The sequence below is a fragment of the Lepidochelys kempii genome, chromosome 1, assembly GCF_965140285.1.
Source record: "Lepidochelys kempii isolate rLepKem1 chromosome 1, rLepKem1.hap1, whole genome shotgun sequence".
In the NCBI taxonomy this organism is placed as follows: domain Eukaryota; kingdom Metazoa; phylum Chordata; order Testudines; family Cheloniidae; genus Lepidochelys; species Lepidochelys kempii.
The window spans coordinates 57,598,283-57,720,178 of record NC_136380.1 but is presented as its reverse complement, the minus strand read 5'-3'; the positions used below and the strand labels follow the sequence as shown (position 1 = coordinate 57,720,178).

Below are 121,896 nucleotides of genomic sequence, written 5' to 3'. Positions count from 1 at the left end.
ATTCAAGATAAATTGGCACGATGAACTCACATGGGACCTAGGATCTTTCTGTGAGCTTAACTGTGTCGTTAACAAGCTGAAAGAATATGTGCTTTTTTGGAGTTTATTGTCACCTGTCTCTTAGGGGCCATTGGATGGGATGGTTCCAGTGGTACCCTCTGCGTGAGAGTCTGCGCCTAAAGGATGGAAAGGGAGGCCAGGCGCTGGTCTTGTTTGAACCTACTAAGCGCTCTCTAAGTTCCTATCTTGGGTCAGCAAGAAGTTGGTGCTGCCTCTTGTTACCTCAACGAAACATTCATGAAACTTCTGCAGGATTGAGGACCTTCTATGTTTAGAAGGAGAAATCCTTTCTGCTAGCACGAAGGCCATCTATATATGTATACTGATGCACATTAGAAAGGAATTGAAGAATAGAAGTGAGGCTAAACGATTTTGTGCTAATGAACCGAGTGATGTGATTGTTCTAAAAAAATATGCACTGGACATGAAGGGAGATATACTGCGTTTGAACAGAAACTGTGGACCTGGTGAGATTTCCAGGTTTTTTCTTTCGTGTCCTGCTGTACCTGGCCGGATGATTTCCTTACTGTTTATGTTACATTACAACGGATTATTTTATTGAAAAAAATATAATAGTCACTTTGAAACCCCCACCCCCCTCGCGCGCGCACAAACTCATCTTAATGCAAAGTGGCGGAGGGGCTCTGATACTGTGGCTCACTTTTATGAGAATAGAAAACTCTGAACGACAGTGAAATAAATACATATATTGTAGTTATTTTCTCATCTTGTATCCTGATCCTGGTTTATCTTCTTTGCAACTTTGCGCTTGGGAATAAGATCTCCCGCTCTCTCCATCGCTGCTGCTGCTGTTTCGGCAACATCCGACACTTAGCTCATCCTCGCTGAACTTTTCCTTAGCACTATGAGTATTTTTTTCTGTCGTGCTATAGTAAACAACAAAAGAATTTAACTAAACGAGTCTGAAAATAGACAATATTCGGTGTCACTCAGAAGACTGAGTTCCTTCAGTGTGTAGAGTTAAAGCCGTTTCAGAAGGTGCAGGTTTTTAATAGCTCTTTGTATAACGTATACGATTAGTTCTATGAACACTTAATGATGGTAATAAAGAGTCAAACTAATGAGTAAACGATGAATAAACAGTGTTGGTAAGAGTCCAGAATTGAATAGACAGTAGTTAGGCTGTCACTTAAATGCTTTTCTTAAAATTCATGAAAAAAAATTATGAGTCATTGGAACAACTTTTAAAAATACGCTTTTAGGACAAATGAAATGGATTATTGTGATGGGAATGGACAGAGGATAAAAGCAGAAGGTGAAATGATTGAATAGCAAAAAACAAGCATGCAGACTCCAAACATTGGCTTACAAACTTAATGTAATTGCCCAGATACAGGTTAAACTTCAGTAAAAGCACTGCGTTTAGAAATGTTACAACAGCTCTTTAGAAGTCTCTAAAGAAAAGCTGAATTGTTTGAATTTAGATAACTAGGAAACTCGTTGTGACCTACATTGCTGTTCTGAGTCAGCACTGAACAGCCAGCTTGCAAACTTGTACACACTCCAATTCTTACCGTCAGCAACGGATCTTTTGGGTGGAGCTCTTTTCCGCAGTTTCTGTAAGCACTTTATTTGGTGGTTGCTAGTCCCATGTTTACAAATAAACAAAGTTAGATGGAAAGACAAGGTGGGTGAGGTAATATATTTTATTGGTAACATCCTGGGATCCAGCAAGGGCTACAACTCTGCATACAGAGTTACATGGAGTCCGATTCTCGCCTCATATCTAGCATTGTCAAAACTGCCTCCCTACTTGCGGTTTTAAGTTCAGTCAGAATAGATGCAATTTAAGGTTATTTTAATAGCTAATTTGTTAGTAAAAAGCTTATTTAAGCAAATATAAGTTTCTCCAAGTTTAGAAAGGAGGTAATCGGAAGAATGGCACTTCATTTTCAGAAGGGCTTTGGATTACTTAGCTGATCCGATAATAGATGTCACGTAGGTAAGAGCTATTGCATGATACATACCGTTTTTCTTTCTTAATACCGTAGGGAGTGTGTGAAGTTCACAACCAAAAGTTCTTACCATATTGTTTTCCATATCCCTTGTTTAATACACTTTAATACAAGCTGTGCAAGGGCTATAACCAAGTGTCGATGTCCTTAATTAAGGTTTATAGTTTATTCATGTTTGAAGTGAAGTTGGACATAGTTGAAGAGGCTGCATGTTGAACACACAGTTGAACACTGAAGAAGCGAGAAGACACATTTTAGCAGTTTGATCGGTGATCAGTACATATAACACTACACCCCCACTCGTGCCGAGCGAGTGTCTAAGGAAATCAGTCAGACTCCGCGTCCATTTATATTCAAAATGACAAAAAGAGTTCAGATGAAATACCCTGGGAAACTCCGCCTTTTGGAAAGAAACCCTTTCTGTGTTTTTGTTTATTATTTTTTAATCATGTCCTTAGCACGAGCAGTCAAACAGAAACGCCAACATTCGTAGTCTTAAATTTATGGATTCTAAACAGAGATTTACTATGGCTGATCACCAATTTGTAGTGTTCCTTTATTTACATCTTTTTGCAAGCTCTTATATTTTTCTTGGGAAACAAACAAACAAACAAACCGAAACACATTCAGTAAAGTATCAGATTTCAGAATCAGTCAAGGAGATCAAATCCAATTTCCTTCTATTGAGATTCGGGACCTTTCTTTCCTTAAAAAATTACTTTTAGAACAATTATGTTTATTTGATTCGGCACTGTTTACTAATAGCTTTTAATAGCTCATTGTTTCCTGAAGTGGTTACATTTCAGTCTCGCTTCTTAGTATGAAATCAGCGAGGCTTCTATATAACGATTGAAATCCACCTCCTATTCACCTATAACAGAAACGAGAACAGAAAACGTCAGTTCTAATTTCGGAGGGGGAAGGGAGGGGAGGAACGAATAGATTTTTTTTTTTTTACAGTGAAATGGCAGGTATCCAAGCTGTGTTTCTTAGCTCATGCTTTGTGAGACTATAGCCTACAGTAGGAAAATTCGCCACTTTTACACCTCCATATCTGGTTCATGCTAGTTTAGTGACACTCACTAAACAAAGCAAATTTAACCGCTGTAAACTCTTAAAAGGAAAAAAAATATTCCCTGACACGGAGAGAGATTGTTAGAAACCTCAGTTTAAAACCTCTCCTTTTCTTTCTAACTGTCAAATACAGCTGAGAAAGTTTTATGAGTACGGTTCGTTCTTGGAAGAGGATCAGCTATATTTAAATGGGAGAGGGTGGGTAATAGGTAGGTGTTTTGGTTATGCCTGCCGGCATAATCCGACACCCCGTTGCTGTGTCTAAACCGAAATATATACTACTAGAAGATCTGAATCAATCTTTTTATTTTATTTAAGTTTTATTTCATAAGGATTGGAGTTTTCTGGGAGTCCTGAAGTTTCTCCTGTTATTTCAATCCCTTAAAGCTCCACGAAGCGGGGACCTGGGTCAGCCCCAAGAAATAAAGCCTTGGACCTACTTCTCGAGTCCAAAGCGTCGAAAGGGTTAAGGAGTCCTGAACGGGGCTCGCACAAGGGCAATTGGAAAAAACAAATCGCTTCCAAGACATCCGATTAGTCACTACGAAAAAAAAAGGCTCGCGAAACATGGTTTGGGGAAACCTGCAGAGGAAATGGACACAGTCTGCGTTTCAGGGCTCAGTCCTCACGGTGAAGCTGAAGGAATCAGCAGCTTCCAGTTAACACAATTCAACCCCAGATGATTCTGTCAGTGGACGTCTTCTGGTCATAGGGCTGCTTAATTTCATGCGTATTTTTTACCACCACATGAATCAAGCACGCCCGACCAGGTTTTTAAGGATTGGATGATTTATGTGCATCAAATCGGATCTCTGAAAGCTTTTGTTTCACCCGTGTGCTTGATAATATTTCTGTTATCAGTAGTGTGCATCTGTAAATGTTAAGAAACGAAAGTTAGTCCTTTATTGTGACATTGTAGGAATGAAAATGTAGAATATAATGAAGTAACCCTTTTATTACGTTTCAGGGTAACAAATGACGGTAAAATAAAGTTTCGGAGAAGGTAAGTGCAAGGAACTAGACTGTCCCGGAGCAAGATCGCTTTAAAAAAACAGAGAAAAAGACCCATGTATATGTAATTACAAAATGTGATCTGTATGATTTGCTTAAGTAAATTAGCGGGTGTTTGAAAATGTGCTTGTCACTATATATTGAATTAAGCATATATTGCTCTAAGTAATGAAATAAAATAATCTGGATTTGGTCAGCATCTACCTTATTGTTGGTAGTCTATCTATAAGTCTTACCCCGTTTCTTGTTTTGGAACATTCGCCAAAACACTCAACCAGGGATGTGATTTTTTTGAAATATATTGTTTTAATAATGAACCATATGTGTGGGGAGGAGGAACAATTCGCTGAAGCAGTGGCTCTCAACCTTGTCAGACTACTGCACCCCTTTCAGGGGTCTGATTTGTCTTGTACCACAAGTTTCACCTCACTTATAAACTACTTGCTTACAAAATCAGACATACACATACAAATGTGTCACAGCACACTATTACAGAACAATTGCTTACTTTCTCACGTTTACCATATAACTACAAAGTAAATCAATTGGAATATAAATTTTGTACTTACATTTCAGTGTATTGTATATAGAGCAGTATAAACAAGTAATTGCATGAAATTTTAGTTGGTACTGACTTCACTAGTGCGTTTTACATAGCCTGTTGTAAAAGGAGGCAAATATCTAGATGAGTTGATGTACCCCCTGGAAGACCTCTTTGTACCCCTAGGGGTATGTGCATTAAATAACTAGTAATACAATTTGTTTAATGCTTATTTTAGGAAGGAAATATTGTTTGTCTCCTCTTTTGGTTCTACCTGTCAAAATATTTGACTGCTGGGAACAACTAAATATCTGTTTGATGGACAACTTGTTTGAAAGAAGGTAAACATGAAAATCATCCTACTGATGTCAGATTTCTTAGCATTCTATTTCCTGAGGAACTTTTACTTTGAAATGTCATGGAAGCTATAGTTTTGGTTGTATTTTTTCCCGAGAATCGTAGGGTAATCGGTTTCCTGTTCCTATCATATTAAATCTTGCTTAGATTTGCACGTAGAATTCACATGGCTCTTTATGCTGACTTATTTTTAGAGGTAGGTTTATGTTACGTTTCTATAGTGGCATAATTATATTAAGATTCTCTTTGTTAACTACTAAAAAATTTAATTGTTTATCAATGCAAAGGTCAGCACAAGTACCACTTTGCAGAATGACTGCAGTTTCCAGTGCCCTTTGCATTGTATAACGGATTAGATGTTCATTTTGGTTTATGCCAGTTATCTCACTAAATAAAAGAGAGTCACTAACTGAGTCTCTGATTAGGATTTACAGGCTCAAAACCACATTCTTCCAATGGATCTCGGGGTGCACGGGGCATACACGTTATGGCTCCATATGGTAAATATTTCAAATGTTCAGAATACTGGTTGTCTTCCTATACTCTTATTTTCCCCTGGAACATAAACAGTTACTCAACATTTAATATAAGGTACAGAATTACCTCACATTTTAACAGAAGTCGAACTATAATTTTTAAAAAAGTTCAAAGGATCAGAAAAAGGGCATCATTGTTATAAAAAAGCGTCTCTACCTTTTAAAGAATAAATAGCAATTTTGAAATAGATGTAGAGACACCGACACTCTTGTCGATGTGATGACTCTGTATAAACAGGATATCAAATACTTGACTATTTGACTCCCTAGTGACGTAAACAGTGTAACTCCAGCAAGACGGTATAGTAAAAATGAAGTATTTTAAAAATACTTCAGCAAATGACACAGACTCAAGAACTCTGGGCAAATAGTGTATTCAAAGCTGTTTCCTATTTAGGTTTTGGCTTCCAGAAAATGGGCAATTATTATCAAAAATGCTAAAACTTCACATGTGGAGAATATCATTATCTTTTTGAGTCATTGGACATTCAAAAAGACAGAATTATGATGACACCAACCCGGAAATTAACTTGTAAATTGCTGACAAATAAATGAAACTTTCCAGATCTAGTAGCTAATTGAAATAATTGAGCTAGTTTTTCCTCTTGCAACACTAAAACCGAAATGTGTGTTTTTGACATTTCAAACTTTCATTTTTGATAGATCATTCATCGAGAGCCAGAGAGCTGTCATTTAAATATCTCTTTCCCTTAAAGTATGAATTAATATCGACGGTGCAAATGAGTTTATCTTAATCGTCTGTAGGTAGCTTTGTTTATACACAGAAAACTGGTTTGCAGTGCATACAAAGTATATTTCTTCAATTCTTGCCAGGGATACCCAGCTGAGATAGAAAGTCATAGGATGTATTTGTCCTATCACGTTTTCGGGGCCCATTACGTAGGTTTTTGGTTATTTAGTTTTTTGTTTTAATGAGGAATACGTTAGAGGAGTTCTAAAAATGAAGCGCTTATCCGAAACTCATATTTTGCACTGAATACTGCTCTGCCTATATCTTAATTGTTATGGCATATGAAGTGAAGAATGACCATAACTGAAAGTCTGGCAACATTTACATTGCCAGCCCTGTTCTTCGAACAGCCCAGCCCAACAGATAGCATTATCACTTTTGCAAAGTGACAAATACTTCTCTCTAAATAATTAATGTTAGCTTAGTTGTTGCACCCACGGCTTATCTCTATCCCGCAGACACCCTAACCAGTGAAACCAGTGGACGTGCAGCAGGCAGCGGCTGCTTTGAGACCTTCCTTTCCTCTTTTCCTTCTCTTCAGAATATTGCAGTTAAAATGTTGATATTTTGGTGATTCTTACATTTAACATCTGCAGCTGCTGGTGGTCAGTGTTTACAATAATACACCCTGTAAAGAAGGTCTTTTATCTCCTGCCTTGGTACGAAAAGTACTAAGAAAATAGAAAAATAATTTGGTGTTTAGCCATTTGATCAGACGTTACACCTAGAACACTATTTTTGCTAATATTTAACTTTTTTGAGGGGTGGGGAGGTAAGCTGGAATTTCCCCATGAATTATAAAACTATAAATAATATAGCTGGATTGAAAAATGATGAAAAATAATTTGGGGATAAAATTCAGCAGACCCAGCAATTTTGTACTTTATTTTATTTACTTATTTATTTAAATTTTTGATTGAAAGGGCATCTGATTTCTAATGTAAGTGTCACATTGGCCGTGCGCTTTTCAGCAGCAGGATTACTTAATTAACCCTTCGGGTTGCAGCTACATTGCAATTAAAAGTTGCTGAAATATGTCACTATATTCTAGGTTTGTTTGACTAACATGGAAAGCGTAGGGATGGATTCTTTGCTACAGAAAATCCTCAGCATGCATTTGAAAAAACCGACCTGACTGCGGAAGACAAAAAGAAGAGTTGTGTTTTGTGGATATACTGCACTGAGGCAATCAGTAAGATCTGAAAGGTGGGCAAGCGTTTGTGAGAAGCAGCCTCAGAAGTGCTGACAACCTATCACAGAAAAGCCACACAGGAGACACCCGCGTTTGACACACTTCTGCGTCTGGAAATCTGAAGCGATCCGAGCAGCTGTGAGGAAGACAAGAGCAAGAGAGAATAGTTTTGAAGTGACAGCTGGAGAGAACCACTGTGTTCAGAAGGTCTAAACTCCTTATTTCTCTCAGTCCTTAGGAGCGCTTATTACACGCCTGCCCGGTAACTGGGATATGCAGAAGGCATATGCAAGCACTTATTTTCTCGCAGCCTTGCATCTGGGATCTATTCAATAATACAATGAACATTTTAGGAAAAGTACTGCTCTTAGAGCGTCCTTCAACTTGTGACAGAAAGGGGGATCTGATGATAGTGTGTGAGTGTTGGGATGTCGGTGCCTTAACAATGTTCCCTCGGTCTACTCTAGACGCCTATATGCGGCCAATAAACTGATGTAAAAATCAAGGCATGTCACTTCCTGTATTTTATGAGCTTTTGGGCCTTTCACAACAACCAGGAAACACTACAGAGCACCAAGATCTGGAGAGGTTCCTACAATCTAAAACTCAGATTCTGTTCTCAATGACACCAAGGTAAGGGCTTGATTCAAAGTGCACAGTGGTCAGAGGTAGTTTTTCTACTGACTTCAAAGGGTTTTGGATAAGACCCTTAATTCTGAGGACTTTCAGTGAAGTCTGTGGATGTCTGGACTTACAGATGTCACCAAGCAGAATCGGGAAGGGGGGAAATGAAAATAATATATGACATTCACTTAGCAACTGATGTAAAAGGAGGAGGAACCATTCTGAATGCTAACAAGAAAGCTCTCTCCTTTGGTGATTGGTTTAATTTTCTGACACAGGAATGAATAGAAAGAAACAGGCCTTACCATTAGTCCCTCTGCTTTATGCTCCAAAGATTTATGGGTAAAAGTTCTCTGTCCCATAGTATATCACTCCAAACAACACATTCTCCCTGTGTCACGAATATATATACTTCAAAGATTTGGGTGATTTATTTTAAAAGCACTGTTCCATGGATTAGGTCTAACTTTTTGGTTGTTCCAGGTATTGCCCAAATGGACTAGATCTAACTCTTGGTTATTTTGGCTGCCTTATTGTCTCTGATGGAGTTGTGTAAATGCAAATAAACATGATCATCAGCTCCATCCCTACCCTGTTTTCAGAAATCCAGACTGAAATATAGTTTTCATGTAGCAACAGGAAGCTCTTTACATGTAATAAAGCTGACTGGAAAGAGTGTAGAAAGCCTCCAGGAAAGATTCTCTGCTAGAAGTAAACTCTAGAGTGAAGTTTGTTTTCCCTTTAGGATCACAGGACATTGAAATTTACAAACATCCCCCTGTGGCTCATTAATTAGAAATTGTAGCTCTTTATCTCTCATATCTAAGATATAATACTATATAATATTATAATACCATTATGCTGCTGTATTTAAGATAAAGGTTGTTTATATACCACAGAGATATTTTTATTTGAACAGATAATCAATTTTTGCGTGAAGCATGATGTGAAATGTTGAGTGTTTTAAAGAACCTGGAGATAAAATGATAGCATCAAGCAATCTGATTATTCTTCAACTGCTCTGGATAAACTGTGTGGTTTCCTCCCTGGTCATTTGTTTAACCCATCCCTCTGCTATAAAAATGTCAAACCAACACTCCCATAATCTCTTTGCTAAAGACTATTTTTGAGTCTTGGAACCCTCTTCAGCAGTTGGTATTATATGGCGGTTGAAACTACTCATCTCACCAGGTTGTGAGCTGAGCCAGATCAGAATACAAGTCTGCAGGGGTGAAACCCTTTCACTAGTACCTTACATGAGCAATTTCCTTTACAGTTCAATGAAAACCTGTTGTACAGATACCATTGGCCTAATTTTGCCATGGCATAGCCACCACAATTCTATTTGTTGCATGTGATACCTTGGCTTCTATAATCTAGAAATTGAAGGACATGAGAAAAACAAAGCATATCTTAAAAGTTTTTGAATATTTAACCTGATGTGTGGTTTTTAACTTTATAGACTTGTGTGCTGATCTGAGTCAGATCACCGTCTGGTGAGCTGAGTGGTTTCAGCCTCCACGCAAATTTTGCAAACTGCTCAGCTCTACTCAGAACCTATGAAAATCAGGCCACTAGAGTGCAATTATGTGACAATGGTTCAGACAGCGCAGTTCAATCTCTTATAATTTTGTGTTTAATTTGATAATTGGACTTATAAAGCATATCAATATTAATCAATTTAAATCAAAAGTAAAGCTTACTCAAAAATTATCACTAATTCAGAAAAATGTTTTCTTTCCATTAGTACATTTTTATTAGAGACACTGAATTTCATTTAGCCGCAGCCATATGAATTAAATGGATCAAATTCAGCAATGACATACACCCCATACAATCCCATGGACAAAATTAATCCATGGTGAAATTGTATTGAGTTTAGCAGAGTTACACTAGGAATGGACTTGGCTCAATAGGATCACCTGGGATGCAACTCAGCAGTGAAAAAAGCCCACTGTGTTTCTCTGTGTATATCAGAGTTAATATTTTCACATTTGATTAAAAGACTAATTTGTATCTGTTCTCTGGCACAGAAATGGCATGTAACCATACATTAATTGATGATCTTGCAGGAGTTCAGAGAAGAGCAACCAAAATGATGAGTGGGTTGAAGGGATTGATTTATGAAGAAACTTTAAGAGAATCTATATAGGTTGGGTAAATGAAGATGAAGAGTTTGTGTCTTTGAAGAGGCAATGAACCTGAAAATAGTCTACAGATATTTGTAAGGTATAAACACCAAGGGGGAAAGAGGAATTATTTGATGTGGTACATAGACATGGAACTAGGAGTAAAGAAATGGAAGTAATAAAAAGACAGGTTAGACTGAATATTAGGAAAAACTTCTTTACACAAATGTCTTAGTCTGTGACATAGTCTCCCTAGAAAAGTGATGGACACCTCATTACTTGGGTCTTTTAAAATCAGGCTTACCAACACTCTAGAAAATGTAGCCGAATAACAGCTAAATATTGTTACTTAAAAGTGCTGTATGGAACAGTTCTGTACTGACATACCTGTGTGTGTGTGTGTGTATATATAGCTTTTCTGCAGTATAATTAACTGACCTTCATTCTCAGTTAAAGCTTACAATTCCAGGGCCTTCTGAAGGGTTCAGCTATCTCCAGTGCCTTTAGGATTAATTTCAGCCTGCAAGGTGCCAAGTGTCTTCAGAGAGATTTTTTGTGCACTGTCATTTTCCACTGAAGTTAGATCACTCAAGGCGAACTGGTAATAAAGGGCCCAATCTTTCAAGCTGCTGAGTAGAGCTGGGTGAAATTTTTCAACTGAAACTTTTTTCAGAAAAAAATGCAGATTTGATGACACCAAAATGGTTTGCAAATTTGTGTCTGTGTCGCTAAATTGTTTGTGTCAAAACCAGCCCCCTCCCTCAAGAAATATTCTGAAAAAGTAAAAATATTTCATTTCAGCATTTTTAAATGGAACATTTTGATTTTTTTGGTTTTTAATGACTTAGCTTTGAAGTGTTCTTCAAATATTAAGAAACACTCAAAATTAAAACATTTTCTTTGACCTGAAATGATTTTTTAAAAACTTTTTGATTTGCTGAAAACTTAGAAAATTCACAGTTTTTGTGTCAACACAAAATTAACCTTCCCCCACCAATTTTTTTTTTTTGGTAATTGCCAGCTATCTGAAAAATCCATTATTCACCCAGTTGTAGTACTGAGTGCGTTCTGGTGGGTGCCCCTAACTGTCTTCAGGGACAGTTGAGTGCACTCAGAATTCCTGCTGAAGTAATTTGGAAGCAAGTGTCACTCAGTAGTTTGCAGGATTTGGTATGGTAGGTTGGTGGAGCTATTTAGCACAACCAATGTAGGGTCAGTCAGTCATATTCCTTTTCTGAGGAAGAACTTTGTATCCCAGCCACAGAGCAACAGTCCACACAACATCAGAAATGCAACAAAAATGTTCCCAGCTCAGGATTTCTCACCTAGACCCAAGTTGTGAGTTTAGAGGCCAGACTTCTTCCAGGTGGTCTTGTTTCCTGTTCCTGTTCCTGGAGCTACTGTTTCTTCTTCGAGTGCTTGTTCATGTCCATTCCAATCAGGTCTGTGCATGCACACGTGCACAGTAGCTGGGAAGATTTTTCCCATAGCAGCCTCCATTGGGTCACCCACCACCTACTCAGTTCCTCAGATTTTTCCTCAGATTTTTCCCATAGCAGCCTCCGTCGGGTCAACCCACCACCTCCTCAGTTCCTTCTTACCACCAGTGATGGTTAGCTGAAACATCCCATAGCCCTTGCTTAGCAAGTGCCTTTATCTCTGTTTTTTTTATATAGTTCTCTGTAGTTAGTGTATAGTAGTTAGTTAGAGTTAGTTGGGGGTTCCCCCACTTCCAACTCCCGGGAACTGGGGTATTTCACGGTCCCCGGGTTTCAAAACCTGTGAGGTCTGTGCTAAGCACATGCCAAAGAGTGACCCCCATGCTTCTTGTCTAAGGTGCCTAGGGGAAGGTCGCCAAAAGGACCAGTGTAGGATCTGTTGCGAGTTCCAGCCCAGAACTATTAAAGAAAGGGAACAGTGGCTGAAGGTTCTGCTAATGGAGGCAGTTCTTCGCCCCCACTCAGACCCCGGGTTGGGGGACCCCGCATCCAGCATCTGCTCATCAGCCCCTGGAGTGATACTAGTCCCATATTTAGTTGTTATCCCTTTGCTCACCATCAGGACATGCTCTGGGGGCATAAGTCTTAACCTTAGTTTATTCCCAGCTGAACCACACAGTCCTGCAGTCCAGACTGGCCCCCACTAATTTCTCCTCTAAGCATATCATCACGTTTGAAGTATTTGCCTGATGGTGACAAATCCACTCCTTGGGTCCTGCCAGCAGCACTATACAGAATTGTTCCAGGACAACTAACTACACTATTTCCTCACAGTAATATGTTTCTAGCTTTAGCCAACAGTTGAAGAGATCCCAGAATGAGTGATCAAGGGTGAGAGCTGTGGAAAACTTTTCTGTTCAGAATTACCTGTGATTTTCTTCCTTCTTAAGCCCTGGTCCATTCCAAATGGGTGCTTTGTGTAATTCATAATAACTTTCAGAGGTATACATCATCATACTGCTTGAGGCTTCCTAGTCAGGCATAGGGCCAGCCTGAGTACCCAATGGTCATGGGACCACCAACGTGCAATCAGAGATCTCTATATACACACTCTATGTCATCCTTAGTTGTCATTTTATTTAGGAATCCTCCTTCCATAGATGTGGGAGGAGATGTGGCATTATCCATTCCATTACCTGCAACAAGAATCTCTGCTTGGCTTCTTGATGATGTTCGTGGTCATGCTGCAAAAATTGCTACTGCTGAAGCAGTTACAGCTGCTAAAGCTGCTGCTATTGCGGCTGCTTCACTAACCACTTTAGGCTTTCTTTTTCCATGTTATAATGGATCAGTTATTACTTCAGTATCTCTGAACAGTAGACAGACAGGTCTGTTTTTACAGAGACAGCTTTATACCTTAGTCACAGAGCAATAGTTAAAACATCAGAAATGTAACAAAAACTGTTTCCCAGATCAGGGTTTCTAACTAGAGCTGAGCAAATTGACTTCGTGGTTTGGTGGCTGAAATGATTTTTTTTTTTTAAATTTGGTTAGTTCTGAACAGTTTTTTTTTTCATTTGCTGAAACAAAAAACTGAAAAAAATTCTTTTGGGTTGAACAAAATGTTTTGAATGTCATTTCGACTTTTGTAAAAAAAAGTCCTCATTTTTACTCAGCCGAAACTATTCATTTAATTTGAACTGAATTGTACCTGGCCTTACCCATCTCTTTGTGTTTTCCTGGGTTCTTTTATTAAAGCTCTAATTCCTTGTCCATTTTTTACCTGGGTAACATTATGTTGTGTCACATATGTTTTTGAAGGTTGGATATGTCTGCATGTTTATGATGTAATATTTATTTTTATGATTGGTGTATTGTGCCTAAAAATAACATCATTTATCTTTTCATAGCACTGGTGAAAGTTGATGAGTTGACTGCACTGGAAACTCAGGTTTTCTCTTTAACCATATTGCAGTATGGCAGGCTTTTCGACATTATTCCTGTTCATTGGCCCTGACCTGGAAAAACTATGTACAGGTAATTTAATCTTTTGCTCATTCAGTCTTGTGCTTTCTGCTGGGACAGTCAACTGTGGTGCCAATTGCTGTGTGTGTGATGAGAACATCTAGTTTACCAGGACAGTGTTTGAGGCTAACAGCTCATTTGATGTTGGCCATCAAACAGCCCTCAGATAGTAATGAGTTCTGATCACTACTCAGATATTATGGTGATAGGTGCTATAGAAAACCAAAAGATAGACTGATAAAACTATGGATGGGCACTATTCACAGTGAACAATTTATCCAATGAATATAGTTCTTTTTCTGTTAATGAATTATCTGTGAACAATATGTGATTTTTGTTAATTTATTTATTCATAATTGTTCAAGAAATAATTTATGCAAGTGTATCTCAGCCTGATGTTTGTTCATTTCCGCTATATCTGCTATTGGTTACTTGTGGTGTATGGCTGGTCACCTCCGTCACATGGTATTGTTTCTGCTCCTTGATAAGATGACTGAAACTTTATAAACAGGGGATAAGCAGTTCTGTCATGAGTAGCAAATATCGACATTTGTTCACGAATACCCATGTTTGCATGTGAAAACCAATTTTGGTCAAAAATAGTAATTCCTAAACATTTGTGTGAACAAAAAATGGTTCCCATGAGTGTTTGTGGAAAGGGGTGTGGACATAGTCTAATTGAAAATTGATTCAGAATTTACAGAAATATTCCCCCCACCATTTGCTTTGTTCTGGATATTATGGACCTTGTCTGGATTTGAACCAATGACATTAGAGGTGTAGTAGTGGGTCTTTTGGCCCAACCCTGTATCACTGAAGTCAATTAATTTTGCCATTTATTTCAGTGGGAGGAAGATGAAGTCCTATATCTCTGTACTAATTACCTGAACCATCCATTAATCCTTAAAATAATTTATCTAAACAAATCACACCAATATCTAAAATCATTCTTTCTGAAGGAAAACAAAAAGCAAAGCCCATGTAACATGAATATTTCAGTTGCTCTCTTCATGGAACCTAGGAAGCAGAATTTTTACCATACCCTTCCTTCTGAGTTTCATGAATCTGTATTCATTGCTGAGCTGGCTGTAAGTAGACTTTCCATATCTGTGGTTGTGCTTACAGCAGAGCTATATATATATCATGACAGATCAGGGACTTTCCACCATCTCAAAAAATAGTCTTTCTATAAAATAAATTAAAATACAAGTACAGTTTTCATACTTTGAAGGTTGGAAATGGAACATAGAATGAAAATAATATTATTCACATCATAAACTATTTATTTTACAGTTACATTAGTTTACTTAAAATGAGGCTGAGTTTCATGATGGTAGAGGAAATAAAGAATGTATTTGGGCAGTCTCTATAGAGGGTGCAAGATCAGATGTGGGGGGAGATAGTGGAAGTTTGTCTTTCCATGGATCAAGGGCATCTGGGTGTTGCCTTTCAATGTGGAAATCACAGGAAGGTTGGTCTAAAGGAGAGAATGAATACATGGGGACAGATTCTCTGGACCAGTAAAACTCCATTGTGTGGCTCAGGTTAGTACCTGTTTGGCTACAGCCCCTCACTTTTAGTTACATCCCTCCCCACTTTGGAGATCAACCTGAGTATCTGGCTCGATTCATTACCTAGATGACAGCAATATCTTGGAAGAACAATGGTCTGGCACAGAGGCTACTGCCAGCCTCTTAAGCGTATAGGTTGGTCCAATTTTTGATGACAAAAATGTGAATATCTGCAAGTAGGGTTGGACCACAAATGTTCCATAACTGATTGCTTGTCAGTATGTATATTTGTATCCAGCAGTGCTAATGTACTGACAAATTACTCACACTTTACTCTCTGGGGTAGGGATGTGAAGCCCTACCCCAAGGCTCGGGTCACCGTGATGGTGAAGGGGGAGATGCAGGCCATGATGGTAGGCCTGGGACCGAGGCTAGCTTATCCTGTCATTTTAGGTCGTGACTGGAGGGGATTCGCAGAGGTCCTGCGTGCTGTGAACCTGGGGGTCCCAACACCCTGAAGTAGCCTTTGAGGGAGACCTGTTTGAGGAAGCAGATGAGGCACCCAAGAACCCTAACCCGAATGGCCAAGCAACCAGAGATTCTGACTGCGACCACCTCAGATGAAGAGGTCACCCTAGGGAACCCGTTTGGGAAGAGGCCGAGTTTGGGGGCATACTTCAGCCTGGACCAAAGGGAGGATCCCATGCTCAGTTGGGCCTCTGAACCACTGACTTGCATCAATTGGACCATGACTGAGCCCCATCGGACAACAATATATGCCCACTTCGAATTGACCGGTGACCACCTTTACTGGATCGACTGTGATCCTTGGACATATGACACTTGAGCGCAGCTCGTGGTACCCTGATGTCACTGATATGTGGTCTTGCAACTCACCCATGACATTTCAGCGTCCGGCCACCTGTGTCATGAGAAAATACTAGTGCAAGTTCTGGCCTGGTTCTTCTGGTTAAACAATAATAATTTATAGAGCAGTTCATCTCCAAGTGTCCCAAAGGGCTTTACAGAATAGTGCTTAATTCTGCGCTCAATGAGAGCAGCATGAGCAGGATCTTGCCTTACAAATGTAATGCACCACAGAACGCAGCCACCTCTGTTGTGGAGGTCAGTGGACAGTGCCCAGCACATTACTCCGAAGTGTGTGGGTGTGAAGTTTGATCAAGTCACCAGATCAAACTCTTACTCTTACACAAAGCACCGTGGAATATTCAATGTTCAGGCAAAGCAGATCGGACCTTCATTTTGAAGATCTTATCCAAAAGACCTCTGATTGCAAATGTAAATGTACATTTATTTGAAAAGGTACCATCAAACAATACCTCATACTTAAATGCACTTGCAATCAAAGTGGTGTACAAGACCATCCTATTACTAAATAACAGGATTTCAGCCATCCCAGTCTATTCAGGGTTAGTGCTGTGCATTGCCATGCTAGAGAGCTGAGTTCAGTCTCTGGGCTGGCAGGGGATGAGTGCAGTGTGGAAATAGAATGTTTAGCTTCTGAGATCAGGAAAGAAGTGTCATTCTTAAGAATGGTGCTGATGAGCTCCGAAGCCAGTCCCACATTGCTTTCCTCAGCCACAAGGAAAAGAAGTTCAACTTGAGATCTGAGAAATGGTGGAATGAAAACGGGGATTTTCCAGGCTCCAAGAGAGCAGAAGAAAAGCCATATAGGTCTGTATAACTCACTTGCTGCTCTCCAAATGTCAGGTTTGCTTTCTTACATTTTGGACATTGCAACAACTTAAAAAATCACAAAGAATGGCATTTTGAGAAGTCATATTACTACAGATGGGTGGAAGTGTTGCAAGTGACTTCAGCAGGAGCAAGTCTGAGCCCATAATGGAACTGTCCATTGCAATGTTTGATAGAGTACAGCACAGAAGTACTTCTTTAGACCAGTTACCCATCTTTTATTGTCGTGATCTGCCAACAAATATCTGTCACCCTTTCCGTATATTAGTTTCTTCTCTGAGGTGGCCTCTATGTTTTTCCACTTGTGGGAGTCTACTAAGCAGTACAAACTCTAGAAGAATAGACTGAGGCATTTTAATTATACAACTACTGTAGAACTGTCTTCATAATCATACATCAGATCTGGATGCCAAATCAAGAAAGTGGTGCTGAGTAAAGGTGCAAACAGAATTCCAGGTATCAGCCCTGCAGATTTCTGTGATGGAAACATTGTGGAGGCAAGCCATCAATACCACCTTAGCTGTATCAGCTGCATGAAGAACTCCTTTTGAGCTCCACTAATCCTTATGGAAAGTGGACCAGAGGTCTCCACAATTGGAATGCTCTGCCCAAGTGTGACCTTGAATCTGAGAAGAGCTTGACACCAACAGGGTGAGGTTTAGACAGAGGTCTTCCTGGTGCTGACATAATTGCTAGTACCTAGAGAGATGCACTGGTAGCATCAGTAGGTCCCTGCTGAGAAACTGCTTGACATTGAGTGTACCTTCGCACCAACAAGACCCAGACAACAAAGTTAGTTTTTCTCACACCAGAGCAGCCATGGGACCAGAAACAGAGTGTTCCATTGATTTGGTTCTGGATGATGGTACCAGACCTGAAAATGAAGGCTTCTTCTTTCCAGTTGGAGTGGGCTTAAAGGCTGAATTTGGCAAGGGAATTGTGCCCTGACCTGAATTGGACCAGTGATCTAGCTCATAATGTCTCTAACATCAGGAAAGCCTGGATCCAGGCCTGCCTGTCCTTTCAGGCCTGATATGTAAAAACACAGCAAGCCAAACAACAGTTGAGGGGAAGGACTTTTCCAAGGCACATTAGACAACAGGTATGTGGACACAAGTCTGGGAAGATGGAGAGTATGAGATACACCATTTACACCAGACATTTTTTCAAACCTTTGGGGTCCAGATCGGACATGATGTCCTGGAATTGAGCTGGAGTTGGTCTGGGAATCTAAAACTAAATAAAAGCTTTAAAAACTAGTATTAATGAATTAGGAAAGTCTTGTAAATTCACCCTCTCCCAAATTCCTTGGCTTGAAGGGAAGGTCTCTCCACCTGCATCTTACCGCAGAATGGAAGGAACATAGGCAGTTGGAGTTCACACAGCTTCTTATAACCTTGGTTCTAAAAGTTTCATGCCATGAGGAGGGCACTCATGTTTTCCCAACAGGCACGGCTTTCTAGTAGGTTCCAAAGCTCAGGGGCACAAGAGGGCCTCATTCTACAAGTGGGAATATGCTGAGGCCACCTCAAAGAAGAAATTAAATATATATTTCAAAGTAGTTTTGGTTATTGCAAACAGGGCTGTTGAAACAATGACAAAAAATTGAATTCATTCAGTATAAATAGCTGCAAAATGTACCAAGAACGTAACTGTTATCTCAACAATATTATGCTGCTGCAGTTTCTGTCACAGTGATTTTTCCCCCCCAATCTATTTTGTAAAGGTCAAAGTGTAAAACCATGTTTTTAAGTGTACTTCTGACATAATTCTGCAGAAAAGTAATTAAAGAAGATGAAAGTGACCTTTACTCACATGGCGCAAAACAAATGAAACTGTTGTATTCTTTCTCCTTCAGCAATTTTCTTTGATGCTTATGTCTCATAGACTTTATAGGTGATAAAAAAGCAACACATAAGATTAGTGCATATAAAATTTGTATGCAATTTTGCACCCACATTTGCATGTGCAATTGCTATGACTGCATGTGCAAATTCAGAGATTACACATGCAAATGACTAATTAATCGCCCCATTTGTAAGTACAGTGGCAGTTGCAGCAATAGTTTAGACATGCAGTAAAATACATGTTTTTAGCATATTCAGGTGGTCACCTACTTTTTAAAAATGTGGCTTTATAAATGGGTATTTTACCTGTCACAGAAATAGATTTAAAAAAATCCTATAAAGCAGTGTAGTCTTGAGGAGTGAGCACAACACTGGGAATCAGGAATGCTAATCCTGGTTCTGCCACAGACTTGTAACCTTTCAGTTTCAACATCTGTAAAATGGGAATAATAGTATTTACTCACCAATTTCCAGGGGTGTTGTGAAGACTGATTAATTAGTTAATGTTGGTTCAGTGCTTTGAACATATAAAACAATATAAAATGCTAATTATTATTTACCCATCTTTATAAAGGACTTTGAGATCCTTAGATGAAAAACTCTGCTATATCAGTGAAAAGTATTATTGTTATTCTTATTATGAAGTAGTTGGAGCAATCAGAAATTATTGTGGTCCCCAATATTGTTAGTTATCATGAGATGTTTTTATAAAGGAAACATATCAAATTAGAAAGCAGAAGCAAAACTTTATTTGTACACTGCTAAATTTTATTTATTAAATCCTCTTATATATAGCCGGGTCACATGCTAACTCATGTTAGTGCTTCAGTTTTGTTTTTCTAAAACATTTTACATCAATGAGTGGTTTATTCTGAAATCTTTTTTAAAAAATATATAAATAGTGACAAAGCAAGTAGTTTGATACATTTTATGGATCCAACTTAGAGGTCTACATACACACATTTCTGTGTGGTAAGGAGGCTTGCATATTTTTGAACTCTAAGTTGGTCTAATAAAAGATATCAGACTACAGTACTTGCTTTGTCTGCTCTGTTTTGCTGGTCCAGAATGACTACAAGGTTCACTTTCAATTTTTATTATAAAAACCGGGAAAGAGTTGATTTTGTGTTAATAGCCTTGAAAGAGGCTTGTACAACAGTACAGAATGTTGCCAGTTTGAAATAGATACTCATTACAAAATATGAAGATGTGAAGTTATACCATCTTGGAAATTTTTTTTTTATAAGTAAGACTGGTTTTAAAATAAAACCTTTAAATAATCATACCATACGTTTGATGGTGGAAATTAGTATGAATGTTTCTGGCAAGTGAATGATGTGATGTGGTTATATGTTTCTGCTTTCATTGCTTGCTCAATATTGGCCTTTAATATACACAGATTACCATGTAGATGGAAGGAATTTACAATCTTGGTCTCCTTGTTTCACTCTGTGTTGCAACACCTTTTTCACACTTTATGTTAAACATCCTGTTGACTGCATTTATCCCTATAGAAAGGAAGTATCTGTGGATTGAGACAGTTCTGTTGACGTACATTGGAAACCTGTGTCAGCTTTCACTATTTAATGAGATGAAATGAGTATTATTTAGCACTTACCATGATATTCACATAGGTGAAATCCTGGCCTGATGGAATCCAATGGCAAAATTCCTGTTGACTACAGTGGGGTTAAGATTTCACCCATGGTTCCTAACCATCTGGTAATGGAGCAGATTGGCAGCTCAGGAGAACACCATAATAATATCAGTAAAGAAAATGCATTCAAATAAAAGAAAAAGAGTCAGTACTATAAACTGTCAAAGGAATAGGTTTTCAACACAAATAAAATCCAAGTTGTATAAAAGCCATATGTATGATATGTTTATTGTTATTAGTTTTTAGGCCTCAGAGGCTTAGCTGGCCCACTTCTGCAGTACAGCAAGACAGTTACAGCTGCATTATACATTTGTGTTCTGTGGGCTATTGTACTTCATCCCTTACTTACCTCATCTTTGTGGGCAAGGATCTGCTTGGTCTTACTTCATGGATCTGCAGCTGTATTTGTAGAATTCTGTGATCCTCTGGTACTCCCGTCCCTGTACAATAATATGGTTTCAATGTACCAGCATTTTCTCTGGTAAGCAACTGAAAAATGCATATTTATTCCTGATGGCAATGTAATGTTCAGAGTTTTTCTCATTCTTGAGTTTTGTTCAAGAAGAAAACATGCTTCTTGACTGATGCTCATATTAGCCAGCTGCAGCTTATAGTAATAATAATAATAATAATTAATAGCACAAGGTTAAAACAGTGTACTCCGAATTTATTTAGGGTGGAGGGAGGCAGAGAAATGCAATCCAGTATCTTCAGTTTATATAGCTCTCTCATCTCTAAGGATTCCAAAGTACTTTATAAACTGTATTATAGGCAGGCCTGGACTGAATGAGTAATGGAAGGGTGGTCAGAACTTGGTTTTATGTCTCTTCTGAAAATCAGAATACAAGGAGCTGGAACAATGGTTAAGGCCCTGATTCAGTTAAGCACAAGTTTAAATTTAAGCACAGGAGTAATCTCATCCCAGTTCAGCAGAGCACTTTGGCATGTGCTTAATTTTAAATACATGCTTAAGTCCCACTGAAAATACTTTTGTCTGAAAGTCCTGAGTCAAGAAAGTATCACTATTGAAGAAAGTCTGTAAGGATGTGCTTAACTTTAAGCACAGATGTGATTATTTGGGGAGATCTGTCTATTTACAGTTTATGAACTTAATTTGATATTGGAGACTCTTCATATGTATCTGTGTCAGTCTGCAGATTCCATTTTGGAGGTGCGGCTTGTCTGCCTTCTCTGTTATCTTTTTCTTTCCATGTTGGACTGAAATTCCAAGGGGTGGTGATAATGGTGGATTGTTAAACCTTGCTAGTTTTCTATTCAAATACAAGCATACTTTGACAAAGATGGTGGCCAGACCAAGAAAACCAGTCCGCTTAGTAGGCTGGTAACTAAGCAACAGATCACCTCAGGGGGGATTTTGATCCCCTGATTAAGCTGATCAGGAGGTCACCTGACAAGAATGGAGATTAAAAAAAGGGTCTCCCACTGGCTATTTTAGAGGAGGGAGGGAGAAGAGATCTGAAGCAGAAGCCAAAAGTTGCTTGCAGGAGTGAGAAGACATCCCCTGCTTTTGAGGAGAAGCCATGTGCAAGAGGGAAGGGGAAGAGGAAAGATCCTGGACTTCTTAAAAGACTCTGACCTAAGCCCAAAGAACACTGAAGAGTGGTGAGGAAACTGAGGCTGGGAAAGGCGTACAGGTATTTTGTTGTTTTGTCTAGATATGTATATTTCTTAAGCTGTCTAACGAGTAATTGTTTTAAAATCCTTTTTATAAAGCATCTGTGTTTTGTGCTTCCATTATCAGGTGACCCTGGAGAAGGAGACTGTAAACAAGAGTGCTCACAAGGTTGGTGCTCTGAGAAAGGGTGTGCTTAAACTATTGGGGTATGTTGGGCAGGGGGTGTGTGGGAGGGGGTCAGCACTGGTCCTGGTGGCCTAAGGTAGCCAGACCATGAGGTCCTATTTCTGTGAAGGGGTAGCAGACAGAAACACAGAATTTCTGCCCAGGAAGTGTGCTACAGAGGCTGGAGTCAGAGACAGTGACTGGAGTCTGCGGAAACCCAGGGGAAGTGTAAAGCATATGGGTCCAGCGCATTGAGACCCAACCACAGCGGCTCTGTGAGCGTCCAGCAGGGGAAGCTTTACCAGAGTTGTGACAATGTTGTAAAGTGATTTCCTGAATAGGAGTTGAAGTGATGGAATGCAGATTTGAGGGAGTTTTTAACTGAGTTCCAAAGTTCATTGAAGTCAGCGGGAATTTTTCCATGACTTCAGTGGTCTTTGGATCAGGTCCATAGTGTAGATTTCATTAGCTACCATTTTTCACCTGTTAATGTCATATATAGAATTCTACTTAATAAATGCCACCCTGAAATGAATTTTGGATATGTACACAGTAACCATACTGTTACTTCCTAATCTGTACCTATGATGATCTTATTCTTCTCTTTATATTTATAAATTCAAAATAATGGCAGTATAATTGGCAGTGAATTAGGCAACCTATCTTGCAAATCCCTAGAAGTCACATAAATTTTCAGGCATCATATGAGGTTTTCCCCCCAAACCTCAGGAGGCTTAATTAGATTCTGCAGTCAGTTCATTCTCACTGAAGTCAATGGGAGTCTTGCATGTGGAAAGCCTGCAGGATAAAAAATTATGCCCAATGGGTGCATAGTCCTACAGAAGAAAAAGTCAGCTCTTTAAGGTAGCATTTCTGCCTTCTGTAAATCAACATCTAATCTAATCTATCTATCTGCATAGATAAAAATCATATTGTCTAGTGCAGTGGTTCTCAAACTTTTGTACTGGTGACCTCTTTCAAATAGCAAGCCTCTGAGTGCGACCCCCCTTATAAATTAAAACCACTTTTGTATATATTTAACACCATTATAAATGCTGGATGCAAAGCGGGGTTTGGGGTGGAGGCTGACAGCATGTGACCCCCTGAGGGGTCCCAACCTCCAGTTTGTGAACCCCTGGTCTAGTGTGAAATACATTGCACAGTATAAAACTGGCTTACTTTACCAACTATACCAGAGGATATGTTTGGCATCATTATATTGTGCTGTGTTGCAGTTTTTGGATGATGTTTTCAGCACTTATTGATTCTGCACCTGATCTATGCCCCTTTCTGTAACAGTCCCTTGATGCTGTCTGATATGATGTGGATGAGGAAGAGCATTATAAAACTTATGGCCAACGTTTTTAAATGTGAGTGCCTGGCATCAGCAACAAAGCTATCACATTTTAGGATTTTTCTTTCTAAATTCTCATTAACTAGTACATCTATAAATTTATTTTAGGAGGTGTTCAAACCTCAAAAAACCCGAAAATCAAAAACATTTGTTCCTGCTTCTGCTCCCATTAAAGTCAATGGGACCTGTGCAAGTGACTTTAATGGTAAGATAGGTCCTCTAATTGTGAAAGTGGCAAAAATGATACACATGAAAACCACAAGTAATTTTCTGTTTGGTCATATCCTATTGTATTTGCAAATGCACAAGCAGAATACAGCGTGGTTTGTTCTTGAGTTAAACAACGCGGTGCCATTGTATTTTGGGCCTAATTCTGCAGTAGGCTACCACTGTACTATATAGCCAATAGTAGTTTTGTCAGATAACAGAATGCAGGCCTGAGGCATTCATTATCATACACAGCTCATAAATACGGCAAGTTGTTAGTTCAAGGCCAATTTTTAAAAAGGTTTTAAAAGTAATGTAGCTCTTGGTTTTGATCTTACACTTCTCTGACTGGTATGAGTATTGGAAGGGTTTGGTGAAGCAGTTTGCTCTCCATTTCTCTTGTGTTTCATGTGAGCAGTTTTGACAGGTTTCCTGGAAATACACATCATAACTACAGCAGCTACTGTACATGTTTTAATTTAAGGATCACTGAATGGTACTAGAAATTTGCCACCAAACTGTTGTAATCCCATATGTCATTTTCATATTGCATTAGTGAAAGTGAATGATAATCCACCACAAGATAAAATTACTCATAGAATTAAGCCTTTTTATGTTCATTTTAGAAGCATACCAGTCCAAAGAGGTTGAGATTTGTAAATGATTCATAAGCTGAAAAAAAAAAAACCAAACAAAACATTCTCATCCATTTGTTGCCTGAATCTAAGTTTGTTAAAAAATATTGCTCATTAGCTGTCAGTTATGCTTGTGTGTGTCTAGCATGAATTCTTTTGTCTTCAACTTTTTAGTACATGTGCAATATATAAAATGTCTGTTTATTCATACAGCAGGGACAGCACCTTTCCCTGACTTCTACTCATCTGTGGTTATGGACGATAGTGGGCATGGACTTGAACTCATTCTTTGGCCTTTCCACTGAGACTGTCAAAGAGGGTATCATCACCGGCTTAGGAACTAGAAATGGTACCGTACTACAAAGTAGAGCTAGTCAAAAATTTTCTGATGGAACAATGTTTAGTTGGAAAATGCTGATTCAACAGAACCAAAACATTCCATGAGAATGTATCAGTTCCACTGAAACTTTTCACAGACACCAAGCAGAGAGGCAGGCTGGCTGGCCTGTCTGGTTTCCTGTCAACCCACCTCCCTGCCAGCAAGCTGATGGATGGATGGGCTGCCAGGCTTCCTGGTTGCCCTCCTGGTGGGCTACTGGGCTCCCAGGCTCTCCAGGATAGCCAGTTTCCCACCTGGTGGACTGCCATGGAGCCAGATCCTGGGCATCCTGGGGAGTTGGGGAGCTGACTACTGGGGTGTTGGGTAGCCTAGAGAGGCAGGTGCTCTTAAGGAACTGGGGAGCTACCTGAGAAGCAAGCTTTAAAAAGAAAATCCATCACAGTTCTTCCAAAAGAGAATTTTTTCCAACTTTTCTCTTGGGAAAATTTGTTATCCTTTCATCCCAATTTACAAATATTTTATTCAAAAATTTTCATAGGCGGGAATTGCCTTTTCTGGCTAATGATACTACAAAAATCATATCCAGATTACTAACCCACAAAGTTCAGGTTGAGCTCTGAAATTTCCCAGTGTTTGAGTGTGGCTCTTCTGCACAGTGGCCTGTGGAGTTGGCTAAACATGCAGCGGAGAGTGTGTTGAACCTTCCAAAGGTGTTGTACAGCATATGTATTCCCCCTGCATGCTGGAGAGCTCTGGGAGGCATTGTCCTGTAATGTTCCTGGAGATGTGTGGCTCCACAATGCCCACAATGCACACCTGCCCCTTAAAACCATGTTCTATCCAAAATATATGTATATAAACAAAATAAATAATAGTTTACCTGCTGTCTATCATTCCTTAGCTCCTCCCCCTAAAATTTTATCAAGTTTTATCTGCAAGTTGAACAAATGCTTCATTTATGTGGAAATGTATTGGTGGCTTCCACTTTCTTCAGACCACTGCATAACGCTAACAGAATCAGTTTAAAAGCTTCTTTTATTTCACACTATTCAGATGGCAACAGGAGTAAAGATTTGTGTCTCTGTACTATATAGGGAAGGCTGGCAGGGATACAGCAGCAGTGATAACATTAGAGTTGGAACCTCATTGAGAGTTCCCTGAGTTTTTAGTATTTAAATAATAAAATATAATATTGTAGTAAGGGGGCCAGACGTTCAGCTGGTGCAAATCAGCCTAGCTCTGTTGAAGTAAATGGAGCTATTCTGATTGATACCACCTGAGGATGTGGCCCATAGAAGTTTTTATTCTCAACTCCAATTTTACAGTAACAAACTTGTTTTTGTTTTACAGCAGGAGAATAAATCTCTATGTAATCTGAGGCCAAATTTAATTAATAACAATGATGTCAATGGTATTATCCCAGAGATGAATTTGGCAATCTCTGTAAATCATATAAAAATGAAATATTTCTAAATTCTGCAATATGCAGGAAAACTAATAAAAATTGTAGGGCCTATAAATTTTAAAAATCATTATTATAGTGTACCACACATCTCACATCTCAGCAGCAAATGCTTTTAAAGGCTATAGTTACAAACTTATTGGCAGCAATAATAAGAAGGGGCATGGAAATATACAATAAAATATCACATAATTATTCCATACAACAAATATTAGGTAAAAAGAAGAGAAAATAAAACAACTTGGATGAGTTTTGAGCTCTTCATTTTTGTGCAGAGGGTCATTTATGTCCCCAAAGAGACAAATGGTGCATAGGCTTTCTGCTGATCTTCACATGGGTGAATTTCACCCTACATGTATAGCACTAGTATGTAGACTAAACTTTGTATTTAAGGGCCAGCAGCAGCCTAAGCTCAACACTATAACTGACCTCCAGAAGATGCATGAGAACAGAGGCAGTGCGGTTACTTTGGGGCAGGGACTGTCTTTTTGTTGTGTTAGTACAGCACCTAGCACAATGGGGTTCCGATTCCTGATTGTGGCCCATTGGAACCATTGCAATAGAAATAAATAATAATACCTAGTTAAAGAAGTGTTTACTTGAGCTGGAGTGGAAGAGGCCTGTGCTTTTTGCAGAAGAAAGAAGCTGGCCAGAACATTTCTGTCAAAACAACTTTTCATCAGAAAGAAGAAATGTTTTTTCACAGACATTTTTGCAATTTCTCCCTAGTGCCCTTGTCTAGCTCTATGAGATAATGACTCAAGTTCTATCCCAGTTTATTACAGTAAAGTTCTGGATGGCCACTGTGTGTGGCATGCTGGTGACTGAAATCTCTGTGGCAATACATGGCCATCGTCTCAGTTTGGGTGGGACAGCCCTGAGTTTCTGATCTGTGTTTCCAGGCCCTGCTATATGTCCAAGGTAGAAGGAAGTGAAATATATCAATATTGGTTGCAGTACTGGGGCTCACCACTAGGGGTCTACACATCCTGAAGCTGTTGCACTGGTAGTGGCTGCGTCTCCTTGTTTCTTCCTGTCGCTGCCTGTTTGGGCTGTCTTTTTGAAGTAGAGCAGGCAGGCAGAGAGCAAGAGTGGAGAGGGAAACCAGCAGCCCTAGGGAGAGAAGGAAGAAGCCTGTGTGCTGGCCATCTCACCTGCTCATACATCTGCTGGCCCTACCTGATGGCAGCAACAGTTGTCAACTCCAGCAATTCTTTTCATCAGTCACAGGATTTCAGGTTGGGCTGGAGCTCCAGTCCCCTCTTTTGAATTTCAGCCCGGCCTGAGGGAAAACCTTGCTGATTGGCTGCCTGGCCCACTTGCTCACCTCCTGTTAGAAACTGAGAAGGGGATGGTTGAACCAGCAGTGCTTAGCCTTCGTGGTTGGAGCAGTGGCGGTCAAACCTAGTGTAGGGACCAGAGCCAGAGATCAGAGCAGGAATCTAGAATGAAGAGGAGGGTTGTAACAAGGCTGGAACAGAAGCAGGCACAGGCTGGGACTGGAACAGAAGCAGGAATGGGAGCAGGAGCAAGCAAAGGCTGCGGCTAGTGAAGGAGCAGGTGCAGTCTGTCAGAACCTCCAAGCAATGGAGAACACTCCTGATGAGGTAAACATATTGAGCAGACTGGAGTGGGTGCTCTCATTGAAGCCTATATCCCTGGCTTTGGGGTCACCTGGTTAGACCTTAGCCTGTGGGTTGGCTGAATCCTGGTTGATTGACATGGAGTCCTTAGGTAATTAGGCTCAGAGATGACTCATTACATTACTCTTCTCCCTCTCCCCCGACCCCCAAGGAGTCTTTGGACCAGGTTTATTGACGTGTGACCAATGGAGTCTCCTAGTAGGTCAGGTCCATGTATGTTTTCAGCCGGTTCCCAGGAATGACCAGCTGGACCATAACCCTCCCAATCATCAGGTACAGGAGCTTTCCTCTGAGAATTTTGGAGTCTAAGAGCTGCTTCATCAGGTATTCCTCGTGCCCCTGGACCATGAGAGGTGGAAGTGGCAGTTATACTTGACGGTGAGCTTTTCCAGCAAGGAGATGTGGAATTCTGGGTGCATTTTAATCACCCAAGGCAGTTAGAGTTTGAAGGCTACAGGGCTGATCTGATGGATGAAGTGGAATGGGCCAAGATATTGGTAATCCAACTTCCTTGAAGGCTGTGTAGAGTCCAAGGTGTTGTATTGAGAGCCATCCTTTAACTCCAACTGTGATTTGAGAGGTTGCCTGCTGACAAAGGTCAGCGTAATGCTTGTAATCTCTTTTGGCTGACTCGAGGTGGGTTTTCAGTTCTTCATGAATGTGGTGAAGGTGTTTTAATAGGTCAGAGGTTGCAGATACATAGGAGGCTTGTGGCATGGATGGGTGAAACCAAGGGTGGCAACTGTAGTTGGCATGAAAAGAACTCTGGTGGGTTGATCAGTGGACAGAATTATTGTATGTGAATTTGGCTAAGGGAAGGAGGGCAGCCCAGGGATGCTGATGATCGGTAATAAAACAATAGAGTATTGCTTCAGAATTTGGTTCATTCATTCAATCTATCCATCAGTCTGGGGTGATAAACTGAGGAAGCACATAGTTCATCATCCAGGAGCTTGAACAACTCCTGCCAGAAGTGCAAAATGAACTGATCCTCAGCCAAATGTAATAGTAGATGGTAGGTCATGGAGTTAGAGTTGAAAAACAGTTGGGCTGTTACCTCCACGGTAGGAATTTTAAGGCATGACATGGAAATGAGAAATTTTAATAAGTAGTTTGATAGCATTGCCAGGTGACCCTGAGCATCAGGAAGGTCAGCAATAAAGTCCATGGAAATGAATGACCAAGGCTGAGATAGAGTTGGCAGTGGTATCAGAGCACCAAGGGGTTTGGTGTGGAGGGGGGCGGGGGTCTTCATTTGAGCACAGACATCACAGGAGTTGATGTTGGACTCAATGGACAAATGTCATTTTGGCCACCAAAAATATTGAGAGACCAGCTTCAGTGTTTTCCAGTGTTCAGAATGGCCAGCCAGGGGCTAGTCATGGCATAGTCAGAGTATTGCTAGACATGGTTCATCATCAGGGACATAGGTCCAGTTCTTAAACATGAGAATCCCATTCTTGACCGAGAATTTTGAGTCAGGAGATAAGTCTGTATTAGTTGACATAAGGTTTACTGGAAATGGATGATGGGATAGGAGGGGCTTCACGAGAGAAAGCAGGTCATTGTTCACATTACATTGTGAAATGGCAGAGTTTCGGGACTGTGGCAGGTTTGAGAGCCATATATTTCTTGTGCAGGTATCATCCTTGCAAGACAGCACATTGGATTTGCCATTCCAGGTACCTGGGCAATAAATCAGGGTGAAAGCCAACAAAGTAGTATGGCAAGAACCTGTGGTAATGGTATTCCTTCACTTTTGTGCATTTTTGATCTCACACACACTGTATGTGCAAGATCACGCTGCACAGAGGAAATCATTTAATACAGAAATGTGCTGGGGGGTGGGTCATACGGGTTGTGGGCTGGTGCGAGTGTGGGATACGTACACTGAAAAAATCAGGACTACACCACTTGTGAAATCAAACCTGGAGATAAAAAGGGACTGACGGTGATCGAGAGCCATTGCAATTTGCAGGTACTTCAGTTTCTTGAGGTCTATATATACCTGGATGGGAAGCATGCACCTTTCAGGTGATAATACCATTCTTCAGAAGCAGCCTTGATGGCCAGTAGTCCTTTATCACAGATTTCATTGTTTTGTTCCACCAGCATCAATTTCAGGAATAAAATGTACAAGGGTGGAGCACATTTTGGGGCCCCTGTTGCTGTGACAATACTGCTCTGACCACATAATCGATGGTGTCTGGTTCAAGAACAATGGGTTTTCCAAATCCAGATGTACCAAGATGGGTGCCAATGTAAATGCTTCCTGTAATAGGTGAAAGATGGATTAGGCTTCCTGTGTCTAAGTAAATGTGGTGCTCTTCTGGAGCAGATGGTAATTGGGGTCACCACTTTTGAAAAGTACTTGATGAATCTTCAGCAAAAATTGGGAAACCCCAGGAAGCACTGGACATCACAAACATTCCTTGGGGCTTCCGAGTCTACAACTTTGCATACTCTCTAGGGATCCATACCTATTCCATCAGGGGCAATGCTGTAGACAGACGGGTGGTTGAACTCACACTCCTTGGGTTTTCTGTGCAGGCCATTTGCTCTGAGGTGCTCAAGTACCAGATGGAAAAGATTTGATTTTTCTGAGAAGATGTCATCTAGATAGATCACCACAAACTAAAACATCCTGAAAATGTAATTGACAAAGTGCTGGCATGTGTCTGGAGCTGTAGCAGAGTGTGGCAGGGCCCCCTTGGCTTCTGCCTCTGCTAGATTCACAAAGTACTCGGAGACCGTGGGTTTAGTAACCACTGGTGCACTTTATTCTCAGGCTTGTTCCCACCACCGTTTTACCATTTACAAGTAACCCTTCACTGTCTACAGGAGGGAGAGGAAAGCTACCTCCCTGCTTCCATTCCCTGCCTTTATCCTTTTCTCCTGCTCTCCCCTGGCTTCCTTTGCCTGAGGCTTTTATGCAGACCCACGCTAATTAGATAGCAGCTGTCTCAGCTTCTCCAATTAGGGCCAGCCCACTCTAATTTGTTCCCCTAATGAGAAGCAGGTGTGACAGAGGGCTGAATCTGCAACCGTTTGCTCAGCACCCTGTCACAGGGGCATTAGAGAGATTGAAAGGCATAACCAGGTATTCATAATGGGTATGAAATATTGTTTTCCATTCATTGCCCTTCCAGATATGGACTAAGTTGTAAATGCCATGGAAAATACCTTGGCAGAACCAATCCTTTCCAACAGCTTGTTGAACAAAGGCAAAAGAGGCTTGTTCTTGATGATGATTTTGTTCAAGCACAATTGTCCACACAAAGGTGCAAAGAGACATCCTTTCCCCCTGCCCCCCACAAACAAAATTGGGGCCCCATTGGGAGACATGGATGGACGGATGATTTCTTTGCAAGTTTCTCATCAAGGTATTCTTGTATCGCCCTGAGTTCTGTTTCTGATAAGGCAGGGGTGGGCAAACCTTTTGGCCTGAGGGCCATATCTGGGAATAGAAATTGTATGGAGGGCCATGAATGCTCCCAAAATTGGGGTTGGGGTGCAGAAGGGGGTGAGGGCTCTGGTTGGGGGTGCAGGTTCCGGGCTGGGACCAGAAATGAGGAGTTCAGGGTGCGGGAAGGGGCTTCAGGCTCAGGCGGGGAATGGGGTGCGGGGGGGGGGAGATGAGGGCTCCGGCTCAGGGTGCGGGCTCTGGGGGGGGGCTGAGGATGAGGAGTTTGGGGTTGGGATCGAGGGGTTCGGAGGGCGGGAGGGGGATCAGGGTTGGGGCAGGGGGTTGGGGCCTAGGGAGAAGCTCAGGGGTGCAGCCTCCTGGTGGCACTTGCCTCAAATGGCTCCTGGAAGCAGTGGCATGTCCCTTCTCCAGCTCCTATGCAGAGGCGCGGCCAGGTGGGTCTGCACGCTGCCCTGTCCACAGGCACCGCCCCTGCAACTCCCATGGGAGCGCCGGAGGGTGCCATTGGAGTGGAGCCATTGGAGTGCATAGGAGCCAGAGGGGGGCCATGCAGCTGCTTCTGGGAGCCGCGTGGAGTGGCTCCCAACCCTGCTCTGCGGCTGGAGTGGGACAAGACCCAGACCCCCCCTCCCCAGTGGGAGCTCAACGGCCAGCTTAAAACAGCTGGCGGGCTGGATCCAGCCCGTGGGCCATAGTTTGCCCACCCCTGTGATAAGGAGTAAATCCATCCCAATGGAATTTTAGTCCCTGGCTGGAGATTGATGGGGCAATCGTAGGGTCTATGAGGGGGTAAAATAACAGCATTCCTTTTATCAAATATATCAGCAAACTCTTTATATTTTTCAGGGATTAATGAGCCATTAACTCTTTGAATCTGCTGGACATGGAAGGCAGTGGGATTCTCAGCACAGGTTCTTGTTTCCTTGGCCCTTGACTCAGCTAGACACCATTGTCATTAGTAGCTCAGCTGCTATCATACCTCGAGTGTCTTCCATGAGATGTTTGGATCATGCATTGAGAGCCAGGGAATACTGAGCACTACTGGAAAGTGTGTAACTAAATTAAGTTAAACTGCAGAGTGTCTAGGTGATTTCAGATTTCAACCTGGAGGGACATGGTTTTATGGGCAACTGGACCAGAGGACAGCATTCTACTGTCAATCATTTCCATTATATCTGGGGTGGGCTTCCTTTGCATTGGAAGTTGATGAGTCTCAGTGAATCCAGAATCCATGAAATTGCTAGAGGCACAAGAATCTGCTTGCACAAACTGGGTGCAATTCACCTCAGGTGTTGTCGGGACCCAGAAATGGAGCAAGACCTGCAGGTGTGGAGGATGATTGTTTGAGGCTGCTAGGATACATGTGGGCAGAAGAGGGGGTCTGGCTGGAGGACCTGACTCCAGGTTATCCAGCCAAAACCCCTCTGATAGGTCTGGATGTGATTGTTTCCCTGGGTTCGCCAAAGGTCTGGTTTTCAGTGGCAATGTGGCCCCGCCCACTCACAGTACAGGAAAAGATCATTCTGCCGCTGATACCTCTTCTCTTGCTCCATGAGACCTCTTTGCGTTGTATCAGAGGCTCCGGCTCTGGGGCAGCTTGAGGGGATGGCTGAAACAAAACAGGATGAGACTGGAATTGTGGGTAAGACCTCTTCTTGGCATCATTTGAACAAACAGCTGTCAATCTGGAGACACAGTTTGATACACAAGTCCAAACTAGTGGGAGGTTCCACCCTTGCCAACTCATCCTTCACATAGTCATTCAGACCGTGGCAGAAATGGTAAATCTGTGCCACCGCATTCCACTCTGTATCAGCAACCAGATGCTGAAAATGGGCAGCATAGTTTGAGATGGGCTGATGGCCTTGCTGGAAAAACTGCAAGGTAGCTTTGGCAGTATGAATGTGATTTGGATCATCAAACATTACAGAAAAGGTGTGGATGAACTCATCAAAGTTATCGAGAATTGGGCTGGCCTGTTCCAGGAGCAGAGAGGTGCAGTCCAGAGCTTCACCAGTCCATAAACTGATAATAAGGTCCACATTGGTTCATTATTGGGATACATCACAGGACTTATCAGGAACAGAAGGTGGCACTAGTTAAGAAAACCACAGAACTTCTGGGTGGTTCCTATGAAATCTTTCTGGCAGTGGAACCTTTGGTCTGAATGCTAAAGGCACCAGGGCTAGCTGCACTGAGGTTTCTAGGGCTGTTGGAATCTTTGAGCACAGGGAGGCATTCTCCAGATGCAACTGGTAACTTGAACCAGAAGGCTCTGGACCAACTCTGTCAAATCAGTGATGGATGTTCCAGGGGACTCCATCTCCTTTTGCACCAGGCTCCAGCAGCTGAGGAGTCTGCTCAAATGGTCAGAAACTGAGAAGTGGATGGTCTGGCTTGTGCTTGGAACAGTGGCAGTCAGGCCTAATAGTTGGGCCAGGGGTCAGAGCAGGCACCGGAAACCGAGAGTGGGGTTAGAGCAAAGCTGAAGCAGGAGCAAGCACAGTCTGGGGCTGGAACAGGAGTAGGAGCAATCTGTCAGAACCACCAAGTGGTGGGGGATACTCCTGGAAGGGTAGCAATGTTGATCAGACTGGAGTAGCTGCTCATTGGGAAGGTACATCCCCTTGCCTTGGGGTCACTTGGTTAGACCTTCACTTGTGGTTTGGCTGAGCCCTGGTAATCAGGCTCAAAGATGACTCATTACACCTCGCAGGGAAAAGCAGTCAATCAGGGCTGCTGCAGAAAGCATTCAGAGCTCTCTCCCCCTTCCCTCAGGAGCCAACACCTTTCTCACAGCAGCTCAGCACAGTTCTGTTTGCTCCTCCTCCGAGCAAGGGGAGGCTCTTCTGCTCCTTCTCCCCTCCTCTCCCTGCAATGCCTGGTCTGAGCAGGGGGAGAGAGGGGGTGAAAAACTCCTGAAGCTAGAGAGGAGCAGAGATGAGGCTGGCTGATGTGACTGAACAAATGTGGGGTGTGGGGGCAGATGGGAAAGTTGGGGACAGGATTGATTTGGGTGTTCAGGGGCAGAATTACAGGGATGGGCAGAAGTGGGGAGTGAAAGCTCCTACAGCACAGGCCAAATCACCTTACTCAATAAATTTAGAAGAGTTGGCAACACTAATAGACACACATCTCACTACTAGATAGATAGAGAGACACACACCACTACTAGACAGAGACCACCTCCCTCACTAATAGATACACACGCACACACTGATTCAATTCAATTGAATTCAAAAATTAAAAGATGGATCAAAAATCCCAGTATAACCTTTAAAAAAAATCCCTCATGATTTTTGGGCCTCTCTCATGGTCTTGGGGGGTCCAACATATTATTTTTGAACCTTTGGGAGTGGCAATACTGCAGCAACTTCAGCCCACTAGGGAAAGAATAAGAGAGAGGAAGCACTGGGGAAAAGAGGAGAGAGGGTGGGAAACACCACAGAGTGGGAAAGGAAAACCCTGTCTGGCATGAGGGCCTGCAGCTGCGCCTGCCCACTCATCAGGCAGTCAATAAGCACAGGTGGGCCAGAGCAGAACCACCTGACTGGCTAAGGAAGGCAGGTGGCTTGTTCTTAAGCCCAGCAGCTGCAGAGGATCAGTAGCTGAATGATGCACATGCTTATGGATCCTTTGCCTGCTTGTGCTGGCTTCATTTCAAGCCCTGCTCTTGTCTAGACCTTGTCCTGCACATAGTCTTGTTCCAGTCCTGTCCTAGCCTTGCTCCTGCCTGGGAACCAGCCCTGCTCCTGCCTCCTTGATTTCAGGTAACCTAGTTCTGATTCCTGGTTCTGACTCTGTCTTGACCCTTGGTTCTGGCATTCTAACTCTGACTACAGTTCTGACCCTCAGCCCTGGTTCCTGTTTCGGAATCTGCTTTGGCATTTAGACTCTGACCACTAGGCCTGACTCCTGCTCTGACCACCAGGTCTGACTGCCTATGACCCAGTCTCCTGACATATGAAGAACGTAAATCATATTATAAAAGTGAGACACAACTCCTGTTGAAACTGCAGAAATAATTCTCCCTCATTCCTCTAGGTGATGCATCCGCATCACTTCTGATTTGTCTGGGTCCAGCCTTGGACAATCTGCTTTCTGATCCAACCCTCAGTGAGGAATCCAGCAATCATAGGAATAGCTGTATCCTGGCTTGAGAAAAGAAGAGATGAGTGAGTTGGATAGACCTGAGTGTCACCCCCATGCTGCTGATGCAGCATCCCATAATGCTTAACAAATCTTCCATGGTGGCTTCTCATACATACTGGCTGTGGGAGGTGACAAGACCCACCCCCCACCTCCATTACCCTGCTTCTGAATGCTCTTATGGAGGAAGAGAAATTTATTCAGAGCCACCATCTGGAATCTAAGGCTCCCCAACTACTCTACAAAGCACCACAAAGAAGTCTACAAGGCATTTAAAGATAGAGGAGATGGATGTCTTAAAAATATCTCAGAGATCAAAACTTTGTGGTCAATTGTATCAAAGGCTGCCAAGAGGTATAATGAAATCAGCAGAGACACCTTTTCAGCATCTATCAGGAGCAGATCATCAGAAGATGATATCCGAACTATCTCTAGGCCATAAACAGATCAAAAACCTGCCGGAAAAGGATCAAGGAAAATGTATAGATTCCAGATGTGACTGGATCTGCTTCATCAGCACCTTCTTGGCAACCTCCCCTAAAAAGGGAAGGGTGATAATTCACAAAATGGCTAATGGCAAGAGATTTTTCTTGAGCAGGGGCCTAATCGCTGCCTCTTTAAAGGCAGTTGGAATCTTGTCCTCCTGAAGGGCAGCAGTGTAAAAAAAAAAAACCAAAAAAACCCCCCAATACTTTCAGTAGAAGGCCCAGGCAACACAGGCAAGGTTCTACTGCATGGGTAAAACTCTACCAAAGAAGGGAGGACATTTGGCACTTCCATCTCTGACAGTAACTCCAGATAAACTACCCAGAGTAGTCTATTTAATTTAAACAGCATATTAATTACTGTAATTTTATATTTATTAAACGCACACCCGTTAACATGTCTGAGTACGTGTACCGAAATAATAAACACACAGGTCCAGATTCTCAGCTGGTGTACAGCCAGTTAGCTCCACTGATTTCTAATCAGGCAAGAGCTGCTACTTTATATAAAATACTGTAACACTAACTGCAAAATATTGCAGTACATATTGGACAGATATATGGTATATTTTGGTTACATGCAAGCTGTGATTGCGGTACAGATAGAATGTGATTAAAGACAAATATCTGGCCTGATACTGCATTCCCTGAATATCCCAGATTTCTACTGGCTTCAGCACATTGACTTCAGCAGGAGGTTTGGGTGTGCAAATAATGCTGAATAGGGTACATAATATTATCTTTCCTGGTCTCACGTGTGTGAGTAGAATGGTATAAAAGTTGGTGGTGGTTTCCCTTTCCAGGAGATGATCTGAATGTTGTGGTTTGGTGTGGGTTTTCCCCCCCCCCCTTGGTTTTTGAGATCACCAAGTTGTCAAACAAATCCAAAATTTCAACATAAAACACCGCTAAAATTGCCAAGTATCATTGAAACAATACAGTAATGTGAATTCTGCATGATCAGATGTAAAGCCAGAAACCAGTCCAGCTTTGTTCAAAAGGTCCGAACTTTAGTAAACATCTTGGGGAAGATGGTCTGAATTTCAAGTTTGTTATTGGAACCAAGCAACTTTGTAGTTCTGAGTTTCACTGAGAACACTATGCACAGTTGACAAGGAACCTGATCCTGTGAGGTGCTGAGGGCACTTGGGACCTTCCAGATGGTGCTCAGCCCCTAACAGGATTGGGTACATGTTGGCTGAAACTCCAGGCTGGAAAGCGAATATCCATCTCTTTTATATAAACCCTGATTCAGCAAGACACTTAAGCATGTGCTTTTTGAATTGGACTGCTGTAGCTAACCAGATGGTGGTCAAAAAAACTTGTAAGCAGAAACACATACACGGCCATAGTTGTGATTTAAACACTGACCATATTTGCCAGAAGTATGGATAAGGAAATGCTTTTTAGAGCCAGATCTCCACACAAGCCTGTATCTGCCAAAATAAACAGAACATGGTGTAAATTGTGCTACCCTTTATAGTGTATGGAAATATATCAGTTTTCATGTAGTTTACATTTATCTAACAAAATCCAAAACTGAGTCAATCACACCTCTAAGTATGCAGTCTGTTTCTGGGGGCCAGAAACAAAGTATGATGCTTCGTGGCATGCTTTAGAGAGAACATGAGAACAGCCATACTGGGTCAGACCAAAGGTCCATCTAGCGCAGTATCCTGTCTTCCAACAGTGGCCAGTGCCAAGTGTCCCAGAGAGGATGAACAGAATAGGTAGTCATCAAATGATCCATCCTCTGTCACCCATTCCCAGCTTCTGGCAAACAGAGGCTAGGGACACCATCCCTGCCCGTCCTGGCTAATAGCCATTGATGGACCTATCCTCCATGAAATTATGTAGTTCTTTTTTGAACCCTATTATAGTCTTGGCCTTCACAACATCCTCTGGCAAAGAGTTCCACAGGTTGACTGTGCGTTGTCTGAAGAAATACTTACTTTTGTTTGCGTTTTTTTTTTAAACCTGCTGCCTATTTCAATTGGTGACCCCTAGCTCTTGTGCTGTGAGAACACCACACCAGTCATGATTTTATAGACCTCTATCATATCCCCCCTTAGTCATCTCTTTTCCAAACTGAAAAGTCCCAGTCTTATTATTCTCTCCTCCTATGGAAGCTGTTCCATACCCCAGTCATTTTTGTTGCCCTTTTCTGAATCTTTTCCAATTCTAATAGACCTTTTTTGAGATGAGACTACCACATCTGTATGCAATATTCAAGATGTGGGCGTACTGTAGATTTATATAGAGGCAGTATTATATTTCTATCTTATTATCTATCCCTTTCATGATAATTCCCAATGTTCTGTGTGTGTGTGTGTGTTCTTTTTGACTGCTGCTGCACATTGAGTGGATGTTTTAGAGAACTATCCACAATGATTCCAAGATCTTTCTTGAGTGGTAACAGTTAATTTTGACCCCATCATTTTATATGTATAGTTGGGATTATGTTTTCCAATGTGCATTACATTGCATTTATCAACACTAATTTCATCTGCCATTTTGTTACCCAGTCACCCAGTTTTGTGATATCTCTTTATAGTTTTTCGCAGTCTGCTTTGGACTTAACTATCTTGAGTAAATTTTGCCACCTCACTGTTAACCTGTTTTTCCAGATCATTTATGACTATGTTGAATAGAACAGGTCCCAGTACAGACCCCTCGGGGACACCACTATTTACCTCTCTCCATTCTGAAAACTGACCATTTATACCTACCCTTGGTTTCCTATCTTTTAACCAGTTGCCAATCCATGAGAGGACCTTCTTTCTTATCCCATGACAGCTTACTATGCTTAAGAGCCTTTGGTGAGGGACTTTGTCAAAGGCTTTCTGAAAATCTAAGTACACTATATCCACTGTATTCCCCCTTGTCCACATGCTTGTTGACCCCCCTCTAAGAATTCTAGTAGATTAGTGAGGCATGATTTCCCTTTACAAAAACCATGTTGACTCTTCCCAACAAATTATGTTAATCTGTGTCTGACAATTCTGTTCTTTGCTATAGTTGCAACCAATTTGACTGCTACTGAAATCAGGCTTACTGGCTGTAATTGCCGGGATCACCTCTAGAGCTCTTTTTTAAAAACTGATATCACATTAGCTATCCTCCAGTCATTTTGGTACAGAAGCTGGTTTAAATGATGGGTTACAAACCACAGTTGGTAGTTCTGCAACACAGTTAGTTGTAGACCTCTCACTAGCAGTACTTGCTACATCCTTGGAAAAAGCATAGCTTATGCTCCCCCTGCTGCATGCTGGCACACAGAGGGGCAGGACCATGGACACACATCTCTGCCCAAACACACATCCACTTGGGTGTTGAGCCCTGATGGTAGTAGCACTAGCAGGGAGTCCAAAGAGCTTGGCTGCTTTCTGTGTAGGTGCATAGGGTAAAAAGGGGGTTTCTGCTCTCTGTGTTGAAAAATAATATATATAAAATTACAAACTATCACTTTAAATCTTAAGAGATTTCCTGGTCATGCTTGCAGACGGGGGTTTTGAGGGAAGCATGTGATCTTGGTTATGACTCCTTAACAGTCTGCAAAAGAACCAGTCAGGAGTAAGGTAGGCTGAGTTGTGCCTCTCTGCCTTAGGAAGCAGCCTGCTGTGTCTCTCGCTACATTTGGTGGTTCTGTTAGATTTCTGGAGTCTAAGAAATGTTATGTTACAACCTTTCAGGAACAGAGTTTATTTTGTTTCTAGCTCCACGTATATGTTGTGACCATAACACTTCAATCTGGCACACTCATGCTGGAGCAGCTATAGTTTGGCCCCTAATATTGCTCATCTCTAGCCTCATGGCATTTTTGGAACACTGTTTGTGTTAATAGGCTAGTAGTTATAGGGTGAATGGGTGGTAAATCAGATTAGTGAGGCAATATTATTCATACAGCAATTTCTTTATGCTGTAAAATGCACAGTTTCTGAATGTTTGTTGTCAGCAGTACTTTACCTGCTGGGACACAGGAGATTTTCCTGAATCTTTTACTGGCAAGAGAATATTTTTGGTTAGCTGTAGTTGACCCTCTAAAATCTCTGCAGTTCATTCATGCTTCTCCCACCAGCAGGTGTCCTTCTGGAAAAAGGAAAATATTGTAAATCCCAGAACTGAAGCATTTGGCTGTGACAAAGAAGAATGAAATGTTTGGTTAAAATATAGCTAGGATAGGTTGGCCTGTATTAAATAAACTGCATCTCACGGTGGAATAATTTCTAAGAATCATTGTATCGTCTGTGGAATAATTCCACACAGTTGAGAGGGTGTAGATCAAAGAAGCAAACCAAACTCCTGGTTAAAGCTGTCTCCCTCGTGTGTGTGGGGTGGCTTTTTGTTCTATCTTCACCACTTTCACTCACACATATTCTATTTAGAATTATAAAAATGGTGGTCTCTGTCAATCTTTATTAAAGGTTTAGTGCTTTAGTTCTCTTAAATAATATATAGGGCTTGTCTACACAGGAACATCCAGGTTAGTTAATTTGAATTAACTAACAGTGTGAATTTGAAGTAGATTAGTTAAACTGTATTAAATCCCTGTGTGGATGCTGTTCTGAATTAGTGGCCTTAATTTGGTTTACTTTTTTATTCACTTTGAAAGTGAATTAAACTAAAATGAAATAAGGGCACTTTAATTCTGAATTAGGATGTTCACACAGGCCTTTAATGCAGTTTAACTAATCCACTTCAGATACATGCCTTTAGTTAATTTTGGATTAATTTTTGTGGATGTCCCCAGGTAGATGAACCCATGGAGTCAGTGGGACAAATCCTGTTTTCAGTTACACCAGTGTAAATCTGAAGTAGCTTCACTGAAGAAACTGAAATCAACAGGATTACATGGGATTTACTCCTATGTAACTGAAAACAGGATTTAGCCTTATGTTCTCAGAAATGGACTGTGTAGCAAGAACAGGAGTGTTAAAAATCATATAATCCTTCTAATAGTTATTATGGCATATATATATAGCCCCTCAAAGTGCATGTGATTAGTTGCAGCCTCTATAATATCTAAAAGTTGTTTTGCTTTCTGTTAATCATGGCAAGAAAGATTACTATTGGGTTACAAGAAAAGGATACACTTACTACAATAATAAGGGACTCACTTTCTCAGGCAAATCTCTCACTGAGGTCAAATGGGAGTTTACGCGTGAGTGAGCACAGCAGGACAGAGACCTAAATTTGGCTGCGAGGAGAGCAGAAATTCATTAAAACTAAAATGAACTTGACATTTTAAACTTAATTAAAATGAAATAATATAGAGTACACTAAAAATGTAATGGTACTATGTTCGGCCATCTTCACTTCTCTTTTAATAAGTTAATATGAATCTTGCATCCTCCCCTCCCCCCGACCATGCTCATGAACTATACATCATTGTCCATGCACACTGAATGAGGTCAGGCCCTATGGAAATAATAACATGTAATTGAAAACTGTACACTAATGCAGAGGGAGGCAGAGTCATGGTTGTTTGTGGAGCCTTAATTTTGGCATTTCATGACTTTGGAATGCTTAACTTTGTAACCGTAATGGTCTCTTAACATATTGTAAGGCATATGTGTATATGGTTGTACTTCAAGTGATTGTGTATGTCCATTACACGGTGTGCGTGCATGACTTGTGCTCTGGTGCTGGAGAGTCTTCCCTAGCTGTATGTGTAGGGGCAGCCACACTGTGCCGTGGTGTTCTTTGTATGCCAAGCTGAGCGTATAAAGGGATGGAACCACTTGCCTATTCTTCAGTTCCTTTTTATTGTCCACGATCAGTGGTTGGAGCATGCTGTCTGTTCATTCCTTCAGTGAACATTCTGTTCTAGTTCTTGTTATTAGCTAGTGGTATGTGGATTTGCATCTCTTCTTTGTTTTTTTTTGTTTTTGACTGTCCACAGTTAGTAGTCAGTTAACTCCAGGCTCTGTCCAGTACCAAGGGAACCTATGCCAAAGTCCCTTGGCTTCAAACCCTATTCTGGGAGTTGTCAAACTGATGCCTGTGAGCAACTCACTGCCTGAAGTGCTTGGGTGAGGCTCATGTCGGGGACAAATGTCCAATTTGTCCTGGCTTCAAGGCCAGAATTAAGAAGCAGAGAAAGATGAGGACTTCCACATCATCAAGTCTTTTGGTGCAGAGACTAGCCACCCTCGTACCAAAGCTAGAGCCATGCCCTTCAGCCTGTCACTCTTTAGTTCCCTCATCCTAGTGGCTCAAACAAGCCAGAGCCCTTGACACTGGTTTCCATGCTGGGATCATCGAGGCTGGCTACTTTCTAGGTGCAGATGCTGGAGCTATTGCCTCTGTTCACAGCTGGGCAAAAGCTCATTTTGGTACCTACCATCCAAGAGGCATATGTTGCTGGAAGGGCTCTGCTGAGCCTCTTGCTGTCACTCTCACTGATTTATGCGGGCTGACAGTGCCTTGCCTGCCCCGTTACCCAGGGTGCTGTTGTTGGCTGCTATGGCAGGACTCACTACAGTGCCAGTGACTTCAGGTCTGGTACTGCTTCCAACAATTTTTGATGCCAGTTCTGAGACCAATGGTAATCTCTCTGCTGCAGTGTATGGTACTGACAGATAGGAAGCTCCTGATACCACAAGTTCATTGCAGATCTGTCCCCGATCTCCAGTAACTCCACACTGGCCTTTGGAGGACTTGTACTCCTCCGAAAGAGGTTGAAATTGGTTCCTATATATCCTCTCATAGGAGTCATCCTGACAAGACTAGATTGAGACCGGAGTGCCTGGCTTAGACACAATTGGCCTCCAGTACCATACCAGCCCCATCATTGGTCCTACTGCGTACCATTGCGGATGCCTCTGGAGTTTAGATCTTTGTCTCTGCTGGACTAGTTGGTCCCCGAGAAGGGAAGTCCCCCTGCCAAGTACTGAAAGATGATCTAAAGTTTGTACTGGACAACTGCTACACGGGGGAACAAAAAAGTCCCAGAGGGAGAGAATTTCTCCAGGTGGTACTGATAGACCACTTGATATGGGTACTGAGCTTCTGTGGGTCATCAAGAATTGGCATCACCTACTATATGCTTCAAACAGTCTTCTGACTTCAGTAGTCCAAGAGAAGCTTTAGGAGGGTATTAACTTGCCTCCTCTGAACACCTCCCCGCCTCATCAGATGAGGTACTGGTACTAGAGTCTAGTTTTCCGGTACTAGATGATCTTTAAATTCTACAAGGAGTTCCTGGAAAGGATGGCTAAATCTCGTGGAGAAAAATCCCCACAAATTCAGACACTTCACACCTGGCTACATCAGGGTAGGTTGCTCTTCCTATAACAAAGCAGTTATGCAGCCTATAAAAGTTTTACAGGTAAACCCTGTCATCCCTCAGGTCAGTGGCAAAGCACATGGAATGCAAGTACTGAGTTTTACCAGCACGCCACACCAGGCTCCCTGGCAGTGGTGGCAGTGAGGAAAGATACCACCAAGGTAGAGCAATGTGACGCTCAAAGACAAAGATGCAAAAAATTTGGACCTTTTTGGCAGAAAAAATTATTCCAGCTGCAGGGTTACAACTACACATAATAAATCATCAGGCCCTTTCGGCCGATTATGATTATTCTAATTGGGATGGGTTGGCCAAATTCATGAACAAACTGCCAGAGGACTCCAAGGGTGAGTTCTAGTCTCTCCTGGTGGAAGGTTGACAGGTTGCAATGTCCGATCTATAGGTTTCCTTGGATGCAGCAGATACAGCTGCCAGGGTCATGGCAACAGTAGTAACAATGCTCTGATCATCATGGATCCAGATGTTTGGGATTTTTGTAGAAGTACCACAGACCACTGCAGATATCCCCTTTGAGGGTTGTTCCTTATTTTCCTCTGACAGATGAAGCTCTGCATACACTGAAATATTCAAGGGGTGTGCTGAAATACCTGGGTCTGTGTAAACAGCCCCCCAAAAAACAAAGTTTTCCCCTCAGTGGGTGCTAAGCATGGTGGAATCAGGATATACCCTGCAGTTCCTGTCCCCCTTCAGAGACCCCTCTGACGAGTCTGTACTAAAGCAAGAAATGCAGACTACGTTCTCTGGGAGCCAAAAGTGCTCTCTCAGTTTTGGATTGGGGTTCCACTCCCACTTCTTCCTAATACCCAAAGTAAGAGTGGGTCTCAGGCCCATTTTGGACCTTCAGAACTTGAACAAGTACATCAAGAAGCTACAGTTCCATCTGGTTTCCCTTGCAACTATTATCCTTTCGCTAGATCTGGGAGATCAGTATACTACCCTCAACTTCAGAGATGCATCTTCCCATGTGAAAATCCCCTTTGGCCATAGCAGTTTCTAAGGTTTGTAATGGGAGGAAACCACTTCCAGCTTGCAGTTCTTCCCTTCAGCCTGTCATTTGCACCAAGGGCTTTCACCAAAGGCATGGCAATGGTAGCAGCCTCTCTCTGCCATTGGGATGTCCAGATACATCCATCCATCCATCCATCCACCCACCCACCCAACTTGCTGGTGTGGGGTTGCTCGCATCAGCAGGTAGAGAGAAGTGTCCATCAAATGTTCCACCTATTTTTATGCTTTGTTCACTTCCAGACTTACGAGAAATTGATCCTCACATCCCTCCAGAGATTAGAATTTATCATGACAGTTCTGGACTCAACCCTAGTCAGAGCTTTCCCTGCTGCTGCTGAGGTTTCTTGCTTTATGGGATCTCAGTGCATCCTTCAAGGTATATCCCTGAACTTCAGTGAGAAATTGCCTCCGGCTCCTGGGGCATATGGCAGCATGTTCTTCTGTGACTCCCTTCCCTTGGCCATGCCAAGCAGCATCTCAGAAGTTTACAGACATGGCTCAACTCAGTATACCACTCTGTGTGCATCCCAGACAGGGTCCTATCATCCCTGGATTGGTGGATGAACCAAGACAAAATTTGCTCCCCATCTTTTCCCTGTATGGCTCTGGTAATGGACACTTCAGCCATGGGGTGGGGAGTGTAGTTGGGGAAACCTGTAAGCTCAAGGCTTGTGGTCCACCCAGGTGACTAGGCCACATGTAAACATTTTAAAGTTACAGGCAATTGCCAGAACCTGTCTCTGGCTTCTATCTCGTACAAGGGGAAGAACAATCCAAGTTCTTACTGACAACATCACAGTGATGTCCTATCAAACAACCTGTCAGGAGGCAGTCAGACTACGGAACTTCAGAATATGGAATTCATTGACTTATAGCATCACACTTACCAGGGATTCAGAAGGGCTTAGCAGACCAACTGAGCCGGTTGTTCAGCTCAGACAATTAATGTCTCAACATGTCCATTGATGGGACAACTCCTATTTGAAATATTGATCATGGACTTATTTACAACCCATCCGAACATCATATTCTCCCTTTTCTGTCCAAGGGCAGGCCACAGCCCTGGGTCCATTCCAAATGTGTTTTTCCTTCCCTGAGACAAAGGCCTGCTCTGTGCCTACCATCCAGTGCCACAGATTCCCAACTGCATTTGTAAGCTGAAGCAAGAGTGAAGCAAAATGATGCTCATTGTGCCAGCATGGGCAAGGCAGCTGTCAGGGATCCCTTACCCTTGCCTTTAGTTAAGGACCTGATATCCCAGAATCAAGGGCAGGTGTTGCACTGTAACTGTCAGTTGTTACTACTTAGATGGATTACTCAGTTACTAAACCCAGAGGAAGCTTATTGCTTGGAAGCAGTCCAGGAAGTCCTACTGAAGAGTAGGAGACCATCCACAAGGTCTGATTACCTTAGAAGTGCTTCCACTTATAATCTGGGCAGTTCCTCTGAATTCTACAATTCAAAATATTTTTGGATTACTTGTTACAGTTAGTCAGGTTTTGCAATCAGCTCCATCAAGGTACACCTGGCTGCAGTTGAGGTTTTTCACCCTTGTATCATGGGTAGCACTGTCTGTAATGCTCTGTACCTCAGGGGAACACCCTCCACCCCATGATAATATTTATAAAATGATTGTGTGGTATCCAGCACAAAGTTTGTCATGTTTGGGTATCTTTGGAAGGCTCATGCTGCACTAAGCATGGTTGTTATAGTGATAGTGATTGTTCTAATGTTATAGGTTGTAATTTCATGTACATAGTTATGAGGTTAAAAATGTATCCTCATGGCTTAAAGCCCAGGCAAAAACTCTCCAAGAGCAGAGAATTCACACCTCATCAGGGCAGGTATGGGACAAACCCAGCCCTGCCTCACAGGAACAAAGGTCGCTGCACTAGGCAGCAACAAAAGAATCTATTAGACTCTCAAGGGAGTTACCCCCCTTCCTTTGGTCTGTTTGGTAATGCTCACCTGACTCTGAAGAGCAGGGGGGCGCCAAGGGGGAAGAAAGGACATGATAAAAGGGAGAGACATTTGCCATGCTCTTCCTCCCTCTTCTACCTACATCTACAGACATCACACCAAGTGACTGAAACACTGATCAAAGGGGAGAGCCTGACTGAAGAGCAACCAGCCAGCCTGTGGTGAGAGGTGAGAAGTATCTAAATTTGTAAGGGCACTGAAAGTGTTAAAATCTAAATCAAAACATAAGTCAGATTTGGTCAGATGAAATAAAAGCAAAACGCGTTCTAAGATTTTAAGTGATTATATCTTTATAGTTAATAAATTAGTTTGCTTTACCTGAAGCAGTGCTTTGCATTTGAAGTATCAGAGGCTCCTCTTGGGATAACAAGCCTGATACATATCAACTTCTTTGCTAAATTGACGAACTCATACAAGCTTGCAGCGTCCAGCGGGCATAACTGGACACTGCAAGACTGAAGTTCCTAGGGTTGTGTCTGGGACTGGAGATATTGGCTAGTGTCATTCAGTTGCACAATCCAAGGAGCAGCTTACATGCCAGAGGCTGTGCATGAACAACCCAGGAGTGGGGGTTCTCACAGCAAAGTAGGGTAAGGCTGGCTCCTAGAGTCCAGGATTGGAGTGACCTAGCAGATCACCGGTTCATATAACACCAGAGCGGAATGTCAAGCTGTCCTTCCATAATCCTATGACTACCAGGATCCTTAAAGGCACAGAAAGATTGTTCCTACCTATCTGGGACCTTCTACAATGGGATTTGAACTTTTTTTATCAGTACTTATGGGTTCCTCTTTTGAACCATTAGCCACCTGTTCATTGTTACGCCTTTTAGTGAAAGTGGTCTTTCTAATAGCCTTCACCTCCATGAAAAAGTAGACAAACCCTGGTGATGGATCCTCCATACAGTGGTCTTTTACAAGGACGAGGTATAGCTTAGGCCACACCCTAAGTTTCTCTCCAAAATAGTATCTGATTACTACCTCAACCAATCCATATATTTACTGATCATCTTTCCAAAGCCACATGCTGATAAAGATGAACAAAAACTCTTCAGTGTGAATGTTCACCAGCATTAGCTTTTTATCTGGAAATTCAACCAGCTCACTCTCCGACTCTATGGCATTAGTGGGTAATAGCCCTGTCACGGACATCTGCAGAACAGCTATATGGTCTTCAGTTCACACCGTTGCTTGACATTATTTGACTACTACTGCATCAAGAATAGATGCAAATGTGGGGAAAGCAGTTCTGCAGCCCCTCTTCTGATGAAACTCCTAGCCCCACCTCCACTGGAAAATGCTTGGGAATCACTTGATGTAATGGACATATGTAATCACCTGAAGGAACAGTTACCACCTTCTCATACCTCTTGTTCTTCAAGAAGTGATGCATATATCCATTACATGACCCACTCTCCTTCCACAATGCATCAGCGTCTATAATCTAATCATCTGGTATGAAGGAACTGAAGGGTAGGTGGGGCAACTTCACCCCTTTATACCCTCAATTTGGAGTATGAGGAACACCAGGGTGCAGGTGTGGTGTGGTTGCCCTATAGCGCATGAAATGCGCACATACACCTTGTGTAATGAACATAGGCAACAGATCTCGAAGAAGAAGAAGAAGAACAACAACAACAATAAGGTAATTGTTTTTAAAAATGTGTGCCAGTAATATATTAATACTTGTATAGCACTTTGTAGATATAAAGTACTGTAATAACATCCTGTGAGGTCAGTAAATATCATTATCCCTGGCTTAGATATAGCGAAATTAAGACCGAGATGATGATGGTGTGACTTGTCCAAGGCTTGTCACTGAGTTAATGGCAAGGCTGCAATTTATTTAATTTATTAATACTAGATTCCTATTTCCCAGTCCATTTCTAATTCCCCTGTGTGTGTGTGTGTGTTTAAAAAACAAAACAAAAACCTCAAACAGTAACTACATTATATACATCTTCAGATTCTTAAATTAATTACCATCTTTGATTCTAAATGCTGATTAACAAATAGCTTCAGAGACATTTATTTACAAAATTTATGGCAGAGCTATATTTTCCAGATAAAAGAGGGGAAAAAAATCCTGCAAAAAGAAGAAAATGCACCACAAATTATCATCAAATTCTGTTCCTGAAAGGTATCAGAGTAACAGCCGTGTTAGTCTGTATTCGCAAAAAGAAAAGGAGTACTTGTGGCACCTTAGAGACTAACAAATTTATTTGAGCATAAGCTTCTGTGAGCTACAGCTCACTTCATCAGATGCATTCAGTGGAAAATACAGTGGGGAGATTTATATACATAGAGAACATGAAACAATGGGTGTTACCATACCCACTGTAAGGAGAGCGATCACTTACCAGCAGGAAGGGGTGGAGGGGGAAGAAAACCTTTTGTAGTGATAATCAAGGTGGGCCATTTCCAGCAGTTCACAAGAACTTCTGAGGAACAGTGGGGGATGGGGCAGGGGAAATAGTTTTACTTTGAGTAATGACCCATCCACTCCCAGTCTCTATTCAAGCTTAAGTTAAATTGTATCCAGTTTGCAAATTAATTCCAATTCAGCCGTCTCTCGGAGTCGGTTTCTGAAGTTTTTTTTGTTGAAGAATTGCCACTTTTAGGTCTGTAAATCGAGTGACCAGAGAGATTGAAGTATTCTCTGGCTGGTTTTTGAATGTTATAATACTTGACATCTGATTTGTGTCCATTTTATTCTTTTACGTAGAGACTGTCCAGTTTGACCAAAGGTACATGGCAGAGGGGCATTGCTGGCACATGATGGCATATATCACATTGGTAGATGTGCGGGTGAATGAGCCTCTGATGGTGTGGCTGATGTGATTAGGCCCAATGATGGTTTCTGAATAGATATGTGGACACAGTTGGCAACGGGCTTTGTTGCAAGGATAGGTTCCTGGGTTAGTGGTTCTGTTGTGTGGTATGTGGTTGCTGGTGAGTATTTGCTTCAGGTTGCGGGGCTGTCTGTAAGCAAGGACTGGCCCGTCTCCCAAGATCTGAGAGAGTGTTGGGTCATCCTTCAGGATAGATTGTAGATCCTTGATGATGATCCCCCCCCCCCCCCCGCTGGTAATAGCTCATCTTTCCTGATCACTCTCATTACAGTGTGTATGTTGTTTCATGTTCTCTATGTATATAAATCTCCCCACTGTATTTTCCACTGAATGCATCCGATGAAGTGAGCTGTAGCTCACGAAAGCTTATGCTTAAATTGGTTAGTCTCTTTTCTTGTTCCTGAAAGGTAATCCCAATGGTAACTGTATAATGCACAGGTGCTTTTGATGCAATTGGGAGAAAACTGTTAAGATATAGACAGACTCACTGGGCCAAATTCAGAAACTAACCTAAGTTAATTGTTGATAACCTATGGGAATCTAAGACGTTGTAAATTACTCCTTCAATATTTACTTCCATTCCCTTGGACTCTCATTCAGTTCCCAGCCTATAATTTATTGACCCCTCTTACACATCAACTCTGAATTTGGCTCACTGAATCTAAGTTGCTATCATTTACATTCTAGGATATCAAGAGGTCAGAGTAGCAAGCAAAGCAACTGACAAGAACAATCACTATCAGAAGGTATTGGTTAAAGGGACTTTCATTAATTTAAATTACAACTTTTTACACAGTCTCCTTGCTTCTTGGTACATTGTACTTTTAGCCTCCTTTACATTCACATAGCTTGACTCCTTTAGAGATTGTGTGCGCGCGTGCTAGATACACCACCTTACATATTCCCCTAAGGATTTGGCCCTAGAGCTAGAGCTGTGCATACCTTGGGCCAAACATGTGCCAGACTTACCACAAACCTGAGCTGAGCTTTTAAGTGACGTTCAACTGACTTCCTAATTAACTTTTGGCTGAGGTTTGGGTATCTGTTTCTAGAAGAATAAGTGAAACCCTTTCAATGTGAAGTTCAGTGGCTTCATATAGTTTCAACTAGAGATGGCTTGAACAGAAAACCCAGATGTATTGCACCCCTGTGTTTCAGGAAAGTTTGGGTCTGGACCTGATTTTGGCAGCTGGACATATCTAAAATGGGCTGAAGTAAAATTCTAGATTCAAATACTCCTGGATTCTGAAACTGACTCATACCTAATTAAAACCTGAAAACAGGCAAAATTCAGTGGTTTAGGCTCAGTTGAGCTTTGTTTGAACGTAAAACTCAACGCAAAACAAATCTACGTAAAGTTAACACAAAACCCCTTCAAACCCAAACCACCAAGTTGCACTAGGCTCTAGTAGTAATTCCCCTGTCTATAAACTCACTTTTCAATTGCATAAATGAGTCGTCAAAAGATGAGCAAGTTTTGCTACCTCGGGGGAGTGGGGGAAAATAAATGCTGTAGCTTTGAAACATCACTTTCTTTTCTTGTTTAACCACAGTCAGAATAAGACTTCTGTGTGAATGGAAACCAGACTGTAGACATCTGTCAGGAGATGAAATTGTCTCTGTCCTAGCCTAGCCATATTTAGCTCTTGCTTAACTATAAAACAAGGGATTTTGGTTGAAACCTTATGTCATAAATATAAAGGGAAGGGTAAACCCCTTTGAAATCCCTCCTGGCCAGGGGAAAGCTCCTCTCACCTGTAAAGGGTTAAGAAGCTAAAGGTACCTCGCTGGCACCTGACCAAAATGACCAATGAGGAGACAAGATACTTTCAAAAGTTGGGAGGAGGGAGAGAAACAAAGGGTCTGTGTCTGTCTGTATGCTGGTCTTTGTCGGGGATAGACCAGGAATGGAGTCTTAGAACTTTTAGTAAGTAATCTAGCTAGGTATGTGTTAGTTTATGATTTCTTTAAATGGCTGAGAAAAGAATTGTGCTGAATAGAATAACTATTTCTGTCTGTGTATCTTTTTTGTAACTTAAGGTTTTGCCTAGAGGGGTTCTCTATGTTTTTGAATCTAATTACCCTGTAAGATATCTACCATCCTGATTTTACAGGGGGGATTTCTTTACTTCTATTTTTATTAAAAGTCTTCTTGTAAGAACACTGAATGCTTTTTCATTGTTCTCAGATCCAAGGATTTGGGTCTGTGGTCACCTATGCAAACTGGTGAGGCTTTTTATCCAACATTTCCCAGGAAAGGGGGGTGCAAGTGTTGGGAGGATTGTTGTTCATTGTTCTTAAGATCCAAGGGTCTGGGTCTGTAGTCACCTAGGCAAATTGGTGAGGCTTTTTACCAAACCTTGTCCAGGAAGTGGGGTGCAAGGTTTTGGGAAGTATTTTTGGGGGAAGGACGCGTCCAAACAGCTCTTCCCCAGTAACCAGTATTAGTTTGGTGGTAGCGGCCAGTCCAAGGACAACGGGTGGAATATTTTGTACCTTGGGGAAGTTTTGACCTAAGCTGGTAAAGATAAGCTTAGGAGGTTTTTCATGCAGGTCCCCACATCTGTACCCTAGAGTTCAGAGTGGGGGAGGAACCTTGACACCTTAAAGAGAGATTTCCATGCTGACCTCAATTTCTGAACTCGGTTCCAAAATGTCTAGTAATAAATTACATTCCCATCCCTTTTCAAAACTTCTTGAATCAGTCCCTCCAGCAAGTCATCCAAGAATTCTCATACTTTTTATTTTAATTTTAAGGGCCTGATTTTCAGAGGTATTGAACACCTGCAGCTCCCAATGACTTCAATGGGAGCTGCATGTGCTCAGCATTTGTGAAAATCAAACCCTTATTCCCTATGAAGTGATGTAGTATTCTTCATCTCTGCATTAACCACACTCAGAAGGTATTAATTTTAGCAGAATGTTCCTCAGTGCTTATGACTTCAGAGTTCACATATCAGTTCCTAACAGTTACCTACTAGCTGATCCATTTCCTTTTTCTAATTCCCAAAATATTTTCATAGGCTGAAATGCCATAATTATTATTGGTGGGGGTGGGAGGAAAGGAGAGGCCCAAAGAGCCTGTAAGCTGATTAATTCAGCTTCCAGATATAGTTCTAACACTTTTTTGAAACTTTTATTAAACAAGACCATAGACGTGTTCAATATTAAAATTAGATAGCAGGTTACCTGCAATCTTGTGTATGTGCAAATTAGTCTTTCTTGACATTGCTGAAAGGTACATTATAGGTTCAAGGAGGAAACAGCACTTAAAGTACAGGGAAAGGGCAGAGCTTGGAGTTTTAAGGGTCTCTGAAATACAGCTTTAAGTCTGAATTACATAAGACATATTTAGAGTGGAGCTTATGGTGCACAGGGGTGCATTTCACTCTGAGTATTTGTGCTAGTAAGATTCAGTAATATGATTTCTTGGGGAAAACAAACACTACATGGGTCTAAACCATAGGAGCACCCAAGGGGGAAATGAGCAGGTGCTCTGCACCCACCAGCAGCCAAGCTTCCCCCCTCCTTGCCTCCTTCCCCCCCCCCCCCCCCGACCTGACAGCTGTTTGGCAGCGCTTAGGACTTCCCAGGAGGGAAGAGGAGGAGCAGGGATGCTACACACTCAGGAGAAGAGGCAGGGCAGGTGCGGGGGCTTGGGTGAAGGGGATGGAATGGGGGCGGAAGGTGCAGGCCTGGGTGGGAAAAGGTGGGGTGGGATGGGGCAGGAACTTTGGGGAAGGGGTGGAATAGGGATGGGGGTAGAATAGGGATGGGGGCAAGGGTGGTGCAAGGGCAGGGCTGGTGGGGGTTGAGCATTCATTGGGCAGGCGGGAGGTCGGCACCTATGGTCTAAACATTAATGAGCTGGGCTCTTATTTAGAGCTATCAAAGTCTTAAGACTTAAGTCCTCATAAAAAGGCATAAGTGGGATTTAAATAGTGCACAGGCTTTATTCTGGGCCTATGCACGGGGGTGCTTTTCACCCTAAAAATTATTGAGAACCACTGGTCTAGACCAAACCTTTTTTTTCGTGGACCACTTGAAAATTGCTGAGGGTCTCGGCAGACCACTTAATGATCTTTCCAATGTTGTTTGAACCATTAGGTAACTATTGTAAAGCACTTTGGATAAAAGCGCTATATTAAAAAAACCTTATTTAAAATAGGATATGATTTGTAGAACAAAAAAAGTAATTAATTATCAGTACTCTTACCTTTCTAATGCAATGGATGTCTCTCTCTCTTCGCCCGCCCCCCCCCCCCCCCCCGCCCTACTGCAGCAGCCCCCGAGCTGGGGCTGGGAAGGAGGGCCATCTGTCTCGGCCAGAAAGTCACCTCTTTCTCTAGCTGCTGCACCCCTGCATGTCCCAAATTATCCCCATCCCCTCTTCTCACCCACTACCCCTCCCACCTACCCTCTAGTCCCCCCCGCAAGGCCACCACCTCACCTTACGTGTGCATCTTCTCCAAGGTCCAGGCACCTAATTAGTGGAGCTGCGCAGGTGTGGCTCCACTAATTAGTTGGGTGGCCCTTCATTCTCTCATGTGCAGCCGCCTATGCAGCCTAGACTATCCACGGACCATCTAAATGCATAGCTACTGACTCTGTGGGTGCTCTGGGGCTGGAGCACCCACAGGGAAAAACTAGTGGGTGCTCTGCACCCACCGGCAGCCAAGCTGCCCCGCCTCCTCCCCTGAGTGCACGTCCCCACTCCTCTGCCTACCTCCCAGCACTTCCCGCCTTGCTGCCACCAAACAGCTGTTTGGCAGCATGCTGGGAGAGAGTGGGAGGAGTGGGAACATGGCGCACCCAGGGGAGGAGGCGAGGCTGGAACAGGGATATGGGGAAGGGAGGGGGCAGGGAAGGGGTTGGAATGAGGGCGGGGCAGGGGCACAAGAGAGTGGGGCAGGGGTGGAGTCAGGGTGAGGCCTGGGACAGAGTGGGGATGAGCACCCACTGGCGAGAGCAGAAGTTGGCACCTATACTTGAATGGAGCTCGCGGACCACTAAGGGTCCACGGCCACGGTTTGAGAACCTCCAGTCTAGACTCTTTTTGTTTTTGGGGGTTTTTTTTGTTGGTGTAAACCTTTGTAGCTTCATTGAAGTCAGAATCAGATTAGATGTATCCAAATCTTTTTGTAAAGGAAGAGATGTCAGAAACTTCAAAGTCCTTCACTTTCTCCTGTGTTTGATCATTCTGATTTTCAGAACCCTGAATCCATCCACCTAATGACAGGTTTCAGAGTAGCAGCCCTGTTAGTCTGTATCCGCAGAAAGAAAAGGAGTACTTGTGGCACCTTAGAGACTAACAAATTTATTTGAGCATAGGCTTGCTGTAGCTCACGAAAACTTATGCTCAAATAAATTTGTTAGTCTCTAAGGTGCCACAAGTACTCCTTTTACATCCATCTAGTTATTCACTTGTGGAAAAACAGGGTCCAGTTCTCTCTCACTGACACTTGTGCTACTCCATAAAATTGTCTGGGTGGAATTGAGATCAGAATTTGGCCCTTAGCCTCTAACTTACCCTCATCAGAGGTCCCAGAGACTTTTAATATTCCACTGCAAGCCAGAAGCTTGTGCTGTATTTCTCTAAGAGCATTCTTGATCTAAGGTCTCACTTGGAAAACTCTCATAGACATAGCAACAGCTGAGAAGATGGCAGTTGAATGCCTGTCATTAGTGCCAGAGGACATGGGTGGGGGAAAAGTCTTTCTCCCTTTTTAATTTATTTTTTCAGCATTTTGACTTCAAATGTACATCTAGCGATTTGTTACGCAAAGAGTCACTTGCCACACATAGATCTTTAAGGTAGAATTAATTTCTGTTCAACAGAAAATCTGCTTCAGCCCAGAGAGCAATCCCACTACAAAATAAAATTAACTTTAAAAAGGAATAAGATTTGTCAATTGCTAATTTAATAGCCATGAACCACATGTTTTAAAGAATTTTTTTTTTTTGTTAGAAGGAGGACTCATTTTTAGTAACAAATCCCAGACTATTTTTCCTTCCACTTTTTCCATTGTTAGATCAAAAGTGGGCTTTTTCTGTGTTGAATCTTTCAAGGATATTTGAATCTGCCGCTAATAAAAAGTATCTCTAAAAATGCTAGGGTGGAGGATCCAATTAAAGGTAGAGGAAGTGGTGGGGGAAGGGGGACGGGGGGGGGGGGAGAAGAAGAAACAACTTTATAGATGTTTAACTCTGTTGTTCTTTAGATTTCTACTGGGCTCCTAAAAACTCCAGTAACAAATAAGCTTTCTCTAGTATTAAGTTGTCAAAACATTAAGACGGGCCAACCTCTAATATTAAGTCCTAGCAGTCAGCAGTGTTTAAGTTCAGCAATATCACTTTGAATAACTCGTGCTGAAACTTAGAATTTCCCTCCACTCCCAATGATCTTTCCAAATAGATTGATACTGTGAGAAAAAAAATTGAGACGGACCCCTTCATTACAAGGAATTATGGAATTAATTTTCTTCATACAGTATGTTTGCACAAGACATTTTTTGTTAATTCTTAATAAAAAATGCCATTCAGCTGCTACTTTCATTGTTTTTATCCTGGGACCAATACAATATTGTCATTATTGGATATAAAGTGCTGTAAAAACAAACCTAATTTGTAAAGTTTATTTTGATAAGAAATAAATATAAAGGTAGTACGTAGTTTGTATAGTGTTGTTATCATAGTACTCCTGGGTATAATTTATATAAAAAGAAAATAAAGCCTACATAACTTTCTAGTTGTTTTCCTTTAGCAAGGCTAATTGAAAACAGTTTGTTATTTAAAAGTAATTTATTTTAAAGTTCTTATTGATCTCCATTTTAAATATAATATCTCAGTGTGGGGTACAAGTAAAAGGTCAAATCTTGTAGGAGTATTTTCTATATGACTCAGTTCTGATCATAGATAAACTTATCTGTGAAACCAGATTAGTTAACCTTTTCAGTACCAAAAGCTTGTTTCAATAGGCAACAACTGTTTCTTTCACAAATACATACCTTCAAAGCTAGCATCTTTGTTCTGAAACATGAAAAAGACCAATAATTTCCTTTTTCTTTATTTGATAAAGTGAGCAGGCTAATGCTTTTTGAACATGTTGGACTTGCTAAGACTGTATAAAATACACTAAGTAATTTTTGTGTGGAAAAATCATAGTATTTTAGAAAAAATATGCCATTGATTACTGTCTAATATTAGAGTATTTCCCGCCCTGTATAGTAACATAATCCTTATACATCAGTTTACTGCAACATTAAAGTATACTCCATACATATTATATCTAGGGAAACCAGCCTCTTTCCATATCACTTTACATGTTGTTCAATTTCTGTCAAGCTAATTGGTTTGTTACATATCTCAGAATCCTCTTCAGCTCTGTTTCCTTCCTATATCTGTAGTAGTAGTGCACTAAAACAGCATCTTATGTTGACATCAATAAGACCAAGAGCCACATAGATACTTGGGCACCTAAGTCCTAGTTTTAGGCACCCTGTGATCTATAAAACCCCTACTTTGCTGTTCAACCATGTAGCTACCTATACTCACTCGATGCCTAAGTTTTTTTTCAGGGTAAAAATTCACTAGGTGACAAAATTTCTGTCTAATGATGTCCAAACACCTATCTCCTACCTAAAACCCAGTGTGATCCATGAACTGGGGGAAGATAGGTGTTTCTATGCCAAACTCACTTGTGTGGCCTGATCCAATAGATGTGTATGGAGGCCACCTACTGACTCCATACAAAATGTGGCCAGAGGAGGAGATGCTGCCACCCACCTTGACTTTTAGCCCAGTGCTTAAAGCACTCTCCTGGGATGTGGGAGACCCAGGTTCAATTCCTTTCTCTGCCTGATAGGAAGACGGGTTTTGAATAGGGGTCTCCCATACCTCTTAGGGTATGTCTATACTATCTGCCGGATCGACAGGCAGCGATCGATTCAGCAGGGGTTGATTTACTGTGTCTAGTCTAGACACAATAGATCAACCCCGAGTGCTCTCCCGTCGACTCCTGTACTCCAGTGCCGTGAGAGGCACAGGCAGAGTCGACAGGGAAGCGGCAGCAGTCGACTCACCGTAGTGAAGACACTGCAGTGAGTAAGTCTGTGTACGTCAACTTCACCTACGTTATTCACGTAGCTTAAGTTGCATAACTCAGATTGATTCCCCCCCCCCCCCATAGTGTAGACCAGGCTTCAGAGTGCTCTAACCACTGAGCTGTGAGACATTCTGACATGAGGAATCCTGCAATCTCTCTTACTGAAACTGTTCCACTTTGGATAAATAATAAGCAAGTGATTTGGAGGAGGGGGAATGGACCCTGGGCCTCCCCCATGAGTGCTCTAACCATCAGGTTACAGAGTAATTCTCACTCTTGTTCTGTCTCTCTGGCTCAATGACTATTGAAGGCCTAGGTTACACTGCAGAGTTAGATCAACATAAAGCAGCTTACATTGCCCTAACTCTGTAAGTGTCTTCACTACACTAAAATGTAGCTCCCATCGACGTAACTTGCTCATTACACCAACTTAGTAACTCCACCTCCGTGAGAGGCATAGCGCTTAAGTCAATACAGTTAGGTTGACAGTGTCAGTGTAGACATTGCATTGCTTACATTGACTGTTGCTGCCTTTCAGAAACCATCCCACGATGCCCCACACTGGCAGTTAAATTGGTGCAAGTGGCTCCTGGTGAGGATGCATACTGCTGACACAAGGAACATAGGGTGGATGTGTAAAACCGATTCAATTACTGCGGTGGCTGTACGTTGACATAACTTAGGTCTACTTAATTTTGTAGTGTAGATTTGCCCTAAGTATTTATCCAAAGTGGAACAGCTTCAAGAGGAGTGATTGTGAAAGACTCACATCAGAATATCCCAGAGCCCCGTGGTTAGGACACTCTCCTGAGTGGTGTAGGAGACCATTGTTCAAAATCTCTTCTCCCTCTCAGGCAGAGCAGGGAATTGAACTTGGGTGAGTGATCTAACCACTAGGCTAGAAGTTTTAAGATTGGCACCTCCTCCTCGTCAATCTGTTTTGTATGGAGTGAGGTAGATGCCTCACTTATTTTCACAAGAAATGACTTAGTTTACCTAAGCTGCCTGCCTCCAAGAGCAGGGTTGTGGAATGCTAGTAGAGACAGGCATCTCCCTGCAGCCTACACTTAGGTGCCTGCCTCAGTGAGAGGGACTGGGCTTATGGCACAGCTCTCTCCTCAGCCTTTCCCACTGTCAAGTTAGATGGCTCCCCGCCTAACATGCTGGCTTTTGTAGATCACATTCTTAGGCGCCTCTCTCTCCCCATTCATTGTATAGGGAGCCTAGGCACTTAACTCGGGCTTTGTGGATCACAGTGGTTTTCTAGGCCCCTAGAGTGCCGTTTTGGATCTGGGCCTGTGAGTCTTTTTGAACGGTTAATCTACCAAATGTTGCCCAATGGATAGTTTAAAAATCTTTACATTATTCCCTGCATGAATGATTTTGATACATCACTTTCTAGGAGTACGGAATAATAACAAACAAGGAATGATTTTGTCACTCTCTTGTGAAATTAAATTTCATTTGCATTGATAGGATAATGTGATTCTCTGGGTGGATCATGGGGCAATACTCCACATATTCGGGCAGTGAAGATATCCTTTGATTCGATGAATAAAAGATGATTACTCTGTGAGTCATGCTAGGTCACCCTTAATAATTAAAATGAAAGAGCAAATTCATAGTTTGCACATAGACTAGTCAGACCATACAGTATTTTCAGTTTGGTTCCGTTGTTTAAATATAGATTGATTAATCAGACTTCCTGGTAATGGTTGTAAGTGGAGTCTGACTGAGAATTTGGTAGGTGAGTTAATTTCATTTTGACTCATATCTCCAAAGCCACCCACTTTTCTCTTCTCTGACTCAAGGTCCCAAAAGCTTTTGCAGATTTTGAAAAAAAGGGACCAAAAAAAAAAAGAGGTTTGCCACTACTCCTCCATTTTCTCTTCTGTGTTACTTGTCTCTCCCCCACTTCTCCCTTCCCGATTTTTCATTGTCCCCTTTGCCTCTTCTCTTCTTGATTCTCTTCCTTCACCTCATTCATTCCTCATGCCTTGAGACTTTAAAGGACAATGAGGGTACCAGAAGGTTGGGGAGGCAGTATGGCACTGGCAGTTTGGCAGCAGTTGTCCCCATCAGGTGAAATCCTGGCCTCACTGAAGACAACAGCAAAACTCCCATTGATTTCAAGGGGCCAGAGTTTCACCCAAAGTATGGATATGTGATCAAGTGCTCCAGGGTGAGTGTATGCACAGTCACAACACTATGTTCCCCACAACAATGGAAGCAAGGAAAGCTTTATTTTTTAATTGGTGGATTTGACTGCAACTTCTTCAAAACTGATCCCATAGCTAAAAATTAATGAATGCTTAACATTAAAAATACAAGAGTTATAAAAACCTTGCCCTTCTATGGCATCACTGTATATTCTTCCTGTCTAGTGTGACAGGATCAGGCCAGATGGCTACAAGAGTGTGGTCAAAGGTAGATATATTAGTTCCAGGTTAAGCAGGTCCCTTTTCCCTGGGTAAAATAACGGGGACTATTCCAAAACACTCAGGAAGTTCCTAGAACTAATTAAGGCAGGCAGGTTAATTAGGACACCTGTAGCCAATTGGGAAGCTGCTGGAATTAAATAAGCCTAATCAGGACACCTGGTTTAAAAAGGCTGTCACTCCAGTTAGTGAGGTGTGTGCGTAAGAAGCTGGGAGTGAGAGGATGGTGCTGCTGGAGGACTGAGGAGTACAAGCATTAACAGACATCAGGCGGAAGCCCTGTGGTGAGGATAAAGAAGGTGTTGGGAGGAGGCCAAGGGGAAATAGCCCAGGGAATTGTAGCTGTTGTGCAGCTGTTCCAGAAGGCACTCCAGACAGCTGCAGTCCACAGGGCCCTGGGCTGGAACCTGGGGTAGAGGGTGGGCCCAGGTTCCCCCCAAACCTCCCAACTCCTGACCCAACACAGGATCTTCCACCAGAGGTGAAGGTTTCTGAGCTGGTCCCCGACACACATGGTGGATCAGCAGAAACTGCGGGATTGTTCTTACTCTTTTTTCCCTGTGCTGGCCAGTGATGAGGTTATCTGAGTGAACGGCACATTTGAGCCATGAAAGTGGCCAAACTGAGGGCTGCCATGAATTGCTGAGGTGAGCAAAATCTGCCAATAAGCGCAGGACCCACTAAGGTAGAGGAGGAACTTTGTCACACTAGCTTGTAAAGGGGGGCTGAAGCAGGAATGGGCCTGCTACTCAGGCTGTTGTGGGGATAATTGGAATGGGGGAGATTTCAAGTGTCTCATTGAAACAGATAGCAAAATCCTCTAAACTTTGTCTCGTTATCAAGGCTTTGTTTTTTCCTTGATGAAAACTTTTTTTAAAAATTGTGCATCCCATAATTTTTGTGTTTCACTGTAATTTTTGTGCACTCTACAATATTCTGTAGCTCCTGCACACCTGTCTAGGCATAACCCTTTGCATTTGGCAGAGCCAAAAAAGTAGCAGCCCTAAAGTGGCCATTTTGCAACTGGTTACATAGACTGCACCTCTCTTTCTCTATTCCTTTCTCCTCCCCCAGCTGGTGAGTATCTGCCTGTTTAGCCCCAGTGCTCCCTTTTTTATTGCTGAGAAGATAGCTACATTTTTCATCAGAAAAAAGTTTATTAAACTTTTAATCGAGGTGTGAAAATGTACTATCACAATGTAAACTGGTGCACTGTTAAACTTGTTTTGTAGAACACTTTCTCCAGACAAATAATAGCAGCCGCCAAAATGGAGAACTTCAAAGCCTAACTGGGATCTTTTAATGCTAAAATGATCATGCACTTTGTTTTTTCCTCCCATTTACTGCATCTCTGAAATAAATGTTGACAATTTTAGTTGTAGTTGGAGTCTACTATTGACTGTAATATTCATAACTTTATATAATTCACACAGCACTATATTAAAAAGATGCCAATTATATAGTACAATATAGACTGCAAGGTAAGTTGAACTTGAGCAAATAAATGTTGTAGTGGTTAGCAATGGGTGGGTCTATGAGGTAGAGTGTGCCTTAAACTCAGAGTTTAGAGTTCTCAGCATCTTGGAGGATCAGGCCTTTGAGCCTTCATTGGGAATTACAAACTCACACCCCAGCTGCCATGTTTGAAGAGATGTGATGCAAATGTAACTTACTGAGTTTTATAATCTGGCCTTCAGTTGCTCTTTCCCTGGATATGCAAGGACCAAGCTGATCAACAGCAAGTTTTTATTAGTGGTGATTTCAAATTACAAGCAATTTCTATTAATCTGTCATGTAAAAGCAAATACTATGGTTATGTGTATTTTATTACACAATTTATGTACACTTTATATAATCGGGTGTAGTCCCCTGGTTCCAGTATGTTGGTGTTGCAAAGTTTGAACAGTTCCCCTCCTCTCGTTTAGAGACCTAAGATTTTCAAGGAAATTGGCCTTCCTGAGTCGAGCAATGAAATCAGGATTTCTGCTTCTTTGGTCCTCTGTGCAGCACACATATGAATACAGATGATCGTTATTAGTAATTATGGACTTCATCCTTTTTGCAATTACTGTGGTTGCAGTTCTGCAAATAAGAACCTATAGTGAGATACCGTCACCAAGCATAGTCCTGTCATATTTGTGGGTTTTGTGGTCTTCCCTGAATGTTGAATAAACACATTTGTCCCACCACAGCCGATTTTTCACTACAATATATTCTCTTTAATGTAGCAGAAGCCATACAATTTGCTTATTGCCCTCCTACTGCATTTTTATGCATTGAGAACAAAAGTTCAAACTTTTCTTAGTTAACAGTGACAATATATACATTTTTAAAACAAAACTCATCTGGTTTTAGGATTAGTATCATACTTTGCAGAATTCTCTGGTATGCAAGTAAAGAAGATATGTTTATGTTTGTCCTTTTGGAATGCATATTTGAAAAATTAAAAGCTGGAATGCTGTCCAAGAGTGGCAATATATGCAAGGACTTGCTGTGCCTAGGGACTTGTATCCCTGATGCTGCAAACTGGAGAGCAACTCCTGTGAGGTGCTGAGGGGCTCTCAACTTCTCCTAAAGTGCATGGGCACTGAGGGCACTAGGCATCTTGCAAACGGCTTAAAAACCCATAGAGGTTACATGGAAATTCTGCAGTGCTGGAAGGCCCATCATGTAGGGTCTGATTCAGTGCAAGTGTTAGTTTTCTTCTATGACCTTTGAAGTCAATGGGGATTGAGGACACATTGGGCCTGATCCATATCTCCTTGCATTCATTCAAGCCCTTACTGCCTCACCAGTAGCACTGTACATCTTGCAGGACTTGGCCCTTTATTTCCTCAAGTTGAAAAAGAATATCATTTTGGCAGCGTGTTATTTTTTAAAAGGCCCATTGCCTAGAAATGAAGGACTGAAAAGGACCTTGAGAGCTCATCTAGTCCAGCCCTTGCACTGGGACAGGACCAAGTAAACCAGACCATCTCTGACAGATGTTTGTCCAACCTGTTCTGAAAACCTCCAGTGACAGAGATTCCACTACAAGGCCTATTCTAGACCTTAACTATCTTAATAGTTAGAAAGTTTTTCCTAATATGTACCCTATATCTCCCTTGATGCATAGTAAGTCAATTACTTCTTGTCCCATCTTCAGCGGACATGGAGAACAATATATCACTGTCCTCTTTATAACAGCCCTTAACATATTTGAAGATTATCAATCTTCTGTTTTCAAGACTAAACATGCCCAGTTTTTTTAACCTTTCCTCATAGGTCAGGTTTTTCTAAAATTTTTATCATTTTTGTTGCTCTCCTCTGTACTCTTTTTCCAGTTTGTCCACATGTTTTCTTAAAGTGTAGCACTTGGAACGGGACATGGTACTCCAGCTGAAGTCTCATCCATGCCAAGGAGAGCGGGATAATTACTCCCACCTAGCATTGTTAAATTTTCTCTGCCACAATCCTTTTAGAACACAGCCTGCTAGTGAACTGAGTCCCACATCCAATCTGGTATTGTGCTAGACGGAGAGCTCCTTCCCACCTTCAATACATGCAGTTGCTTATTAAAGCAACATTTGAAAAAATAAAACAGGAAATGATTTCAGTAGGGGATGTGGTGGTGTCTGATAGAGAAAAGTAGAGTAGGTCTAAAGTGTAGTTATTTCTTTTAAATGAGCCTTAAGTTCCTGTAGAAATTTCACACTAGAATCTCTGCATGGACTTTAATATGGTGGTAGGGTCCATGTTTGTTTTTGTTGCAAACATACTTGCATTGATGCTCCTCACAACCTTTGTCCTAATGCTGCCATTTGTTATGTACAGAGTATTTAACTGAGAGCTCACTCCCACGGATAGGTTTGTAGTGGAAAATTACTAATTCATGAAGACTTTTAGTCAGTCATTCCACAGACCCACTATTCTTTCTATTAGCTCAACCAGACATTAAGCTGCCTATTGCACTGAAGATCTTAAAAGGGCATAATCCTGCAAATTGCTGAGATTCCTTAATTCACACTGTTTTCCCTCAGGGGCAGATTTGAGGAAAGAATGCATTGCTGAGCGGCTTCAGGCTGTCTGTGAATCTGGTGGCCAGATGGGTGCTTCATGTCCTCCGGTGTCTTCTTTGGAGCTAATGTCTTGGCCTTGGAAATACTCCAGACCACCTCTCTGTTTCTGTCAGCTCTATAGTTGATGGTGAGTATTTATTTCACGGTGAGGGTGGGATGCGAAAGACCTTTCTATTATATAGTATTTTTAGTGCTTAGGTCATTGGCTGGGTGCATAGAAAGGTCTTGTATAAATTTAAATACAGTGGGACCCAAAAAGAGGATATGTGCACAACACTTTGAGCCTTTCAAAGTTTGTGAGGCAATCCCTTCTCAATTGGGAAGAGCCATTGAAGCTATCTAGATTAAATTATCATGTCTGGCTGTCTTTAATGGTCTGGGAGAGTGATTGTTTTGGCCACCATCACACCAGCCAGGAGTACTGGGGAGACGGCAGGTCTTTCTGACAGATAGCTTTTATTATTTAAATAATAACACAGCCTCTTTTAGGACTACTCCTAGCTTTGTTCCTAGGTTTCATAGAAATCAGGAGATCCGTCCATCTTCCTTTGTTTTTAACCAATTTATTTCAAAGAAACTATCTGTGATTTTATTGGCATTGGCCAGTCCCTTAACTTACTCCTGAGGGCATTCTGTGACAAAAAATTAAAAATTCTGCACACAACATTTTAAAATTCAGCAAATTTTATTTGTCAAATAAATGTGGAGGCTCCATTGGGGAGCACAGGCCACTGGCTGCACAGATGTCGGAGATCACTGTGCAGCTCCTCCCCAGGACATGGACTCATCAGTGAGGCTGCGCCCAGAAACACCTCAGGACCCTGTTCCGCTCCAGGTGCGGGCAGGCAGGCTCAGCAAGGCAGGATCTAAGTGTGGAGGTGCTTGGGGGGGATCCAGAGGTGGGTTGAGAGGCTTCTGTTTGGGTCAATCTGGGTGTGGGTGGCTCAGTGCGGGATCTAGGTGCGGGGTGGATCTGGATGCACAGGAGCTTGTTGGGTGGGTTTTAGGTGCAATGGTAATGGGATTCTGCAGGGGGTCCAAGTGAAGGTGGTTGGGGCTCAGCAGGGGGGAGGGTCTGGGTGTGGGGGGGATAGAACTTGGTGAGGGGGTTGAGTGGCGGGGTCTAGATGCTGGGGAAGTGGGGCTCAGTGGTGTGGGGATCCATGTGCAGCTAGTTGGGGCTTGGTAGGGTGGGGATCTAGGTGTGAGTGGCTTATCAGGGTGGGTCCAGGTGCAGGGTGAGTGGGGTTTGTCAGTGGGGGTTCTGGGTGCAAGGGGGGGTGAGGCTTGACAGGAGGATCTGGGTCTGGGGGGGTCTGGGTGCATGGGTGTTGGGCGGATGGCGGAGAAGCTCCCTGTATAGTGATCCCTTCCACTGCAGCTGAGGGGCGATGGGCGCAGGAAGTGCGGGGGGGTCTGCAGAGCTTCCTACACCTGGGGGAGAAATCTGGGGGTGGGTCTGATATGGCCCTGGATGCCGTGCAGGGGAAGAGGAAGTCCCCTCCTCCCCAGCCCAGCTGGGACTAGCAGCTGAGCTCAGCACAGGGTAGGAACCACCAGCCGGGTCTTCCCCAGTCTCGCTGCCTGCCCACAGTGATTTACCTCTCTGCCGGCTACCCTGGGCATCCAAAACATACTGCTGGGGAGAGTCGCATGACCGCTCCTGTGGCTTCCCTTTGCTTCCCCGTCAGAAAATCATTTTTCTGTGTGGAAGCAAAGAAATCTGTGAGGCGCACAAATTCTGGACATGTGCAGAGGTGCAGAATTCCCCAGGAGTACGTAAGTATTAAGAATTAAAGACATTTAATTCCCTCTTTGTTAAATTGTAAATCTCCTTAACAAGTGTAAGTATCAAAGCCTCTCATTCTGTCTTGTCTAAATTGAGCCACTCCTGTATCAGAGAGATTTGTATACTAGAGGGAAGGTACTGCTTATCCATTGTGTGTCTTGTTGTAATCTATGAATCAATCCATGGTATTTGGGATGTCACAGAATGATGAGTTCTGAGCTATCTTCAGTCAGCCAAGAATTTCTAAGAGAATTTCAGAGGTCACAAAATAATTGTATAAAGTTTAATTAAAACATTTTTCTGCCTCTGACTGTCCCCCACAGCTTGTTTTAGTGAGAACATTCAGCACGGAAATCTGTGCTAACTCAATTCGGCTTTGCAGTTTACTTTTAAAGCGTTTACATGACATATGGCAACTTTGTTACCGAGAGAGAATCTGCATCTCTTGATGGAAACTGCTAGGCAGCCAGTTGGCAATTTGTACACCAATTCACCTAGTGATGTAGGGTGGATGTAAGCGCTCCTAGGATATTGTACTGGGTTGTGTATATTGAGTGCAGTCAATTGAGGTAATCCAATCTAGACCTTAATCAGTTTTTATTGTCCTGCCTGAGCAGAGGCTTTTGTGCTGCTAGACAAAGACTGGGAGGCTCAATCCAGACTGGGGGAGAATTAAGAAGGAAGGGAAATTTGTTCCTACTAAAGATGGGCTCAAGCCAGAAAATCTAAATCAGGATGAGAGCTGGCTGGGAATTTTTCAGTGAAATGACTTTTCCATCAGAAAATATGGATTCATTGAAACTGAAACTTTCTGTGGGACAGCGTTGGTTGTGATGAAATTCTTGTTGGGAAGTTCATGATGGACTTTCTAGAGAGAGAGAGAGAAACATGAACAAACACCCTCATTCAGAGCAGGGACTTGAACCTGGGCTCTTGGCTATTCTGAGCTCTCTCTGGTTTTCATGACATTTTTTTGAACAGTCTCAGATTTGTCCAGATGTGGAATGGGAAAATCTTAGAAATCTCAAAAAATTTAACAGGCTGTGAAAACTGTTTCCCACACATGTCTAGGCAGGATTTTAAACAAGCTCTGGGGTGGTACGATGCAGGGTTTTGTTTTTGCCAGTCATAGAGATAAAGCCATTTGCAAAACCTGGATCGCGATTCAGGTTTTGAATATCTGCAAAGTTAGGGGTTGTCCAGTTCTGGGGATTTTGTTTAGCACCTTTTCTCATTTATTTCTGAAAACTAGATTTCCATGTGCCAAATCCTGTCCCCTTCCCTGCCCATTGGAACCACAGCAGTTGCCTGTCAGCCAGAGAACCACCACAGACATGGAGAAGGGGGCAGGAGTTGTGCACTTTTACATTAGGATGGAAAACAATGTACTGTACTTCACAGTGCTAGCAAAGTATGCTGTTTCCAGTCATTTGGATAGCTTTTTTTTTTTATTCAACCATTTTCTCAAACTTAGCAAATGGTATATTCCTCACTTAGAACTTTGTACATGCCGTGTTACAGCTTTTAAAAAAGATGCAATTTTTAGCTGTACCAATGTATTGAAGTACCAGTGTGGAATATGAGAGATTTTTCCCCCTTCCCGGAAACTTAAAAATGGCCAACCAGAATTTTACTAAACAAAAAACCACAAATCACTTTTTGACTATTTCAGCCTATGAACTTTTCCCTAGAAAGTTACAAGTACCTGGAGATGAAAGCACTTCCTTAGTCTATTGTGGATGTTTACTGTATCTGTCTAACCTACCCTATGTGTAGGTCTCTCTGGTGCTCAGATGGGAACTGATCCAAAGTCCTCTAAAATTAATAGAGGTGATGTCCCAAGTCTCAAAACAGTGAGGTCCCAGGCACTCATCGCATCTTGGCCTTCACCCAATGTCTGCTGAAACCTGCTGGGCTGAGGAACTAGGAGGACTACAGCCTCAGCCAAGTCACCACTTACGGGATCCCTGACTGGAGGATTGCCCTGCTCCATCTATTTGGTCCAACCACACTATTTCTGCCCAAAGGTGACACAGGAAGTTGTCTGTGTTCCTGATCCTTGCCTTTTCTCCGGTTCCTGCTCTTACACCTCACTTCCAGCCATCAGTTACCAGTCCTGGCTCTGATCCCTGGTTCCAACTTCTGACTCTGGCGTGACCCTTGGTTCTGACCATTAGTATCTGACCCTGGCTCTGACCCTCTGCTTTGATTCCTGGCTCTGACGCTGGCTCAATCCCTGGCACCAGCAGTTGACTCTGGTGCTGACCCTCGACTTTGTTCTCTGATCTGGATACCTGCTCCCCCACTAGACCTGACTCCTGCTCTGACCACTAGGCAAGATTGCCAACATCCTGGTCCCTAACAATAAACCCCCTTTAACTTTTAATGGATTTTGGATCAGGCCCTGGTAGAGAGCCCCCTGATCGTAGCCTCTATGAGCTAATGTTCCTTGATATCTCGCAACTAGTGTTGTCACTAGAGCTGGTGTAGCAGTTTCTGAACCACACTGAGAGTGGCTGTGTTTCTGAACCACAGTAAGAGCACGATAGCACTGTATTCTTATTGGTTGGGTCAGGTCCACTCCAGCACCTCCATATCAAGGATTGTTGATTTCCATAAAGTCCACTAAAAGGTGTTCTCAGGGCAAGTGTACACTAGAGTGCTACATTGGTGCAGCTGCGCTGCTGTAGTGCATCTGGTGAAGATGTGCTTTGCTGATGGGAGAGCACTCTCCCAATGGCATAATTACTCCACCTCCTTGAGAGGCAGAAGCTATGTTGGCGAGAGAGCATCTCTAGCCAACATAGTGCCGGTGTGAACAGCGCTTATGTCGATGTGACTTACATTGCTCAAAAGGGTGTCTTTTTCACACCCCTGAGCGATGTAAGTTACATCAACTTAAGCAGTAGTCTAGACCAGCCCTCGGACAAATAGCATTTGATAAACCTGAAAGTTAATAGCTGCCCCTTTGAACTTCTGTAATATAATCTAAAGGTTTTCTTCCTTTCAATGGCGTTACAAGAAAGTTTATGGAGGGATTAATAGTGTCATTTACAAATGCAGAAGGCATAAACATACAAGCAGCCTTAATGGAAATAATATCAACATATATAGAATACAACGGAGATCTAAGTCGGGGGTGGGGTGGTGAGAAGGCAGAGCTCCAAAACAGCAATTGACTGCCTGGTATTTTTTAACACAAATATTCCCACAAAATAGTTGGTCTCTATAGTCATTTTTTCAAGAACTTGGCTGTGGTATCCTGTCAAGTTACCCCTACATGAACTTACACATGTTCTTATATCTACACTCTTCACTTTAACAAGATTTGGTGAAAGTATATATGTCTCATAAAACTCATCTGAAGAGAGTGTGTTTAAATAATAATCCAGTGTTTAAAGAATCCTTTGAAATTAGCCCTTGTCTGCTTGGTCCTGAACAAAATTAGGTACTTTTTTGACTACTATCCTGAACAGTACAGGACAATAACTCAGTCCAGTGGCAGGGACAGCTGTTGAGCTCACAGACACACACCCACAATGTCTGCAATGCACACAGCTGCTGCCTGGCTGCATTACAAAGGTGCCTCAGCAGAAGCATATGGGCTGTCTGAAATACAGTCTTTGAGCAGGCTATATTTTACAAGTTTGTTTTCTAATGTACTGCAAGCACAGGCATGCTTCTATGGCATCTAGAGCATTTTGCTGAATGATTTGGTAGTATACTACTGACCAGACAGCACATTTCCAGATTTAGATTATAAGAGGAAAACAGCAAGTGGTAGGTTCAACTACAGGTCAATGGATATGTTATACTAGAGTTCCTTCACTGAGCACGGGAGTAGTTTTATCCCTTGGGGACCAATACTGTAAACTGTACTCAACAGAGATGGCCTAAGGTGTTTGCTTTTATGACTACTAGTACCATTCACACTGGAAAAATGTTATCACATTGTAAACAGCACTTTTAATATCACAGGGTTTTTTTCTGCAGGCATTAGAAATCCAAACTAGAATTACAAATGTTAATTTTCTCCCTTTCTCTAAAAGAAATTAAGTTCTCTTTAGCCAGTATGCTAGCAGGAGGTTGAGAGGAAGAAGGGTGGGACAAAGAGGTGGCAGAATATATTAAATCTGATGGCAAAGGGAATAGCACTTGATGAACTTTAACTGGCCACTAATATCAACAAATACAAATGTGGAGTGTAGCCAATTCAAAACTGTAAACCAGTTTATGCCAGACAAAAAAAAAAATTCACTTAACCCTGGCAGTTGCAGTATGGATATGTATGAGAAGCTAATATTTTAACAGAATCAGGTTTCTTAAGAATGTTGTAGACATATACAACAGACAAGCTAAAATTAAACATAATGACTGTATTAATGTAACTTGATTATATACTTCAGAGTTGTTGTATCCCAGGATACAGCAACCTGTTGTTCCCGGGATATTAAAGAAGCAAGGTGGGTGTAGTAATATTGGGCTGACTTCTGTTGGTCCAAGAGACAAACCTTTTACACAGAGCTTTTCTTCAAGTCTGGTCTTAAATTAGAAGGAGTTGAAGAAGAGGAACTGAAAAAGAGCTCTGTATAAGCTAGAAAGCTTTTCTCTTGCATTAAGATATTACCTCATCCATCTTGTCTCTCTAATGTGCTTTGGTAGCACACATGGAAAACAAGACAGCAATTTCCCCCCTCATTTATACCTATGCAGCCCAACTGAAGTCAGTGGGAGCTGTGCATGGAGACCTGAAGGAAAACCGGCTCCTAATGATAAGGTTTAGTGTCTGTGTGTGTGTGTGTCTCTGTCTCTCTCTCTCTCTATAATATGAGAGATGATAAAACCTCTTATTCTTTTGTTGTCATAGAAATAAAGTACTCATTCTCACAGTGGCTGGGTTAAAAATGTTTATGAAACTAAGTGTAGGCCCCAGCCATATGTCTGCTGACTAAGATCTAGCCCATGTAGGAGTTAATCACACACCCATTGTGGCAGTTCATGTTTACAGATCTTCCACATTTTTTATCAAACAATATTTTTAATGTTAAAGTACAGTGAGCGGTGCTCCTGGGCTATGCTAAATGTGACTTTGTGGGAGGCTGGTCTCAGAATTCCAAATGCAGCGATCCTGGTGACGCAAGACCAATTTTCCGCTTGTCTAGGGTGGATTTGTTAAAATCTCACACAGGAATGAAAAATGCCAGCCTGGATGTTGACCCACCCCAAACATAAGTAACTTCAACTTGCAGTGTTTAAAACACTTAACATTATTTCATGAAGAGGTGTTTTGATGTGTACTGATTAGAGACACAATAAAACAAATTCAGATGAAAACTGCTATCTAGATGATGTTTTTCTGTGATTATGCTTCTTTCCTCCACAATGGTTCAAATCCCATAGCCCTGCCTTAGTTCTTATTCAGACAGATCTCCTACAGATTTAGGATATTTGACTTTTGTCTGAGACAGATCTGACCAAAAATTTCATCATTTGGCCCACTATGTATAAACTGAACTTCGATGAATAAGACATCGTAGGGCTGAACTATTTTAATTTAATTTAGTTTCTGTATGACATGAGCATATTCTGACTGTCTAGAAAGTACTACTATAGTACATAATTTATAATAGGACAGATACAGCCAGTCAGAAGATAAATACATTTAAAATATTGGTAATGTCAGTGCATTATAAGCATAACAGAACCTTCCCCAGATTATCCCCTTTCACAAACACAGATCTCAGTCTCTCTCTTGCTCCGAGGATCTGGCTGTGATGGTATTTTGCAGATCTGTATTTATAAAACACATGGTCAGCGTTTAGCTAATAACTGGGATCATATCTTAGGCTTGAGCTGACTGTTTATAATTAATCCTCAAAATGCCTCTTTCTGGCCTCACTGCACACAATAGTCTCCCTGGTAATTTTCACTGATCATCTACCTAAAAGGGAATATCATTATCTGAAGCATATTCATGTTTGTGCTGAAAGAAGAGGGTCCCAATGGATAATCTGAGAGAGTGTTTCATAATGGATCTAGCTGTACGCAACCAAAATGTCTCATATCACATAAAAGCTCTAACAGAATGTAATGGGAATGGAGTCTATGCCAGCATAATATTAGGGGCAGCATAATGATTGTTTATTTTTATATGCTTGACAGACTCAGTGGGCCAAGTGCTGTTGTGGTGTTCAGTCTGAGTTCAGAACTGTTACTCTGGTCTTACAGCAGTGTAATTGAGTGCAGCATTCGGTCTGATGTCTTCCAGGGAGGGTCACAAAGCCACAGAATGTTCATGAGTGCTACATTTTACACTGGGATCTCACATTTAGCTGACAGATGTGGAAAAAACCCCAACGCATGTAGCCAGACAACTCCCTACTGACCACACAGCTTCCAATACCGAAGAGTGCAAATTATTCTAGCTAATTATTTTAGCATTAATTTGTACTCAGAAACATACCCCAAGGTTTGCTCTTTGCTTCTGGCATTGTATTGTTTAGGGTGGATTTCACCCACTTTATATCTAACTACACTCCTTCCAGAGTTCTTTCAACACAAACACAGAGAAAACATGCATGAAAAAATCTGTCCTTTTTTGGAAAGCTCCTTACTGAAGCATAGCAAATTTCAGAGCTCCGGGGTGCAGATCTGACAGCATCATGCTGCACATACTGCATAAATACTGTACATAGATTGTTTCATGCCTGCAAGAGTTAATGAAGAATTAAATGAATTATTAAAGAGCTAGAGATGAGGATGAGAAATAAGGCTTTGGTACATTACTCAGCTGTTTGGTTTATCTAATTGCTTAGGTTTTAAAGCATATTAGATGTAACGTTTAGGGAATCATCACAGTATTTTATCATGCCTTACAGTAGGTGAAGAGTGAAGATTTAAATTTGTAGTAATTAATAGGTTGTGTGGGTTCATGGAAGGCCACCAGAGGCAGAGAAAGTTAGGGGTTAGTGCTGCTCTAAGCAGGTGTCACCATGTCTGCAGCTGCAGCTGCAATTTCAAGCAGGCTTATTTTGAATATGAAAACGTCAAGGAGGGAGGCAGAATGTTTTACTAAAAGGGGGAAGGAAGAGGAGGGAGGCCTGTGCAAAACTCTCTCAAAGGAGTTCAGTTATAATGTAATTGTTTGAATCTGTTTAAGGTTTGTAGAGCAATGGAACAGTTTTCCAGTGATCTTTACTCTTCTAATGATGCTTTTAAAACCATTGTTATTGCAAGAGATCAGAAATCTTAGACATAGTCTGCGGACCCCCAAGGGTCCACAGACCACAGGTTGAAAACCACCATACTACTCAATGTGAGTAAGGGTTGCAGAATCTGACACTTATATAGTAATGTCAGCATGAAGGGTACTTAAACATATAAAACAAAGTGAAGTTCAAAGGAGTTTACAATCTAAGTATTGGGGCCAAATTCTCGGCTGCTAATTTCCAACAGGTCTGCACTTCCATTTGAAATGTTTAGGAGTCCACAAATGAAAAAGGTTGAAACCACTGGAGTAGTACATACTCAGATGAGTAGCCCTACTGAGGTCAATGGGACTGCTCATTTGAGTAAGTGCTCATCAGTGTGAGTAAATGTTGTAAAATTAGGCACAAAGTTAGTAATAATAACTAATTTTACGTATGATTTTGTTGTTAAGTATTCTACTTTTAGTGCAAAGTCTTCAAATGTAAAAATACAAGTAAAATGCAGCAAACCATGTTTGGAAAAAAATGGAAAATGTCCTCTTATAAATATTCATCTGTACAATGATATTTTCTATCTATATCTACACACAAGCACACATATAATATTTTTAACTAGACTGGAAAATCTTACTCATCTCTGTAGAAAAACAAGGTAGAGATTTTTACCAGGGCCTCAGTTTGAGACTGTGTGATATTTGTGTGTGTGTGCATGTGCAGTTTGTCAAGATGCTCTGGAAAAGGCTATGGTTTGGCTGACTAAACTGTGGAGTGATGTGTAGTGATAAAAGTGCTCAGGGGAATTTTTGGGGCACCCAAGAGCAAAACGTACACCACTGCGTGGGTGTTTTTTTTTAAGACATTTTTCACTTTTTTTTTTTTTTTTTTTAGTTTTTGAGCTTGCTGACAGTTTATGCCACATGCTAGAAAGTTTACCTCTAATTCCCCTCACAAAATGTAGTGCATTACAACTGAACACAGGCTTGCTGAAGTACAAGAGAGATTTTGGTTTGGATTGCCTGTTTTGATTGCAGTTTTGATATAGATTTTTGTCCTGAAATCTACCAGATGGCAGCACATTTGGACACTGACCATAAAATCGGTGAGCACACAACTAAATTGGGATACGCACCACTAGTTATTTGCAAAACATTTTGAGTAGCAAACGGTCTAGAGGCTAGAGCTGCAGTGAACTGTGCATCAGTTTCAAGTTCTTGGGAACAAAAGTCCTGCTGAGCTCATTGTGAGCTGACTGCCACGCACCCTTTAGGATAATCATCCAGCCAAGGAACTGCTGCTGCTGTTGCATGAATCTCTGAGCCTAACCGCTTCTTTGAAAATGACCTCAAAGAATGGCAGTCTGCATTGAGAAAGCACTATGGGCCTGATCCTGAGAATCACCTCAACTCCTATAGATTTCATTGTGAGTTAAGGATGCTCAGAACCTCCCAAGTGATTCTTAGACTCACACTGGGTCAGGACCCCAAGAAAGTTTTCATTTAAAAATATTTCTGTAGACTGGAGTTGGAAAACAGGGAATTAGGTTGTGATTCTGTTGCTTTAAAAATACATATGTGAAGTGTTATCTTTCTAGAATAATTGCTTCTATGGATATCTGAATGTGTAGGGGAGGGTTCAGCCGATATAACTGTTTCTGCTCTTAGACATGTGTGTTATTGACTACCATGATAGTCTGACCCTCCTGGAAATTTCAAGATTTTTCCCATCTGGAAGAATTTTCAGCGTGTTTATGGAGTTAGATCTGGGGCTCTGGTTAGCTGGTGAGAACAGCACACTGCAATACAGATTTGGAATCAGGGAGGCACAATCTCCCCTGCTGCTCACTGCTCATTGAAGGGGCACAATCTGCTCCATCGTTTGCTCCTAGCCCTGCTCAGCAGGCTGGTATGGAAGAGAGGAGGGAGGGTCATCATGACATCCTTTCTCTCCCATCTTGTCCTACCACTGTTTCAGGGCCCTGTTTCCTGGTGGGAGAGGAGGAAATGAGGAACCTCAGCTGGTGGGGATTGCAGGGGCAGGTCTTGTGAATGGCACAAGGGGTGAAAAGATTCTTGCTCACCTTTTCTGCCCTGGCAGGGCTGCTCAGGAGCCACTCACAAGCTATGTCTTAATTTTGTGTCACCTTGTTAAGATCTGGCTCTTACTGCTGTTCCTAGCATTCCAGATCACTGTTCGTAACTCTCCCAATTTTATCAGGAGTCTAGTGATATTTGAGCTTTTCTTAAAGCTCCAGCTATTGATTACGTAGGAATCTTTCATTTTTTGAAAAACAGCAAGCTTCCAGTCCTCATGGTTGCAGAGTGGAGCTTGATGACGTGACCCCCTATAAGCTCAAAAAGCAGAAAGTAAATACCCCCTCCTCCCAATTATTTTTAGTCTCATGATTTTTTGGTGCCTGATCCATGAATTTTGAATGCTTGGGGCTGGCAATGCTGTAACATCAACAAGAATTTTATGCACTGAGAGACCAGAGGCCCTTAGATGGAAGCCAGAATGGTATATTTTGGACAGGAGTAGGAAGGCAAAGGAAACAAAGTCCTTGGGGCAAATTCTGCTTTCATAACACTTTTGCCCTGCTGACTGCTTTTCAGCTCCGTGCAGAATTTGTGTCCAAGTAGGAACAGGAGTATTTTAAAGTACGAGCAAACAACTGTCCGGAGACTGGTGGGATTCACAAAACGTTTTTTAACTTATTAAAAGGGTGAGATTGTCTTCCAGGTAGTGTTTTCTTACCTCTCTGGTACCGATCTTTAATCTGCTAATCTTTAAAATGAAAACATTTGTTTCATGTCACCAAAAACTGTGGTGCAGCACATAGTGGTTTATATGGTGCTGTGAGCATTGTCACACTGAATACAGTAGAACAAACTGTATCCTGTAAAGTAACGGAGCTAGCAAACACCACAAGATAACAGAATAGTAAAAAAACAAGGTTCTCTGTTCCCTTTTTTACACAGACTTTTGGGTAGTGACATAGAAACATTTAAGATGAAATCGGATTATCTTGTGTTTTTCTTTTCTTTCTTTTTAAGTCTCAAACCATTTAAAAGCTTCTCCTTTTCCTCAGTTCCTGCCATGGTGCTTTGTGGGAGAGTGTGGGCTTGAAACAGCCTTCAGTCACTGGCGTGTTCTAAATATGTATCAGTGGTGCATCTGGTTTTAACAGTGCAGGCTGACTCAAAGCATTTTGTTCTCCGTCCCACTGCCACACAATTCATATTACAGTAAAGAAATATTTTTATGAGAGAGATTACACAATAAAAAGGGGGAAGCAGCACAGTCCAGCAGAAAGGGAGTCAGGACATCAGGTCTTTATTCCCAGCTCTTCCACTGACTAATTCTGTGACCTTGGATTAGTCACTTAACCCTGTCTCTGCCTCAGTTTCCCGTATGGCATTATGGGGCTAAGGATACTTACCTACCTTTGTAAGGCACCCTGAATGCTAATTATATTAATAAACCTTTTCTATCATGACCACTCATGATGGTGGGTCAGTTCCTGCAATTTTTATATTTTATTGGTTTCTTTAGTGGCTATTGTCATGGAAGCAACATGCTTTTGTTACACAGATTAAAATACTTCAAGACTGGTTAATAAATGGTAAACAAAATGAACAAGTTTTTGCAGTAGGCCCTGAATGTCACTAGATTTAGGCTCTGGCAGGCAGTCTCCCTCACAATCTGATAGAGCTTTTGTCACTGCTCTCTCATGTTGTGACCTCTTTTCATCTGACCCTGTAACTGTAATGGCGGTGTTTGCGTCTAACCCGTCACAATTCCTGCTTTATGCAGTTTTCCTGCTCTAGAGCCCATTCCATCTAGCTCTTCTCTCACCTTCCCCTCAGTGTGGCTGTATTCCATCTTGCTTCTTGTGCCTCATCTCCTCCTCCTCCTTGGGGTTGACTCCTTGGTCTCTCTCTTCCAATACTGATGTCTGCCTCTCCATACCCTTCTCCTGGGCAACTTACATTTCTGTGACTGAAACCCATACACAGGAGGGGCCACAACTGGAGTTGTTGTCCTTTGGATGAGATATAAAACTGAGGTCCTGTGGTCATAAGAAATAATGTGGCACTTTCCCAAGAGCCAGGAATGTTGCCCCTTTGTTCAAATTCCAGGTTGTCAATTCCGTTCTGCCGACCCAAATTCCCCCCACATTTTCAAAAAGATAAAAACATTCTTCTTCGCTCCCTGTCCCTTGCACAATATTGCAGTCTTTAAAGTCTGCTGCATCTCACCTCCGTAGTAGCTGCAGTTCATTGGTAGATCAAATTATTTCTGTACAGTCTTCAAGCTCCTTTGGGTTGGATAGTGCTATGTACAAATAATTATCTCCTAGCAATTTGGAGTAGGTATTGAACTGGTGGATTGCTCACTGATTTAGACTTTTTTTTGGCTGAGGCATCAGTATGAAAACAGGAAACAATGTGGGAAATGTTAATAAAACTTGACAACAACAGCTCTGAAGGTGTTTGATCCACCACTCAAGTGAACATAACTATTACAGGATGAGGAAACAGGAAATATGCTAAGGGGAGGAGATGAGAACAGAAGAATAAAAAGAGAGAGAATGAACTTGAAAGATTCCAAGTTGATATTTCTGAAGTCAGTTGGCATGCAATAGACTTTAATCAGAATATACAATATCTCACTTAGGTGCTATGCATGTAAACTACAAAGCCATATTTAAGATCCATCAGGAATAAATTCCATCTGGCCTCTGAATATGAGATCAGGTCAATGTTAATAAATATGAAAAAAGATTTGCTATTGTGCTTAGTTATTTTAATATTATCAAAGCAGATTGACCCTCTTATTTATGTTGCTTCAAACATTGCATTTGTTAAGAGCTTTGAATTACCTAAATGTCCTTGTGCTACTTTCTTTTTTTATTAAATGTCCTTGTGACATTTTTATGCTGTGATCACTTTCTGTCTCAGTTCCCCTCCCCTCCATTCCCTGCTGGTGCTCTTTCAAAAGAATCTGAGTCAGAAAAAAATCCCCTCTTTTTTCTGAAGGATTATAATGTAGTGGGGTTATGTGCCTACTTCCCTCGTGACTCACTGAAACATAGTCTACTGAATGTGTTAATTTTAAATGGACCGTGCAGAGAGAAGACACAGGTTGATTTGGAAATAACAATGAGAATCAACACTTATATCACCTTTAATCTCAAAGCATTTAAAAAAGGTTTTAATTATGATCTGCACTTTACTGGTGAGGAAATTGATGCACAAACTTTAAGTGTTGTCAAGATCACACTTTAAGTTAACAGTGGAACCCAGGTCTTCTGACTTTCAGTTTAGTGCTCTATCCACTGGACTGTACTTTTTCCCATGGTCTGTATCTCCACGAAGAATTATTTTCTAATGTATATCCATTACTGTCTTCTCTCCAGTATGCCTGTTCATAGAATCATAGAATAACAGAGTTGGAAGGGACCTCTGGAGGCCATCTAGTCCAGCCCCCTGCCCAGAGCAGGACCAATCCCAACTAAATCATCCCAGCCAGGGCTTTGTCAAGCTTGACCTTAAAAACTTCTAAGGAAGGGAATTCTACCACCTCCCTAGGTAACGCATTCCAGTTTTTCACCACCCTCCTAGTGAAAAAGTTTTTCCTAATATCCAACCTAAATCTCCCCCACTGCAACTTGAAACCATTACTCCTTGTCCTGTCATCTGCTATCACTGAGAATAGTCTAGATCCATCCTCTTTGGATCCACCTTTCAGGTAGTTAAAAGCAGCTATCAAATCCCCCCTCATTCTTCTCTTCCGTAGACTAAACAATCCCAGTTCCCTCAGTCTCTCCTCATAAGTCATGTGTTCCAGACCCCTAATCATTTTTGTTGCCCTTCGCTGGACTTTCTCCAATTTCTCCACATCCTTCTTGTAGCGTGGGGCCCGAAACTGGACACAGTACTCCAGATGAGGCTTCACCAGTGTCAAATAGAGGGGAATGATCACGTCCCTCGATCTGCTGGCATACATCCTCTCGTTTATACATCCTAAAATGCCATTGGCCTTCTTGGCAACAAGGGCACACTGTTGACTCATATCCAGCTTCTCGTCCACTATCACCCCTAGGTCCTTCTCTGCAGAACTGCTGCCTAGCCATTCGATCCCTAGTCTGTAGTGGTGCATTGGATCCTTCCGTCCTAAGTGCAGGACTCTGCACTTGTCCTTGTTGAACCTCGTCAGATTTCTTTTGGCCCAATTCTCCAATTTGTCTAGGTCCCTCTGTATCCTATCCCTACCCTCCAGCGTATCTACCACTCCTCCCAGTTTAGTGTCATCTGCAAACTTGCTGAGGGTGCAATCCACACCATCCTCCAGATCATTAATGAAGATATTGAACAAAACCGGCCCGAGGACCGACCCTTGAGGCACTCCACTAGATACTGGCTGCCAACTAGACATGGAGCCATTGGTCACTACCCGTTGAGTCCGACAATCTAGCCAACTTTCTACCCACCTTGTAGTACATCCATCCAGCCCATACTTCTTTAACTTGCTGACAAGAATACTGTGAGAGACCGTGTCAAAAGCTTTGCTAAAGTCGAGGAATAACACGTCCACTGCTTTCCCTTCATCCACAGTACCAGTTATCTCATCATAGAAGGCAGTTAGATTAGTCAGGCATGACCTTCCCTTGGTGAATCCATGCTGACTGTTCCTGATCACTTTCCTCTCGTCTAAGTGCTTCAGAATTGATTCCTTGAGGACATGCTCCATGATTTTTCCGGGGACTGAGGTGAGGCTGACCAGCCTGTAGTTCCCAGAATCCTCTTTCTTCCCTTTTTTAAAGATTGGCACTACATTAGCCTTTTTCCAGTCGTCCAGGACTTCCCCCGATCGCCATGAGTTTTCAAAGATAATGGCCAATGGCTCTGCAATCACATCCGCCAATTCCTTTAGCACTCTCAGATGCAACGCATCCGGCCCAATGGACTTGTGCTCGTCCAGTTTTTCTAAATAGTCCCGAACCACTTCTTCCTTCACAGAGGGCTGGCCACCTCCTCCCCATGCTGTGCTGCCCAGTGCAGTAGTCTGGGAGCTGACCTTGTTCGTGAAGACAGAGGCAAAAAAAGCATTGAGTACATTAGCTTTTTCCACATCCTCTGTCACTAGGTTGCCTCCCTCATTCAGTAAGGGCCGACAGTTTCCTTGGTTTCTTCTTATTGCCAACATACCTGAAGAAACCCTTCTTGTTACTCTTAACATCCCTCACTAGCTGCAACTCCAGGTGTTATTTAGCCTTCCTGATTTCATTCGTACATGCCCATATACTCATCCCTGGCCATTTGTCCAATCTTCCACTTCTTGTAAGCCTCTTTTTTGTGTTTAAGATCAGCAAGGATTTCACTGTTAAGTCAAGCTGGTCGCCTGCCATATTTACTATTCTTTCTACACATCGGGATGGTTTGTCCCTGTAACCTCAATAAGGATTCTTTAAAATACAGCCAGCTCTCCTGGACTCTTTTCCCCCTCATGTTATTCTCCCAGGGGATCTTGCCCATCAGTTCCCTGAGGGAGTCAAAGTCTGCTTTTCTGAAGTCGAGGGTCCGTATTCTGCTGCTTCCCTTTTTTCCTTGTGTCAGGATCCTGAACTCGACCATCTCATGGTCACTGCTTCCCAGGTTCCCATCCACTTTTGCTTCCCCTACTAATTCTTCCCAGTTTGTGAGCAGCAGGTCAAGAAGAGCTCTGCCCCTAGTTGGTTCCTCCAGCACTTGCACCAGGAAATTGTCCCCTACACTTTCCAAAAACTTCCTGGATTGTCTGTGCACCGCTGTATTGCTCTCCCAGCAGATATCAGGGTGATTGAAGTCGCCCATGAGAACCAGGGCGTGCGATCTAGTAGCTTCTGCGAGTTGCTGGAAGAAAGCCTCATCCACCTCATCCCCCTGGTCTGGTGATCTATAGCAGACTCCCATCATGACATCACCCTTGTTGCTCACGCTTCTAAACTTAATCCAGAGACTCTCAGGTTTTTCTGCAGTTTCATACTTGAGCTCTGAGCAGTCATACTGGTCCCTTACATACAGTGCAACTCCCCCACCTTTTCTGGCCTCCCTGTCCTTCCTGAACAGTTTATACCCATCCATGACAGTACTCCAGTCATGTGAGTTATCCCACCAAGTCTCTGTTATTCCAATCACATCATAATTCCCTGACTTTGCCAGGACCTCCAGTTCTCCCTGCTTGTTTCCCAGACTTTGAGCATTTGTATATAGGCACTTGAGAAACCCGCTGATCGCCCTTCGTTTTCAGTATGAGGCAGGAGCCCTCCCCTCTTACATGCTCCTGCTCGTGCTTCCTCCCGGTATCCCGCTTCCCAACTTACCTCAGGGCTTTGGTCTCCTTCCCCCGGTGAACCTAGTTTAAAGCCCTCCTCATTAGGTTAGCCAGCCTGCTCGTGAAGATGCTCTTCCCTCTCTTCGTTAAGTGGAGCCCGTCTCTGCCTAGCACTCCTCCTTCTTGGAACACCATCCCATGGTCGAAGAATCCAAAGCCTGTTATGGCCCTTGGGCCTTTAAAAACTGAGAGCAGTAATTACAGGTCATGTGACCTACTGGAAACTGGATATAAAGCTTTTTTGCCTTGTAGGGAAGGGGAGAAAATAGGAGAAATCTAGGGTCAGGGAAGGACCCAGCATGGGGCCCCGCTCAGTAACCAGGAAGGGCTATGAAAGGGGAAGGCTATATGGGTCCTCTTCCCAGCTGTGGAAAGTAGGAAAGGTTCCTAAGTGTTTTTTATTATTTAAAGCCTTTGTATCTTCTGTTGATTAAGCATTGTGGACTTAAACATCAGCAGGTGAGATTTATTGGGTTGCCCTGAGTCAGGTTGCCAGGTGTCCAGTTTTTGACCGGAACACCTGGTCAAAAAGGGACCCTGGCGGCTCTGGTCAGCACTGCTGACTGGGCCGTTAAAAGTCTGGTTGGCAGCGCAGACAGGCTCCCTCCCTGGCTCGGCATGGGTCTCGGGAAGTGGCAACACGTCCCTCTGGCTCCTAGGTGTAGGGGTGGCCATGGGGGCTCAGCGGTGCCCCCACCCCAGTGCCGACTTCACAGCTCCCATTGGTCAGGAATTGCAGCCAATGGGAGCTGCAGGGGTGGCGCCTGTGCGCAGGGGCAGCATGTGCCATGCAGAGCCCCCTGGCCGCACATCTGCCTAGGAACCGGAGAGACATGCCGCCCGTTTCCCAGAAGACGCCTGAGATAAGGGCTGCCCAGAGCCCGCACGCCTCCCCGCCTCCCTTTCTTCACCCAAACCCTCTGAGTCCCCTCCTATATCCAAACTCCCTCCCAGAGCTCGCATCCCCTCCCGCACCCCTGCCCCAGCCCGGTGAAAGTGAGCGAGGGTGGGCAAGAGCGAGTGACGGAGGGAGGGGGGATGGAGTGAGTGGGGGGCAGGGCCTCGGAGGAGGAGTGGGGCCTCAGGGCCGGGTGCAGGGCAAGGATGTTCGGTTTTCTGCGATTAGAAAGTTGGCAACCCTAGGCCCCTGACTAATGAATCTGCCCAATGTCTTACAATGCTTCTTTTTCTTAATCATTTAAATAATTCTCGAGCACACTGGTAGCTTGAGAACCCCGCTGATGGATTCTGGTATGCATTAGTCTCCTTTAACTTTTAGAATGGATGTAACTTAATGGAGTAAAATAAGTGGCAGTATTTGGATGAAAGTGTATTAATAAGACTGACCACAGAATGACTGAAGAGGTGCAATAAAACAGATATAGATAAACAGAAGTTCATGCAAAACTTGCATAACCTTTTATCTCTTTATCTATAGATCTATGTACATGTTGTTTCTGTCCCAGGAGTTTCCTGAATGCAGATTTCTAATGACGAGAAACCTGTTGCTTCTTTTGATATTCTTCCTGGATTGTTAAAATGTTGTAGCTTATAAAAGAATTTTGATTACCATGATATGAATATGAACATCTGTACATGTTGTCTTCCATATATACTTAGCATTTCAGTCAGTTATGCAGGAAGTGAATGATTGATCTAATTTAAGCAGCCCACCCAGCATCGTGTGTGTGTGTGTGTTCGTTGTATACCCAATCCTTTTCAGTTGCAACACATTGTTTATTGACACAACTGTCTGGTAACATTTTAAATAAGCCACAAATTAAAATGATACCACAAAACCTGCTAAATGCAATTATTGTAGAGAGTTGGGTTCTTTTAAAACACTTCGAGATCTACTGATAAAAAGTGCTAGGTATTATTACTATTATTATGATTTTATTCAAGACATTAGTATGGGCTTTAATATGCCTAATCTTACTACCTGATATCTATGTAATGCTATGTGCAGTCTAATAATCTTTATCTTGGTATACATGTATCCTGATGTGGAAGGCCTGCTTTGGTTAAAGTGCACTAGCTGACTAATGTGTTAAATTTTTAAATACTGGGAGATAAAATTGCCCTTCTTTTAAATTTTGTGAGCATCACTGCCAGCTTCACATGACTTGTCTCTAAAATGTTTTAATTTTTTGCTATGTTAGACCTGGTCACAAATTGCCAAGTTTCCCACTAAACTCACTGATGTCTCATCTGCTCTTTGGCCTGTCAGGTTAGAGTAGGTATTGCCTTGGATGCTTTTCCATTTTTTTTTTTTAAAGCCAAGAAATATGAATTTTGTGTATTGTCTAACTGTGAAGCAGCCTTTTTATAGAAGATGAATTGTTCCGTGGCACAGTCTTCCCATATATATTTGGCTATTCATTGGATAAAGGTTGTTGGAAGCAGAAGAAATCACATGATGCTACAATATCCCATAGTTTTCTGTCCAGCATATTACCGAGTGGCAAGAACAATGCACTAACCCTGGCACTGGCAGCAGGAGGCTGGCAGACAGGGTAGATAAGGGAATGAAAGATAGAGAGGAAAAAGAAGCTGGAATCTGATGTTTTAAAATTCATTCCCGCCCCCCTCGAAGGAAACAACCACTCAGTCACTGAGAGGATGATCCAGGCCACCTCCAAGAAATGAGCTTGCAAGGCTGCAAAATCTTTTGGTGCTGTCAATTTTGTTTAATATCTTTTAACATTACTTATAATGGGCCAGACCCTAAGGTGTGCTGAGCACCTGCAACTCTTTTTATTTTAGTGGCAGTTGCAGGTGCGTGGTCCCTCTCACAGGATGAAATTTGCTGTGCAGAAGAATAGAAGGCCTGTGCCCCAGGTAAGTCCCACTTAAGCCCTTGGGGCCTTGTGCTGTCCCACTGTACAGGGTGAAATTTGCCCCTAGGAAGCCAGTTAGGATGAAACAAGAACTTGCCAAAGCCAGGCACATTGGAGTCTGCCAAAATCCTATAAAAGGCAACCACAATGAAATTGCTGACAAATTGCTGATTCTGGCAGTCCATCCTTGGAACACAGAAGGGAGGCTGAGGCTAACACTTCTGCATATGCAACTGAGTAGATCCTGGCTCTGGGACCCCTTTGGCATGGGTCAAAGAAAGGCAGGTGGGTTTAGGTTCTGGTGCTGCAAGTTTGCAAAATGTATAGCAAAAGCTGCACTGCTCCAAGCTTTTCCTGCCCCTAATAGCTATACAAAACACACACACATGTAATTGTTTTATATAAGTGGTTGTCTTCAAAAAGTGCTGTCAGCCCGTGCTACCCAGCTATGATGCTGCATCCTTCCATGCAACCTTCCTAATTAAAATGAGATCAGAAGGGTGAGATGAAGATCTTGTAGTGATAGGGAAATGGTATGGCCTGATTCTCCTTTACGCTGAGGCCCACTTACACTCTAGCAATATAAAGGGGCCTTAAAGTGGGGTTCATAACTTTTTAATCCATTTTAAGTCCCGTTTACCCTGTGTAAGTGAGAATCAGGCCTGTTTGTTACTGCAGTATCTCCCTCTGACTGTTGTGAGATTCTTTCTGAAAAACAAGGAAGAGCCCTCTAAGTGTAAGTGGGAATGCTTGCTTTAATATATCTTGAGGCTAGATAGAAGTGAGATCCAGATTTTTCAGGCACTGTAGCCGTTTTGTGGCCACAGTTACAGACACTGGACACTCCCTCCTGTTTGATGGTGATGTGGATAATAATGACTTTGTCATTTGTCTCTTACATTACAGCTTTCCTCCCACCCGCCTTTGAGTACTACCCTTACACTGCTGTGATTACGTGGACCTGGCAAATGCCACAATGATCTAAGAATGTGACACATCCAGGATTCCGTGCTGAGGTAATTTTTTCCAGTTGTCCCTTCTCATATTCTGTCTCAATACTTTTTCAGCCATTGTCTACTCTTTGAATATTTTTGCCTCCCACACTCAGATGCAAAACCATGTTATAGGGTAGATGCCCCAAGCAGTACAGCATATTGCTTTGTTGGTGAATATGGGTTGGTCCACACAAAAAAACCCAGAACCCTGCTACCCTTGTAATTTGAGTCTGTTATTTCTGATAAAGGGCAGTCATGGATGTTTACCTATATGGACGCTATTTGAACAGTTACCTTTTTCTGCTGGTACTATACAACTATTCATTAGAAAACAAGAGATTCATAGAGGATGGGAACGAAGTGTATAGAATTCTGAGAGAAGAAGGTGGATGGTACAAAACTGTTCAGTAGGTGAACGGGCTCCACATCAAGAGAGCACAAACAAACTGGAGCTGCAAAAGGACTGGTCTCTGAGGGTATTCAGAAGAAATTCCTTTACAAAGAAGGTAATTCACATCTAGAACCAATTGCCAAGGTTGGCAAAAGAAGTGGCAATGAAATACATTTTTAAATAATGGGACAAGGAATTACAAGAAAAAACATTACATAATAGAAAGTACAAACCATTACTAATATGTGGCTTGACCTTGATGGTCATCTTTGATGCTGAAGGTCTTAATCCTGTGAGTCCTTGGACAGTGTTCATTTGGATGTGCAAGACTGATGCAAATAAGTGCCAGCTATGCATAGGTCAAGTAAAGTTATGTGCCAAGTGGAAGCCTCTGCACTGAGGAAGCAGTTGGTCTCAACCCACCTCTGCATTTACTCTTTGACTTTTAAATTGGAGTATGAAAAGGGGCAGGGTGTCAACAGAGAATAAGCATGTCTGAGAAAACATGGTTTTAAGCGTGGTCTTTGTCATGCTAAAGGGGTACCTAGGCGTTATTCCTGCTAATAGGACGGCGCAAACTGGCAGTCATACAGTAATGTTCTGGTCAGGTTTCTCTGCCTTCTCTGTCCTGCAAAAATCACTTGTGGCCATGCTCTTGTAGACACAATACCCTGCACCTGCACTGTATAGATTTGAAGCCTAGAATGTTCCTACATTGTGGTGACTGAGCTGGTCTCTACAGCCTTAAAGTGGAGCTCCTTGTGTCCACTCAACCATCCTGACTCCTTTAGAAGGAGAAAATTCCTTTTTACCTTGTGTCTCAATTTATCATTTTCTGTGATGTCAACAAAACAGTAGATAAGACCAGCTGACATAATTACTTTAACTCTTTGACAAAGTCCCTCATAAGAGGCTATTTAAGAAAACTAAGTAGCCATACGGTGAGAGGAGGTGAAGTTCTGTGCTGGATTAGAAACTGGCTAAGGGAAAGAAACCAAACAGTAGGAATAAATGGCCCATTAACACCCTGACAGAATTTTAACTAAGGGGTGCTCCAAGGAACTGTAGTAGGGCCCAAGTTTGGAAAAACTCTGTGAGAAAGGCAGAAGGAAACATGGAGCGGCAGTGAAATCTACCAGTTTTTTCAGGGGAGTTTTCCAATTGATTCTCAGCCTACCATATGGCATTAAACAAAGCTGCTTACTGTGCATGTGTACCAGAAGAGCCATGAATGAGCCATACGCTTCTAGGGATACCAGGGTGGCATGAGGTATTTTGGTAATGGAGTTCCAGAGACTAGCATCCCCCAAAATCAGGCTGTATGATCGTATATGACCAGAGGAAAATATGACGTAAGGATAAGGAGAAAACCAAGTCCTGGGAGGTAGAGCCAGGATGACATGAGATATGTCTGGCCCCATCATTTTATTTGCAGTCAGAGGAGACACAAATATCCAGTGGTTGTAAAGACAAGAGGAAAGGCTGGGTTAAAGTAGAGTACTGCAGAGGGCATCTTGGACATGCTTTGAGAGGGACTGTGCATACTGCTGCCAGCAACCACTTGGAGATACATGGAAGACAGAGGTTTGGATGCAGAATTCTGAAGTTATTGCATTACAAACAGAGAAATGCCATCAAGTTGAGAGTCAGACCTCACTTCACTTGGCCGCTGTGCCAAAAATCCTGGTTGTGATACTTCTGGAAAAGAATCTTGCTTCATGTGTAGCTTTCAGACTAACAGACTACTGTTAAAGTCAATTTTCAGAGTAACAGCCGTGTTAGTCTGTATTCGCAAAAAGAAAAGGAGTACTTGTGGCACCTTAGAGACTAACCAATTTATTTGAGCTCACAAAAGCTCATGCTCAAATAAATTGGTTAGTCTCTAAGGTGCCACAAGTACTCCTTTTCTTTTTGTTAAAGTCAATGTGGATTATTTCGGAAGGGCGTTGACTAAGGATTTCAGTATTTGGGAATAAGAAGGCAGTTTTAATGTCAATTTGAGAAAGATATTAAATTTTAATAGTTGAGGATTGCTATTTAATTAAATGAAATAATCTTAGCTACTTGAATAAAATCCAGTGGCAAGGAGACAATTTACTGTTTGGACAGTGTAAAAGTTATAAACTAGACTTGTTTTAAACAGTTCTTGCGCACAAACTCTGTTAATACTGTGGAAACAAATAGGGATAAATCCTTTCTTTGTTTAATACAATAAAGGTACTTCTTTGAGTAGATGCATTCATGTTACTGTATTCCACTTTGGTGTATACATACCCAGTGTAGCAGAGCCGGAGAATTTTGCCTAGTAGTATCTGTAAAAGGGTGGCACTCGTGCCTCATGGCTATAGCACTCTCTCTGGCTATAAGAGGTGCTGCCACCCTGGCCCCACTCTCAGTTTCTTTTTGCCACCTGTGGCTGGAGTCAGAGCTCTGTGTATTTTTTCACTTCACAATCCCTCTATTTTAGTGACTTTTCTAGTTGTATATTGTTCATTAGTATTCTTAGTATAGTGTTACTTAAATTACACCTAACACTAATCTAGCTGTTTCCCAGGTGATGCCCTCATCAGGGTTTAAACATGGTCCGTCATGTGGCGGAGCAATCCCCAACAATGATTCCCACATGCGGTGCTTGCTGTGCATAGGTGAAATCCACGACAAAGAGCAGTGTTTGATTTGCAGATCATTAGCCAAATGGAGCCGGGTGGCGAGGGTGTCCAGTTTTGGGCCTCAAACTACAAGATGGATGTGAAAAAATTGGAAAGCATCCAGCGGAGGGGAACAAAAAATGATTAGGGGACTGGAACATGTGACTTATGAGGAGAGGCTGAGGGAACTGGGATTGTTTAGTCTGTGGAAGAGAAGAATGAGGGGGGATTTGATAGCTGCTTTCAACTATCTGAAGGGGGGTTCCAAAGAAGATGGATCTAGACTGTTCTCAGTGGTAGCAGATGACAGAACGAGGAGTAATGGTCTCAGGTTGCAGTGAGGGAGGTTTAGGTTGGATATTAGGAAAAACTTTTCCACTAGGAGGGAGGTGAAGCACTGGAATGCGTTACCTAGGGGAGGTGGTGGAATCTCCTTCCTTAGAAGTTTTTAAGGTCAGGCTTGACAAAGCCCTGGCTGGGATGAATCATAGACTATCAGGGTTGGAAGGGACCTCAGGAGGTCATCTAGTCCAACCCCCTGCTCAGAGTAGGCCCAATCCCCAATTTTTGCCCCAGATCCCTAAATGGCCCCCTCAAGGATTGAACTCACAACCCTGGGTTTAGCAGGCCAATGCTCAAACCACTGAACTATCCCTCCCCCGCATGATTTAGTGATTTAGTTGGGGATTGGTCCTGCTTTGAGCAGGGTGTTGGACTAGATCAGTGCTTCTCAAGGAATCTGATGTGGGGGACCGGCAATTTTTTTTTCCAATGTGTGCGCAGGCCGGCAGCTGACGGCTCGTGGACTGGCACCGGTCCGCGAACCACCAATTTGAGTAGCACTGGACTAGATGACCTCCTGAGGTCCCTTCCAACCCTGATATTCTATGATCTTTGTCTGAAGCAGCACTTGCTCAAACAGGCCATGTGGCCTGTTTCGGCACGAGGCTCTCATCAGATCAGAGGTTGCCCTCCGGTTCTGAGAATGCTGCTACTTTGTGTGCTAGAGCTGATGCCTCTCCGAAGAGATGGAGGAGTTGTCCCCATTGAGTGCACTGAGGACAAGATCTCATAAGACTGACCGAGGCTGCTCCAGGTCGTGTGGGGACTCGTCTCCTGCCTCCAGAAGGAACGCAGATCGGCACAGGGTGAACGCTGGTGCGTGGGATGGTGCAGGTCCTGTCAACTGTGACTGGTGCTGCCGAAGTTACTGTGGCAGCGCTCTCTACCCTTAACTTAGGCACCATCTGTTACCTTGGTGCTGCTGCCAGCTTCAGGATCAACACTACTTTGGGCACTGGAAACAACAGAGATGTACTTAGTGCCATTGGTACTGTTTCCACCGTTGACACCAGCTCCCTCATCATTCTGGGCTGTGGACAAGTTGGATTGGTTGCTCACACCTTCAAGGATGGCTGCATCTTTATCCTCTGAAGCCAAGGACTTTTCAGTGTCTGGGTTGGGATCTTTCTTCTCTTACTTTCCATTGCCTGACCTGCATCGGGGGCTGTTTATGGAGTGCTATGGGTACCAGGATTGGTGCTCATTCAGTGGTTGGATTGGGGGCCCCTGGACTGGCACCTACTAGCCACCAATGCCCTATCCATACCAGTGGCCTCCATGGAATCAGTGGGATGCTTCTCAGTTGTGGACGTTCCACTCCTTGTCTTGCTTGAAGGCATGACCACTCACCAGGTCTGTGGTGGTGACTGTCAGTCAGCCACAGGCCCAGGCACCAGTGAGCCTTCCCCTTGTGGAGCCTCTGCAATTTGTCCTGTCCTGGAGCAGGATGTGGCTCTGGCACTGCATCCCTGGACTATTTGGACTATTCCGCGATGCTTGGCTCTTCCTCCCCTTTGATACTGGAAAATTTCAAGGCTTACTAGGGTCTTTTGCGGCATGTGGTTGCTTCCCATGGTATTCAAGTGGAGTTCTTGCAGAAGAAAATCCACAAGTTAGCGGGTATCCTGCAACCGTCTGCCCTGGGAGAGTCGCCCTCCCAATTAATGATGCGCTCCTTGAGCCTGCTAAGGTCCTCTGGAGCACGCTGGCTTTGGTACCACCTGCAATAAAGTGCCTGAAGAAGCACTACTTTGTTTTAGTGCAGGGACTTGAGGGCTTTTACTCCCATCCAGCCCCAAATTCCCTAGTAGTAACTGTGGTGAACAAACACACCCAGCAGGGCAGGTTTAAGTATACTCCTAAGAATAAGGGCTCTGAACAAATGGACCTGGTGGGCAGGAAGATTTATACTACCTCTTCCTCACAGATGTGTATTGCTAAGCAGCAGGCATTGCTGCCCAAGTATGACTTTGTGAACTGGACAGCTATGTTTAAATTTGCAGACTAGTTTCCTGAAGCCTTGAGAGAGGACTTTCAGGCATTTGTCACCGCAGGCTGCTTGATGGCTAAGACTTCACTGGAGTCCATGCTGGTTGTAGTGGATATCATGATTCATGGGCCTCAAACCTGGGTCCACAGGAGCAGCCACGCTTCAACCCTCCACTTGGTAGTCTGCTGAGCCAGGACCCATGAAGCCCAGCCCCAGTTTGAGGTTCCACCCTGATGGTCTATTGGTAGAGTGTCAGAGCAGCTGAATGGCCCGCTGGCCCTACTTAAGACAGCAACAGAAACAGGAAGCTGTCTGAACACCTGAGATCCACACTGGTCTGGACTATGTGTGTTGTGCTTCCTGCTCTTGCCCTCTGGCTTGACTTCCCAGCCTCCTGGCTTGGCTTCTGACCTCTGACTTGTGGTTCTGATCTCCCAGTATCTTGACCAAGCTGATCCCATTGACCCCTGACTGTGGACTCTGGCTCTGACCACGAGGTCTGACTGCCCATGACCTGGCCTTGGCAATGGATACTTCGGTCACAGTGATGGCCTTGGCGTTGACCATGACAAGGGTTTCCTGGTTTCAGAATTCAGGCATTGCTCCAGATGTCCAGCAGGCCATCGAGGATTTGCCGTTCAATGGCAAAGAGCTGTTTTTAGGCAGGATGGTTAAGACTCTGCACTCCTTCAAGGATTCTGGAGCTACCCTATGGTCCTTGAGGTGTGTACATGCTGGCAGTACAGAGGTACCACTACTGTGGTCGACAGCAGCAGTCTTGTCTGTAGACACATTTGAGCAGCCTTTCCCTCCCTTGAAATAGCCATACTACTCTAGAAAGGGGCATAGATCCCATAGGAGGAGGCAGTTGGTTCTGGGGTTTGGCCAGTCCACATGCCTTCCCCCGGTCCCTCCAAGTGCCCATTTTGACTCCTTGGTCCAGAGTAGTATTTCAAGCTCCTTTCTTCTCATCCTCTCCATTTGGAGACAGATTGGGCCCGCTTTTACAACGTTTGGGGTTCAATCACCACTGACAGTTGGGTCCTAAGCACTATGCCATTCAGTTCCCTCCATCCCTCCCCACCATCCTCCCTCCCCATCCCTCTTCAGGGATCCTTCTCATGAGATACTTCTTCTTGAGCAGCTTTGCTCTCTACTAGCTTTGGGAGCAATGGAGGAGGTTCCGCCACAACCCATGGGTCATGGCTTCTATTCCCGGTACTTTCTGGTGCACAAATCCTAGGGAAGTGTAAGACCCATTCTTGACCTTTACAGCCTCAACAAATATATCAGATACATGAGGTTCCAAATGGTCACTCTATTGACTATTCTCCCGTGTTGTCTCAGAATGATTGGTTTGCTGCTCTGGACCTTCAGGACGCCTACTTTCTGTGGCAATTCTGCCAGGCCATAGAACATTCCTTTGATTCATTGTAGCGGAGCACCATTTTTAGTATACATTGCTTCTATTCGGCCTCTCTTCTGCCCCTTGAGTTTTTACTAAATGCATGGGTGTTTTCCCCCCAATCATCCCACAGGTCATCCTTAAGCTGAAGGCGGATTGGGCCATGCTCATTTTCGCTGCCCCAGCATAGCTGAGGCAGTTCTGGTTCTCCAACCTTCTGATGCTGTCAGTTCAGCTTCCCATACCACTTTCTTTCCATTCCAACCTACTCACTCAGAATCATGGCTGCACCTTGCATACCATGCTAAGTTCCTTGCATCTCACAGCCTGGCTGCTTCATGGCTAAATAAAGAGGAAGAGCACTGTTCGGTGGCTGTTCACCAGGTCCTACTCAACAGTAGAAAGCCTTCTACCAGAATGGCCAATTGAGTTAAACGGAAGCAACTTTCAGTGTGGTCACTGGCCCACGGAATGGCTTTACCATAACATCTAGAGCTGGCTGGAAAAACAATTTTTTTTTCACAGAAATTTTTTTGACTTTTCAGTGAACAATCAAAATTCAACTGATGCTGGCTTCTATCCAGGATATCTTGGTGTATTTGCTTCACCTTCAGTCATTGGGACTTGCACTTAGCTCATTGAGAGTGCATCTGGCAGCGATATCAGCGTTTCATGCCTCCATTCAGGGAAGTTCAGTCTTCGCCAATACCATAGTAGCAAGATTCTTAAAAGGACTTCTTTGTCTCCATCCTTCAGTCTGAGAGTTGGTTCCTCCATGGGATCTTAACATGGTCCTAGTGCCTTTAATGGGACACCGATTTGAGCACCTGGCATCTTGTCCCTTTCTGCTTTTGTGTCAGAAGACTGTGTTCCTGGTAGTGATAAGTATGTGGGTTGCATGCTCTGATGCAGAATCTCCTTATACACAGTTCTACAAATACGAAGTGACTTTACGACCACACCCCAAATTTTTGTCTAAAGTGGTTTCTCAGTTTCATTCAAACCAGGCAGTATATTTACCTGTGTTATTTCCTAAGCGACATTCACCTCCAGAGGAGCAGTGTCTCCATACATTAAATGTCAGGTGATGTCTAGCCTTCTAGACAGGACTAAACCATTTCATGCTTTGCCTCTTCTGTTTGTGTCATATGCAGACCATGTGATGGTCAAGTGGTCTCTTCACAGATGATCTCTCAGTGGATAACATCCTTTATCAAGACTGCATATGAAATGGCTTTGTCTACGCCTCCTCAGCGGGTGCAAGCTCATTCTACAAGAGCATGAGCAACATCAATAGTGACATCTCAGTACTGGACATTTGCAGGGCTGCTACACAGTCGTTCATACGTACATTTATGAACCATTATGTCATTACTGCATCTTCCAGAGTGGATGCAGGTTTTGGTAGGGTGGTCCTGCAATCCTTGTTTAAATAGACTCTGAGCTTCACCCCTTGGGAGTACTCCTTGTGAGTCACCTAAGTGGAATACACAGCTGCATCTACTCAAAGAAGAAACTTTATTTACTGAAACTTGTGGCTCTTTGAGATGAGATGCAGATGTGTATTCCATGACCCACCCTCTGTCCCTTTTGCATTGGAGTCTACTGTGGGTGTTCAGTGTGAAAGAACTGGGGAGGGGTTGGGGTGGCACTGCCTTATGTAGCCAGGGTGTGGGGCCACACACAAGCACTGCCCCTCTACGGGTATTACTAGGCAAAGTTCTCCAGCTTTGGTGTGCTGGGCGCGCACACACCTAACTGGAATACATGTCTGCATCACATCTCGAAGAACCACAGTTGGAATAAGTAACCATTTCTTTTGTTGTTTAGTAATTGCAGGTTTTACTTTGACAATTGACTACTGAAACTCTTAAGAAATAAGAAGTGCTCATGGGAACAAGAATTATAAACTATTAGAATTTTTCTAAAAGAAAATAAAGCCTATTGTTTCCCAAAGTAAATAGTTACTTAGCACAGTTAAAACTGTGATTTGGTCCTTTCTGAACAGTTGCTTTTAAAATTTAATCAAGAGAATAATCTGCACCTCTGAATAAGAAGTCTGGGAGGGGGGAAGAATTAGCTGTCCTGGTCAAGTGACTTACATTTCACTAGTTTCCTGGTAAAACATATTGGTAATTAATTGATAAAAATACTTGAACTGGCAACCAACTTTACTACTTGTCCGCGATTGTTGTAGTACATCCACTCAACCTGAACACCACGGCTTGTTTGTCTGGGGACATGTAATGCTTCCTGATGTCTTAGATCTTGTCCGTAGTTTTAAAAGTCACTGCTGTTGGGGTCCACTATTTATTGTCCAGATTCTCTTAAATGTTGTTTAAAGCGATAGACCAGGTTGCTCAAGAAGGGAAGGGACAGCTCAGGATTAGAGCTGCTGTAAGTGCTGGCCTCTCCAAAGGGGTTGCAGAAAGCTTTGGGGGATCCTGGGGCCACACCCCACTCCTCTGCATAAGCTGAATTTGAGAGTGCAGAGGGAAGCAGGTGCTGCACCCTCTTCTTTCCAGAATGGTGCAGGCATCATGCCTCTCCTGTGTATCCAAGAGCTGCTGAAGCCATTTGATCTGCCTGAGACTGAATTCCTGCAGGGGCCCACACTGAAAAAGTAAAGGAGGACTTGTGGCACCTTAGATTCGAACAAATGTATTTGAGCATAAGCTTTCATGAGCTACAGCTCACTTCATCGGATGCATTCAGTGGAAAATACAGTGGGGAGATTTATATACACAGAGAACATGAAACAATGGGTGTTACCTGATCACTCTCCTTACAGTGTGTATGGTAAGGTGAGCTATTACTAGCAGGAGAGCGGGGGGGGGGGGAACCTTTTGTAGTGATAATCAAGGTGGGCCATTTACAGCAGTTGACAAGAACGTCTGAGGAACAGCGTGGGGGGGGGATAAATGTGGGGAAATAGTTTTACTTTGTGTAATGATCCATCCACTCCCAGTCTTTATTCAAGCATAAGTTAATTGTATCCAGTTTGCAGATTAATTCCAATTCAGCAGTCTCTCGTTGGAATCTGTTTTTGAAGTTTTTTTGTTGAAGAATTGCCACTTTTAGGTCTGTAATCGAGTGACCAAAGAGATTTGAAGTGTTCTCCGACTGGTTTTTGAATGTTGTAATTCTTGACGTCTGATTTGTGTCCATTTATTCTTTTACATAGAGACTGTCCAGTTTGACCAATGTACATGGCAGAGGGGCATTGCTGGCACATGATGGCATCTATCACATTGGTAGATGCGCAGGTGAACGAATCTCTGATAGTGTGGCTGATATGATTAGGCCACATGATGGTGTCCCCTGAATAGATATGTGGACACAGTTGGCAACAGGCTTTGTTGCAAGGATAGGTTCCTGGGTTAGTGGTTCTGTTGGATGGTGTGTGGTTGCTGGTGAGTATTTGCTTCAGGTTGGGGGGCTGTCTGTAAGCTAGGACTGGCCTGTCTCCCAAGATCTGTGAGAGTGATGGGTCTTCCTTCAGGATAGGTTGTAGATTCTTGATGATGCATTGGAGAGGTTTTAGTTGGGGGCTGAATGTGATGGCTAGTGGCGTTCTGTTATTTTCTTTGTCGGGCCTGTCCTATAGTAGGTGACTTCTGGGAACTCTTCTGGCTCTATCAATCTTTTTCTTCACTTCAGCAGGTGGGTATTGTAGTTGTAAGAACGCTTGATAGAGATCTTGTAGGTGTTTGTCTCTGTCTGAGGGGTTGGAGCAAATGCGGTTGTATCGTAGAGCTTGGCTGTAGACGATGGATCGTGTGGTGTGGTCTGGATGAAAGCTGGAGGCATGTAGGTAGGCATAGCGGGCAGTAGGTTTCTGGTATAGGGTGGTGTTTATGTGACCATCGCTTATTAGCACCGTAGTGTCCAGGAAGTGGATCTCTTGTGTGGACTGGTCCAGGCTGAGGTTGAATGTGGGATGGAAATTGTTGAAATCATGGTGGAATTCCTCCAGGGCTTCTTTTCCATGGGTCAAGATGATGGAGATGTCCTCAATGTAGCGCAAGTAGAGTAGGGGCATTAGGGGACAAGAGCTGAGGAAGCGTTGTTCTAAGTCAGCCATAAAAATGTTGGCATACTGTGGGGCCATGCGGGTACCCATAGCAGTGCCGCTGATTTGAAGGTATATATTGTCCCCAAATGTGAAATAGTTATGGGTGAGGACAAAGTCACAAAGTTCAGCCACCAGGTTTGCCGTGACATTATCGGGCATACTGTTCCTGATGGCTTGTAGTCTATCTTTATGTGGAATGTTGGTGTATTCTACACTATTGATGTAGAAGAGGGCTTCTACACCAATAGTGGCTAGGATGGTGTTTTCAGGAAGGTCACCGATGGATTGTAGTTTCCTCAGGAAGTCAGTGGTGTCTTGAAGATAGCTGGGAGTGCTGGTAGCGTAGGGCCTGAGGAGGGAGTCTACATAGCCAGACAATCCTCCTGTCAGGGTGCCAATGCCTGAGATGGTGGGGCATCCAGGAATTCCAGGTTTATGGATCTTGGGTAGCAGATAGAATACCCCAGGTCAGGGTTCCAGGGGTGTGTCTGTGCGTCTCAGCACTGCTCCCATTCAGTGGCTGAGAATGAAGGTCCCATCAGGACTTCAATATATTTCTTCTGAAGGGGCCTGAATGTTGGCTTTCAAATTGTGAAGTGCCGCTCCGTTCAATTCAGTATAGAAAGTGTTGACTATTCAGTGAAAAAAGCCTCTGTGACTTTCAGATGCAAAAGTTGCTGTGATAGTCCACTCCCTTTTTAAAAACTAATGTCTTGGCTCCACTTTGTCTTATAGAAAGTAACAGAATCTAAGTAATAAGTTTTCTGCTTGCAATTAATGAGGAATTTTGCTGTGTAACTGCCTCCTGTGAAATAGTGGCTGGCATTTGGTTGTCATATGGCTGCACTGTATAATTATAGAACATGTTATGGTTTGATGGATGAAGTCATTAAGAGCACAGTAATTAGTACCAGCCTGCTACTTTGAACTGCTGTGTGGTGACAGTGAATTACATCTGTACACACATGAATATGGCTTTCTAACCATCTGACGCCTCAGGCCTACATACTCTTACCCTGTAACCATGCTGGACATTTTCATTTTAAAATATACATACATAAAACCAACAGACAGAAGATTTTTGCTTATTACATCTTTAAAATTCACATGAAATCTAAATAATCTCTGAGGGAAACTTAAAAGGCTAGTTAAACTGCATTGGATTACTTGTGACATTACAGTTGGCATAGGAAGCAAAGTCCTGTGGTGGAAAGGCAAAGAACTGTGCTTCAATATGTAAGACCCAGATCTAGAATTAATCCTAGGATTGGGCCTGCTGACTCAGGGTTTCTAAGGAGAAGCTAGCAGTGCAGCAAGATGCTACCTGTGAAGCAATTCACTTCACTTTCAAGCTGAACTTCATAGTGGGATCTCAGAATGGTTCAGTTGGAGATGCAAATCTGAACTGAGCTACAGAGGGCAAGGGAGGAGTTGGAGGAATGCAGAAATATGGGGAAGATGGGAATGGCAAACAGCTCATCATTTACATGGTGGCTTTACCATAACATCTAGAGCTGGCTGGAAAAACAATTTTTTTTCCACAGAAAATTTTTTGACTTTTCAGTGAACAATCAAAATCTGAAAATTTTCTGCCAAAAACTGAAAGTTTTGATTCAGAAATGCTGCTGCAGTGGTCCATGGAAGTTGTAATTTGGGTGCATCATGTACCCATTCTCCTCCATGGGCTGGGCTCCTCAGCTGATTATATTTCCCATGATGAGTCATGGGTCTACCCTCTTGCTGAAGTCACAGTGCCTGTGGAGTCCCTTGCCACAGTGCATCATGGGAGATGTAGTGTGGCTGGATAGCCCAGCCCATAGAGGAGAATGGGGACATGAAGCACCAGAACTACAACATCCATGAGGCACTGTGGTGGCATTTCAATTTTGAAATTTTCAGTTTTCAGACTGCTGAGTTTCCGCCTGGAAATCTGGGGCCTTTGAACTTTATCTTTATTTTCAAGCAATAAATCATGAAAGATTTTGTCCTAGTATTTACAATAATTAAGAAAAGGCAAATAATTTATACAAATACATATCTAAATTAAAAATGTGGGGTAACCAATGCCATCTGAATCCTAATATTAATAGTCTACCATTCAGAAGACAGACGTTCTGGCCATTCCTTCTGTCCCAAACCTTAGCACCAGAGACCTCCATCCTTTCCTTCTCATTGTCTGGGTTTCCCCGTGACTGGGCTTCCTTCCTGTTGTAGCCTCCCTCTCTAACCTTGGTCTCAGTCCACCACCTCAGTCTCTTTTGCTCCTGACCCAGGACCTCATCTGGGATGAATAGGCAGTATCTTCTTGCTAGCTAAAGGTGAATTTTTGAAGGTATTTCTGGACTTGCTGTTGTTTGATTCTCCTATTATTTGATTCTCCGGGATCAGTGAGAAGGCCACCATGGACCACAAATCTGTGTGCTATCTTAACTGCCAGAGATCATATGCCCTTACTAAGGCAGTAGAAGTGGTGCTTAGCTGTTCCTCAAAGCAATTGCCTCTTGCAATTAGCAGAGCTGTGTTCTTTCCTGGATTTAATTTCAGACATTTGGTCCTCATCCAAGCTGGAATCTTTCCCAGACACTGTGATCTGAGAGACTGTGATGTCAGTGCTAGGTGAAAAAAATAGTGTCATGAACATAGTGTTGACATCACATCCCATACTGCCCAAGTGTATTTGCTGATGGCTGTACATAAATGACAAATAGGAATGATGATTAGATTGAACTCTGAGGGACTACATACGTCAGAGCTTTGAGTGTGAAGGCAAGCTCAGGCAGCTGTCCATGAATTTTTGGGACTTGCTAGAAAAGAATGAATGAAGCTATCTTGGAGTGATTCTATCTGATCCTCCCAGGGCATATTAGTACCCTGTGGTCAAAGTCAGTTGATAGGTCAAGATCAGTTTCTCTCTTGCTTCTCTTTATTGTCCTGAGGTCATTTATCCATGATATGACTGCTGTTTAATTCCACACCCTGGTTTGAAACTGGATTTGGACAGATCCAGTTTATCTGCAGAATTAGGTGCTTTTGAGGTCAGTTCACCACTGCCTCCTAATAATCCTGGAAGGATTTTAGTTTGAGGGCTATTACTTGTTTCATGGTGGTAGCCTCTCTGAGAGGTGATACCATTGGCTATGTCAGTCAGGGAAGAGCCCACAGGCATTTCCTACTGGCTTTGATCCAGCTCAGAGGTGGTGTCATTGATTTCTTAGCAGTTCTGCCTGCAGGATGGGGCCCAGTTTCTAATAAGGAGGTTGATGTGTGATTCTCTCACAGACATGTTGATTGTGTGGCCCAATTTACTGTCTGAGATTAGTGTTTTTTTCCAGCAAAGTGGGAGGAAAGTTCCTCACAGCAGGAGGAAGTCGCCGTTGAGACTGAGAGGAGTCAGCCTGAGTTTATTAGTCAGCTAAGGAGTAGAATAGCTCCTTTGCTATGCTATTAAATGTTTACTTGTAGCAATACTCAAATGGTAAACATTTAACAAGAGGAATCATTCTGTCTTTCCCAGGACTGTATATTAATCTAATTGCTTCATTTTAGCAAGAACTCTGTCCCTTCTTCTCCCACAGTTTCCTTTGACCTGAAACCCTGATTTATAGGCATTTATGCAAGCCGTAATTGATGTCAATGAGACTTTTAGTTGAGCAAGAACTGCAGGATCAGGCCCATATTGTAGGCTGTGTAGTTCTAAGAACTTGCAATCCTGGGATCACATCATGAAGCCTCTATTCATTTTTTACTGCAATAAATTTTGACTGAGTAACATTTGAGTAAGGATTTCAGGATTTGTCTCTGGATGTCTTTACTGGATTACTTTACAAATTCTTGACAGGTTTCAGAGTAACAGCCGCTTTAGTCTGTATTTGCAAAAAGAAAAGGAGTACTTGTGGCACCTTAGAGACTAACCAATTTATTTGAGCATAAGCTTTCGTGAGCTACAGCTCACTTCATCGGATGCATACTGTGGAAAGTGTAGATCTTTTTATACACACAAAGCATGAAAAAATACCTCTCCACACCCCACTCTCCTGCTGGTAATAGCTTATCTAAAGTCATCACTCTCCTTACAATGAGTATGATAATCAAGGTGGGCCATTTCCAGCACAAATCCAGGGTTTAACAAGAACGTCGGGGGGGCGGTAGGAAAAAACAAGGGGAAATAGGTTACCTTACATAATGACTTAGCCACTCCCAGTCTCTATTCAAGCCTAAGATAATTGTATCCAATTTGCAAATGAATTCCAATTCAACAGTTTCTCGCTGGAGTCTGGATTTGAAGTTTTTTTGTTGTAATATCGCAACTTTCATGTCTGTAATCGCGTGACCAGAGAGATTGAACTGTTCTCCGACTGGTTTATGAATGTTATAATTCTTGACATCTGATTTGTGTCCATTTATTCTTTTACGCAGAGACTGTGCAGTTTGACCAATGTACATGGCAGAGGGGCCTTGCTGGCACATGATGGCATATATCACATTGGTGGATGTGCAGGTGAACGAGCCTCTGATAGTGTGGCTGATGTTATTAGGCCCTGTGATGGTGTCCCCTGAATAGATATGTGGGCACAGTTGGCAACGGGCTTTGTTGCAAGGATAGGTTCCTGGGTTAGTGGTTCTGTTGTGTGGTATGTGGTTGCTGGTGAGTATTTGCTTCAGGTTGGGGGGCTGTCTGTAGGCAAGGACTGGCCTGTCTCCCAAGATTTGTGAGAGTGTTGGGTCATCCTTCAGGATAGGTTGTAGATCCTTAATAATGCGTTGGAGGGGTTTTAGTTGGGGGCTGAAGGTGACAGCTAGTGGCGTTCTGTTATTTTCTTTGTTAAGCCTGTCCTGTAGTAGGTGACTTCTGGGAACTCTTCTGGCTCTATCAATCTGTTTCTTCACTTCCGCAGGTGGGTATTGTAGTTGTAAGAAGGCTTGATAGAGATCTTGTAGGTGTTTGTCTCTGTCTGAGGGGTTGGAGCAAATGCGGTTGTATCGCAGAGCTTGGCTGTAGACAATGGATCGTGTGGTGTGGTCAGGGTGAAAGCTGGAGGCATGTAGGTAGGAATAGCAGTCAGTAGGTTTCCGGTATAGGGTGGTGTTTATGTGACCATCGTTTATTAGTACTGTAGTGTCCAGGAAGTGGATCTCTTGTGTGGACTGGACCAGGCTGAGGTTGAATGTGGGATGGAAATTGTTGAAATCATGGTGGAATTCCTCAAGGGCTTCTTTTCCATGGGTCCAGATGATGAAGATGTCAACCTCAGCTCAAATAAATTGGTTAGTCTCTAAGGTGCCACAAGTACTCCTTTTCTTTTTACAAATTCTTGGTAACTCAACCTCTTGCAAATTCTGTAGATGTGTTTGTTTTCCTGGTTAACCTGGATGTGATGGGTGGACTAGGTCCTGAGGCCCCCTGCTGGAGGCCTTGTGGCCCAGCCATACCCTGCCCCAGAAAAGGGCAGTAGAGAGGTCCTGTGAGCTCCCTAGAGTGGCTGTGTGGGAAGCAGCCAATCAGGGCCTAGCAGGCTAGTATAAGAAGAGGTGCAGGGCCAGACTGAGATCAGTTCCTTGCTGGAGGACAGTGGATGATGTTCCAGGCTGGCTGCTGGGACTCCATGAGGAGAAGGCCCTGAGGTGAGGGTGAAGAATGTGTGGGAGCCATGGGGAAGTGGCCCAGGGAATTACAGCAGCAACACAGTTTACTTAAAGGGATGTTGCAGATGGCTTTTGTCTATAGGGTCCCTAGGTTGGGACCTGGAGGAGAGGTCAGGCCTGGCCCCTCCCCCCCAGCCACTGGGAAAGTGGCCTGGACTTTAAGGCACCCTGGAAGGGGGGGTTGAACTGTAGTGGCCCAATTGCAGAGCTGGGGCCAGAAAGACCCTGAGAGGGTGAAGACATTGTGTCCAGAGATGGAGCCCTGGGGCACTGCTTTATTCTGGAGCAGGAACAAACTGAGAGTGAGCCCCAGGATAGGGCTGCAGATCAAAGGATCTTACCGAGTGCGCTGAAATAGGCCCCCAGTTGGACTTGTACCCTGAAAGGGGTTTGCGTTGCTTTTATCTCGCAGACAGACTGTGTATGACTTTGCCAGAGGGCTGAGTCAGTGAAGATCCACCACAAACAGGTGGAGAGAGAGAGTGAGTGCAGGTACGTGCGCTCGGCCAGGGGGTGCTCATGAGTGGTGAGTGCAACACTTTACACTGGAATTACTTCATATTCCATAAAATGGTCCTGAAACCCTCATAACTGACAGGTACATAAACATGGAAACTGCCTAACCCAGCTCAGAAAGTGCTGTAATAAGTTAATTGCAAGGCTGCTTTGGAAGTTATTAGCTATGCACTTTTCTCTGCTTCACTCTGCTATTCAGTAAAATTAAATGGTGGAGGAAATGACAGCTGATATTTTATTCTTGTGTAAATATATATACTTGTACTACCCAGGTATGATGTAAAAGTGTATCACACAGTACACTGCAAAACACTTTGACACTGTGTAGGTTCAGGATGAGCCCATGTGACACAAGCTGATGAATTTCAAGATGCACCCCAGCAATACAACCTCCCCCAGCTTGCGAACAGTCTCATGCTTTGGGTCTATATTTCAAATGTTTTCCTGTCTGCCTAGCTAAAGGCCAGTCCTGGACATCTGCTCTTTAGGGTACTGTGTGAAGGACATGCTTTGAGAAGATGTAGCTTTTATGTATGATGCAGCAATGACAATGCAAGTCTAGGGAAAGGAGATAATACTAATTATTGTAGATAGTAAAAAGTTCCCCCACACAGAGAGAATACCAAACAATGGAAAATTTGTGGTTGGATATTTTCACACACCAGCCTTATAAAATAAAATGACTGCACTCTTATTGAAGGTTTGGTGGAAATAACATGATATCGGGAGCAATCTTCATATCGTCTGGGAATGTCTCAAATTGACAGACATCTAATCCGATATCAAAATATTGATGAAAAGGTTATTTCAGGGACATGTGTCCTAGTTCCTATTAATATGGTAAGAAAATGGTCTGATTTACTGAAATTAAACTAAAGCAGGTACCTTGTTGTTGTAGCCAATAAATATGTTTCATTAAACACTAAAGCCGCTGGTTCTGTCAAAACTCCCATTGAAGTAGAGTTGTGATAAACCCAGGGATTTTTCAGAGTTCATTTTGTGTGTGTGTGTGTGTGCGCACGTGCATTTTGTTCTTTTCAGGTTCTGATGTATTTACGTGAGCTTACTGTATTTGAAAGATTGTTTTTAAATACTAGAAACAGGGCGGACACAAGGCAAGAGCCTGCATAGAATAGAGGGGCATTGCTAGTGGGTAGAATCAACTGTCATTGGATACTGAAAGGAGGGGAAAGGGTGGAATTAAGAAGTGATGGTGGTTGGGATTAATTTGATAGAATCTAGAAGGTTCTGGAAGGCAGATGTAATAAAGGTTGGTCACACAGGAGTGCTGGTAAGAGACTATATTTTTAATTTCCTGGTGCCAGTCACATGACGTGGGTAATGGATACAAAAGTTTATATTGTGTACCATGTCAGGTGTCTGTATCTACTGACACCAGTGACTGAAGCTGCTGAAAGGAAAGTATGACTGGGAGGTTTGCCAAGACAATACAAATAAAATGGGGAGCAGGAGGGAGAGATGGGAGGTATTTACAGGTACAATCATCTTAAGTTTCTGATATGTGGGTATCCAGTACTATTCCAAATTTATTTTGAAAAAAGTGTCACCCCCCCCCAACCTTAATACAGTCCTAAAGCACAATCTGACTTCCAAAAATGTTTCTGCAATCACCATCTGCCTCATGGTTCTTTCTTTTCTCTTGTACCATTTTAAGATTAAAGATCCAGATAACTACCCAAATCTATATTTATGAAGGAGACTGTCACAACAGGTTGGTGAAAAATAGCTGAAGAGAAATCATGGTAGACAGGCCAGTTGAATTTAGAATTTTGCCCTCTTTTAAAAGACTTGCCAGGCTTCAGTAAGAGTTGAGGGTACTCAGCACCTCCCAGGCATCTTCAGTACTTTCCAGGATTGAGCCCTTATCTGGCACCAAAATATCTAATGTCCTCAATTCCTGAAAGGAAATACGGCTGTATGTGTCGAGCCATCCCATGGGTTTATTTAAAGATGTATCACCCCTTTAGCACATACAAGTTTATATGACAGTCAGTAACTGATCGCACTCATAGGTTTAGGGCATTACATCACCAGCAGACCTCCTCCCCCACCATCCCCTGCTGTTTGGAGTGTAAATTCCCAGCTCATGACTATGACCAGTCATTAAGGGAGTTTTTGCCCTTTTAATTTTTACATTCAATCTCCACAATAAATTTTAGACATGCAGAATTCAAGTCCTCTTAACACCATTCAAAATAAACAGCTCATACAGGAACCTTAGCTCGCCTAGCTTTCCCTCTGGGGCAGCTATTTAAAAATTTACTCTTATTCCCAAAATCAAATAAATTTCAGTTCGTTTTTATTCTCAGAAGGCAGAACCCCCCCACCTCTAATAAATCAAGGGGAAAAACTAGTCTGGAAAGCCCTATCCTTTGACAGTATGATTTCTTGGAAAAAACATAAAGAATTCACTCTGTCATTTAAGCTTATTTAACTTGGCCTTATTTTTTCAGTGTTTCACCCAGTCTTCCATTTACATTGTGTTCTATTGAAATAGAATAGTCTCAGCTGATGGGTTTGCGAAGTTGCTTTATGTATAAGTTTTTGGGTCACAAATGTAGTATAGTTTCCTGTAGCCATACACAATTCAAATAACTGCACTCTATTTGGCTTCTGTCAGCCGTATGCTAACAACAAATGTGTCTTCCTTACTTTCTCATCTCTACTGGCAGACAAAAGAAGAAAATCTTCAACATCTAAACAAAAGAGAAATTTAAGCATGAGAACAATAATAACTTGAGGATGCTTCTTGTTAACTTAGTGACTACATCCCAGGGTAATAAACATCCTTGGTCTTTGATCTGAGAATTAGTTTAGCCCAGGGTACATAAATTGGAAACACTGTTATCTAAATATATAGTATGGTACTGTGTTGCCTCATGATGATGCAACTTCATGTCATGCTTAAGTAGACAGCTCAGGAAAACCTGGAAGTTACAGATAGACCATTGGCTGCCCACACTTATGGTAGCTTTTGGGAATGAATAAAAGTTTAAATAAGCGTGAATGTTCAGGGTATCAGTTGACAATGTCAGTTTATTGCAGCTGTAGTTGAGAGGAGACTTAACCTGACTGATCAACACATGCTATTATACCTTTCCAATCCATTTTAAACACAGTAGCTAAGGAATGTAATGACATATTCATTCTCACTGCAGATATGAAAAAGCATTAAAACATTACTTTTAACAAGCCTGTCAGTACTTAAGGAATTAATGGAATGTGTATGACAAATACTTTTAAGAGTTGCAAGAATTAATTCTGATATTATTGCCTTTCTCATTTCATACTTCCAATTATTACTAGATTTTCCCTCGTGGAAGATTTTCTAGAGAATTAGCACATTTATAGGTGCAGTTAGGAGTCGGGATTCAGTCTTGTCTATATAACTACATTTATAAATATCTAATGCTTGTTTACACTTTGGTTATAGTGTCACTTTTAATATTGCTATAATTAGGGCTTAAAAGACACGTTCATTATAAGTATCTACTTTTCAGATGCATATGAAGAAGGCATCTAAACATTTTTCAGAACACTGTTTAAAACATCTCCAAAATGAATCTTACTAAACTTACCTCAGCATTTCATCTTTAACCTGATAATTAAGTGTGAGAATTTTTAGCCATAATGTGAATTTTTGAAGTAAGTTTGGTAAAATTTTGTTTGAAAACAGGTTTGAAAAATGTTAGATACCTACTGCTTTAAAATTTCAAACCTTCCTTGAACTTGGAGTTGTGTTCTGATGTATCCATGACTTATCTTGCAGCACTGTTGAGGCTTATCAGTTATTGTTTGCAAAGTGCTTTGAGGTCCTTATATGACGGATGCTAGAGAAGGACAAAATATTATTATTGCTATTGGAACTGCAGTAGTGATCCCCTAAATTTTGTTCTAGGTTGTGCCATTAGTTAGATACATGAGTGAGAGGAATATTAGGGATACATAAGAGAGATTCCAAATTAGTTTCTCCTTCCACTCACTTGCAATGCCACTTCGCTGATAGCTGGATGGAGCCCTAAGTGAAGCCTACGTATTAGCTAGAACAGGGGTTGATAATGGGCAGGGTTTCTGTAATCCAGATGCAATATCTTCTAGCTACTCAATACCAATGTATTATATATAGTTAATGGTATTTAGCCTTTTTAGGATACGGAAAACAAGTACATTGATGTACCCAGCCATGTTATATATTCCTTCTAGGCCACGGCCTCTTGCCTCCTCTGAAACTGCGTCTTCATGAAATTGCAGACGTTCCTTTTAGTTTAAGTTGGATGTCGATGGGTGAATCAGATCTGTGGCAAACTTGAAAAAGGCCTGTCTGCTGTTAAGATGGCAATAATTTGTTCGCTTGCAGCACAGGCACAGCTCACACCCATTTCCACCCCCTGAAACCTGACCAATGCACTCTTGTGTTAACTTCTGGCCCTATGTACCTAGTCCACTGGATCAGTTATCTGATATCACTTTATAGCTACAGCTTATGCAGCTTATAGTTTTAAACCATGTGGTCATTCTTTTATGTAGTATTTCTTCTCTTTTTATTTTTCATTTTCCCACACCCACTCCACTTATTGTTGGCTGCTCTCCCAGCACCTTTCCTCCATGGAGAGAGTTGCACAAACAGACCTTTGTAGACTTTAGAACACAGACACGGGTGGATGGATCTTCTCAACTCTGCTTCAGAGTGGTGAAAAGAGCACCACATACATGTATACAGGATTCTGTAGTTAAGGAATCTGATCTGTAAATAAGATTTCCACTCCTCTCTACTGTGACATGGGACCAGCAACAAACTATGTATTTAAACTGCTGTATATTATTGAACGATGTCCTGTCTTGACTGCTTAGTCTGTCTGCAGTCAGTAGGAATGAATGTAGGGCTGTGGGGAAATTAGGAATAATTGAGGAAATTAAAAAAATCTGCATATGTTTGCAGTTTCCTCTTCATATGCCTTTTATAATTTAATATTTATGTACTCTCCATATTTTAAAACATTTGGCTGATTGTTTTTCCTCTTCACTTAGTTTGCTACTGAAATATTTAATTACATTTAGGACTAACATAGCAGTATATTTATTTTGTGCAAGACTTACCCATTACAGTAATGGGCCCAATCTTGTTGCATTCATTCCTTGCACACTCAGAATTCCCACTGATTTTAAATGGGAGTTTTGGTTGCCAAGGAATACAGCATCGGGCCCACAGTATGGCTTATTATTACACAGTTACCCCTGGAGGGTAGCAATTTTTTTTTTTTTTAAAGATTTAGCTACATCAAAATGTGTTTTAATCACCTTGATTTTAGTTGGAATAACTAAGGGTCCCTCTAGAGGAAAGATATGAAGATTGTCTTTGCAAGTGAACACTTGGGAAAGAGAATCAGTTTATCTGGCTTGGAGGATAGCACAAATGATTTGAGGGAGAATGTGGAGAGCCGTTTTTCTGAAGTTGCATTTTGGGGTGGATGGGCAGGAGGGAAGAAAAAGAAACCAAAATAGTTGTCTTGTTGATTTAGTATTTGGAGGATTGTACAAATTATTCATTGGGATGTATCCGCTTATGGAGTGTGGGCCAAATTCAGAGGTGAGGTCAATGATGTAAGTTACCTGTCAGTAAATGGTTGTAAGTAGGTAGAGGTTTGGTGTGTCTAACACACACACATGCAGAAGGGGAGGGTATTGCAGGAAAAGCGATGTAAATGTGCAGAGTAAGCAAGGAGAGTTTTAGTCTCAGCCGTTGGGCACAGTGTGGAAATATATCACACAACGGTGCACACCTCTAGACAGATATTGGAATACAGATATGAAAGGCTAATGACTCAAGATGAGCCTAAACCACAATCCCTGATCTGAATATCATCCAAATTTGGAGAAGTTTGTATCTGAATTTGAGCTTTGCAGCAGATGGAGTATATCAACTACAAAGTGCTTCAGTCCTGAAAAAAAGGGTGTGGTCCACTAGAAACTTGACAGGCACATCTGCAGCCTTCAAAAGCACGTGACTCCAACAGAGCACGAACAGCTTCAAGGAATGACTGGAGTAACAAGCATCTTGCTGTGAGTTAGGCCAACCCAACAGGATGTCGGGATTCTTACCGCTGTGGATGCGCCATATAGTGTTTGTGTGCGTATTGAAGTGCCTTTTGTGCATACAGCCAGAAACCAGAATCTACAGATAAACACTCTCTCTAAAATAAAATGGATGAAAATCACTTTCTGTTTACTTACTGGCCAAGATCTAAATGCTGGGTTTGTGTTTGCACTGATGTGATTGAGGGCATCTAAAACAGTGGAAGCAAAATAGGGAGTGTAAATCCTTGTGCAGTGGTTTTGGTGATAATGAGATCGTATCCACTGTTGCAGGAGAAGCACAGAACCATAGACTTCAAGTCTGGGAAGATACAAAACATTCCAGTTAATCTTTGAAACACTTTAAAATAAATAAATAAATAAAGGCAAAATTATCCATGTAGTGTGTGGAATATAAAGGAATATGTAAAGGATTTTCACCAACTCATGAGAAAAATCTTTGTCAGCCTTAAAATTTCCCTCTTCTGAAGTAGGTTTTCCAAGGCAGGAGAATCAGAGGGCGCACTCTTCTTGTCTGCCTTTATGGCGCACTTTGGAGACATTCCACGTTCATTAGCTTTTGGCTGAGGGAATGGCTCCATGTGTGAAGAGGAAAATTCCCCAGGGAATCTATTGTGTAAACCACAGTCTGGGAGATAAGGCTGGACCTCAAAGAAGAAATTGGTCTTCTCAGATCATATTATGTCTACATGTCTGAGACTAGACAAGCTTTGGGAACAGAAAAAGCAATACGCAGGAGGTTTTCATCAAACTGAGAATTCCGTGGGCAGACAGAATTAGTTGGCTAATAAGATAAAAGCATAAAAATATAAGGAACTAAAAAGAAACACAACATCAGAGGATGGAAGGCATGAGGCTTCATTGGGGTGCTAAAATATAGGCGATTTCTATCACTTACTGGGTCCGCAGCACTTGAGTTCCTGAGAAAATACTCCCAGATAACATCCACTTCTTGGAAAAATGTGGGTTGCAGGTTGGCACTCCAATGAACTACATGTCCAAAAAAAAAAAAATCACACTGAAATGAATGATTAGAACTTAACGGTACTTCTCATGCTCATATTTCTAAAGCTACTAAAAATGTGTCAGGACTTGGGAGACTCCCATTTTCAAATCTGTTCATTTTGTAAATTCTGCATGAGTAACAGAATTTATATGGGCAATACATGTTGCCCATAGGTCTTTAAATAGCTGTGTTGGAGTTACTTATACTATATTTTAGTAATACCTCCTTTCTAGTATAAATCCCTATAAATCTTAGCTGTATTTATCCTGAAGGCAGTGGTGCAAATACGGTGGTTCGGTCCGGCACCCCACGCCACTTATATTTATAGCTGGTACGGTGTACCAGAAAGACACAGGGCAGGAGGAGCCTGCCCCCAGCCCTTCCACACAGCAGCTGCGTCTCCTGAGCCCTGTCTGGGGTCAGTACAGCAGCTGCGCCAGAGGAGCTGCTGGCGTGGGGCTGCCTGGCAGCCCCACGTTCTGCTCCTTTCCCCGCTGCAGTTCCCGGGAGAGCTACTTTTGTCACGACATAGTGATAAGCTAATAAGACTCAGAATACACACAGGAAGCAGATCAGCTGAGTAAGAAGGTGCCACCCTTTAATCTGTTATCCTTTGACCTACAGTACTGTTTCCTAATTGCACAAAACTGTTGTCTTTCTCAAACTTTCATATGCAGCATATTCTTTTAGCTAGTAGGGAACCTGATCAGATAATGAAATCTGGGGCTAGGTTAGCAAGAGATGGTGGGGGTGGAAAGTAGAACCTTTGTTGAATCTAGTGCATTTTTAGAAAGATGTTGTATGTTCTCATTCTGTGTCCCCCCCTCTCTGTCTGGATCTTGTCACCACACATCTTCACGGGGCTTCCCTCAGGACACAGGTAATGCCACTGGCCAGCAGGTGTAGGCATTGGTTAATAGAAGTCCTCCCTGCCCCAGTGAATTTTCCTGATGATTCAGGGAGTGAGAAACCAAGGGTCAAACTCAGTCTTGGTGTAAATGGACATAATCCCAATGAAACTGCATTAATTTACAGCAAAGCCAGTTAGGAACTGTTGAGAGCCCTAACAAGGAGAAGGACGCATTTTTTTAAACACTGTGTTAAATACTTTTCAGGATGTTAACTAACATGGTGGTAAATGTATCAAAAGCTGCTAGAATGCCTTCTAGACTAGAGCTCTTGCCAATTCTAATAGTAGTTCAGCAATGTTAAGAATTGGTGGGGGATTTTTGAAGTAAAAATCCCTTGTGCAGACAACCATCTTTGCAATGCTTCAACATGGCGACCGAACATAGTTGTATGGTTTGTGCCCATTTGGGCTACACAACAAATGTAACCAAGTCAAGTGACCTGCTTACAACACAGTTCTCCATGATTTATTTAAAATATTTGAAATTTTTTGTTTGGACAGCATTGATGTCTCTGTAATGAGGCTGAAGCTTGAAAGCCTGTAGTTAGCTTGGGTACTTTGACACACCAAGGTCCTGTCCACGCCAACATTTTTCACTGTGTTGTAACCAAGTCAGAGAACAACTGTATTTTAACTGAGTTTCCTGATTCAGATATATTTGTAAAGTAAATGGGGGGCCTCTAAGTATAGATTTAAACCATGTTCTAACTGTGTTTGGATGCAGCCATTTCAAGCATTGTTTTAAACACAATCACAGGTATTAGTATGGATCAGACCTTAATGCAACATGTAAATCATGGTTCTAGGCATTTATTTTTTGTTCTTGTAAACAGTATTTAATATAAATTTGTAAAATAAAGATTAGAAAGAGAACTTCTACATCTTGTCTTACTGACCTTATACTGTATAAGTGTTTTCCTTTGTTTTTTTGTTCTGATCATTAAAATACCCAGTTAAAATTATGAAAAATAATAATAAAGTTGTTTTGATGGGAAGTTAATTGGTGTGGCTCTTTGCAGGAACTGGAAGCGTTTACTATCTGGAAAGCATTGCATGCAATACAGAATTGTACAGAAACATCAGAGGTGTTTCAACACAGATATTTCTGAAGAAAGTGTTGTCTTGAAATTTACTTTTATTTTATTTTTTATATAAAAATTATTTACTTTTTAGACATTTTAAAAATGTCATCAGATATGCCACAATGAAAGATGAACTTACAAAGAAATTTAGATCAGAGGCCAAATTGACCACTGGCATAAACAACAACGTTTCACTCACCAGAGAGAGTGCCTTGGAATTACAACTTGGAAGCAAATATTCTGTTTCAAAATCCTAACATACTGTCTCTTGGTTTCTATTCTTCTCATTTCTCTTCCATCATTCCTGTTTCTTTCCTTCCATATCCTGTTAACTTTCCCTGAGATTCATTTTTTTTTTTGTAATAAATTCCCTCCTGCTCTCTCTCTCTCTCTCCTCTCCCTCCCCACCTCTCTCCTGGCTCTTCTAAGATATTTTTCTTTTCTAAGCCTGCCTTTTTTTTTTTTTTTTAAAGCTTATTTCCCCCTTGCATGGCTATTTGCTGGCACTGTTAATGCTCTTGGCTGTGACCTGAAGACATGGGCCTCCTGGAGACAAGTCAGGTTCTGCTGATATAGGTGCTGTCTCTTTATTGGTGGAGGTACATTGCAAGGCAATGAGGTAGACTCCTGTGCACTTAAGCCATGCTGTTGCTTACCCTGTTTTTTCTAACAGGGTAAGCAACATCATGGCTTAAGTGCACAGGAGTCTCACCTCTACTACTTCCTGTGGCCTCTCTTGTTTGACTGCCAATTTATGCCCCCACACTGGTAAAGTAAGGTGTTAGCTAGGAGGAGGAGCTACTAGCTGCTGCTAACTTTCTTTGGAATTTCACATGAGCACTTTCCTGCTATTCCAGTTTACTGTTCTCCAAATGTCTGGAGGATTAGTAAACTCCAGCCCAGCATCTTCACTTATCTGAGAATAAAAGTAGGTCATCCCCAGAGGAACTCTCCTCTCGGGTAACAGCACACTGATATCATCTGTATTAGCTTTTGTACCAGTGTTTGCACTCAAGTAACATCCAGCCCCTCACTGTCTGCTTGTTCCAGTCAACATTAAAAAAACAACCAAAACCAACTCCCTGATATGTCTTGCTGGGGTCTGCACTAGCAAAGGTGTCAGGATGTGGCGATGCACCTATGCCTGCTAGGACTTCTCCAGTTTGTTGTGTCCTGAAGATCAATAGAGTCTGTGTATTTTATGAGACCCTGTTTAGCACAGGAGGGGAACAGTTTTACCAAAATCAATTTCTTGAAAGAGAGACAATTAAAAGGACTAGAAAAGGATCTGACTGGATGCTTCACAACGAACACATACCCAGTTGCTTTGTGTGGATAGACAATTAAATTTAAACCAGCTTGCAGGTAGCCCATAAATCTTATAGTAGCCTAGTTCTGAGCAAAAAGAGATTAAATTTGCCTGATATCTTTACTATGAATTATTTGCTCAGCCTTACTAACATGTACACAATTGATCAGTTTCACTTCCATCCAGAAGAGGGCAGAGGTACACACACACCATTCGACAGCCAATTGCAGTGTAGTTTGCATTTTCGGTCATTACATTTTTCTTTTTCTGAGCACTTCCTCACCGCTTTTTCTTCCTTATTGGCCCCTCCCTGCATCTCCTAGTCTCCATTTAACTCCTCTTCCCCCCCTGCTTTGAAAATGCCCCTAGCACTCTCCATGCCTAACTGTACCTTCAGCAAAAGCAGTGGTTCTCAAACTTTTGTACTGGTGACCCCTTTCACATAGCAAGTCTCTGAGTGTGACCCCCCCCTTATAAATTAAACACACTTTTTAATATATTTAACACCATTATAAATGCTGGAGGCAAAGCAGGGTTTGGGGTGGAGGCTGACAGCTCACGACTCCCCCCATGTAATAACCTCGCGACCCCCTGAGGGATCCCGACCCACAGTTTGAGAACCCCGGAGCAAAAGGATCAAGTGACCTAAAGATGCCTCTCTCCCATCGAGGAGCACTGTAGCCCTAAAATGCTCTCTCCCTAATCATTTGGCAGTAGTGCCCTCTGTGAAGTGTGTCTACACAGTGGTGCTCTTCAGTTTTCCTCTGTTGCTTGAATTACAGCATGGAAAAGTATGTTGCGTGGAGGACCCTTATTTTGCAGTGATGTTGATGGTAGCTGGTCTGTAGTTTCACCATAGATATTCCATACCCAGGTTTGGATTATGCATTGTTCTTTAATACTTAAGGAAAGGAATAAAGAATGATTTATGGTATATAGACATACTAGGGGATATAGACATACTAGGGATGTGTGAATCTGTTTCTGAAACTATATAGTCACGGCAAGATTTTCAAGACTAGTAATTTGGGGTGCCCCAATTTTGGAGTGTCCAAAATGAAACACTGTGCGGGGGCCTGTTTTTCACAAAATGTTGAGCACCCACTTTCCAAAAATCAGACCATAGATTCATAGATATTAAGGTCAGAAGGGACCATTATGATCGTCTAGTCTGACCTCCTGCACAACGCAGGCCACAGAATCTCACCCTCCCACTCCTGCGATAAACCTCTCACCTATGTCTGAGCTATTGAAGTCCTCAAATCGTGGTTTAAAGACTTCTTTGAAGGTCTTTGAAGCTTCTCAATTTGGGCACCCAAAAATCAAATCACTCAGAAACTTGAACATCGTGGCTATGGGGCTATCAGTACCAACAGTATCTGTACAATTTCTATATGGGAAATACCAGTCTATAGTACTTTTTTACCCTCAACATCTAAACAATTGCCACTGTTTTCCCCATACTGATGCATCAAGCAGTTTTTTAGGCAGGAAATGGCAAATCCCTAGGTGGCAAAACTGTCACCTGAAATTTTGCATCTTGGGCTCTTCCCTGTTAAGAATCTCTCTTTTATCGTGGGTTTAGACAAAGAGGGAAGGTGCTGAATACAAATATCTTTGCTTTCCCTATTGGTTATGGTGTTGACCACTGCAACCTCCTCCACTCCAGCCTCCTGCATGTGCATGTTGTCCCTCCAGACTATCCCAAGTATAGCTGCTAAAATGAACCCATTGCTTTGTTCTAAGAAGGGGATGATGTGACCCTCTTCACTGGCTACTCCTTCCCCAACACTTCTAATTCAGACTTTTCATTCTTGCCTTCAAGGCGCTATGTAACTCCTCATCTCCCTACATATATGACCTCATTTTTATTGCATTGGAGCCCTAACCCTGACCCCTGGCACTCTGCCAGTAAGGCCAGGCTTGATGCCACATTCATCCATTTCTCCTATAAGTGTTTTCCTGCCTCATTCTGTGTGGCCTTCTTTGCATAAAATATACACCCTACTGTGGTCTGCCATCTCACACTCCTCTCTGTACTGAAATCCCTCTTATTTAGCTCACTTTTTACATGTTGCCCACAGTAAATGAGTCCCTGTGTCATATCTTTCTGACCTTTAGTTTTGACACACAAAGAATGAGGGGGCGGGAGAGGAACACCAAGATGAGAATATGCATTAACTGAGTAACCACTTGATGATGAAAATGATTACTTATACTGTTTTTCCTTTGTCCAGAATGTATGCCCTGGCATTGCAGCTTGGCATCACGTCACAGCTGAAAAAAGGCTTGTCTCTGAATCAATCAGAGCAGTCACCTGTAATCCAAACTCTCTGTGTGAATGAGTACTTGCAAGAACAGAGTAATGTTCAGTTCTTGACAACAGCTTGGAATGAGAGTATTGGGAACCCTGCTTGTCTTTAGTATTAATAAGGCAGAAACATTAATGGAAGCGGTTATAGTGACAATGACTCTGCATTCTGCAAGATCGAGTCATTTTGTTACAGCTGTAGAGGTTAAAAAGCCTTTGATTATATCTGACTAGAAATGTTTATTTGTGTACATATTAGAACTGCCATAGTGTGGTTTCCCCCTTGTGGCCTCAAGGTGGCCCTGCAAACTGCTGCCTGCCTCCGTTTCCCTCTTCTGGTGGCCCCTTTCTCCACCATATGTGATAAGATGGTCCCTGCCAGGGGCACCTACCTATGGCATGCTGCAGCACACTTGGTGGACTTGGTGGACTTGCCTCAGTTTCCCCTTCCTTGACAGAGACCCTAATAATTCCATCCCATAGTTTCCAAATATAAATAGCCCTCTGTGAGGTTAATTTATTACAAAAAGTCTCACACCCATAATCCTAAATTCCCCAGCATAGTCCAAACAGTACATTTACTCTTTCAAGTCCCACCAATTCCTCAATACCCCAAGTTCAGCTCTGGTGTTTCTCACCACAGTCCCATTCTCTTGTCTCTCACCTCACTGAGACTCTGAGGTACAGCTGTGGTATCTCTCACCAGGCCTCAACCTAACCCCTCTAGCTGGAGTGCTTCTCTGTCTGCATCATTCTTAGGCCTGGCTCTAGCTCTTGCCAGGAGACCTAAGCAGGCTGACCCTCTATTATTCCCCAGCCTTCTGCCCTCTCTGGCCCTCCAGCTTCAGCTCTCTGGCCCAGAGAGCCAGCAGGCATCTCCCACTTCTGCTCTCAGCTTTCAGCCCTCTCTGACTGTGGCTTTCTGGCCTAGGGAAGTTTGAAGGTGACCTTCCACCTGCCTTCTGCTTTCATCAACCTGATCTGGCTCCACTGCCCAACTAAAGAGATCTCACTGCTTCCTCCTTCAGGGGCATCCTCTTCCTGAAGCTCTCAGCCCAGCACTTTCTCCCTTTCAGGACCTTTTTCTGTACTGGACTCTGCTCCCTTTGGGTTCTGGACTCTCTGTTACCTGTGGGCTGTCTCTCATGCAGAACTCCAAGGGCAGTCCATCCCTCCTCAGTACACTAACCTAGGGCATACTCGGACTGAAACAGGAGAGGTGTGCCCAATTTCATTTCAGACCCTTTCGTTTCCTATGACTGAAATATTTTGTGTTATTTGTGTGTCTTAATAACACACTATAATTGTTGTTGAAAGTTATACATTAACGTTCTTCATATACTTTAGCACTCTGGCTATATATACTCTTTGAAGTGGGTTTGGATTATCCCTTTTATTGTGGTTTCCTTTAATGTAGTCCCATTGTGCATTGTAATGATGTGGAGTATAAGCAAGATGATTCAAGCATTCAGTACTGAACAGAGCAATGCAACTATTCTGTACCCAGATGTATATTTCATAGATAGCAACGACTGACTTAAAGTTTTACTGTAATGGACTTGTTGCTTACATTTAACAACAAGCAAAGGGTAAAAAAGCAGTGGGAGATAATAAAATAAGTATCTCATGTCTTTCTTTGAAATATCTTTCTGTCTGCTGGAGCAAAGCTGGAAGCAGAGCTGAACCAGCATAGGAGGGAGTGCATGCAGCTCTTTCAAACCAGGGAGGAGCAGCTGTTCCAATCTGTGCTTCTCCTGAGCCCTGAAGGATTTTTTTGCTCAGTCAGTTAAAATTCTTTCAGGGTCTCCTTCCTGCCCCTCCTCCCACAATGCTTCTGCACAGCCCCATAATGTGTGCCCTGGCGTAAAGCCTCAGTGTGGCCCCATGTCTCCCTTTTGTCCATTGCTCATATATTTTTGGAGGAGAAGTTTAAGTGTCCATAGAAGTGATCCAGTGTAGGGAGACAAATAATGCCAAGACTTTAGTGTCACTAGAGAGGAGGGGTTTCTTGCAGATCACCTAGTACTTGTGATGGCATGTAGGCCCAGCTAAAATTACTGCGTGACTAAAACCAGCTTGACTGATCTACGCCATTACAGAAAATTATGTTTGGGCTGACACTTGGTATTGTAACGTTCAACTGAATGTGGATTAAAACTTTTAAGACGTAAACTTTGAAAAAGAGGGAGCGCTTGGCCACTAATGCAGCATCTTCGGAGACCTGGGTTCACATGTGGCCCAGGAGTCACAAGTAAAATGAGTTTGGCAGTCACCAGCTACGCCCTAGTAAACATTTATTCATTACAAGACCCACACCGTTTGTCATGGCTGTCAGTTTCTGTTCAACAGAGGCCCAGGACTTTAATAACAAGGGTATTGTAAGTCAAGGTTGAGATGCACTGGCAGAAGTGTGAGGAAGCTTGCAAAGCAATTACCTGCAATTTTCCTGGTTTTCTCCAATGCTAAAGGTCACTTACGTTCAGGAACAGTAAAATTGATCAAATTTAAAAACAAAAATTATTTAAAAGAGTTTTTGAATGGAAAGTCTGGCAAAGCCAGGACTAAAATATCACCATCCGGAGACCATTTGAGCTTTTCTAAACCTCTCTGCCAAAGTTTGTTAAAGTATTTTCCCTGTTAACTCTTTTGAAATCCTTGTCTTAAGTGTACCTGAAGTTTTAATGTTAAACCATTAAATCCATTTTACAGCCACAGATTATAATGTCAAAGATGAAGGATTTGTGAGGTTAGTAGCTGACCCTCAAAAGCTGAGACACAAAACATGTTTACATCACTTGGGGCTTTATCCTCATCCCATGAGAGTCAGTGGGGGCAGGATTCAGTTCATGTCCGAGTGCAAAATCCATAAGAGAATAATGGTGTCATACGTGAATTCAGAATAAGCATGCTGCGATATTTGATTTTAAAGCACAGAATCTGCCAATTACTTTGCAATAGCATTTTTAATTTGAAAATGTCATTGCAATGAAATATTGCTGCAATGCCATTTTTAATTTGAAAGGGAAAGCTTTCAAGAAGTGAAAGTAAACAATTAAGACTAATTATGATTTATAAAGTAGTTAAGGGGTTCATATAAGGAGCTACAGCAAGATCAAGAGCATAATACAAGAGAAAGATATATCAAGCTTGTGAGTATGATTTGAAGCGAAGAAACAAAAGTAGAGTCTAAATTAGCTTTTGGAAGTGGGGCTTCTCACAGCAGTTGATCAGCATGCAGATATAGATGTCAAATGAAATAGTTGGAGCAAGCACAGTAGGACAGAAGAATTTAAGGCAATGATCATTAGTCATTTGGAAACATATAATCTAACTGTTTGTATCTTCTGAAAAGCATGATACATCTTCTACCTGGGCTATGTGGTTTGGTTCATCTACAAGTTCTTAGTTTCTACCATATGTAATTGTAGTAATATATGTAATTGACCAGCATTATGCTGTAGCATTAGAATTAATTCTGAACAAGAATCAAGTTAATTTTTACATCTACTTTATATGTAATTAAATGTGGAGGCTGCTGGCACCATCTCCACATCCTTCCAGAAGAGTGAAACTAAGAAGGATTAAGTGTTGTAAGCAATGATTCATTCTCCTGCTCTGCAACCTGCCAAGGGATCTCTAGAATGGCATTGCTGTTGGTAATGGAAATAGCTATCCCTCCTCCCAGTCAGAAGGAAGGAAACTGATACACATGGCAGGCAACCAGGATGGCTAAGAACAAATACTGTAGAAGTTAAGGAAACTAAATATCAGACCAAGAATCTGGAAAACACGCCAGAACAAAAAAGGATAGAAGCACAGTAATAACAAAAGGAAGGAAATAAAAAAATAAGCAAAAGAATTCAGTTACCAAAAATAATTCCCAGGATCAAGTATTCCTTAAGAACCAAACCATGTATTCCTGAAGTAGAGTCTGATTTTAAAAGGGACTGAAAGCTACTGCAAGATGTTGAGCATCCGTCCCTAACATGGAAGTTAAAGGGAATCTTTCCTGAATAAAAACTGCCTACGGGCTACAAGATTTGGCCCTCAAATCTTAGAGAATTTTCAAAATCAGCAAAATAATTCTTACATGAATCTGAACTGCTCCCATTGAAATCAATGGTAAAACTCCCATGGATTCAAGTGTGCAGAGTAGTGTGTAAGGAATAAACCTACTTTAAACCCAACAGGGATTCAGCTGTGAAATTAATAGTCAGATCATTTAACAAATCCTGCTGATTTATGGAGTTTAATAAGATTCTGCAGTCAAATCTCATAGTCCTAATTCAGTTCATTTGTTCTCAATGATGGCTGTTGGACGAGGAGCATGTTTGAAAATCTGGCCTTTTCATTTAGGTGCCTAAATGGGAGCAGAGCAGTTTTGAAAATCTGCCCCTGAAATTGGACGTTTCTTGTGAAAGAATAGGGAGATACACAGGCTGGTACTCTTATAATATCTTCCTGAATACCATGGTCTTGTCCTGCTTATGCTAATCACTACACAAACTAAAGAGACTATAAGGCTCATGAATTGTCTTTCTGTGCTTTAGGTGAATTCCTTTTGTTGCTCTTTTGACCCTTTTGGAAATGATGGCTTTAAATCTATCTTCTGTAGTTGCTATCATTGTACTAAGTGATGAACGGGTAAGGTAGCCCCTGGCAGAGCATTGCTGACAGTGGACTTCATAGTGAATTCTGTTCTCCACCAGTGCTGGGTTTTAGGAAGCTCTTCTGGTGTCTTTTTAAATTTTCTTTATTTTTAATCCCTTGTGTTTTTGGTTATGGAAGAAACGTTTTGGCAAATAATAGGTGGCACTTTACAGCGTGTCGGCAAGATGGAGAGTCTTTGGGTTTATTTCATCTCTTCCAGTAGCTTTCTCCAAGGTCAAGTGATTTTTTGGCAAAGAATTTTATCTGGGTGCAGGGGTGTGGGTCTGGAGGCAGGAGGTCTGGGTGCAGGGGGCTCCAGATGCAGGGGTAGAAGTTCAGCAGGGTGGGGTTCGGATATGGAAGGCTGGGGAGTGGGGGTTTCTGGGTGTACAGGGTTTGGCTTTGCGGAGGTGTCTGGATATGGGAGGTCTGGATGCACGGGGGTTGGACGGATGCGGGAGCAGTTCAACGTACAGTGACCCCTCCCCCCACAGCTGAGGAGCAATGGGGGCAGATAGCAGGGGAGGATGCTGAGCTTCCTGCAGCTGGGGGAGCTTTCTGGGGGTGGGTTTGACACAGCCTCAGCCACTCCTTGCAGGGGAAGAGCAAGTCCTGTCCTCTCCTGCCTCCAGCCCAGCTGGGACTAGCAGATGATCCTGATTCAGGGTAGGAGCCACTGGCTGGGGTGTCCGCTGACCTTCAGTGATTTACCTCTCTGCCAGCTGCTCCAGGTGCCTGAAACAATGTACCTGCACAGATAGGGAGTGGTGTGTTTCAGCTTCCCTGAGCTTCCCTGTCACAAAGCCATTTTTCTGCGGGGAAGCAAAGAAATCTGTAGGGGACATGAATTCTGCGCACCCGTAGTGGTGCAGTATTCCCCCAGGAGTAACCCACATGATTCAGCAGCAGGGTTGGAACCTTCAGCTCCGTGCCCTAATTCCTTTTCTACAATCTTCTTACCCAGCCAATTCCAGTTTTCCCCTCCTGTCTCTTCTCTCACCTCTGACTGACTCTCACTGCCTCCCCAGCTCCTCATCCAATCTCAGTCTCCCACAACTCTTCCTTGGCTTCTTGCCCCAGTCTCTTTGCCCAGGCAGTCCTAGTTCTTTCCCTTCACTTCAATTCTTCGTCAGAATTGTTTCTCCTTCCTGCTACCCCCAGCCCTCCCCTGGGTTCCTATTCACCTTGCCCACCCAGTCCCAGTGTCCCATCTCAAGTTCTAGTCATAGTTTCTCCCCCCTTCCCTGCATCCAGTCACAGTTTCACCAGACTCCTTGTTGCATTTTCCTCCTTTCCATGCCCCCGGTATGGCTTTTATTCTCTCTGAATTTGACTCAGACAGCTTCCTCCTCCAAGAGTGCCAGCAGGGGGAGCATTGAGAAAACAGGAGAGAAAAGTTCTCTTTTCTCAGTTCTGGTGCCCAGGCCAGAGCAATGCAGAGCATCCAATTCCGTGGAAAGTTCTTCTGAGTCCCTGTAACCGTGGAGTGGATCATGGCTAAGTTGCTCTGTGGCAGAGGTGGGCAAACTACGGCCCGCGGGCCACATCTGGCCCGCAGGACCGTCTTGCCCGGCCCCTGAGCTCCTGGCCTGGGAGGCTCGCCCCCGGCCCCTCCCCTGCTGTTCCCCTTCCCCCGCAGCCTCAGCTCACTGTGCTGCCAGCGCAACGCTCTGGGAGGCAGAGCAGTGAGCTCCTGGGGCAGCGCAGCTGCGGAGCCCGGCCTGACCCGGTGCTCTGTGCTGTGCGGCGTGGCTGCCTGTCCTGGTGCAGCTGCGCCGCCAGCCACTTGTGCTCCAGGCAGCGCGGTCAGGGGGCAGCTGGGGTTGGATAGAGGGCAGGGGAGTTCGGGGGGGTGGCCAGCGGTGTGGATAGGGGTCAGGGCAGTCAGAGGGCGGGGAACAGGGTGGTTGAATGGGGGCAGGGGTTCCCAGGGGGGCAGTCAGGAAGGAGAGGGGGGGTTGGATAGGGTGTCAGGGGGCAGTCAGGGGCAGGGGTTCCAGGGGCGGTCAGGGGACAGGGAGAAGGGGTGGTTGTATGTGGCAGGGGTCCCGGGGGGGGGTGCCATCAGAAAGGAGAGGGTGGGTTGGATGGGGCAGTCAGGGGCAGGGGGTCCAGGGGCGGTCAAGGGAAAGGGGTGGTTGGATGCGGCAGGGGTCCCGGGGAGGGGGGCAGTCAGGAAGGAGAGGGGAGTGGGATGGGGCAGCGGGGGGCAGTTAGGGATGAGGGGGTCAGGGGGCAGTCAGGGGACAGAGAGCAGGGGGGGTGGATGGGACAGGAGTCCCTGGGGGGCCATCAGGCAACAGGGGGGTTGGATGGGGCAGGAGTCCTGTGGGGGCTGTCAGGGGGTGAGAAGCAAGGGGGGGTCAGATAGGGGGCGGGGGCTGGGCCATGCCTGGCTGTTTGGGGAGGCACAGCCTCCCGTAACCGGTCCTCCATACAATTTCAGAAACCCCATGCGGCCCTCAGGCCAAAAAGTTTGCCCGCCCCTGCTCTGTGAGGATGGCACATGCACAGTTTGGTAGAATTGATCAGAACATTTCTGACACGATGAAATTTTGCTGAAGCTTTTTTTTGGGTCAAGACTCAAGAGACAGACTCTTTC

At 42.7% G+C, this 121,896-nt stretch overlaps 2 long non-coding RNA genes across 4 annotated transcripts; both read left to right on the top strand.

Annotated features, from left to right (window-relative positions):
- Positions 1–1,599: 1,599 nt before the first annotated feature.
- Positions 1,600–4,146, top strand: LOC144930562 (uncharacterized). The gene is made up of 2 exons (XR_013635832.1): positions 1,600–2,023; positions 4,078–4,146. It is a non-coding gene; the product is annotated as an uncharacterized LOC144930562 (long non-coding RNA).
- Positions 4,147–5,009: 863 nt separating this feature from the next.
- LOC144930559 (uncharacterized) lies at positions 5,010–63,694 on the top strand. Of its 3 annotated transcripts, none has more exons than XR_013635829.1 (4): positions 5,010–8,131; positions 13,601–13,727; positions 22,209–22,250; positions 63,659–63,694. It is a non-coding gene; the product is annotated as an uncharacterized LOC144930559 (long non-coding RNA). The 3 variants fall into 3 exon arrangements; XR_013635828.1 differs by lacking the exon at positions 63,659–63,694 and adding an exon at positions 24,657–25,407; XR_013635830.1 differs by lacking the exons at positions 22,209–22,250; positions 63,659–63,694 and adding an exon at positions 15,680–16,459.
- The last annotated feature ends 58,202 nt before the right edge of the window (positions 63,695–121,896 follow it).